Source organism: Mugil cephalus, chromosome 7, assembly GCF_022458985.1.
Source record: "Mugil cephalus isolate CIBA_MC_2020 chromosome 7, CIBA_Mcephalus_1.1, whole genome shotgun sequence".
In the NCBI taxonomy this organism is placed as follows: domain Eukaryota; kingdom Metazoa; phylum Chordata; class Actinopteri; order Mugiliformes; family Mugilidae; genus Mugil; species Mugil cephalus.
The window spans coordinates 18,278,293-18,383,342 of NC_061776.1; the positions used below are offsets into that span (position 1 = coordinate 18,278,293).

The window sequence follows — 105,050 nt, forward strand, 5'->3', positions numbered from 1 at the left end:
CCTTTAGCCTGAAGCCTTGTATTTTATTTTAATCTAATCTTATTTTATTTTATCTTTCTTGTGTGTGTGTGTTTTTTTTAAAGAGTGTTTACTTTTATGTTCAATGAAGCTGCTGTGACAAAGTACTTTTCCTCGTGGATAATTAAAGTCTAAGTCTCTCATGTAGTGAAGTGAGGGTTTGAACTCACTACAAGTGACTATAGTCGTGTTTTGCTGTTTTACATGTTCGTGTCCTTGTAGATTTAATGGAGCTTTATTGAAAACGATCAGCGGACCCTTTAATGTCAAAGTGATCAAAATAAAGCCCAAATGTGAAACAGAGGCAGTTACGCTCGCATGGCACATTTGAATCACTGCCTGTGCTACTGGTTGGTGTTAGATGTCATAGAACTGATTCAGCTGGCATTGCCTGTGCACAGAAAACAGGTTTCAGTTGTGGTATAAATACACCTGGTGAGTCACCGTGCAGGAAACATACAAATCACAATGACAAACACTGTGAAAAGCACAAAAGACAATGAATGGGAAAAAAATCCAACTATCTGCCTTGACTTGGATGATGCAGAATCACCTGTTCCAGTCACTGTAGGTCTGCTTAAATCATTTTGTAGCTTTAGTCTTTTTGTGCTGAGGACAATGCTCAACATTGATAAAATATCTCAAAATTGTTAATACCTTCCTGAAAGCAGGATACACGTCTCCCCTACATTGAGGTGAAAGTGCAACAAAGTAATAAATAAAGATATATTTCTAAGACATTTGTGCCGATAAAGTAAATTCTTAGCAATATTAACGAGCAGGTGGTGCATGAGTCACTCCAGCGACCTGTGAGGTTTTCGTATTTAAATAATCGAGAATAACTAATTAAATTTACATTACCCGAAGCTCTCCGCGCACATAGATGAGGTGTTGCCACCCACAGCAAATATAAAAAACTGTTAGATTAATTTACACAACCTTGACAGAACTGTGGTGGAGAAACATTGTGTTATTTGTTGTTAAACCGTGGAGGAGATTACAACAGTCCTTGTTTTCCTCTCATTTTTTTTTCAGGACATTTGTTTATCTTTTGCTCCACACCAGCAAGGTCATCACTTAATCTTCACTATACAGGTTAATGCACATTACTTTGATTAATGTATGTATCTTAACAGGATGTCGTTTCTGCTCCATGTCTAGTGAAATGTTTCTGGGCCATTCACACTTTGTGCCTGCTTCTCTGCAGATTATTATCCTCTTGTCTTCTGTGATCCTCTCATTCAGTGGTTGAAAACTGTTTTTGAGTGTCACACTTTGTGTCACCCTATGTATGAAGATTAAACTGGAACGCTGTGCAGTTTTCACTAATGGACTGACGAGGAGAGGAGAGGAGAGGAGAGGAGGAGGAGGAGGAGGAGGAGAGGAGAAGGAAATGACGATCATGACTTCCCAGCAGTGATGACAAAGGGTAAGACATTTTTGGAAATGCTATGTAGGAGACAAGCTGCAGTCAAAGCAAATGTGTTGATTGGTGGTATTAATGACAGATGTGAACTACTGGTGTCCTGTATTGCATCGCTTTTGCTATGCCATGCTACCAAATTAGGCTCCAAAAACAGGCTAGCCGCTTTGTCTCTCCTCCGGTGATATAACACTCAATTATCATGGCCTAAATGTGTAGAGCCTTAGCACAAATGTGTGATCAGGTATGCCAGCGTAATGCAGGGCACTATGTGCAACCAGCTCTTATTATGCAGGTGAAATCACAACACGGTTGGCGCTTGCAATACATAAATACCTCTGCTGTACTTGTTGACCCCTGTCAAAGCATCTGCAGTAGCTGCAGTGTGCTTCTGAATGTTAAATAATTGTGGCCAAAACAGGGCAGGGATAACTAATTGACTACTCATTATTTCTTACTCTTACAACACTGCCAACAAGGGCCACAAATACACAGCACCAAAGCAGGCATAAAATATATGATTCATGGATTTACTGCCCAATAAATATACTGTGCTCACATCTGCAGTGTTGTACGTCTTATTCCAGTGACAAATCAAGGCTTTGGTGCCTTGGGAGGTTTGTTTTCTTTTTCATAACTGGGCCTATATATATCTCTTTCTGACCATGTGCCACTGGCAACACTTGAAATACTGAACGTTTTGCACCATTTGTGTTCAATCTGTATGGCCACCAGAGCGCACTAAACACCAACTGCGGGTATCATTGATAAAGGGAGACTGTCATTGTCAGAACACCTTCCAAAGCACATGACTTCATTTGAGTTGTCATTAACACGTGGTTAACATACTTTGGATGTTATTAACTACGTGTTGATTATTTTTGATAGTATGGTAGTCTAATTGGCTTAAGGTCAAACCTCAGAGGTGTCAGGTGAAACCAGCTTCTGATGAATTAGGAGCATAAGTCAAAAGTTTACTGATATTTAATGCAGACAAAGGCTTCTATTAGGATGACGCTTAAGCATCTCTGACACAATGACTAGTGAAAATATAAGTGCAGTAGTTTGCAAGTAAGTCACGTCCTCCCCTCCCTCTCTCCCTCTCTCCTTCCTCCCTCTCTCTTCTCCTCTCCATCTCCCCTCTGTCTCTGATTGGCTTCCTCCAAAGATAATTGGAGGTAAAATTTGATATGCTCAATGTCATGGACACGAATGAGGTTTCTCCGGCGTCTGCTGCCACCATGAAAAAGAAAGCGGCGGGCAGCAGCGGATGCGGCCACATCAGCGCACCTAAGGCTGTCACATCCAAATGTACACGAAGCAACAGCGGTCAGAACTGCCTGGACTCCGGTTCTCCCGGCGCACATAGCGGCAAGCAGCCCGGTGTGGCCAGCAACGTCGTGATGGACGAGACGGAGGACGGTGAAGAGGAGTCCAAGTTTCAGCATCCGCGGTTGCGCCGAGCCGGGGGGAGCGGCAGTGGCGGAGGCGGAGGAGGAGGAGGCGGCAGTATCAGGATGAAGAACTTTACGCCAGGAGGGGGAGCCGCGTCCTCGGCTTCCAGGAGAAACTCAAACAAGGAGCCCTGCCTTACGCACACAGAGGACGCTCCTGCTGCCCCACGGCCCACTGCTGCCTCCAGAGCTACCGAGACACCCTGTCCGGGCGATGCTGCCCAACGCGGCGAGACCAGTAGAGCATCTAGGGCGGAGGCGTCGGAATCCGCGGTCGCGGTAGAGGTTTTGAACGCGACAACGAGTGATGGTTGCAACGGCGTCGCTCCAGTTTCCAGCATGAAATGCAACAAAAACGGAGAATGCAGGAGGGACTCGGGTACCGGGAGCCTGCGCTCAATCATCTCCAAGCAGGAGAAGCAGACCGGGGGCCCGGGGAGAGCCGAGGACGCGGGGAGCGCCAAGCGAGGAGCCCGTAACTCGACCACCGCCAGCATGGACGGCTCGATCACCCCAGGCGGTTCTCTGACCGGGGGACACGGAGGAGACAGCGCAAACCCCGGCGCTACACCCGTGTCCAGCGGTGTGCCGGAGAAAAAGGACTCCAAGGTGTCCTTCTCCAACGCACCAAGCCGGAAAGCCTCGTCCTCACTGCACGGCCCGACTCAGACTCAGACTCAGCAGCCAAGGAACTCTGTCACTTTCCAGAAGCCGGAGGATGGACCGCCAATTGTGCCCGCCGAGGATGCGGAACCTCGGGGCAGCCAAGCCAGCTTCATGCAGCGGCAGTTTAGTAGTATGCTGCAGCCTGGAGTTAACAAATTCTCCTTACGCATGTATGGTAGTCAAAAGGCAGTGGAAAGAGAACAAGAGAGGGTAAAATCAGCTGGAAATTGGATTATTCACCCTTACAGCGATTTCAGGTAAGAGCTGGGGCTGTCATTGGTTGCACATTGGAAGTCATGAGGGGCCACAAGGGTCCTCACTGTCACCTACAACTTACTTAGTGTGTAGCCTAACCACCAGTACTCCTTGGAAACACATAGCCCATATGGTTATTATCCAGGGCTACCGGCTGCTGATGTTCCAGCCTGTCTCGTATGATTGAATCTGTTTTAAATCGATGCATTGCTACGGGCTTCCGTTAATCCCACAAACAACCTGTTGTCGGACAAATTGACTCTAGCAAAGAGTGTCCTTTCAAGGTTGTAAACAAATCCTTTTCCAGCCTGTACAGTAGCATGTCTGGGATGCTCAACAAGCCAGGCCTGCTAATACCTCTCGACTTTTCGTTACAGTGGGCTCACATTTAACAAAGAGGACAACGCTCCGACTCTGCTGATTCGTGTTCATGTAAAATGCAATTGTAATACGAGGATCTGGTTAATAATTGTTGTAGTATATGCTCTGTGAGAACAGCCGCGCGGACAGGATGTAGGCTATGTGTGTGCATGTGTGTATGCGATGCACTCAGTAATGGAATGTCACCTTGAGCCAAGTGTGCGAAAACAAGCATGCTCAATGGAGACATATCCGCCTGTACGACTCCCCGGATCCTGTATATTTTAATGGATGTACTCTGCTTATCACGGCTCATAAACAGATTAACAAGCTGGACATCCAGCAGCTATTTTCTCATTTAAATATTTAGGGAAATCCACCAGCCAAAGGGCTCCTCGTGATCATGGCTTGCCTGTAACCTTTTTTATTCGACACATATCACTCGCTGAATTGTATGTGGGTCAGAAAATCAGAGGGTTTTTACTCGCGACTGGACCGTCTGGTTTCAGCACCACAGGGAGTGGACAGCTCCCATCTCATTTGGAGTCGGCTCGCGCTTTTGAGCGCTACCTTTAAAGCCCCCGATCACAGCGCCATTCATGTTTGGCCCATTTGTATCACATAACGCCGAGTCAGTACAACACTGGAAGGCTAAACTTGAGACATATCTTCAACAGCGGAGATGTAATTTGACGACAGGTCACTGTGGAGACCTTTCTTTACCACGCAAACTCCCACACGGGGAGAGTCAATAGCTGACCTCCACTGATCCGTATGCTAATGAAGACACCGTCAAAGCGGCAAAGTTGCTCCAAACATGATCATCGGGGCGGTTATTGTTGTTTCCCTGGTGGAGGAGTCAGAGCTTGTTGCATAAGTCGCAGTGTAATGACTCAGCGCTGCACCTGTCCTGCAGAGCTTCCTCTGACGGGCTCAGATCTCAGTACTTTTTACTCCCTGTCCCATCTACTAACCTGACACATCAGTGCCGCTGCCAGTGAGTCCAGACGGTCATAACTGATATCTGTGTAAACTGTCATTGAGATTTCCTCAACATGAAGCTCTTTGGTCTGTCACAGGGCTTTAGAGACCTCAGCCCAACAAATCAGCTAAGAAACACACTTAACATGTCTTTACAATACAAGTCCACTGCTATAGCTCGAATTGGTTTTAGCAGTCCTTCCCCTCTCAGATCCCACATCAGTCAATTGATCAATTTAACCACTTCTTTTAAAATAGACAAATTGGGCTCAGAAATAAGTAACATCACAAATTTAGATAAACATATTTATTTATGCGTGAGATTTTGGAAAACAAAATGAAATAAAGTCCAGAAGGTACATAAAACTTTTTCTTATTCAGTCAAATAACATTGTGAGAATAAAATAAATGAAAAGCTTTTGCGTTAATAATATTTATTTTTGCAAATCAGTAAGGAGTTGTGGACCTGAAACAACATGCCATTATAGCCAATGTAAAAGAAACACAACGAGTATACAGAATTTAGCGTAAATATGCGGACAAATGATTAGTTTTAGTCTAGAAGTAATAAAGGAAATGCAACAATGCTTATTTGATCCATGAGAGTAATATGATTAATTTTGCTGTGCTGTGAAAAGATAAAATGTGCAGAGAAATTGCTTATATCATTTAAACCTTGGAATAAGTAAATTCAGCAGAATATCATTTTCTCATTATTCTCTGCATGTTCATGCAGACACAATCACAGCTTCTGCTCTTTGTTTACACTTTTTCATCATGAGTTAGGAACTCTCTTGTGCCTATCGGCTTTCCACAGCAACTATCTTTTCTTATCTGACTCTATTTTTGTCTGTTCTCCCTTCCCCCTCTTTCCCCCTCCTGTACCACACACACACACACCCATTGAAACCTCGCCGTCATGCACACAACGCACACACTCAATAGGTTCTACTGGGATTTTACAATGCTGCTGTTCATGGTGGGCAACCTGATCATCATCCCTGTGGGCATCACCTTCTTCAAGGACGAGACCACAACGCCCTGGATCATCTTCAACGTGGTCTCTGACACCTTCTTCCTCATGGACCTGGTGCTCAACTTTCGCACTGGAATCATCATTGAGGATAACTCGGACATCATTTTGGACCCTCAAACCATTAAGAAGAAGTACCTAAAAACTTGGTTCATTGTAGACTTTATCTCCTCCATCCCAGTGGATTACATATTTCTCATAGTGGAGAAAGGGATTGACTCAGAGGTGTACAAGACTGCTCGGGCCCTGAGGATCGTCCGCTTTACCAAGATCCTGAGTCTTCTGAGGCTGTTGAGGCTCTCCAGATTAATACGTTACATTCACCAGTGGGAAGAGGTAAGAACACACATATCATGGCATTCTCTGGGAAAATACAGTGTTAATTTAACTCTAAACACGCGGCTCACATCCACAAAGGAAGATCAATCTAGCTGGTGATAAAAGGTCACTGATTTGCCTCCAATATGTCGCTCTTGGCTCATGACCAAACCAACAATCTGCCTCTCTGTCTGCTCCAAGTGGCCTGCTCTCCTTCCCCTGCCGGCTCAGTATCAATGTTCTTACCTGCCACCTGGTGAGAAATGTAAACTGTCAGCAGGATGTCTGAGTGTTAACAAACTTTGCATTCTAATTACTGTTATTGTCACTGAACGCTGCTGCCTCTCTGTCTGACCCAGGAGTCCCACAGGTGGCATCAAGCTGTCTAATAAGCTGCATATTAGCAGGGCAAACATAGTTAATCAATTAAGGGACCACAGGAAGAGCAGGTGAGGTAGAAGACGGTGATAATTTGGAGGAGCACTAGAGGAAGTATTCACTGCAATGTTGCTAATTGTTCATTTAAATGGATTGGAGAGGCTACTAAAGATAACATTTCTGCAGAGACCTGACTGGTAGACGATTAGGTGCTGTTGCTAGGTAGAGTCTGCTCCTTGATGACTGAACTCAAAGACCCAATCCTCCCGCTCCTGGCCACTCAGCTTTTATCTACTCTGTGAGGGATGCACTTTGGTGGGGCCTTGCTCCAGCCCCTCCTCAGACTCTGTCCTCAGTTAAAGGAGATCGGGAGGTCCGGCGATGTCATGAGATCACTCGACTTTTCGTTTGTGCCAGTATTGGCAGCCCGGTGTTGGCATTTTGCAGCAGTGTGCAGCGCAGTGGGGCTCGCCTGCTCACTTGACCTTTGGATAATTGGATTTCAGAAGATATGATGTGATATGCACACACACACACAGTGGTGCATGATGGGAAGTGATACTTGGCATGCATGGAGAAATAGTGGAGATGCGATGGGTAGTCAGATACTGGCATGTCCACTTCAAATGCCAGTTTCTGTGAGGCGCGCTTTCATATTTTATTTTGAAAACCCATCCATTTTTAAGGTCCTCTTAGAGCTGTCCATGGTGCTGAACCCCTCATCAGTCAGCGTGACAGTTACTCGTCTGTTCTCACTGGAATCAAATGACGACCTCTTGCTTTATTTTGCTTTACTGTTTTTGATGAAAATTGACTGTGAAAAGCTCATAAAGCTTAAAGCTGTATTTAGAAAGATCCGCACATGTGATTCATGTCCTCATCATTCCCGCCACAGACTATCTCTTCTCCCTCGAATGAACTGGGCAAGATACAACCCATTTCTTACATGTTCATCGTAGACTTTATCAGATTTTTATACACGTGTCATTGCAAAAAGTGCTCATTTATACACATTTAGACCCTGTACAGATTATCATCATATTTAAAATTAAAGCCATTAAATTAAGCAGCATCACAGCGTGGTTCCTTGACATCAGTCTGGGGATAGATGATTGGCCTAAGTCACTGCCCGGTGACAGCGAATGATTGATGTGTGAGACGACATAGACTATCAGTTGTTAAAGATCATGATGGTCCCTGTCCATCACTGTGTGCTTGAATGTGTACGTGGTGACTTGTCTGTCTGGGTTGTCAGTGTATTTTTGCGCCTGCAGGCTTGCGTGAGGGTTTTTGTGTGTGAATGACTGGACTCTGTTTGCGTGTTTGAGCCTCTGACTGATGTCATGTATCTCAGAGTAACAAATGCCTTGCCTTCTCCTGCTGTGTTTGGTTTGGGACTGACGGGAAGCTGGCTCCTGTAGTCATTAATCAAACTTGGTATAATCCAAAGGAGACCGTGGAGCTGAGTGGGAAACCAGTCTTGCCTCTAAGACATGCATGTCTTTGGTATTCGTCAGCATTATGAATTCCACATTCACTGTATCCTGCATGCTCCTGCCTCAGTTTTAACTCCTCCCCCTTTCTCGTTGTGTTGATCCAGATCTTCCACATGACCTACGACCTCGCCAGTGCTGTGATGAGGATCTTTAACCTGATTGGTATGATGCTGCTGCTGTGTCACTGGGACGGCTGCCTACAGTTCCTGGTTCCCATGCTGCAGGACTTCCCCTCAGACTGCTGGGTGTCCCTCAACAAGATGGAGGTGTGTATGGGGGAAGCATGTCTGTGCATGCCAAGTGGCACATCTCAGAACTGGATTTGCATCTTTTATTCCGTGCTGATTGAGGAATAGTTAACCGTGGTCACAGAGTATCGATGGAAGTATCTGACTGTCATTAGAAAACATTGGTTAGATGTCAGTCAATAATCTGTGACCATGATAAACTCTTTCTTGTCTTTTTACAGCACTAAAAAACCCACTAGCCACCACCTAACAACTAGTAATGCTGCTGGACTTTGAAACTTTAAATAGGAAATCATTATAACACATCAATGTCTGTCCGGAGGTGTACTGCTAAAAGTGAAAAAGAATGGGGTGTAATGTCCTTTGCTGATTTAAAGGAAGCTGTGGAAAGTCTGATAAATGTGAAATGATACTATTTGAACTCACCATATATCTGATATGCCACCCACTCCTCTGTATTTCTTGACACTAGTGGCTCCAAGCTACATTAGCCACTAACCCATGAAAATAAGGGTGGGTTGAACTGTTGTTTACTTTATAGATAATACAGGCAGCAGAAATAATTAATGGAAGAAAAAACATCTTTGTTTCTGCTGCATAATATTTGATAGGGTTTAAAATTCTCTGTTGTGAATCCGTTGGTTCTATTGTAGTAAAATGTCAAAATGGTCAGATATTTATAGCAGGCATTTGTCCCCGTCAACCCATCTTATTGACACACAGATTTAATATGACATAAAAATTAATGATTAACCTCAAAGGATGAGTTGTTGTCAATGTGTGTCGTGGTCATTGAGCGCACACCGTGGCCATACAGTACATAGAGTACTAAAGCACTGTACTCACAATTGCTGTTACTGATTCAGGAGGAATAATAAGTATTTCTCCCAAACACATCAAGACATTTTCTCATATCACCACCTCCTGCAGCAGCGTTCAGCCGGCGTGCCAGACGTAGAAATCAACCAGTGACGACGCCGTGAAAAAGAAACCAGTGAGAGTTAAGCTCACCTCTAGATCCCTCTGTGCCTCCTCTTCAGCGTGTTGGGGCGATGACAGGAAAGATAAAAGAGGAAAACCGAGGGATGGGGGGGAATACGGCTAGGCAGCTGCGCTCTTTGTTGCCGTGTCTCTCTCAGAGAGATAAAAGCTGGTTGTTTATAGGTCTGTCTGTCAATCCAGCCATTTACTAAGCGAGGAGAGACCACACCAACCAAGAAATAAGGCGTAGGTCCAAATGGGGTTTTAAACAGATTGGTCCTTGCTACCAGACAGTGTCTGGGTCGGCCGAGACTCCTTGTAAATTTCAAATTTACAAGTACTTCCTGATGAGAGCAGTGACTTCTGTATTTAATGTTATACAAAAGTAGGTCTGAAATTGAATGTGTTGATGAAAGTAAATATCCTCTAATTGCTGACAAAATGATATTTGTTTACTCAGCATTGACAGATTAGAGATGTTTCATGTACTATTTAATCAATACTAACTGAAAGCATGATCTCATAACCATGCTAAACATGCACTATGGTGGTGAAACTGGCAGAAGCATCTGTATCTCTCACCTAAATGAGTCATGTAAGGCCAGAAAGGAAGTTCTTAATTGTGTGGTTTAACCTCTAAAACAATAAAAGACATTTAAGGGAATATAATTAGTGGAGATTTGTTCCTGTTGATGATGTTTTAGTCTATTATGTTGTAAACTGTTTGTCTGACTGCAGCTAATTTGAATATGGATCTTTGTTTTGTTTGTTTTGCCTTTTTCTTTTAAGAATGAATCAGCAAATGCGTAAATTAATCAGTAGATCAATCAGTAATCCCAATAGTTCCTGTCTGCAGACTTACATAAAATTATCCTGATACACATCTATTATATATCCAGTCTCTCGATTTTTGTCTTTTTTATTTCACATCTTTACGACTGTAAACATTTCATAAACCGTTTCATAAACTTCCCTTTAAAGTATTACTATGTGTTTGCAACCGAATATCTCTTCGCTTAAAAAGCGAAACGATGCAGAGCAGACGACCATGTGTGCCATGTGTGCTTTAGAGTTTGAAGTCGCGGATGATGAAGTTTGGGGCTGACAGGCCGCTGACTCCTTCAGTGCTCTCTCCGACTGTATAATCAAAGACAGTCAGTCTCCAGAGAGCCGTCAGTCTCAAACTAAAGGGCCGCTCTGGCATGGTACAGGCTGCATATAGCCACCTGAGACCGGCCCCCTATTGAGTGGCTGACAACTTGTAACATTAGCCATTGTGGTGCAGCCTGGCCATCCATCAAGCACTGCACCCTACGTTGGCTCTGGTGGTGTGGGGCCCACGGGCACCGCTCATGGAGGGCGTTGAGGAAAGTCTGTAACTCTGAATGACATCCACTGGCCAGTAATTGGATTCTGTCAAACTTGTGCTTCCTCAGGGAACACAGGTTGTTTTAGGAGTACACATCTCCTTCCGTCCCTAAAATTAATTTAGTTTATATTTAGCGTTCACTTTACACAACCTTATCAGAGTTAATTTCCTTTCTGGTAAAGCCTAGCTGCACTAGTAGAGCACAGAGGCGACTGGGTAATAATAGTGACGGCAGCACTAACTGACAGACACAGGGTGTATAGTTTACACTCTGTAATTACAACTGCGTGTGCACCCGTCCCTTACTGTATCCACATCACAGACATGTCTCACTCCCATTATCCCCCACTGCCAACAGCAGGAGGGGCTTTGCAGTGCAGTGGTCTTCTCGCTTGTGGAGGATAAGCCAATAATCACTATGTATGGTGTTAAATCACTTTATTTACTCACCACAATTAGTTTGGCCCAACAGCATTACAGGTCTGCTGCGGGACATTGCAGATTCGATTTAAAGTACCAGCCAGGCCTGTAGCGGCATACAAACATGAAAAGTGAAAGCTGCTGTCTGACTTCTGCAAATGGACTAGGAATTAGGTGGTGTTTATTTCCAGAGTGAGGAGAGAAAAAAAAATGTGATTATCTCAGTCCCACAGGAACTCAGGTGTTTTATTCTGAAGGATCTCGCTGCGTTTAGAACGAGTGGTGTTATAACGTCCCACTGAAGCAAGAAGTACTGTCAGTGAACGAAAGCAGCGGTAACAATAGTTGTGCTGAAATAAAGCAGGAGAGGTTTAAAGACGCAAATGGTAATTGTCAGTGTGGTCGCAGTCACACAATGAAACGTTGTGTTATAAGAAAAGAAACAGTTCAAAGTAACTTCAACGGGACGTTATCCAGACGACATGTACAGTATGTTAACTGTAACTAACATTAAAAAGATAATTAAAATCTCTTTTTCATGTTAACACAGAGCACGTTGTTGTCCTCACAAGGAAGAGTACACATTTCATTACACGATTAAAAAATAAAATTTTTATGCAGCTCTGAAGGACCTTTGTCAAGTATAAAAACTTTACTCTGACGTTGATGAAAACCTCTGAGCATTTTGCACTTTAAAGAAATGCAATATTTCTGGTTTGTAGGATGTACTAGGAACACAAGGTCAATGTGTTTGACTTTGCTGCATCTGCCTTTTCAGCATGTTCGACATTTCATCAGATAGTACAAGAAGTACAAGAAATTACTTGTAAAGACTATTGGAAGAAATGTGAGCACTGCTAACTGAACGTCTGGCTGCATTAACATTTAGGGAAATTAGACCATGTTTCAAATAAGAGACTGGGGTGATGTGCAAACAGCTGGCTTCACTCTGTCTAAAGGTAAAGTTCCTGCTCCACAAAAACAAACATCTTTTGTTTGTTTACACATTGCACAAACAGAATATAAAAAAAAAAGATAAGTTTTTGTGTTACAGGGATATGAGCTGTAACTTGCTACAGTCCTTCTGTCTCCATCTTTGTATCAGAGGTGTCAATCTGCTTGCTACAATAAAGTTAAAGTATGTTTCACACAATTTAAGAGCATAGAGCAACAGGAACAGGTTCAGTGGTCTGTTGTAGATTTGGGCTTAGGCTAACTCCAACTCTGTAGCCTGTGCTCAACCCGGCAAACATCACATGGTGTACATGTAGGACAGAATACCAAATTTGCCTCTGACCTTACAATGAACTGTCTCAGGAGGCTGCTTTCCCCTCCCCATTTCTTAGTCCACGATGCAGGTTATAAAGACAGCGCACACACTGAGGCAGACAAGTTGAAAGGGAGACCGAGACAGAGAGGAAGCGGTGCTGGCTGTACAATAAACTCAGATAAGCCATTGTGATCTAAACTGGTGGGTGTGTGACGGGGGCCAGGCCTGAGGCTCTCCTACACGTGTGTCGATTATCTTTTGATATTCGTCCAGCCTATCAGCCGCCAGACACACATTGGTCGTTCAGTGGGATACAGCTCCATTTTCCACTATCTGCTGCGTGTTCTGTCTCTGCCGTGTCTTCCTTCCTGCACCAGTCGCTCTGACAAAGCCTCTGCGCTTCACTACTTGGTGGAGAGAAGTGTGAACCAGTGAGACTGGTGACGAGGCAAAAAGTTCATCCCAAGACCCTACGGAGCGGCTGTTGGGTCTGTTGTTCTATCCACCACTTTGCTGTAGACCATCCCATACCCTTTTTTTTCTGCTGCCATAACCTTAAACAAATAAATTGTAGCACATTCAGACACATGACAAAATGAGTCTGGTCATTTACTGTGTGCTGCCAGAGTTTTGTAAAAGCAATGAGCACTATAGCATCACAGGGATTCTAGCATACCTCTCAGTTCCTCAGCCAAGTTCTTCACTGTGTCACTTTTCATGAGGATTTAACTGTCTTGCATGTGCTCACTCTGTTTAGCGTATAACTTTAACATTTTCACATGGTCTGTATGTGAGGCCTCCTGAACATGTAAGTCGCAGCAGTCTGCACATTTTAGGATGCTGCCGGCTAAATTTAAAGCGCCTGCTTCAGCAGCCAGCGTGCTTCAGACAGAGTATCTGTAGCTAATGGAGACGTGATCACCAACAAGGCAACCGATAGTTCCCAAACTGAAATCTCTGAGGGGCCCTGTTGAGACTTATGAGGATATGGAGTCTCTGCCTCTCTCTTGACTGTGCTATTTCAGAATCAAAGTGCTCATCGTTCATCTATTATTCAATCTGTTTCGGTCCACTGTTACTCTGTGTGTTTTCACATACACCATTTAGCCTCAGCCCACTTGGTGGAGCTATATTTATTTTTGGCGTCTTGGTTTTCCTCTGCTTGTGCGGAGAGGTCCTTGTACCACTTGGTGGCCCTTCAACGATGTGAACGATAACATCGAAAAACACGCACAGCTCAGTTGTTCTTCGGATTCTGTGCGGAAACACTGAATGATTGTTTGAATTATTGATGATCATAATAGTATAAGGTGGATTGATATAAAGTATTTTAAATTTCTCAGATGAAGTGAAGGAACAAGTCTTCCTTCTTGGGTTATCCTTAATTTAAATAAACATTGAAGTATCAGATAAAAGTATTTTTGCAAAGTTGTTGTTCTTCTTTTTTTGTTTGTTTGTTTGCTTTTTACTGCAGTTAATATATCGTAGTTATTTAAAACACGCAGGAAAAGTGTTGCATCTTTTATTCAATATGACGATGCACTGCGGTCATTGCTAATGCATGTGTTTACTGTAGCTTATGGCGAAGATGCATCGCTGTCTATCTAAACACAGGCTCTGATCTCTGTGCAACCTGGTACGGATTTATGTTTGTCTCTCTATGTGCATCAGGAGCCATGATAGAAAATAGATTTTTCGTGCTCTTGAAACCGGACCCTGTGGAGGCTTTGAGGATGCTGCTGTTAACCTCATTAATCCATTCATACGAGCTGTGCCATTATAATAGAGTTTGCTTACACATACAGACAGTTCGTATGGGAGAATAAAACCCTATTTTTGGCTTTGCCTGAAATTAGTGACGTCGGCAGCGTGTTCAGGTTGAGGTCGCCGAAGTTGCCGCTAACCGCTAGTGAAAGTAAAACGGAAACAAAAGAAGCTCGGTGGACAAAAGCATCGGTTCCATTGAGTCTGCTGCTCAGTCGCGTCACTGTGTGTTTCTGCACAGAGCTACATTTAGGAAAACATAGTGAGTGTTCATCCTCTCAACATGATTAATGCTTCTCCATCTCAGATCAAAATCTGAGTTTTTTTCGCTTCATGAATTTCAGCACCAGCAGCCCGCTGACCGCTGCCCGGCTGTCACTGCCTGTAGTAGATTCCTATTCACGCAGCTCTGAAAGGGCATATTTAATGACCTCTCATTATCATTCCTCTCCGAGGAAATAATTTCCAAACCGTCTCTACTTTACTGATTAGGCCTCAAAGGATTCCCCTCGTGTTGTTTCCACTTCCTCCCTCTTCCCTTCTAATGCAACCCTGTCCCCCGAGCTCTCATTTGTATAAGTGCTATTCCATGACCCCATTGTCCCCAAAGCCAAAGTTACTGTCTGCCTGCCACCACTCTCCCTTCAAACACGTCTTTTTATGTAACACAGACGTCTCTAACTTTGTCTCCCTTCTTCTCTTTCCACAGAACGACACCTGGTCAGAGCTGTACTCCTTTGCCGTTTTCAAGGCAATGAGCCACATGCTGTGCATCGGTTATGGCCGACAGGCCCCAGAGAGTCTATCAGATATCTGGCTCACCATGCTGAGTATGATTGTAGGAGCTACTTGCTATGCCGTTTTTATTGGCCATGCAACAGCTCTGATCCAGTCGCTGGACTCGTCTAGGCGGCAGTATCAGGAAAAGGTGAGGAAACGACTCTGTCCCATGTTCTCAACAGTGGTTCTGGTTGCTTTTCAACCTTCAAGGAGAGATTTGACATTGGGAATATGCACGGGAAGGAAAAGAGACAGCTAGCCCTAAGTAAAAGTAAAAGATGAAATTCATGGAAGGAGAAAATAAAACATTTTAAAATGAAAGTTTAGAAAATATTGTGCTGCAATGTTGAAAACAGAGTTTCTTTTTTTAGCTGTTGGTGTGATGTATGGTTTTTAAAGCCCATATAGTTTTAGAGTCAGACCCTTTGAATAGTTAAATCAATAATTTAATAAAATGCATTGAAGGAGGGAGGCTCAGAAAATTCAGACTGATATTAAACCTTGTTAATGAAAGATGAATAAAAAGGTGTTCACCTGTGAATGTGCTCATATCCCCATTCATGTATAGCCTCGCATTACATGTTGAGGAATGGTTTTATTTTCAGATTTTAAATGTGGGAACAGAAAGTCATTGGCATCCCGTTGGTACTATCAGTAGGTTCAGGTACAAAACTCGATGGCAGGTTAGAAAAAGATGGATTGGTTTCACCATGTGACACGGAACAGCACGAGTTTTGCCAACTGACCCACGGGTCAGAGTGGTTAAAGAGCTCCTGCAGTGATAATTGTTAAAATGATCTCAAACAGCTCATCAACACATGTTTCTCTTCCTCTTGCTTAGTTCCCTGCTGGCTACAGCTTATTTTGGATTTAAGTACTTGCACTCCTCAGACTTTTAGACATGTCTGCACGCAAATTAAAAAAATGTACAGTCTTGACAGTAGATAAAGAAAAGCCAGTCTAACAAATGATACAGAAATATTATACTTTGGCAGGAAAATGACCCAGTATTACATAAGGCCGAAATAAAGTCCATCGGTTCAGAATTGTTTCTAGTGAGACTCAGGTGTTGTTCAGTGCCTGTTTTTGACTTTCTGACAGACAGATTGTGAACGAATGGAGGAGTTTTAAGATGAATGTATAGCGGAGGAATAAAGACACATAGTAGTCAGAGAGGTCATGAAGGAACCCAGGGTAACTTCTAAGCATCTAAAGGACTCTCTCACATTGCCACATTGGTTAATGTTCTCCAAAAAGAACATTTCTGCCACTCTGCACTTTTCTAAATATCATGTGGACAAACCAGAAGACTATTGGTCAAATGTTTTGTGGATGGATGAAACCAAAGTAGAATTATTTGGTTTAAATAAGAGGTGCAAGGTAACGTCCTTGTTCGGGTCTGTTTGGCAGCAACTGGGCCAGGACGGCTCATCATCACTGATGGACCGACACAGTCAGAATCATACCGGCGAAATCTAAAAGAAAATATCACGACATCTGTCTGTGAGCTGAATCTTAAGAGAATCTGGGTCATGCAGAAAGACATCGACGCCCAGAACACAAGTCGTTCTACAAAAGAATGGATAAAGAAGAAATGCATAATACACAAAATGCATGTTTGGAACGACCAAGTCAAAGTCCTGACCTTAATCTAATGGAAATGTTGCGCAACGACCTGAACCAAACAGTTCATGGGAGGAAACCCACCAACCTCATGGGGAATGAGCTCAAATTCCCCTCAGTCGCTGATAATAAGGTAGTGGAGAAGCTTAGTTGCTGTTACAGCTGGTGTGAGGTCACACCAGATACTGAAAACAAGGGTTTACTTACTTGCACATTTGTACAAATTTGTATTTCAGCTGTCTGATTGGGTTTTCTTTGTCTAACGTCAGGAAAGAATGAATGAAAAGGATGTTTCGAATCATTTTTATGCAGAAATGTTGAAAATGTTGCAAACGCTCTTGCTGACAATATATCGTACGTCATCTTTTCATTCACCAAGGCTAGATTTTCATATAATGAATACAAATTTTATAAACGTTTGTCAACAGGCACAAAATTGTGACGCAACGGCACCGTTTGCTTCAGTCAAAACCAAAGCACAGAGGCTACGACCTAAAGCACACACTGCCAGGTACTGCTAAAAGCACCTGTCTGCATTGTGACGAGGTCGTGTTCCTCTTTGAAAATTTGACATTGTTTGAAACAAAGATGGGGATCAGAGCAGCGCTGAACGGAGCTGCAGCAGTGGCCTGTGGTGGTAGCATCACAGCCGCTCTGTTTCCAAGCAGAGTCTCGCTGGCTGGGGAGCAGGGGGAGGGCTGCTGGCTTCCAGCAGCCAATCCGAGGCCACGGGTGTGTTCGGCCAGGTAGAGCCACGTTGCCGGGGGGTGGGCGTACGCGTGTGTGCGTTTGTGTGTGTGCGCGTGCGTGACATGATGTCCCCTCGGGCAGCGGTGGAATTGATGAGGCAGCAGACCTGTGTGTCCTGCCAATGTCATCCTGAAGGTGACGTAAGCAACCATGGCTGCCTCTCTATATGTCTCTCTTGCTTCCTGATCACTCACTCACTCAACCTGCACTCTGTATGTATTATATCTTATGCATCTTTAACTTCACATGACATCCCCGCACCCCCCTCCCTCCCAACAACCACCCCATTCACCTAAATATCCACCTCATATTCTGCTTTACCTCCATCTTGATCTCTCCTCACCTCCTGATCTACATTTCTGTCTGTTTCCTTCTCCTCCTCCTCTCTCTCTCTCTCTCTCTCTCTCTCTCTCTCTCTATCCTTTCTGGTGGTGATGTCCTTGAAAGGTGCAATGCTACTGCTAACCGGCTGCTACGGGGAGCAAAGCGAGGGGGAGGGGAAACCTGTGGGAGAAGGAGTCCTGGCGCACTGCGAGATATTTGAACTGCTGTGCAGTTCACATCGTTTACGGTGTTTTTGTCAGATTTCTGTCTAGTTAGCAACGTATGGAACTCCCTGTTGGATGAGCTTTTTTTAAAAATGTATTTTTTATTTTGCTATGTGGCAGAAGGCCTGAGTATAAATCATGTCCAATAAATGGTTTAGAAGACAACGATTCAGCAAGCTGGGCGCTGGCCGGTGCTCTTGTCTTTACCGTCCATGTTAGGAGTTAAAAGGCTGGGGAGAAGCCCTTCGCCTTTTATTTGTGCTTCTTTTTTTTTCTTTATTTGAGTGTTTTTTTCTAGGAGACACGTACTCAGCCCACTTTTCCCGCTGCTGACGGTGGAAAGTTTTAAGTATCATCTTTAATTCAAGCACCCTGAACACTGACAATAAACCAAAGTCTTACATATTTATGGGCTGCTGTGAGTTGTACAAGTTTGTGTAATCCTCAAACCGCCTGCATTTTTATTCAGCTGAAGGATAAACTGAGAAGTCAGAAACACACATGCTCTGGCATCACAAATTAGACCATAATGCTGTGTGTGCTTTTTGCGTGTTCACTTGTTCTAGACATTTTCTCATCCTGTCCCAGAATATAGTTTTTCTGCTGAGGGCAGGAAAGTGCATTTCCTCAGTGAACCCCTTTTTTTTTTTTTTTTTTTCTGGCCAGTTGTCAGATTTTTCTTCTTTTTCCTTTTCTTGTGCTGCTCTGTGAGGATTAGTATTTGAGCTGAAGACATGTTTAAAAAAATAAAATAAAATAAATAAATAAATAAAAAAATAACAGAGAGCAGAATAGTGCCAGCCATGCCAGTGAGGCTGATGCTGATGCTGCCGGGTGAATTTGCCATGCCTCCAGATAGGGACTGTGAGTGACATTTTTATCATTTGGAGAGTGTTAGCAAAACAAGTCTGCTGGCAGTCTGTTACGGCCTCAGTGTAGATGGAACTAGTGTTGTGTGGTGGTTTCTATTTCAGCCCAGAAGTCATGTCAGGCTCACAATCCACGCACGGTGAATTTGGGGAGAATTTGGCTTGGTGGCTTTGATGCAGAGACGTTTGAGTTATTTATACATGGTAGCAGTGCACAGTGACACATAGCAGAGGAGGCACATAGACCCGATAGAGACAGACAACACCTGACTTATGACACATTTTTCAGATTTGAATCAAATACATGAATTAATTTATTCCAAGATTAAATTTGACGCCATCATACACTGCTCAACTTCAACATTACGACCACCTTCCTAATACTGTGCAGGTCTCCCTTGTGCCTCAGTCACAGTTGTGACTCAGCAGAAATGGACATGAGTCTTCTGAGGATGTCTACCAGTGGGAAGTCGGGGGCCTGTGGGTTGAGGGGAGGAGCCTCTGTGGATCAGATCCTTGATCAGTTTGGGATCTAGTGAATTTGAGTTGTTCCTAAACCGTTTTTGTGTCTGTGTCGGGCTGTCAGGCTGCATCCTGCTGGGGATGGCTGCTCAAGGAGTGTCATCATTACTACTACAGGGTGGGGGGTGTCTGGTCTTGGTCTAGGTGGGTGGTACATGTCTGAGTAACATCCACATGAGTGCCAGGCCCAAAAGTTTCCCATCAGAAGACTGAATCATCAAAAGATGATCGATGTTTGTTTACTTTTCCTGTCTGTGGTTTTAATGTAGTGGCTGATCGGTGTATGTGGTTTGTTTGGGCGAAGAGACATATCACATGTCATATCATATTGCTTTCTCTCTAGATTAAAATGTCAAGTACAAGCGAGTGTTTGGTCAGCTGAACATCTTTTTTTTTTTTTTTTGGTGCATATCCTATTTTATGTCCAACTGTGCAGCTCCTGCCTGGGCCTGGTCCAGCAAGTCTTTTCATTCATTAGTCCTGACCTCGTTTAAGGTTAGCAAAATGTGGTGAAAAAACACTAAACTCTCATAATTCTAAGTTTTTCCCAGATGTTTAACCCAGTGCTGGCCTTGTAGTGACACCATTTAAACAGCCATACAAGCTACTAATGTTTGTAAGAAGTGATATCGGGTCCAAATAAACTGTGTTAAGATCCTTTTAAATGAGGTAAATCTACTGAATTAGTGGTATTATTAGATTCAACACCACACATACACAGCAGTGTGTTTAAACTCCTGTAGTTCTTTTAGGGGAGCTATTGTCTCTGACACACGAATCACTGGAACATAGAAACAAGTTCATGATTTTCTCTCATTCACTACCTGAAAATTGATTCCTTTACCATATACCACAACTGTTCATTTGCAGTGCACTATACAATACATGTACTACATTAGTCCACCACGATGAGGTTGTGAAGTCATATCCAGCTCTGTTACCAGAATAGGCAAAGTCAAGATGCCAGGATCTGTTCTATGAGCTTCAGTCTTTCATTCTTTCATGAGACACTGTGGAAAACGTGGAAGGATGTTCCTCAGGATTTATTTGAGTAGTTTAATGGTAATACTTAGTCATGAAAACAAGACATGAAAACGTTTGTGATTAAGTAACTTTTTAAAAGAAAAGATGTGTACTTTGCTTTTGTTTGACTGTATCATTAACTCACCAACACTCTTTTCTGAAATAATTTTTCATCTTTGTTAAGTCCACTGTAGCTGGTCTTCTCTGTATCATCTCATGGTAATCCTTCGCTCATAGGGTGTGGTCAGTCACTACAGCTGCTTCAGAATATTCAGCTTCCTGTTTGGTGTGCAGTGTGAGTAACAGTACAAGAGTTTTAAACTTTAAACTCAGACGTTTTAACTTTAACTATCATAGTTTTCTTGTACAGCAGGATCCTGGAAACTAAGCAGCTTAGTCTAATTCAGCCATCATTCATTTATAAATTTTCATGATGAAACCTGCCCTTTGTGCATGTAATTAGAATTTATGTGATTAATTATTATGTTATTTTTACTGATTTAAGATGGGTTTCTATATGTACAGACTTTCCAATGATTTTGAGTTTACAGTTTTGTATTTTACTTTTTTTCCCCTTTAATTTACTATTAATTATGTGTTGTAAGGGAGATTAGCCATATAACTCTATGCAGGCATTTTGCATCCATAATCATCACCTCATGACCTCTCTTATTGGATCAGCTCTCTCCCCTGTTGTACTTCCAGAGGCTGATCTTAGTCAGCGAGACAGAGAACAGACAGTCGTCTGAGCTCTCTGTAACGATGTGGCGCAGGACGGCGTACAAGATTGTTTTCTACCTTCTCCTCCTCCCACTTGTCCTCCCCCTCTTTGCGCCGCTGCCACCAGCAGCAACAGTGATCTGTCTTCCTCCAGTCAGACTGCTTGTCACTGATTGTTCCAGTTATCCAGAAGGAGGCTGACTTTACAGAGATAGTGGCCAAAGAGATTCTTACGCCAACGTCCGCAACAAAGACCACGTCTCTGTAGCTGTGCGAAGTGATACTCACTGCTCCGGTCAGCAAAGAAAATGTCGACTGAACAAGCCCTTATTATCTTTTGGATTTCCTGTATTTCCTCAGAAGTTTCCTTTTGTTTAATGAGACTCTGTACAGTGCGACTCCACAGTGTGTTGTTTCTCCCTCTGCCCAGCTCTGAACTGAAGACAGTCAAGAAGACAAACTCTGAATTACCACTGTCTGACGTTCTTCTTGTGGGTGAATGTGCTCCGTAACGTAACGAGTCAATTTATCAAGGAATGGAGTGAATGAATTATACATCCACGTGGTGGATGTTCAGGATGAAGCTGAAGTAGAATTTCCAATGGAGATAAGTTGTGTGATGGGAAATGAGAGAACTGGTGGATGAGGATTAAAGTCTCTGAATGACAAATCACAGAAGGCAAAGGCAAACTGTTCAGATGACAAAATGTGGCTGGAGCATTTTCTTTGACGTCAAATTGACAGGAAGGGGATGTCATTTCAATCTCATTTGGGTGTTTGTCAGTCCCCTCTGGGTGCTGTGACGCACTAACCAAACGTTTGTTGCCTCTCCTCTGTGACACTGGAGGGACTTCATGGTTTGATGATCGATGTGGCGTGCAGCTACATGGCACTTAAAGTCGAGTCATTAAGTGCCACCATCTAAGTTCAATCAGACTGGCTTTAACCGCCCAGTGCATTCAGATTTAGCCGAGTCACAGGCTTCTGAAAGCACTTTCTGGTCTTATCACAGCCGCTTGCATCTGTGAGGTTTTCCCTCACTGGAGATTATCCCCAGACCAACACTTTTTTACACACTCAGCGCTTCTGTTCTATGAGAGGCCGCCAACTGCAGTGTTGGCACCGACACGTCGGGTAAAGAGTTGTGACACGGGGTCATCTCTTCAGGCTGTTCTCCATCTGTAGACGTCAGGAAGCGGAGTCACTCATGCAGGTTATACCTTGTGTTGTGTAACTCCATCAGAAGAGCTGTGCAGCTGCCTCAGCCCAGGAGACTTTTGTTTAACGCGGATGTTCAACAGTGTTTGTTATATTCCTGGATGAAGTTCTGTGGGTGATGATGCAAGACAGAGAGGTGCGTTTGCTTTTTGTGTGTGACAGTCCTTTTCCCTGACTCTACCGCAGAGATAAGATGAGATAAAGATCACATAAAATAGTGGAGGAGGGTTGTTTCATCATGTCCCTGTTGAGAACAGTCACAGCAGAGGGCACAAATGATTTTTTTTTGTTGCCATTCTTGGTGAGTGGGACCTTGGGTCTTCTGCCAGATGTCACAGCTGAAATGATGGGTGAAGGGATGGATGAAGTCATTATAGAGCTCAATTGCCTCCGTCTTCAAGATGACCCTAGCGGTCAACCGGGCCAGCAAGATGTGAGACAAACAACAGTATCGTTTAAGTTTAAAGTCAGACCACTATAAGTGCAGAAACTGTGAGAGTTCATTGTTGTAGCTCTCAAGTTTAAGTCAGTAGATTTGCTTTTTATGGGCAGACATGAACCAGGAAGTGTGAGACTGAGCTTTAACCACTCACTGTTCTTGGTATTGTGTCAGAATGGTTTGATCTTTGATCTTTATGCCAACGTTTTAGAATCAGTTTATCACACAAGTAGAACTAAAGCTGTAGTTTTTCAAGTTTTGGTGCACAAACAGGGATGTGAGTCAGGAGATCCCCAAAATGATCAAAGAATAATCCTAAAGAGGACATGAACAGTACTCATCTAAAAACTGTTTAAAAGAAAACTCCAAAAAAAAAAAAACGTATGGTATTTCCCACCCCCGTAATCTCAAAAGCCGTTTACACGCAATTTTGTAAGTAGAACTGCAGCCCTGCAGTGTTAGGACAATGTTAAAAGTCCTGCACGTGCAGTCAGGTGGACAAAAATTGAAAAATGCTCTTTACATAGTCAGTCACATGACCTCAATCCCACATCATTTCCTAAAAAAATAAAAACAGCTTGAAGATATTGGACAAACCTGGCAGAGCACCGGCAGAAAGACACCAAACATCTGCAGAGATCTGTTGGACACAGATTAAAACCGAGCACTGGCCACAAAAGACCATGATTTATGTTAACTTATTTTGACGTAATTCCTAAAATTATTTATGTTGTAACAATTGAAAGAAACCTCAAATCAGCCCTTCACTGAGTTCTGTTTCGATTCATACGTGCTGGAGCAGTGATCCAAGAACCCAATGAAAAGTTAAAGTACTCTCTTATCAACATTCTTCTTTGATGTTGTGTAATTCAATGTTTCCTGCTAATGTGACCCTAGTTGGGTGTAGCAGCAGCTTTTCTATTCAGTATTATAAATCACAACACTGCTGCCATAAATTTGGGGATTAGTAAAAGATTGAATTGCCCTGTGCATCAAATATTTGATGCAGTGATTCTCCCTGCGTGCTCATGCATTCAGTTGTGTACAGAAAAATTCTTTGTTTGACAAATGCGCCGCCCTTTTGGAACCAGGCGCTCTGTTTCTGATAGTAAACAATGTTCAGTTTAGGAATTTATGTGCTGCTCTTGAGGATTCAAAGCTCATAAGGTTGTTTGAGCAGATGGACTTCATTGTTTTGCTCAAGGCTGTTTTTCTGTAGCAGAAGTGAACTGGGGACCTTGCACTTGTGGGAGTTCCTGCTACTATTGAAGCCATTGTCAGAGGATGTGACTTGATGCTAGCAGATATTTTTTTTTACCATGTCCATCAGCCACAACGTACAGTTTTGGGTCTGTGTAGGACGGAGGCAGTACGGATGATGACTTCCTCAGTCTGCGAAAGTTGTGAGTACACGGTGTCTGCCAGCCCGCTGACCTCTCTAAATTGTGTTTTGGACAGCTTTATACGTCTTGGATTGAGCTGCGGTCTTGTTGAAGTGCACAGAGTTTGACAGCAAAGTACAAGGAGAAATCTTTTTCTCTCAACCGTGTCCGTTCTGTTTACCTTCACATCTATCATCTCTGCGGCTCAGACCGGTCATTTTTGGTTTCTCAGTGGTCACTCTGCCTGTGATTAGCATATCTCAACAACAGAAGCTGATTGTTTGTGCTGCTGTCGTGTTGAACCCTTCACTTTGTATTGATCTGGCATTGATTAACTTCTAGGCAGCACCGATCAAAGGGGGAGTGCGTGGTTGTTTATATTGTGTTTGTTCATGCGCTGAAAGAAATGCAAGTTAAGTACTGAAATGTTTTCAAGGCATCATGTTTGTAAGTTCACTGTTTATTTTAATGAACACTGCGACTATACAATTATCACAGCATACACATGCATGCGTGAACCTTGGTGCCAGCAGAAATTGCACAAATGATCTAGTGCCTTGTTTTAAATTTATGCAACCTCTTAAATTTGAATGTGATATTGTTTATTTATATATATATATATTTTTACAACGTGCTATTTATATATTCTTTTGTTTTACCTTGGTTTATTCATAGGCCTGACTTAACGAAACATTGGAGAAGGGAGGTGAAAACCCCAGTGATGTGCTGCATACTGCCTACTGCTGTTGACTAGGCTAGTTAGCCAACAGACTTAGACTTTAATGATCCATGTGGGAAATTACTTTGTCACTGTAGCTACGTTGCACATAAAAGTAAACATTCATAAAAACCACAAGAAAGTTGTTGGTTGTTAGTTGGTAGCTGATGGCTAGCCTGCTGCCTAGGGCTGGGCGTTATACTGGCTCATATCGTATATTGATATTTTTTTTTAAATTACACAGGATACGGACCATTTTCAGTGTAGCGCTTCTAAACACGCATGGTGCAACTGCTGTGTGGTGAAGATGGACAGTTTGCGGCAGAACGAGAAAACCATGAAAACGTGGAAGAACTTGTTTCATAAAAAGTGTCGTGTCAGTTCTGTGGGTTTTTTAGGGTGACCAGACGTCCCAGATGTCTGGGGACAGCACCCGTGCATTAGTCCTTCAATAAAACCAGAGTCTTCCTCCTCAACATGTGTGTAAAATGGGCCACAGATATATTTATACAGATATAATTGTGAATAATAATGTCCAGAAGCAAATATGAACTGCAGTTTTTAACTCACACTAAGCTACACTATTCATATTCAATGTACTGATGCAGCTCCTTGGTGTGTTTTAGTGTTTGGTTTATAGTCTGTGACCCAGAAGAGCAAACTATATCAGCCTTAATAATAATGAATAATCCCGTTAACTGGATCAACTAATTGGGGTCTAATTCTGACAATAAAAAAATGAAGAACATCACCAGAATTACCCTCTAATGGGAAAATTACAGTTAAACAATGTCACACTGAGAAATGAATCCAGGCATATCATGCACACTCAGCATATTACTAAAATGCAACTGCTGACTGCAGCTCAATAACGTTTTCTTTTTTACTGTCTATATGCGCTGCATTAACAGAACATCATCCCTGTCCATCGCACTCTCTCTTAGTACAAACAAGTGGAGCAGTACATGTCCTTCCACAAGCTGCCTGCTGATTTCCGACAGAAAATCCATGACTATTATGAGCACAGATACCAGGGCAAGATGTTTGATGAGGAGAGCATCCTGGGAGAACTCAGCGAGCCGCTCAGAGAGGTAAGGCAAAAATGCAATTTGCATAAATGAGTATCACCTCGTAGACTTTTGGTGTTTTAGTTGTACTGTCGGGTTATTCCACCATTCTTCATTCATTCATGCCTTTTCTCAGGAAATTGTCAACTTCAACTGTCGCAAGCTGGTGGCGTCAATGCCGCTGTTTGCCAACGCAGAGCCAAACTTTGTGACGGCCATGTTGACAAAGTTGCGTTTTGAAGTATTCCAGCCGCACGATTACATTATAAGGGAAGGCACCATCGGCAAGAAAATGTACTTCATCCAGCACGGGGTCTGCAGCGTCATCACCAAGGGGACCCTCGCAATGAAACTCTCAGATGGCTCTTATTTTGGAGGTGGGATGAGTTGTTTACACTTGCACGTGACTTTTTTGGTGATGCAATTTTCAGGTTTTGTTTTTTTCGAGGCCGTTGGATGTTCTCTTTCGTCATTTCAGAGATCTGTTTATTGACGAGAGGTCGGCGAACGGCCAGCGTGCGAGCGGAGACGTACTGTCGACTGTACTCGCTGTCCGTTGACCATTTCAATGAGGTGCTGGAAGAATATCCCATGATGAGACGGGCCTTCGAGACAGTTGCCATTGACCGTCTGGATCGCATAGGTAAAAAAAAGAAAACAAGAAACACAAAAAACCTAATCCACGCAAATGTTCAAATTCACTGCTGATTGAAATGCCACTGCAATGCTTGTAGCCTATATATATTAGTGCCATGGATGAGCTTTTTAATCAAAAAAATAAATAAAGTCCTTTGAAAGGAACTCTGTGTACAAACAACAAAATAATATCATGCTCAGGTAATGTTTCCAGAATATTAATGTTGAAATAGGCAGTAAAATGAGCTGCTCTGTTCCCCCAGAATGATACAGGACACTGTAACAGTAGATGAGAGTACAGAGTGACACGTCCAATTTCCTCCGGGCTTGTTCTGTTAGACGATGAACCTGGTGTGAAGGACATCACATGCTATATCTAACTTACACTGCTCTCTCCGTCTAAAGATTTTCATTCAGTTGTATTTGTGCTTTGTTAAGCTTTTTCCTTTTTCCTGTCTGGTCTCTTGTCTGCTTTAGCGGCTCAGCTTTGTTTTTAATAATCAGTCCATGTTTTTAATTCCTTTCTGCAGGTAAAAAGAACTCCATCCTGATGCACAAGGTTCAACACGATCTCAACTCTGGCGTTTTCAACAACCAGGAGAACGAGATGATCCAGGAGATTGTTAAGTATGATCGTGAGATGGTGAAACTGGTGGATCTGCAGCGACCGCGGGCCATGTCTATGACGCCCTCCATCGGCGGCATCTTTGCTCCTCCGGGTCAGCAGCAGTCGGGCTCTGCCATCGCCACCCTCCAGCAAGCTGTGGCCATGAGCTTCTGCCCTCAGATGGCAAGTCCTTTGGTGGGTCCAGGGACTCTGCAGTCTCCTCGTATGGTGCGAAGATTTCATGTGATGCAGAACCTGGCCAGTCCAGTCTCCATGTCTCCTCTTCAGTCTCAACCCCCCCAGACGCTGGGAGGAGCATTCGGGTCTGCAATTTCAAGCCCACCAGTCCAAAGTCCGCTCGCAGCTTCAGGACGGACTTTCCAGTACATGGCGAGCGTAGGACCCTCTGGGTCCCAGTTGTCCCTAGTACAGCATCATGCACCCAGTCCCACACAGACCCAGCAGAGGCCTGTCTCACACAAGAGCACCCACTCACTTCATACGGGCAGCTTGAGCCAGGACACCCGAGCTTTGTCTGCCTCCCAGCCTTCACTCCCCCAGGAGGGTACACCGCAAGCTGCATCTGCATCTGCAGCTCCCAGTCCTCCGCCCTCCACCCGCACCTCCAACACCTCCATCGGCCCCCAGCAGCCCTCTCACCCCAGCTTGCCAGGGCCGTCAGGGGTAGGGAGACCGGCGGGAGCCCAACAAAGGGTGGCCTTTGCCTCCACACCTCCTCCTGCTGGACCTACTGGAATGGGGGCAGTAGCAGCAGCTGCTGGATCAGGACCTCCAGACTCTGGAGTTCCCAAGAAAGATTCAATTGTCAGCCTTCCAGAGCTAGACTCTGCCAGATCTCGGCTGTCTTCCAACTTGTGACCCTGGTAGAGTTCAGGAAAGAGGCCTTTTTTGTAGAAGAATCTGTTCGGTTTAGGTCAGCCCAGCTGATCTGTCAGCCCGCTAAATGACCAATCAGCCACCGCCAGCTCAACCAGTCATTCTACCTGAATGCACTGTGTGCTGGTGTCAGCAGAAGGAAAAGAGCTACTCACAGTCTTGAGACATGTTGGCTACGAGGAGTCTATACAATTAAACTAGTATAACTTAAGGTGGAACTGGTCTAGTCTACTGTGCCAGCACCTTTAGTCTTAGTATCACCCCCTTCACTCTGCTTCCAAACACCTACTGTATATCGCTGTCTTTACTGTAAAGATATAAAGAAAAGTATGATTAATGTAACTATGGCATACTGTGTAGAATCCATGCAATGCAATCTAGCAGGAGCTGGACTTAAAAATGAAAATCAGGGACTTGAGGTCAAATGACAATGACATTTTAAGCGTTCAAAAGTGTTTTAAGTGTAATTTTTTCTGTATAAGCTGTCGTAGCAAAAGAACACATTGCTCTTCATATTGTTTAAAATAGTAGTGGAAATAGTGTTTTAGACCGCTGGTCGATCTTACATCGATGTGTAAATAGTTGATGAAAAAAGTGTGGAAGGATAATATATTCATTGTATCTACCCAAACCAAAGTTGAGCTTGAACACCAAGTCTGGTTGTGTCTGTATCAACTGAAAAAAAAAAAAGAAACATAGAAGAAAATGCCATTTATTTAACTGCCTTGATTCAACGTTAGAAGCCATATATTTGGTTTGTGTGTATGTATATATGTGGGCGTAAGTTTGTTTGTGTGCGTGAGTTTGTTGATACGTTTTGGTTCCATTTCCAGAGAATGGACTCACTCTCTCTACACTGCTTTGTCAAGCGCGGCTGGTTTGACATGCTGACGTGGCACTGACCCGGTTTCATGAAACATCTGGGAGGTGGTCAGGCATTCGTTCAGCGTAGTGATTGTAAACCTGAAGGCAATGGTGGTTAAATAATCTGAGCTTTACTGAAAGAAAACATTTGTGAACAACCCATACTGTATACTTGCTTGTTTCTGTCTAGGTTTATTGATTAACACATGCAATATAATTCTGCAATACTCTACCCCGCCTATATATAAATATATATGAATATAAATATCTATACATATGCTGTACAGGAAAGTGAAATTCTTTCTTTTCCTTCTTCTTCTTCTTTTCTTTTTTTTTTTTAAATGTGAATTCTTAAAGAATCCAGCAGCTATTGTGGCTTCACTTGAGGTATTGTAATCCAGTGACCATGTTGTTACCTTAACCAAAAATGTTGGAGGGAATGAAAGAACGTGCAGTGTCAATTTTGTTAAAACAAAAACTGCTTAAAACTGGTTTAGAGTCACATGAGGAATTCATGTCTGAGTTCAGCAAGTCAGATCCTCGAAAACGTCACTTTAAAGCCTATTTCAAGATATCAAATTGTAAGAAGAATGGGAGGTTTGGGGTGGGCAATGTGGGACACAAATGCCTCACTTGTAATTAAAAAAAAAAAAAAAAGCATTCGCTCCATATCAAAGTCTCTGTGTGCTGCATATCACCCAAAACTCCCATGAATGTCTCAACGTTTAGATCCACAATGATCCTACAGTTCAAATTACGGGATTAGGTTGAAACTTTGGTTATAGTCACTCTAAAGATTCTGATCCTGTTGAACCTAAAATCCTTCTCTTGCTGAATGTATGCCATATGAGAAGGAAGACAGCTAATCAGATATAAACTGCCATGTAAATAAAGGGACAGCGATTAAAAGAGGCTTTTACGATGCAAGTGGGTTGTGGGGATTGCTGTATGTGTTGCTGAGTGTCTGTGTGATCTTTTTAGGTTGTTGATGCTTCTCTGGGTTGAACGTTGTTGTATTTAACCTGTACGCTACAACCCAATCCCCAGATCTAACACGAGAGGATCAGTTTTTGTTTTTTTTTCTCCATTCTATGTTTCTTGAAGTGGGCGTGAACGAGAGTGAGTTGTAACCACTTTGAACTCAGCAGTCCAAAGCGAGGACATCCAGTTAAGCACCTTGTGTTGCACTACGACCTTGTAATCAAAATAAAAATCGATGCTCTATTCTCTTAAAGCGGTTGCAGTACTTCTCCCGGACCCATTATCTGGTTAAACTGTAAGGACGAAAAGTGAATCCAACTGGGACTGAAAATAGGCAGCTGATTCATCGTGTTAAACAAACAACGCATTCAAGTTTTTCAGCTCCGAGCATCCACCCAGAGTCAAACTGTAAAATCAATGCGATGGACATTTCACTCAGGTTTGCTACCTTTCCAGAGAGATGTATTGATTGCTGCAGCGTGGCTTTCCATTGATTTATGTAGACTTGTCTCTCCTCCCATAATCAACTTGTTGATTTAGCCACGCTTAGAGGTTCCCCTTGAATTTTGATTGGCCTAGAAAAACACGGAGGATCCAGTGGAGTCAAACCTCTTAGATTGTTATTAGAATAACTCTCTGCTCTGGTTTGGTTTTCATTACTGATCCTGGGAGACGCTTAAATGTTGAAACAAGGTGTAGGTGATTGTTTTTAATCCAAGGGCTACATTATATGGCTTGTAACCCTTGGCTCATTGTAACTGTAGCGCAACCACAGTTTTCCTTTCTGTCTGATCAATAACATGCACTGATTCTTGTTCTTTGTCATACCTGGGTTACTATGGCGTGACCCGCTTCATCAGCAACACAGGAACTTTGTATTGCTTTTTTTTTTTCCTATGGGAAAGGTACATGCCAAAATGCCAATACGATTATGAATGAGGTTCATTTGAGTTAATGGCTGTTGTGTGCTTCAATACTGTTCTAGTGCAATCAATTGGTCCTCTTCCCTATTCCTTTGTGCTAATACCAGAGTTTGCCCTATTAAGCTGCTATCAGGACTGTGCTGAATGAGTCCACAGTCAGTGAGAGCAAGATGGAAGGAGAGTTAAAGAGCTAATGTTTCAGGCAATATCAGGCACCGTCTCTGTTTCATTGCATCCATCCAGTAAGATACTGTAGTGTGTGATTCACTCCCACTCAAAGGATGGCATACCAGACACTTTGATCAGTACCACTCTGTTTGAACCCTCAGACATGAGGCTGATACAGCCCTGGCCAAGCACATACTTGTGTCAGTTATCTGTTTTGTGTCTGTGTCACCAGTGTGTTCAGTCTGGTGGCGTCAAGCCGCCGCCGACATGTCGAGGGCGTGATATTGCGCTGTATTTGCCTGATGACGGGGGGTTCAAAGTGTGATTGTTTGATGGTTATTCTTTTGGACCTTGCTGTGAAGTGGGATTGAAATCCCTCATACACGTTTGACACTGACTGACAATTATTAAGAATATCTAAGTTTCAAACCTCTCATTCTTGCTGTACCAGATATTAAGGGTACCGAATGCCTTGGTGTTGATATGTTAGCAAATCAGGGTATTATTTTTGTTTGTAAAACTGTCTATGATTTATCCGTGTATTCTGTTTGGTTGTTGTTTTAGAATTTGTTTTTACAATGTGCCCCATGCACATGGACTGTATATACCTTGTGCCTAGTACACCTAGTTTCCACATAGTCTATTTTTGTGGTATGTATGTGCCTGTAAAAATGCAAATATGTGTTTTTTATTTTCAACTTGCAATATATGTAAAAAAAAAAAACATCAAAAAAAACAAAAAACGTTAGATGAAGATTAGTATTGCTGAATTACAATGACAATGTCAGTATATATAATTTTCCCTGATAAGGGAAACACAAAATTGCACATTTTTGTTGGTTTGAGCCTTCCAACACCATGCGCGCTGTATTCTGTACTTTCATGTCGTGTACATATGGTATACACAGAGATGTGGGGCACATTGTTGTGTTTTTACCACAACCTGCTGTATAAGAAACATTTTCTACAGTGAGAGGGTGAGCTCTGACAGGCTTCTGGTGGATATCGGCAGTCTAGACGTTAGCTTAGATGACCTGCTTGCTGCAAAGAGCCCAAAATGACAGGAAGTAATTACTAAAACTGTGGAGATGCTTGCACAATATCAATTCAGTAACAAACCTAGGATGTATACATGCTGGAAAGCGCAGTTCTTTAAACTCTTTACACATGCTGGTTGCACACTGATCTGGTGTTTGCCATAAAAAAGAAGAAAAAAAAAGAAGTTCTCTCCAAGGCTGAATTTGACTCATAAGCGGTCACAAGCTTGACTCCAGGATGAGTTACTTTGACAGATATTAGCAGAGTGCATGCTTGTATTTTATTTTATTTAAGCAGAGTTCTGTGTGTGATTCTTAGTGGGACCTTCAAATCTAGACCTTGTCGTGTACCAACTACTGTACAATGATTTTATTTAGTCTACCAGTTAAACTTTTGTGTCGTAGCTACTGTAGCCTGCTTAGCTTACCTAAGCCTTCTCTCTGCTTCAGGACTCTGTGTGCTTGAGTTTGTGTGCGTGTGTGTGTTTTCCTGTGCCTTTCCTTCTATAATGTTGGTCCCACTTGAGAATATGATGCCACTTAGGGGTTTGAAACCCACACGAAGCTGAGAGAGATGCCAGCGCAAGCTGGAAACTGTTACATGGTCACGACAACATTTGTTCTTCAGAAAACACATCGTAATGCTCCTGGATATGACTCTAGCACATCTCTAGACTTAGTAGCATTCCACAGCCTGCACGAACTGCTCGGTGTGGGCATCCAGACACACTTTACCAGCACCATGTAGACAAACAGCACAGATATCTGACACAGCATGTGTTTTCTCTCTCTCTTTCTCTCTCTCTGGAGGCCGGTCTGCAACCATCTCGGGCTGCTTGGCTTCTGCTCTTAACAAAAAGGTTCAAGTACTTCAGAACTCCAACTCTGTCTAAGTTGATGTCTACAATCCAGGGACAATTCAGCTCCCAGCCCGAGCCGCAGCACTACCAAATCAATCTCAAAGGTTCAGGTTGGGGGGGAGGGTATGTGTGGGACGCTGGTGATATCTGACGCTGTCCAGTCGTTGCTGACTGAGATGCACAGCCGGTGGCGAGGGCAACGGGGCTGATTTGAACCTGTGTCCAAAAGACTGTCTTGTCCACCACCTCTGCTGGCCGAGTACACAGAGCCACACCCTGGTCTCTCTCAATAAGCTGGTCTGTCAGTCAGTGGCAATGTTGTTTAAGCGTTCGTAAACAGACGATACATTGTTGTGCAATAAAAAGATGAGCGCATTGGCATACTTATCTCTGTGTGTGAACTTTTATTTGTCTGCGTCTTTCGTTGGAGTATATGCTGTGTTGGCTCTACTGTGTGTGTGTGTGTGTGTGTGTGTGTGTGTGAACCTTTAACATACCTCCTGGAGTTAGACTAATAACTACAAACACGTGTGCACACAAACACACACACTTCAACCTTGTTAATCAGCCAGCAACCCCCTCCACCCTCGTTCTACCCCACATGAGATGAGATCCCTCTCTCTCTCTCTCTCTCTCTCTCTCTCTCTGCAGACAGGGGCTCTGCTGCATCCCTGATGAGATGTCTGAGCTCAGTCTAAGAGCTTTCCGCTTGTGTGTGTGTCTGCACAGCAGTAAAGGGAAATTTTTTCCGGTACCTAAGAGCATTTGCGTGCACATGCCACATGCAAGCCCCAGGTTTGTATTTGTCTGAGACAGAGAGAGAGAGTAAATGAACCAATGGCGGGAGTGTGTGTGAAAAAGGGTTTGTGTGTGTGTGTGTGTGTGTGTGTGTGCATCAGAGAAGAGGGCAGTCCAAGGACACACTCCTCTGGCAGTCTGGTAGCAGCATCCAACCATTCCCTCTCCATCTATTTCCTTTCCATACACACACACACACACACACACACACACACACACACACACACTCACACACACAGCTGTCTGGATCCTCAGTGATTATGCATGGCACACTGAGATAGAAAGATTAAAATTACATGCAAGGTGAGATTTTGACACAGAGCTTTGCACCGTTAATGTTGCCGCCTCAGAACTACATGCAGCTGGAACAAATGTGGGTGAGGCCAGCCGCAGTGCGTGTCCGTACTTTTACCTTGACGTGACATAATGTCCTCTCTCTTCTGCTCTATCAACACACTCTCTCTCTCTCTCTTTCTGTTCCATTGTAATTCAATGAGGAAGCAATGTACTAATAGTGGCTGCAGGCTGATACTACACCACGTTGTGTAGCTATATGGTTCTGGGTATATAGTTTCATCCTGTACATGGCTGAGGATTGTCCTCTACCTCGTTTCCTCTGCAGTGCCGGTCCTCTACTTTGTCCCTGGCTGTCCTACTTCAATTAATCATATCAGAATCACCCGCACTACCCTCCTGGTTGTTTACCTCCAGAGGGCAATTTGCTTATTTAGCTCCTTAGTGTTATCCTCGTCTCTTCCCATCCATCTCCTTCCAGTTCGCCCGTACTGCACTTAGTTCGCTTTTGTGCACCCCCCGGATCTTCCAGGTATGCACAATCTGCATTTTCAGCTATTCACAAAAACAGGAGGTTTGTTATTGTTGTATCATCTGCAGGTGTTCTTGTAAATGTGCACAGCAAAATGCTTGTGTATGAGGGGAATAAAAAATGCACAAAGGCACACAGGTTCACTCTACTGGCCTTACATTTGCTCTCGGCTGGAGCGGCTTCAGTCATGTCTCTGCACTCTGGGGAGCAACATGAGAAAATAACTAAAATCTCAATACCGGGATAAGCATTTGGTCTGAGCTCTGAGTCCATGAATGAGTCAGTGAGCAAGACACACACACACACACACAGGGAAAGATACAGTAAATCATTTTACAGCCGCAGGCAGCCTCAGTGACGTCACAGTTTGCTGGACAGTGGGCTGGGGGTGAGGTGAGAAGTGCGTCAAGCGGAAATGATCAAGAGGAAAATACAGATCGAGACAGGGTCCTGTGATCTTCTACAAGCTGTGCCTTTCTATTGAAAATAAGTACATATTAATCGCTGTTACTGTTATTTATTTATTGTTTATTTTAAAGCTTGTTTAGACAATTGATACAAAAAAAAGACAGTTAAAATAAACTTGATAAATAATACACATAATTTAATAGGATATTAATAAAGAGATTCATGGGGTTGTTTGTTCCGTTTTCCTGGAGAACAGAGCAGGTGTGTCACCTCAACCCATTGGTGCCGGATTTGTGTCCGTTGTAGACTAGTATTTTTGGACATTCGTCACAACTAACAAAGTGCAGTTTGTTTCCATCTTTGTCACAGACAATTGAGAAGTTTCTCCAAATGTCAGACTTGCCTTGCTTTGTCTTAGTGCTGTAAATACCTTCTTTGAGCTTCCTTTCGACATCATTTGTTGACATTCTGTCACTAGGCTACGTCCGGACCCGCAGTTTTTTTTTTTAGCTGCCCGCTCCCGCCGGTTGCAAAGTTTATACCGCCCACTCCCGCATGATTTGAGTTGGGGGGACCCAATCCCAATGCAGCCCTCTAGCCTGGTCTGTCTTTATCAAGTGAAGCCTCTTTAACAAAGATATTACAAGAAGTAAGTGGAACCACTGTGGAGGGTAACTGTACTGCAATTTTCTGACACCTGAAACACGCAAGTAAGTTCGTAGCTGTGTTAGCATAGCATTACGATAACAAATCCTTAATAGATAACTCATAATTTCAGTCACCATTTAGTCTAACCCATAATGTTTTCCAGGCTGAAACGGATGATGCATTACATATTAATCTGACCTGATATGAAGTGTGTGCGTTGTTGATTGTCTCACTCCAATTCTTTATCAAGTTAGTGTTTTTGATTTTTCGGTTTTGGCCCCAAAAAATACAGCAAGACGACATTTCCATGGTTGAAAGTCAGAGTGTTCGCCTCAAGCTTCCCTCAGTTTTTCTTCCAGCTAACATCGTGACGTCACAGTTACGTAAGACATGAAGGGGTCTATAAACATGAGATAATAAGACTTAAAATCTTGACTCTTAAATTTAAGTGCATTACAGCATTATGTCAGCAGAGAGATGTAAATTTGAACTTAAACTATTAAGAGATTTTGCCTCATGCAGTATTTCACACTATTGCTCATAAGGACTGTATATTTGCTTACAACAGCAGAATATGTACAGTAATGGGCAGTATGCCTCCTGGGGCGAGAAGAGAGGAGGAGCAGGGCAACAGCAATAACAAGGGCGCAGTCTATGCATACATACTGCGTTTTATAAAATATTTTATATAATGCTTTATATAAATTATGAGCCTCTTTACAAGTCCCTGGTGTAGTAAATATATTCAACAGGTAATGTTTTGGTATCTTCAGAACGAGACATATACTTCAACCCATTTTCTGAAAGTACCGAAAGCTCTTGCTGTAAAAATAAAACGAGAGCAGAGGCAGTGGAACGAGGAGTGGAAAGGGAGACTTCTGGGCTCTCTGAGAACAGCTGGCCTGAGCAGCACGCCATACATCTGCTCGGCTAAACACTTCCCATTACAGATGACTTAGAAACATCCATGACCGTGGGGGGTCACGGATGTTTCTGGCCAAATGAACATGACAGAAAATCACAGGATGTATAGAGGAGAGAACATCTGTAACATTCTATGGAGACAAGGAACAGGAAATATGACTCAGAGAGAAATGAAACAAAAAGAAATCTCCAAGCAGATATTATAATTCTTTTCTTCTGCAAAACATTTAATCTCTTTGAGTCTTTAGTCTCTCTCAGCTGGGATTGTTTTGCGACAGGAAACCAAGGCCCCCGCTCAATAATTTTACTCCATCATCCACTTCCACCCATAATATTTGCTCTGGGCCGCCAACCGAAGTGATGAGAGCCAGGACAATGCTTTGCTTCTGAATCATCTCATCTGTTCTGCTCTGTCAAGGTCTGTACGCAGTGACACTGTGGTTATTCATCAGAGCAGACACACACACGTTCACACGGCGTCGCACACACATATGCACGCGCACGCGGAAAGACAAAAATACCCACCATCTGATTGCAAAGCTTATATTAACTCATCAGATTCACATAAAGTCTTCATCCAATCTCTGTGGTTAGCATGTCGTTACAGACAATTTGTAAAATAAAAGGTACCCTGTGGAGCTTTTGATCATTTTTAGAGTCGTGTTTTTAACCAAGCAGCAACCTCCGCAGCTGAAAAATCAAAAGACAGCGCCGAAGTGCCAAAAACTGCGGCAGCTTGGATGGTTGTTTGAGGCTCCAAAGGCGAATCAATCCTCTTAGACCTCCATGTGAAATTGCCCAACGTTGCAGCAGAAATAACCTGTGTTATTTAATGTTTACAACCTGGTATAAGAAATGTTTTTTGTCTCTAAAAGCCAATTTTTTTCATTAATGAAAACTACACAGGAGTTGAAATTTTATATAACTCACAACTTATATCAAGATATTTTTTTTTTTATTCCATTTAAGGAAATAGTTAATCAGTCGACAAGTGTGTGCCGTTCCAAGTCACTAGTCTTATGCATAGTTTTGAGGAGGTGTCACCCAACGGTGATGCTGCCTTCAAATGGAGCTTGTGAATCCATTGTTACAACATGTGAAGTCATGTGCACAAAATGCTTGACATTCAGGTGCCAACATCAGCCCCACCCCTGTGACTCATGACAACACTGCTGCGTGTAGCGGTTTAGTCGACAGAAGACGGGTAAATGAATGTAGGAAAAGCAAAGCCACGATGACAAGATGAAGCTATCAGGACTATCAACATTTGCTGCACACACACGTCTTGTGATTCTGAAAACACCACTTCTGAATCTGTAACTTGTCAAAAAATCCATTTACAAGGCTGTGAATATGCATCTGTTTCCCTTCACGTGTCAACAAATGCAATCGGGGAAGAATGGTGCTAATAAGCAACGGAGATACAAACAATGCAAAGAAATTGTAGGAAATGCATTTGGGCGATGATAGCTGTCTGTGCTAAGTTGCTAACCAAGCTAGGCAGAAAGCAAGTAAGAACACTTGATAAGTATTAGAGGGGTCCTGTGTCCACTGTGTGATATTGTATTGTGTGTCTTAACCTGTTTGACAAGTCATTGTCAAACATAGCATATGTTTTATGCCTTAAGCCTTGAAGGGAAGTGCAGCTACGAGTTTTAAGGTGATTCTTTTACAGCTCCACCAACGGCAGTGTTTTTTTTTTTTTTCCTTTTTTCACTTTACGTGGAAGCACATTAAATGTAAAATAACTTTAGAGGTTATCACACTCGTACTCATGACCCAGCATAAAGACAAATCTCTTTCACTGACAGAGGAGAAAGAAACCGCAATTGCTTTTTTAATGTAATGTATTCCGTTTCTACACTGCTGCAGACCCACTATGAGTCCAGAGGATAGAAAGAGTGGGAACAGAGAGAAAGTGACAGAAAAGAACAAAAACTATAAACAAGATAAACTATTTGTTGCTGTGACCCTTTAACAGAGCTGTTTAATTCTGGCCGTGTGGGGCTTTTGGTTGTTGTGGAGCATTAGCCCAGGGGCCGGTTTGTTCTGCTATGTCACTGTGTTTGGCTATGTGACCACAATCTATAATACACTGCTGCTTGCTTTTTCTAGTGGAATCCAGCACTGTGAGGAAACATAATCTCTGGTAGTGATTTTAAGTGGCCTAAGAAAAGATTGATGACTGCGTGCTGAGGCATCTCAAGCAGGCCCTTGTTTCTGGGTGAGGGGGAGAACAGCAGTGATGGTCTAATTGTCAGGAAGATGGAGAAGCCCTACAGCATCCATCATCTTCAAACACACTCCCCCCGGGTCTGAACAGCACCCTCGCCTCATTCTCACCTGGGAAGAAACAGACCTTGGGTGACTCCTGCTAAGACAGACAATAAAAGATGTACTCAGGCCTCCGTGTTCAGCATGGTGGCTAATGAGGCTGCACTGTGTGTCACGTCGTCTGGTTGCTTTGCTTTTCATCATGATATGACGTGTCTGTCTTCATCAAACAGGCAATATTACTTTCTCCTAATTGGACCGTACACTTCGCCTCGTCCTCTTCCCATTGTGGAAGTTCAGAAAGCAAATTTCAAGCCTACTAAGTAACAGCTACATTTCTCATATTTATCGGTGAATGTTTAAGCACAAATTCGATCTGAAATATGACACACACAAAGGTGTACAGATACAAACATTACACAAAGACACCTTAACACGGTGGATATTAAGCTCATTTCCTGCTAAATGGGGTTAACTGCCCACATCATCACTCAACTGTTTTGCGAGGATGCATCCTTACACGTACCAAGCCTGTAGCTTGACTTTGTGCGTTGGCTTTGTCTGGACCAGATGAAGAAATGAGAAAAATCCATGTGCACAACAGTCGGAAGCTGTAAATTTGTGTGATGAGGAATGTCATGTAAAGAAAGATGTTGTCGTTCACGTGGTAACATCGGGTGTAAATCGGCACTAAGCAACGGCTGGCATCTAGAAGCCACCGTTTAACAAAATAAAAGTCAAGCTTCTGATCAATATATATATTACAATAACATATAAATTATAATAAATCATGTAGTGTGTTGTCCTGACATGTTTCGATTATTTTAACAGCACCATTTTAGTTAGTGTTCTAGGTTAAACAAATGACACACATTAATGATTAATTCAATACAGTTTAACTGCACCACAGACTGCATCCTCCAAGATGATCAATTCGTACACTACATTCAACATAAACTGAATATCATCATGGAGAACGGATACATTGGAATTAATTAGTTTTCACTAGTGTACCTAATGAACTGCCAAGTGAATGTAAATCATTACGTCGATGGAGAGAAACACTGCAGAAGATCTTTGTTTGTTTCCCACTTTTAAAGAGCTCTTCTGGGATAGTAGAAACATTTCCCAGTCAGTGCAACAGCGTAGCTAATTGCTGATTGAAGATATGTCCACAGCCATGTAAATCTGGCCAATCGGCACGCTCCACTCTGCAAGACGATCATTTGATCGCCCAAGCAGAATCACTCAGCAGTAGTGTGGTGAAGGAGCGGAAAATTTAAACATATACTGTATGCGAGGCTGTGGGTGGTGCAGCGTGAATTCTAGCTGGATGCACTCATGCAAATGAAAATATTTCGTTTCCTGTGCTTTTTACAGCAGGGACAGATGTAACAGGTGAAATAAAAGTGAAATATTTATCTGAGAAAATTAAGAGTGTCAATCGGAGCAGACTCCAGCCGCAGCAGATCACCAAGTACAATCTTACAATGTGACATAAATGATATGTGCACAGACCATTGTGCAAATGTATCTCATTTACTTTCAACACAACAATTAAATTGAGTGTTTAAAATTTTCATGTCACACCAGTGTGTTCAGTATGTGTACGACCGCCTTAAATTTGATCAGACATAATTTAACCAGTCATCTTTGCAACTGAGGTGTGAAAAGTGATAAAAAAAATTTTAAAAAATACAGCGGCATTGATACATTTGACAGATGCCGCAAATGGGTTTTTCTCTCTGTGAACAAGATGTCAAAGAATATAGTTTGAAATTTAGGTTTGTCCACTTGAGTAGATTTAAGGGTAATGTATTTGCTCCACCAGACAAGTAAAATATTGGTTAGTCTTCACATTTTGTGCCACGCTTTGCTCTGTTTAGTTAAATAAATACCTGTTACATTCAGATAAGTGTTCACCTCGCAGGTGTTAGCATTAGCAGTTATTTCATTCTCTGTATTCTTCACTATAAACGTCAGATACTATAACGTTGTAACGTCGTTGACAGGACTCCACTTTTAGTCAACTTTCAAAAACTCAAGTGATAACTCTCAAACTTGCTTGCTAAGCACATATTTTCAATAATGGCAGCCATGAAAAAGGCCAAGATGAGTGGGCTAAATGAGTGCACAGAATGTCTGCTTCATTAATCTCGTCTTATAACCCATGTCATCGGGGCACAGCCAGGGATCTTCTGCATCGAATCTGGCCTTCATGTGATAAGTCAAAGCGGTATAAATAGGAGGTGAGTAATGGGAATGAGTGGGAGTGATCTCTGGGCACAGTGAGCTTTGAGGAAAAGTCAAACCAGTCACGATGACCCTTCCAGTGTGATGTGGATGATGAGGTTCCCACTGACTCTGGACTAACATGGCGAGAGATGCAATTTCCAAACTGAGAACATCGAGTGGGCGCGTGAGCCTGGCTTACTGTGGTCAACATGACAGGTCACAGCTGAGGTCATAAAAAGATCCCACCTGGTACCAAACTAAATATCCTGATTTTTTTGTTTGTTTGTTTGTTTGTTTGTTTCTGTGATTGAAACATGTACATATATACTTCTGTACTTCAAATTTGGGACATCATCTTCCTGAGCAAGAGTCAGAACAATTAAAATGAAAAATTACCACAAAAATGACCATGACTGCTTGTTAGCATCCTGGAGTCTTAGCTCTATAGGTGGCAGTGTATCAACTAATCCACTAGTTTGGAGGAGAATTAAAATTCACATTTGTAGTTTTCTATAAAATATCAAAATACCCTTCTGGAATAGGTCTGCTATGAAACTTTCTGCTAAAAGTGTTACTATGTACAATACAACATATATTTGTGACCAAAAATAGTTAATATGCTAACACACCAAACTAAGATAATAAACACGTAGTACTGTCACCACCAAACATGGACATGTCTGTCCAGAGTCATACAGTATATTATACTTTTATTTTTTGCACTGTGACCACACCGTTGTTACTATTTGAACATGTTTTTTTTGTGTGTGTGTGATTTAGTGATTTATTCCGAAATTCCGAACATGCAAATGATACGTATATATCAGCAAATAAGCGGAAATGATAATACAAAAAAACTGACAAAAAAGATAGAAAGATACAAAGAAAAGATAGATCTTAAAAACGAAATGAAATAAAAAAAAAAGCTTACACTTACATGTCTGAGAAGGGGTGGGAAGAAGTACAGCTTATAACAACTGATGGTTTTTCTGCATGTGGACCCTGTAGAGAAGGACATCGGTAAGAGAGATAACTCATACAGGCTATGAAGTCAAGAGAGCAGAAGGTTCTTCTCATTTTTAAATATTCAGCTCATCTGATCTTTCCAATACACAAATATTTTCACGATAAAATGATCATCTAGATAAAAGTAACAAAATCTACTTCATCTGAGCTTTGGGGCAAAGACGATTCATGAGAGGCCAGTTCTGTGCAACAGGGTGAAGCTCTTTTTAGTTAATAGTCGCTCTTCCATTGTTCTCTTTTGAACAACAAATACAGACTACTGCCACCTGGTGGCCAGAAGAGTGATTTCCTTTCAAGCAGGCAGAGCACATTCAGGAATTCTTGCAGGTTTTTGGCTGTAGTCTTTGCGTCATGTAGAGGTGCAACTTTTTAGTTCAGGTGACGTGAGGCCACGTTACAGTCGCCTTCACTGCTTTCAGTTCTTTAACGTTGGTGCGTCCATATCCTTAAAACCTTAACGAATATATTTCCTTGAATAATATGAAAAACATGTTAATTGCTCCTCTAACTTTTGATGCATCTGTCACACTTGCCCATGACGTCAGTCACAGCTCTCCCAGACGAAGAACAGACTAAATGACTGAGTGGAGCACAACAGCAAATCAAGCTGGACATCAAACAAGTCCTCAAACCAAAATGTGCTGGTAATTGATACATCGCTGGCAGATGAGGAAATGGCCACTGCTGGCTTAACATTTTACACCCTTGGCACATGTGCTGTGACAGTGGAGATGTTCTCCAGAGTGGACTCTCTCCTTAATCTAATAAGATTGACATGGAAGCTCATTTCCTTTCTCTTCACCCTGTCTTCTGTCAGCCCACTGCTGCTGCTGTGACCAAACACACACACGAGTTCAGTGCACGGCCCATTGTGCGCTCACACTCTCCATTGTCTCTGCTGGCGTTAAATCTCCACCCCACCAGGCTGGAGAGTCGTGTTATCTGGGATGGCAGAATACCCAGGGCCTCTCCCTTCTCCTCTTCTCCTCAGATATCCCAGTAAGGTCTATTTCTGTCCCTGCATCTCTCTGCTTACAGCAAAGTGCCTCTGACGTCTCTGCTCTAAACAGATGAGGGCTGTCAGTGATGGGAATTCAGCAGAAGATCACACTGCAAACCAAAAGAATTTAAATAACGCCGCGCCCCTGTTTTTAATTTCACCAGATTATGTTTCCCACCTCAATCACTCTTCTGGAAGAGGAGCGATAATAGAACGGCGGATGTGTGATGATGAGTTTTCAAATGTGCTGTCCCTCTTTTCTCTAATTGAGAGTCATTATAGTGATGAGATGTTATTTTTATGTACAAAAGCAATTAAGTAATGAGACAGAGATGATTGTTGGAGGCGTGCAGGCAGCAGAGGGTGATGGAGTGTGAAAAGGGCAAAGGGGATGAGGGGTGAAGGAAGCAGAAATGAGAGGAGGGGATTATTTACAAAAATTCATCTCTGAAATTGCTGAGTCACTGGAGGGGTAAAGCTGCAGACCAGCTCTCTTTCTCCTTGTGTCTCTTCAAGCCCCACACTAAGACACACAGCTTGTCCCCACCCCACTGCAAAACGCACACTTGCGCACACACAACCCGGGAGGAAGGAGGATGAGGCACAGCTACCCTGTGGCATCGCCTCCGCTGTCGCCGAGCAGATTTATTTCAACAAACCAGATCACGTTCATTTGTTTCCGACTGAAGCAACAGATTGGAGGCCTTGCGGTCCGATGACGTGAGTCTGACATCAGATCCTGGTGCGTACCTCCATCATCATGGGTTTTGCTCTGCTGCAACTTTCAGTATGCACCAAACAAAACAAAGCAGTTTGGGGGTTTAATGCCATTTAAACAGCGGTGGCTTCTGGCTTCAGACTGCGTTTTGTGGATGATTTTAAGACGTTTCATTTGCAAGTATCCTCATTTTGTTTCTGCATTCTGAGAAAGATGCTGTAACATTTGCCCCAGTTGACTTTCCATGGGTTGTTCTACGTAGCTATAAAGCCTCTGGCTCTGTACGAATTCATTTGCACGCTCCACTTACAGGAATGCCATAGCTGGAACAGAAATTAGCGCGTGAGAATCAGTGATTGGCAAAGCTTGATAATCCTATCTATTACACTGCTCAGTGGGCAGAATGCATTTATTACAATGCAACTGATCACAACAGGCACTCTTGATGTGGACGTATCTATCTATGGATTTCTCCAAGGAGAGAGGAGAGATGCATGGAAATCAGAAGATGGCAAGTATGGATTGATATTTTTACCATTTTTAACAATAAAATAACTTATATTATAAACTGTATATAATTTAGAGATCTGCTATGATAATTTAAGGATCATAGGAGAGTTTTCTCAAGAAAAAAAAAAAAATACACCTAATCCAAAAACAGTTCTTAGACCAATGTGTTTTGTCTGACTTGGCTTTACTTTGGTGCTGAAAGGAAGCGGGCAGCGGGTGAAGCTTAAAAGTTTTAAATATTTTTTTACTGTCATTGAATGTAGCTATAGACAGTTTTACAATATTTATCTTAGTGGCGCTATAGCTACTTTGCAGAATCACTAATTAGACCCCTGCCTGCGGCTTTTCAGTCAATTTACCACGTTGAAACGCAGACAGAACGCAATGGTGAGAGAGATTACTCCAATTCACTGTTCAGCTTTGTGGACCAGTGCTCGAGAAGAGAAACTGAAGTGACAAACAAGAAGAAACACACTGACTGCTCTTCTTGTTTCCCGTGTTCATCTCATCTGAACATTTAGTTACATGAACATTTTCATAATGATCCACTTAACTGAATAAAATGTAAAACCAACAAATCAGAATTATTCAGAAAAGGCCAGTTCTGTACGATGGTTTGTAGTTCTTCCTAGCTACCTGGTTCTAGCTTTTCCGATTTACTTTATCTCATACTACCGCTTAATCCTCACTAGGGTCATGGGGGTTGCTGGAGCCTATCCCAGGTGTCATCAGGCGAGAGGCGGGGTACGCCCTGGACAGGTCACCAGTGTATCGCAGAGCTAACATATAGACGAACAACCATTCACACTCACACCTAGGGTTAATTTAGAGTCACCAATCGGCCTAACGAGCACATCTTTGGAGATGGGAGGAAACCTGAGTACCCGGAGAAAACCCACGCGAACACAGGGAGAAGCCACCCTTTCCGATTTCCTCTTCATTCATAATCAGTCATAATCTGTCAATATGACTCAATATGAATTACAGCCTCAGAATTTGCAGAAGCATTTTTTTCCTTAGCTGTTTGGGTGTTTTCTGGTGTCATGATCAATTCGTTGCCTCATTAGTTTGAAAACAAGAAGCGTACACTGACAGCCACAACATTAAAACCACTGACAGGAGAATTCTGACACAGACAAAACATGAAAAACACCACATGGTGTTGACCTGGCCTCCAAATTCACTAGAAGTATCTGTGGGATGATCCACATAGGCCCCTCCCCTCAACCCAACCCAAGACTGAAAGGCCCCCACTAACAGCATCCTGTTACCAGACACCACAGGACACCCTCAGAAAACCCATATCCATCCTCTGATGAGTCACAACTGTTCTGGAGGCAGAAGGGAGACTTACACAATATTAGGAAGGTGCTCGTAATAGTTTGGCAACACCAGGCAGCAGCAAAAAGGAATTCATAGACAGAGCAGCACCCCCTGCTAGCTGTGACAAGAAGAACACACACGAGGAGAGGAGAGGAGAGGAGAGGAGAGGAGAGGAGAGGAGAGGAGAGGAGAGGAGAGGAGAGGAGTCAGATGTGATACAGTATGACTCAGGGTTATGAAGTCAGAGTGTGTTTACGCAGAGATTAAAGGATTGAAGACCAAGGTGGATGAGGCGTGGGCAGACGGACAGAGAGTCCATAAAAGTTCAGAAGCCTGCAGCAGACACTACATCCAAATAATCTGTCGTCAGCTTCAGATGCAGTGGTGCCACTGAATGGTACTGTGATCAATATGTTCAATACAGTTTATTATCTCACTGGGAACATTTAAAGCTCAAATCATTGCTTAGCATGTGAGACTGTCCCGTAAGCAGACAGTGTCCGGTTGCGCCTCCACCGCTGCTGCTCTGTTCATCGATAACACAGTCCTGACCAAGTGTCCTTGAGCAAGACACCAAACGTTTTGCATTTATGGCAAGAAAATGGACATTCGAATCAATTTTAAAAAGCAAACCTTTTATCTGACAATGCAACATGATCTGCAGATGAATTTAAAACATTCACACTAAGTAATGGATTATATTCTGGAGGAAAATCGAGTAGGATTACATAATTGGTGTGATGTTGACATTAAAGCAGCAATAATCTGAAACGTTATATTAACAATGGATCGCATAAGTACTTGGATATGAAAGGGATGAACCCAGTGAAAATGATCCCCCTACTCTGCAGTTCCTGTATAAAGCGTCACAGTGTCTTTTGTGGCATTGCTTTGTTTTTCTGACACCTAACTTTACTGCTCCGGATCTCTGGCACTCGTTTCGCCAATGCACCAAACAGCAGAAACACCAAGTCAGCATCTACGCTGAGAGTTAGTGACTAAACACTACAGTGAGAGGAGAGGGGCTGTTCAGGTGTTTAGGGACCAAAAAGCTCTTGGGACCCCCTGAGGGAAAACTTCCACCACTAGAACTACATACCTTGAAGGGCTTTTTTTTTGCATAACCAATAACAACACTGAAGTGACGTGATAACTGCATTAAAAATCTTTTAAGGCTAACATTAAGAGCTATAGTTTGTGTAGCTAATGTTTTACGTTTACATATATTACTTACTTCTGTATGTGATTGGAGAACCATGAAGTAGGAGATACAATTGAATGAACTACATTACTCTCAGCTCCTTCAGAGCAGACACATAGAGGACAACTTTCTTTAACCGTTTCTCCAACGGTTACAGGAACTGTGAAAAAGTTCCTATGGCACCTATAGATTTTGCCAGTTGTCCAGAAACGTAGCTCCAAATAAAATAATGCTGCTCTGTAAATGCCTTATTGCGACTGTGCGTCATCGGATCGTTGTGTTGTGTTCACCGGCTGTACCCAGAATGTCAGCTGTTGCGGGTTCAGGGCTGCCTGCACAATATGCACATGACAGAGAGATGAGTTTCCACTGGCCTGAATCAGCGCTAACACTTTTAAACCACAAGATGTAACTAAGACTTGAAAAAAAAAAAAAAGAAAGCTAGTGAGCAGAAATACCTTTAATCTTCTAGTGGCAGAAGCTGGCCACAAATTAGCAAAGCGACAACGAATGCAAACCTACTGAGAATAAGTCTGACTGAATCACTGCGTCTTGAACAAGAATGTCCTTTATGTGTTTATATGCTTTATTCTTAAATTATTCTACACAGGGGCCACACAGGGATGTGAGTACACACTTGTGCATCCCTTTGTGGTTCTGATGGTGGTCCAAATTAGAGTTGCGCATAAATGAAGGCAGATGTACTCCACCTCATTCCTGAGGTCAATTAGCTGTGACAGCAAGAGCTACACAATCCTAAGAGCCAATTAATGAGAGGATTTACTTATTATCACACAGGCTGGATATAATTATGCTGAAACATTTAGTCTCATTGTTAAGCACTAGATGGCAGATGCTACGTCTAGCTCTTGAAAAAAAGACTGTTGTTATTTCAGTTTCACTTTATTCATATTTTGTGGCATAATTAATATGTTTTTTTTTATCAAAGGGAAACGGACAGAGTGTAAAAACAAATCTTCACCCTCTCTGGAGTTTGTACAGTGCTTCATAAATGTTGTAGACTCGGGTCCACATATCAAGCGTGGATGAGTTGAGGAATAGATGAGCGAAACACCTCAGGGAGACCCAGGGTGTCATCCTGACGATGCAGCACTTCATCATCACGTGTACAAAGAGATTAAATTATACACACGGAATTCAAAGGTGATTCATTCTTTCACTGGAAATGGTGAACTGGGACTTCTGGGACTTGAATTTATTAGACTGACTATAGGAAATTAAGCTATGAGCCGAAGGCAGGTGCGGCCTGCTGCGGACCTCATTCCTCACTACATGTGAACCTCTCGAGAAGAAAATATGTTTTTTCACGCTTCTTCATGGATGATATTTCTTCTGGGACATATGCGACCGAAGATACTGTTTGAAAACTGTATCAGACATGAGAGACAGTCTTGGCTCTGAAGGGAAATTAGCTTTCATCTGAACATGAAAGAAAACACAGGGGCGGTCAGCTGCCAGCTGAAAACACATGTTCTCGGGCAGTTCTCCATCCAGTGACCTTGTTGCCTCCAGAAACACTTTATATTCCAAATCGCAATATTTAAGATACTGTATTAGCATGTCCGGTCTTGATTTAGCTCCCAGGGTGTTGCTAAACTCGTTTCTATTTGCCTTTTCATCCTCAGAGAGAAAAGGGAACTACGATCCAGTTAGAAACAGAACTCAGCTCATTAAAAGCTGGAAGCAGTCATCTGCAGCCCACGTTTCATTTAGCCCCAACGCCCTTTATCACACACACACACATACACACACACACACACACACACACACACACACACACACACACACACACACACACACACACACACATTCAGCTCCAGACACGCATGAAACAGCCATGATACTCCATCCCTTTAAAGCTGCCTTAGTTCAGGTTGCATTGGGATGGTGCTAATAATAGAGATGTCTAATCAATTGAGACACACATGCTAACCTTGACGTGACTTTACAACTATGCAATCTGCCTGCAAGGCTCCACAGTAAGGTACACAACAAATTGTATGCATGGACGTGTGCCACCTGTCTAGCAAACACATAGATATGGTACCTGGAAAAATAGAGGAGTTGGAGGGAGCGGAGGATACCTCTATTTTTAGAGTCTGTATTCTCGTGGTGTCCCAGGGGAAAGGGGCTGCTCTGGGCTCCCCTTCTCTGATGGCAGCACCGGAGAAACCTGCAAGCACCAGGAGCTGTCAGTCAAGCAGACGACTCAACTTAAGAATTTATACTTCAAGGCCCTGCGACTCTACAACCTACCATATAAATCAACAAAATTTAGTGTCCGCCACTGATTAACTGAACAACTTGTCAGCCTCTTTGGAATTAAAATAAAGGGGTCCCATTTCTTCAGCATCCAGGCCTTTTCTGTTGCTGTGACAACAGCAAGGACAAGAGGAGGCAACCTTGGATGCCGGACAGCTTTGTGTCAATACAACACTGGCTTTCTCACAAACGCTGTCAGCTTTACGACGCACCGCTCTCACCTCGCAGCAGTTTTGTCTGTGGTTTGTTGATCTGAAATGCGAGATGGGATCTAAGTCTTTTAATCCAGCAAAATCATTTCATTATTAGAATAAATAAGCACAGGCTGTAACCACCCAGACCACCACTGCTGTTAATGATATAGTTTTCTTTTTTTTTGTCTCTCCTTTCAAAATTTTGTCTCTCTACAAAATTGTGGAAAAATGCAAAGGACATGACCTCAGTGTGGACAGTGGGAGTAGAAGTGATGTGATCAAGAGCATAATGATCATGAATACATGAGATAATTGCATCAACACAAACTCACACACTCATTTTTTTCTGTATGTTATTCTATATGTAATTTTTAAAAACAAATATTTCTTCTTACCATTCTGATTGACTACAAGTGTTATTATATACTATTATATTATTATATTAATATTATATCGGTAAATGGTCATTTGTATCTCTAAGTACGTGTGATTTTGTTGATAGAATGTGTAATGGGCTAAACATAAATATGTGAATACATAATTAATGTGGATTACGGATTGGCTGGTGAATACAACTGGAAGGAAGTGACGAATGACGCACTGTTTTTATCCACACATCATAGATGAGTCATGCACATACAGGTGGTTTGGCTAAAGATAAAAACAAAAAGGTTTCGACCTGAAAAAGCTTTCAGACAGGCACACAGGGGTGCTGCATCATTCCCTCTGCACACCGGTCAGTCCATCAACCGAAGAAGCGGCGCCATAGTTCTTGTGTTTAGTATGACATCTTGTGGCTGAATGAAGCATTTCAGCTCTAACAGTTGAAACTGTGTGCGCGTACACACACACACACACACACACACACACACACACACACTTGCACACGCCATCAGAATATACAACTCTAACTGATTGCACTGTCTGTTGCACACCAGCACACAAGCCAAGACACTTTATATAACTGCACACTGAGACACTTTGGATCCACACTGAGACACTTTAAATGTCTATATATCTCATGTTATTCTTATTCTATTTTTAAGATTATTTCATCTTATTTTATTTGACAAAACAATTTCCTTGTGGGGACCAGTAAAGTGATCTTTAACCTTGAATCTTGTATTCATCCCGCAATGGGGAAATTGTCATTGTTAACCGCAGCAGAGACATTCAGCATCACAGACAGTGCATATATGGGTGGACTAAAGAATAAAAATAAGAATATAGAAGATATAAAAAAACTGTATATTACAAACAAACAAGGCAATGTTCAAGTAAAAAAATATGGGAAACGAGTATGCTTATGTATATAAATATATGTATATATTCACACATCTCCATTGGCAAGGATGCAGATAGTGCAAAGCAGCAAAAAAATGTCGTTGGGAGGAATATATATATATATATATATATGGAGAGAGAGAGAGAGAGAGAGAGAGAGAATATAGACAAATAATTTACTTTAAGGATAATTACAATCATACATAATAATTTAATGCAATATCTTACATCTGTTTAGTTTTAAAATAGTGTTGTGCTTTACTTACTCTGTGGCTTTACTTACTACTTATCTGGCATTTCGTGAAGAGATGGACAGACTGGTTGAAAAGGTGGCCCGGAGAGGACAAATGATGGGTAATGTAGTTTTAGAAAAATGTTTCCATATTTTAAAAGCAAATACGTGAACAAAGTGTCAACAATATACTCTGTCAGCTACTGAAGCCATATAACTTTGTAAACGTTTCTATATCTAGCAAAAAACAAGAGAAATAATCAGCGGTAGCGTCGAGTTCTACATATTATGACTACATATCCCACAGTGCTCTGCGCAGTCAGTTCTTCCTGGTAGTTGTAGTTCGTAGGTGAGATTCGTTTCCGTGTATCTAGCCTACGTTAGGTGGAGGAATCTGCTCTGCAAAGACAAACACATGTGAAATTATTGATCAGGTAGGGCAAACAGCTTATTCCGCTGGCTCCCGCCTATTGAACTTGTCGACCATATAATAAATATGAATTAATTTATCATGGACAGCCCTTATTTTTACGTTAATCTAATAGCTGCAGTCAGGGTGTAAAATATGCGCTTACATGGCGATGCATTTCCTTTTGTTCGGCTAGCTTATGTGTTGAAATGCAGGAGCCAAATTCTCACAAATGTCACTAATTTAAAACAAACAGTGACTGAAATGGTTTCTTAGCCACACGGCTCGTCCAATTTAAGACATATTTGTCGCTTCCCATTCCCGACTACACTCGACACGTCGACGTTTGTTGAGCTAGCCTCTGTGAAGTTACACATTTACTGGATAAAAATGTAACCTGTAGTCGTAGTAGCATTGAGCTAGGTTAGTTAGCTTCAGCCACGGCTTGTCGCAGTTCATGTTGTTTACATCCGGTAATGTTGGCTTGTTTGCATGGCTGTGGCTGATAAAGCTTCGGGTCGCACATCTACTAGGAAACATGAGTTGGCTTAATGTGCCTGCTAAGAATATCGGTTTTGTTATTTATATTAACTGACCTGTCTTGTGTCTCACAGGATTGAGTGAATTTATGGAAACATGTCAAAGAAACGGGGCAGGTAGGTTCAGACTACACTTTTATGACACTCCACCTGGAGTGACACATCAGTGACAGACACTCAGCATGAGAGTTCATCATGTACACCACTGACAATTAGTGCATTTAACGACAACAGCCCTGCAATAAATCTTAGCTTCATGTAGGTTATGGTATTCAGCATTTGTTTAAAACGTCTGTTGTGGGAGCTGTTCAGTGTGTTTTCATTTTGGAGACCATGGTTTGTAGTAATGTTGTGTTGTGTTGTGTTGTACAGACATATCATTTTCACATCAGCATTTTAGTTAGTGGGTTAGGCTTAACAACAGAAACGTTGTAATGTTTAATTCAGTACAGTTTTACAGACTAAATCCTTCAAAATCCCAGAATTAACAAAAAAAAAAAAAATCATATACATATATATATATATATATATATATATAACACGATGAATGATGAGAATACGAAAGTTACTGTTTACTACCTGTTGGACTTTGAAGTGGAGGCACATTTTCCATGACAGCGCATCATTATAGCACTTAACTCTTCAATAGTCCTACCCTGTCTTCTCCAAGCATGAGTGGTAAAAAGGGAGTCCCTTTTTATTTTGTATCTGAAAGATCTCCTCCATTGAAACAAATACCCTCAAAAATATACACAATAAATAGCTTAAATTGTAGCTTACATTGCTCATCATTTGTACCAGCGTATCAGCACTAATATGGAGGTGAATCCATTTGCAGGAAGCGTAGCAGTGGGGAGCTGAGTGAGAGCTCAGCGTCGACCCTGAGCCCGGACCCTGACAACCTTCTGGGCCGCAGGATTCAGCACACCTGGAGGGAGAAGGGCAACGTGACCAAGTGGAAAGGCACCGTCCTGGAGCGCCTGACCGTCAACAGCTCCCTCTACATGGTCAAATACGACGGCTTCGATTGTGTCTATGGCATCGAGCTCTTCAAAGACAGCCGGGTATCCAACCTGCAGGTCCTGTCAGAGAAAGTTGGTGAGTGTCACAGCATCTACGTCTAATCGTGATCTTTTTGTTGTAAACAGTAAAGTGTGGAAGCGTTTATTAAAGAAGCAACTATGGACGGGCTTAATACTTTTTTGTAAAATATTCCTTAAATCTTTTCTTCTGAATTGGTTGTGACTGTTGTTATAAAAACAAATCCTTATTTCCATGGCCTTATGTAAAGCTGACATTTTAATGCCTGTATATACTGTGATTCTGCTCCTTCCCGCAGTGAACAATAAAATTAAGGTGCCTCCTGGGGCGGAGGAGCTGGTGGGTCGAGCGGTCGAACATCTGTTTGAGAAGGAGGACGGGGAGAAAAACGAGTGGCGGGGCATGGTGCTGTCACGAGCCCCCATCATGACCCACTGGTATTACATCACCTATGAGAAGGACCCCGTGCTGTATATGTACCAGCTGTGGGACGACTACAAGGACGGAGACCTGCGTGTCCTACCAGAGTCAGGTACATTAACGAGACTTAATTGTCAGAAAAACCGTCAATGTCTTTTGTTATCAGATAGTTTTGGGAATGTGGAAGGGATAAATTATAGCAATTATGTTCTTGGTTCAGTATTAGTAGAGTGTGTTCTGTTAGACAGTCTTATCTTGTCTTTATGTTATTTATTTATTTATCTTCACAGAGCTAGAGGGAACTAGATATAGCGCATCAAAGATCTGGGGCTAGTCTGAGCAAGTTTGTTGCAAACGTATAACGTTCTTTTCTTTTCTTATCTTCTCTGTTCCTGTTGCACTGGCCTTGTGTCGGTCCTCCAGAGAATAAACATCTGCTGCCAGCAGACAGGAAGCCCGGGGAGGAGCCAGAGAGCCTCGTGGGTAAACAGGTGGAGTACGTCACAGATAACGGTCTGAAGAGGACGGGCTTGGTCATCTACCAGGTCCCAGCGAAGCCCACTGTATACTACATAAAATATGATGATGACGTTCACATCCACGTTTACGATCTGGTGAAGACCACCTAGTACTGACTGTCTGCGTTCATCTTCAACTAACGGCTCATGTTTGTTCCAACCAGGCGTTACATAAAGTGTTAAAGAGTCTAACTTTTCTCCTTCGGGAGGCGATGGGCCGGAAGTCAAAAGCCCTAGGCTGTTTTTTGTTTTTTTTGTTTTTTTGTCTCTCTTTTTATTTTTATTTTTTGGCCTCCTGGGCCTCCCTTCCATTCTCGCATTACAAGAAATCCCAGCTTACGATTCAAAGTCTTAAGTTGAACTTATTGTATAACTAATAAGTCCTCTCTAGTGTAAATAAGTCAAGCCGCTTGTATAGCCCAGCAGATGAAATGGAGCTTTACATTTGTTTTGATTCACTCACACTTGTATAGTGCAACTATCAAACTCCCAGTTCCTAATTTTTGTAAGCAAGACTTCAAACTAAGAGAACTCAGCTTTCTTACCTATACCTCTGTGCGTTACTCTCATTTCACTTTTATATGCCTGTGTTATTTATTTCATCTGGAATATGTGGCTCTGCTGCTGGTATCAACTCAAAAACTCTACTGTGCTTTCTGTGTGTCCCTGAGGAGGGCTCAGTTCGTTCAATATTCATTTGATCTGATTTTGTCATCACAGTGCATAGTGAATAGGCATCAGTGAGACTTGACCGCGTCTCACATCATGGGTAGTAACATGCATTTCTGTTTCATTTCATCGCGTGAAGTTTTCTACGTTCTAATAATATATCAGAAATACTGATGTTGATGTCGAGTTGTTTCAGACGGTGTTTGTGTAACACACTATTTATGTAGTTGAAAATTGGCTACCAACATTGGTTAGTGTTTTGGACCGAGGTCCTGAATTTTTGCCAAAAAATGAATGGAATATTGTTCATTGTGACCCTGAATATGTTTTGTTCTGTAAATATAATAAGACATTTTTATGAACGTAAAACAAAGCTGCTTGAGAATTATTGTCTCGTCCAGTTATTGTTGGATGCTTTTTGTCTTCTCATTCCTGTGAATGAGTTCCATAGTGGTGGTAAAAAAAAGTACGACACATTAATTTAACACGTATTGAGACGAGGCGCATCTCTGTAAATCATAATAAATTAAGCGTTTTCTACTGAAAATCATTCCAGTGTTTCTGAAGTATCAGACCCTCAGTCTTCAGTTTTACATTTTCAGCCGTATTTTACCGCTATAGTTTCACAGCTGAGTACGTCGGAATGTTAATATTTTCAGAAATAATACAAACCCAATGTATATATCCACTTTCTAACTGAATGCAAAATATTCCTCTTTTGTCAACACGAGTCGAGAGACGCCTCTCCTTGACCTGTCAGAATTAACTGAGCACTTCAGAACAATGAATGAACTCAGATACTCCACACGCTATCAAAAATCAAAAAGAATGTGCCTTCGGTTCAAAGATACCTATTGAAAAAAAACACATCTCCATTTTTCAATTACAGTGGTTAATGACATTCAGCGCTGCTCTACGTTTGGAATAATCTGCAGACTGAAGTAAACTTATGAGCGTTGTATAGCATGAATCTAACTTTTTTTTTGTCCACTTACTGTGTGTCAAGAGACGCAGGCAAGGACGTCGCTCTACGGCTGGAACAGAATTAAAACACCTGTAGTTGCGGAGGAGCAGCTCAAAAGCAGCATCCTCGCACAAATAAATGTAAAGAACGTGAAGAGGGTAGTAGGCCTTCACACATGCAAAGGATCCAGCCGATGCAACCGAAACGAGAAGAGGCAACATGAGAGAATATGTGGACATTTAGAGGTTTGTCCCGTGTCAGAGGTGTTCATCTCTTTGGCCCGTCTTTCTTATTTAGCTTCAGCTTTTAACTACTTAGTTCCCCGTCTTCCATGTCCACAGGGAGATGTGAGCAGTTAAAAAGCTGAGACCAAGATGCTGGTATTCTACGTCTGACATGTTCTTTTTAATTTAGCATCTCAGCATCAGCAGTAAAATATAACTGAGGGAACTGTGAGTATTTTTATTTTGTCCTTCATCCGACAATTGGACACAGTGAAACTTTGACCTAGTCACTAACGACCAACTAACTGCTACAGATAACTTATACAGTATTATACAGGTGTAGGTAACCCTCCAGCGTGTTTCCCACCCCAAGCAGCAACGCTTCATCTGGGTTTACCCAGCAGTCCCAGCCTGCCGTCAACATGGTGAATGTGATGGCATGGTTTTGTGGATGGTGTTTCCTCAAGTTTTGTGTTTGCAACATTTGCCAGTTGCTCTCATTGATTGGCCCCTGAATCGCATCCTCTCAGAATTGAGATTAGTTCAACTCGGTGCCCGTCTTTCTCATGTGACCAAAGGTTGTTTCAGCAATCTGAATTTCAGTAAACTTCCCTGGTGTCTGGACACCACTTCGTTGTTAGTCTGATTAAATTTAGAGGATAACAGTGATGGTCCAAGTACCATATAGATATTACATTCTGGGCACCATTGTGTAGCAATCTAATAGATACAATGATACTCACAGAGATCCTGTACACCTACTCAATAGTTGTTGAGTTATTGTTTCTTATCTACAAAGATGCTAAAATCAAGGCTTCAAGAGGCTGTAAGAAGATAATAGAAAAAAATAAATAAATGTACAGGTGTGTGAAGTGAGTAAGACACTCCTCTCTTCTAAATTTAAAGAGCAATGAAATAAAGAAAATGAAACTATTAAGAGAATTCATTGAAATGTTTATGTACCTCAAAGCAGTAGGCATCATAAAACTGAATATTATCATAATCATTACTGGTATCTTAATAGTTATTACTATCCCATAAAGTGGGCTTTCAGAGGGCCCAGCTTCCTCCTATCTCTGACAATAAACCGATAACGGCAGCTGTTATTCATCCCCTGCTGTTTGTCTCCTGTGCATCTTACTGAAGGAAACAAAATTAATACAACGTGATTAGGAGATCGCATCATTAGTCATGACTGCACGTCCATTGTTATCGTGTTTATAATAATTCATCACCATCAACATGATATCTGAGATGACCCTGCTCAGAAATGTCTAATTACTTAATGCTGAGCTCTCGTCCGTTAATCGAGTCGTTCTGCTTCGATGATGAAAAGTCGCGTTCTCTCCCGATTCCTGATCTTTCTGACCACACATGCCGACTGCTGAGTGACTCCTCTCCCTCCCCCGGAGTCTCTCTCTCTCTCTCTCTCTCTCCGAGAAGCCAGTGCCGTGGAGATGGGTGCCAGTACAGACATCGGGGAACAGTTGGCATACCATCACGCCAGGCTGGGTGCCCAGATAGTAATGACAACGAGAGGGTGTACATGCATTACACAAGGTCTGTGCTCTTGAGAGTGCGTCTGATGCAATTCCTCACCTGTTGTGCACTTCCTTTTACACATCCATCACTATTTTCTTTCTTAGTCAAACCATCTGCCTGGGTCCTTGGCAACAGCTTTTGTTGTGCGGATAAGATGAATACACACTACTGTATCTTTGACCGTGACTTTGTGTTTTCTCCCACAGTATTTCAGAGCTTTGAGTTTTTAATTCATTCGAAACAGGACAAGTAAAAGAGCACGCTGCGCCTAGACTGCACAGCAGCTGCCTCCAAAAGGCACAGGACATGAAAAAGTCTCCAACCATTTATACTGACCTAACAATAGACTCAAACACAACTGCCTGTATGATAAATAAATGTTGTAATAAGTCATCAGTATCAAATAAATACTATTTTGCTTCTTACTTCATCTACTGTCAGTCTTGCAGGTGCTGTTCATCACCCTGATGTCATCACGTTTGTATTATGTAGATGCTTCATCCAGATGGACGTATGCATTTATGTCCTTGCTCCTTCTTCTCAACTGGCCTCAAGCAGATGGATCCTCTCCCCCCCACAATATGAATTGTGATTAGATTACGTCCTGTTAAAAGAGTTCTTTCTTTGCCACCTTAGTGCTTGCTCTGAAGGTTTCAGGCGCTCATTTCTGCAAAGTGTCTTGAGACCATTTCGACCGTTATTGGTGCTATACGAATAAAAGACATAAATGAATTCAGACCGAAAGGTATTTTATGAGCTGCAATATGGTTGCAGGAGGGAGACTTTTCTTTATGCATAACACTATTTATACATGCTGAAATATATGAAAGGTTGTTGTTCTCTGCTCTATTTTTCTCTGTGATCATTATTACAGGACCTTCCTCAAAAACCTTGAAACTTTGTCTGCATTCTTATTGGTCAATAAAGAAATGCACTAGACTCTTTTGTGTTGCTTAGCAACGGAAGCCAGTCCCTGGTTTTTAAATATGAAAAACCAGGATGCCGCCAATCTGGAGACTCACAGGGTGCAGTGTGAAGGAGACCAGACACGATGCATTTTTAATTAAAACACTTAAGGCTTTTATGAGTGAAAAGGGCAGAAAGAACTGTGTCTGGTCATGATTATTAAGACATGGCGACATGATTGATTTTTAGCCCGTTAGTGGCAGGAGAAATGAAGGAGACTCGTGGTTCAAACGTAACCAGCGTATCAGTCTCTCATCTTTGGATTTAAATCAAGCAGTTTATTTGCAGTGATTGGATTTGGTGTAAACAAAGGGAATTTCCCTCGTGCGAGCAGGGCTTGACTTTTCTGTTCCAAGCACCGTGTTTGCCACGACTAACAAAGATGGGGACTATGTTAGGTCAACCATGCAGGTATCCAGGTAACAAGAACAACAATAAGTAAATGTGGTGTGTATTCAAATTGTTATTGTCTGGAGCCTTTTTAATTATCCTCTAATAATTCCTTAAGGATATATTCGTGCTTTTCCTCTTCTACTTTTATTCAGCAATCGTAGCTGTATGGTAGATTATTACATATTATATTTTGTAATGTGGAGTGATTTGAATTCTATCTCGAGTCTTTGTTGCATGTCTGAATCAGTTAAATTTCCCTTACTATAGTGCGGTGGATGAGAGCGCAGGACCTGTATTTTCTCTGCTGTTTGAACTCTCCTCTCAGTCGTCTTTGTGACAGTAGATATCTTTTATTTGCTCAGGTCTGTTTACTGATATTGATCAAAGCCCAGACAAGGCATGGCACTGTATCCAGCCCGTATGCAGAACAAATACTCGCAGTGAAGCGTGTTACACGGGGAAAAAACACCTGCGAAAATGTGCATGAGACTATGGGACGAGCCCTGCCTGAGACTAATGGCCCCTTTAGGTCAACCTCCGAGCATCTTTTCCAGGGCTTGATGTATGAGCCCCTGCTTACTTGGATTTGGGACTCTTTCACCACCTGCATTAGACTTCAGCTGCAGGAATTCATGCATGCATTGTCACACCATTATTATGGCCTCTCCTGGTGGTCTAGGAAACCACCCCCCCTTCTTATTCACCTGCTCACTCACCACTCTGGCATATGCTGAAGAAACTACAAAAATACACTACAGTGACTGAGGCTGCCTGTTGAACACACAGGGTTTTTTTTAGGTCTCCCTTATTGATCAGTGACTTGTATTTAGTCCTCTAAGGGTTGTGTGTTCTTCGTTAAGTAGGTTTACTGACTGAGGGCCATAATCATAGATATTCGTCTGGATAGAGCATGGCTTTTTTTTTTTTTTTTTGGTGTGGGGACGGGGGATTTCTGATCCCATGTGTGATGTACAGTATTGATAATAAAAATGAGGAAATACACATTCAGGGTTTTCATTCAAGCTTTATTTCACAATATGAAATGCCAGGACTACAGTCTGTTAATTAACAAAATACATTTAGATACAAAATCACGGAAAGATGTGACGTTTAGAACACGTCTGATAATGTGTTGCTTCCCTACAGAATTTGTCGAGCAGCTTGAAACTGTGTGTGATTCAGGCCCATGAATACCTCACCTTAAAAGATTTTTTATTTGCTGTTATTAACATCCACAGTTACACTCAGAGACTGAATCCGAGCATTTTACGTGTCTTATAAAGGGCAGGTTGAATAAACGGGAAATATCATCAATAAAGCCAAAATTCAAATGTGAACATATTCCGAAGTGAAGAGCAGGTTCGAGCTGGCGTTAACTGAAGGGCGCTGCTCGTGCTGAGAGGTAGACTGGGACTTGTTGTTCTTCGATCAGCGCCACAACAAAATCACTAGTCTTCCACTCAGCACCACCAACACTTTCCCCTTGTTTGTGTCGCCTCCACAGCCTCTGCTCCCATCTGTCATAAAAGAAAAAGGAAACAGGCTCGTAACGCTGCGGGGCCTTCGGATCCTCAAGTCTGAATCACTTTGCTGGCGTTAAACAGGATATATTGATTTTGCAGCGTCACCGACACAGGCTTCTGAGTTGAAGAGGATCTCAGGATGTGCATGTGTCACAGGTGTCGCTGAGCACCGGCTAGTGGCGTGTTGATAGGTTGTGAACTTTTGATGTCGGAGATGGAAACGCTACATGCAATTCCCATCTCTGTGTTTCCTTCAAACCCATTTCTCTCTGAAGCCTGTTGACATTCCATCCTTCCTTTGTTGTTGTAATGCCAACCTTTCAGCTTCTCTCAAAAGAGGGAGACAGGAGGAGGAGGAGGAGGGGTGAGGAACACAGAAAGACAGAGAGAGAGAGGAGGAGGGGGGGGGGGGGGGGGGGGATCACAGCACAGCACTTGGAATAAGCGCTGTTCACCATATGCACTGAACAGAAACCCTAACTGAGAACCTTGAGAAAATGGAAATGTGAATGCAGACTATCAGCTCAGTGTTTTTTCCCCCTATTAGGTCCCATTTGGACTGAAGAGAAAGGAAAAAAGGAGACACATAGACTGTCCTGAATCTCCAGTATGTTTTTGAGCTGGTAGCTATGCAACAAGACTGGGAGTCAGTGGGAGAGGGGGATGGGAAGATGGGGACAGTTTAGTGAGAGGAAGGAAGCGAGGAAGGAGGGAAGAGAGGGGGGTTTGCTCCTTAAGTGCAAACTAAAGAGAAGAGGAGGCAACACTCTTTATACCGAGAGGAGACACTGGAAAGGGTTGTCAGAAATGTCCCCTGAACTCGTTTTAGTACAGTATCGATTTCAAACTAGTCGTTTGCTGTTGCTCTTGGAGACTGGCATTCAAAGCATCTGCCACTCAAAAAAAAAAAAAAAAAAAAAAACCTCCATTTAGTTTCCCAACAGCAGCTGGACAGAGCCATACAGTCGCGTTAATATGCAGCGTCAATCTGATTTAAAAAGCAAAAGAGCGAGAAGAAGCCACGAATCAACCTGTTATTTCCTCAAGATCGCAGCTTGTTTAGCCCTCGACGTGGGAGCTGTCCAGTGTCTCGGTGCTGAATGACGCCCTACTTTTTTTCCACGTCCATCTCCTCCTCAACATCTCGCCTCGATTCCGGCCCGGGAAAAAAAACATGCCACCTGTTGCTGCACCGAAGTTTTCTCTCACGAGGTTACAAAAGCCAAAAGACCTCTGATTTTTTGACTCCTATAATCTGCAGCGATCCCGCTCCTGAAGCAACAGGGTCAGTTGTCGTTATTATAATTTTTTTTTTTCTCTCAAATCACGGCCACATGACGACACGATAAACATTTTCCCTCAGGCGAGGCAGGAAGAGGAGGAAGGGGATGTCATTTCATTTCCCACAGACACACATTTTTCCCCCCTCTCTCTTCTGTGACTTAAAACCTTGTTACTTGATCTGTTTTTCAGTCCTAACGTGCAGAGAAAGAAGAGGGAAGACAGCATTTGAAGAGCAGCATTTGAAAAAAAAAAATCTTGCAAATAAGCGACACAACGCGGCATCGTTTAAGAAAGGAACCAGGATAAATGCTGTTAGTGATGCACTCACCGTTTCTCGACGGGAACAACAAGTGATGCCGACATAATGTTATGCAGCGTGTGGTGGATGAGTAGCCGCGGCTGCGCCTCTTTCCCTGTTGCTTTTTTTTTCTCGCTCTCTACAGAAATCAGCCACAATCGGAGCCCGTGCGCCCTCCCCCCAATCCTAGCTCCACGTAATGGTTATCGTGATGTTACTGGGTAAGCTGGAGGAAGATGGATCTGTGTGTTTATATACGTCTGCTGCCTGGAGAAGACAAGGAGGAGGTGGGACGATGTGGAGTGACGACTGCGAGAGGAGACCAATTGACGTGGATTTTTTTTCCAGACCTTGTTAAGGGTGCGGCCCAAACCAGCAGCTAAATTACATTATATGAAGGTTAAAGAAGCATATGAATAAAACATATGGAGGACAAGGGGTGTAATTCTGTACCGTGGAAAATACCCTTATTGCTATTTCTATTTATGGAAAAGGGCTTCTGCACAGGGTTGATAATTGTAAGTCAGTGCAATTTAATGGCCGCGTGTTAGCAGGTAATTTTAATGGATTAAAAAAAATATATATATATATATATATAATAATAAATGAAATCATGCCCTCCCCAAGAGTGCAAAGGGAACTTCACCCGAGAGCCTGCTTAGGAGAAGAGTGTAGATGTAATTGAATTAAATCTGAACTGCGAGGTCAAGATAAGACACCTAATTGATTTTCAATGGAAAGAAGAGTAAAATGTTGCATACCTAGCAGCTGCAGGGGCAACGAGAACAACAGGGGCTAATTACAGCTTCAATTGTAAGCAGCCCTGATAGGATTTTGCTGTGGGTTCACGCGAAACGGGATGCATCAAACATGCAGGGGTAAAACTAAGAAAACACTAAAAGCTTTGAGAGTAAGTGGTAAATTTGGAGGAGAAGATGTGAACAGTCTCCGCTAAATGCTGTTACAACCTGTGTGTCTCAATACTTTTCAGTCCTTTAAGAGAAGAAGCTGAGGTTAGCAAGGTGAGGGGAATCTTTTCTGTAGTTAAATGGTGTACCTCTCAGCAGAGGTCAGCTGTTGGAAACAAGCTGTAAGTTGTGATCCAAAGCAAGGTCTCAAAAAGAGTATTAGCTGCATGTATCTATAGATCCCGACACACACACCACAAACTCACCCAGAGAAAATGTGTGCTTCTGACAAAGCACAGAACTGGATCTTCTAAAGGATCTAAAAAGACATGATACTGTGACTCACTACATCTGCTTTTGGACACCGAGTTGTTGCAGCCTCATTGGGGAGCAAGATGTGATTGAAATTTGCAGTCATTTTGTATGAAACCGCGCAGTGTGGATTTAAGACTGGTATTTGTTGGAGCGTCGATGTAAAACTGAGCATTGTCACAGTCAGCTGAGGATTTGCCGGCTCCTCACTCATCCTATCTGGAAGACGAGAATGAAACACTTAAGAGGCCTTACAAAATAATTAAAGAATTTGAATTGTGGCCCATAAAGGTTTGATTTTACCCCCTGTGATTATAAGTCACAACTACAGTAATTGCCGGAGAGCCTAAGAGAAGGCCATTAATAAGCTTTAATTAGACACTTAGGTGACATCTGCCATGTGAAAGTAGTCCACGAGGAACATTTACTATATAGATTGTTAAAAGAAAATAAAAGGCTGCTGTTCATTCAGGCAGGATAATTTCAAAACAGTTCCTTCTCATAATTTAATGCTAGCCTTATACCTTGATGTTGACAAGTATACATTATTATACATTTAAAAGCGCTGTCTAACTACTTGCCACGGTGATGTGTTGAAATTATGTTGTCAGCTTGTTGACAAAAAAAAAGAGAGACAGATTTATAGTGATGCAGAAAACAAGGAGCAGTTGTGAATCCGTGAGAAGCATTTTAACTTGTTACAAGATGTTAAAGACTGGAACACGTTCATTTTATATCAAGTATCAAATGAGCATTTAGGCACCCAAGGAAAATGTTATGACGCCATTACAAGAATTTTTTGTGACTGAAAAGATTTCATGTTGCCCTGTTAAACTTTTTATTTTCTCCCAATTGGCTGTTTTAAATCATAGCATCTCATCCGACACCGTTCTATTTGTCACAGTTTTCAAGCTTTGGGAAAAACTCCCATCCCCCACTTCACGGACACAAAGGTGCTGCTGGGGTGAGTGACCACTGTCTCCTTGTAAATAAGTCACACGAGTGACCCTCCGTGTTCCCCGAGACGAAATGACCAAGAAGAAAACCTGGGTGGCTGCTTGCTATTAGTTATCACAAAAGCCTTGTTCCTTTGATATCCGTGCAGCCCGGTTATCAATGAAACTCAAGAGTCGAGCTTAGGCAGGAACCTGGGGGAAGATCCTGTTCACTGAGGCTTTAGTTGTATAACGAACAACGCACTCTGTGCCTCTTGATAGAAACATCGGGAGGTAGGATTATGCATATTAGCCTCCCCCCCCTCCTCCTCCTCCTCCCGCCTCCCTGTTCTCCCCTCTGCTTTCAGGGCTTAATGTTAACATCTGCCCACCGAGAGCCACAGATGAGACGGTGCTGAAAGTCTTCCATTCAGATGATTTATCTGATCACTATAATGGACTATGCATGTTATTTCGATGACACTATAATGGAGTCGGAAGGGGAGAAAGGCTCGGGCTCTTTGGCGCTGATAGAAGCTGAGTCACTTAGGCCTACAGTACCTGATTTTCATCATGCAGAAAAAGCACCACTTCACAACCTTTAATTTTTGAAGTCACTCAATTACCACTGATATATCTCTTGTTTGGGCTCAGCTCATTAATTGTCGGATACCAACAATGTTAACCGTGGATTATTCCTGAAATTAAAACAGAAGAGCATAATTATTCACCATCATCTGTCACTCTTTGTGCATTTGGACCATTGGGCTGTTGTTTGCACACACACACACACACACACACACACACACACAAAAAAAAAAAAAACATTTGCTGTTTAAGTGTGTAAGAGGGAGTTTGGATAAGCTACAGGTCACAAGCAGAGGTGTGAGAGCTTTGGGAGGCTGTGAATATTCATTATTTTTCATGCTCTGGGTCAGAGCTATGCTTGTGCTGGTAATATCACGGAAATTTGCAGACTTCCAGAAAACAAGATGAGGCCACGGCACTATACTGTGGCTGTCAAAAAGCTCCTGTTCCAACATACGTCGTCCTAAACCGAGAATGAAATGAAAGCAGCTACCTTGTGGTGATGCCTCTTTATCATCCGTCACGCCCCGTTACAGAGACAATCAACATTATGGGCAGGCTGTTCCTCCGGTGGGTGTTGGATGTGATCCTCACCTTTAAGGTAACGTGGTTAAGGCTGATTGTTTGGGTGTGGTAGCAGCACCGTGGCCCTGAATCGCTGGAACTGCTCAGAGGATGGCTCCCTCTGGTGTTCACTTTAAAACTGGAAATCACAGGGAAACACATCAGCTGGAAGGTGTTCAAATGGGCGACATATAAGAGGAAATCCCTAAACGACTGATAGTACATATCAACATATACGATATGTTACAAAATTAATTCACATGTTCCAGGCTTTTGAAAATCAAAAAGCAAACAGTATTCAGAATAATGTTTGCATTAAATATAAGAAAATGTGTATTAATCCACAGTTGAAAATAAATCCAGTTAGTTTACACATTACTGACTAAAGGCTACAGTGTCCTGACATTTCTGGAAATAATTTAGGCTTCAAGAATAATAATCTAACTGTATGCAGTTGTAAGCCATCTGATTCAATTCAATAGGACTGGAACTATCTGAGACTAAGAATTTAATTTTGGGCTTTTTATGAGCTTCAGTGACATGAAAAATCTAAAATACCACCTGTAGGTAAGTCTTTATATGGAGAGTCAGCAACGACACAAGATACAAGATATGGTCATTTATTTGTTGGTTATCTCTCAGTACAGAAATATTCTCCATTTTTTTCTTGTTTTTCACATTCATTCTGTAATTAAAGTTGGCAGCATTGTCTTGAAGTGGCATTAAAAGAAAGTCCAGCAGTGAAACTGCCCATCAACGTCCCTCGGATAACGTTACACACACATGCCATCTCTGCACAAGGAGCTTTCACAAGACAAATAAATAGCATTCGTTTAAACGTAGCACACTAACCCGGACATTCAAACAAGAAGAAAATGCAGCAGATGATATAAAATGGAAGCAAAAGACAAGTGCCCCGAGGCTGTAAGGTCTTAGCAGACACAGCACAAAGCAGATGTTCTGCATTTTACCGTCTGGCTAAATCACAGATGTTTTGAATTTGTACTTAAGTTAAAAAAAAAAGAAAAAATGAAAAGCTGATTCCTTTCAAAAATTTCTTGCCTGATTTCCCAAATAAGAAAGAAAAAAATATGAGTGAAAGACTTCCACACAAGTCCTGTGAAAATATTATATTGTCTTGGTTTCAAATAATTTCACAGTGCACTCATTTTCCTCTGAGATGTGCAGTATGCCAATCCTGCTTAATATCAACACACTAAAATGTACGTAATGTCAGAATAAAAAAAAAAAAAAAAAAAGGAGAAGAAATGTCCTTTTCATCTAATGCTTGTTAACCATAACCAGCTCTCAGCACTGGGTCGTGCGATCTGTTATCAGCGTACATGAAACATTATTGCCCCTCGGGAAAATACAAAAAGCACGGATTATTTTCTGCAAACATGAACAAACGTATTCCACAGGTCAGACCAGAAGCTGCTGTTACACACATAAATTTACCGGCCTTTTGAAAACAAACAAACTAGTAAGAATATATGTTTAAAAAAAAAAAAAAAAAAAGATTAAAAAAAAAAACAAACACAAAATAAAATAAATAGACAGTCAAAAGGACGAACTCAATATTTGGCAGGTATGCACAACATCACTTTGTAAACAAAACCTGTTTCACGCTGCATCAAAATTCTCCCCGGTCACGGTTTAGTCGGAGGAGGCGGGGGCTCCACCGTTCAGGAGGAAGTGGAATACTGCATGTGTCTGTATGTGTCTGTATGTGTCTCCTCTGCCCTCTGCCACCTCTCCAGATCCAGCTACAGCCTGGCTAAATAAACTAAGGGCAATTCCAGCCACTATTGATGTGAATAATCAAAAGGGGCCCATTTACAACTTGATGCATGCAAAGACTAATTCCCTTCCCCTCTTTATTCCTTCCGAGTACAGACTACCGGATCCTGGTGAAGAGGTTCAGCACCGAGACTGATTCCTAAATGAAAGAGGGAGACAGGGAAGGGAGGCGACGTTACAGACCATTTACTAAAGCCGTGCACTGGAGGGAATGTGACAAAGGGGGGAAATGTGTTGGATAAATACCTTAGTGGACCTCATCTTACTGAAGACGTTCCAGAACCTAAGTGTTTCATCTCCAGCCCCCGTCACGATGGCCTCTCCGTCAGGTGACATGGCCTGCACACAACTCAGCATTACACACCGAAGACACAGCGTTTGGGATATTTTTGCTTTCAAGCATCGCTGGATGTTTTCCAAAGAACACAGGGTGCTCGTGGATTCTGAATAATTAAAAACATACAGAACTTCAAATAGCTGTCAAACAGTTTTCTACAAGTGCATAAATAAATAAAAACGCAGAATCAGACTTTTTTTTTTTTGAACGCAAGTATTTTGGGTTACTTTGTACATTTTGAACTAAATTGTGTTCTAATTCCCACTGGTGCCTTCAATAATTTGCTTTGGTTTTACTCTTGTAACTTGGAAGCTGTAGTGACGCTCTCTGATGATACTGACCAGGTAGAGGACTCTGTAGGAATGTCCTGTAAGCTTGGCCACTTGAGTTAGAGAGGGATACTTCCACACCAGGATCTGGTTCTGGGAATAACCGTGTGTGCTGACCTGCAGAGGAAAACGTGAGCATTGTTAGTCTTGGACACAAGTTTGGTTGAAATCAATATTAATTCCATGTGTGCTTATTTATATAGTTCAGACAGATATAACCAGGATCATAGATCAGAATAAAGAAAAACAAACTATGTGAAATAGTATGCTTCCCATTCAACACACTGAAATTGTGTTACTCATATGTTGCTGGGTGATAAGAGAGTCACCAAGACATCTAACACAGACCTCTGTCTTGGTCTCCATTTAAAAACAGAAACATATATTCTATTTCCTTTGCCCAATCAAAGACTCACCAGTTCGTTAGTGTGCTTGGACCAGGCCAGGTTGCAGACCTGAGACCCGGTGTCGGTGCACTGCAGGGGCTGGGCGGTCAGAGTGTTCCAGAAGCGGATGCAGCGGTCGGCGGTGCCGCCCCCAGAGGCCAGCAGGCCGTGCTGGTGAGGAGACCAGGCGATGGCCTTCACTGCAGCCAAGTGCTCTGTGTACTGCTGGACTGGGACGACGCTCGAGTGGTTCCACACGAGTAACTGGGGGCAGGTTGAAAGTGAGAAGAGGAACAGAAAGACTCAACACTTACACAGATGTGTAGCTGACGGAAGTGCGGGCGGTGCTCTGCCTCTGCATACCTTGTTGTCATTTCCACCTGAGGCCAGTAGCTGGTGGTCCGTGCTCCACTTGAGCCCGCAGACTTCCTGCCTGTGCCCTTGGAGACGGCGCTCTGACTGGAGAGGCGGGGCCCTGATGTCCCGTTGCAGGATCACCCGATCGCGGCTGCCAGACGACAGCTGGTCCGCATTCCATGCCAAAGCACCTGGCGGCGGAGAATGAGAGGCAGATCAAGGGGTTGCTTACTCATTGAGCGTGAATGAGAGATGTTGCCGAACAAGTGCATGGACATAAATGAAGGATGGAATATTTAACACTCGCTTGCCGCCTCCGCCTCCATCTCTTTAGACACTCGACTCACCCACTCTGGCTGTGTGTCCCTCCAGGACAGAGAGTTTTTTTCCTGCTGCTGCATCCCAAATCTGAACGTAGCCTTTATGAGTGCCTACTGCTACCAGGTTACCCTAAGAATAGACAGCACACTTTGAATATCACACAGCTTGTCTGGTGAATGGGGCTGACAATGGCCTCACTTAAAGTGCTTGCTGTTTTTCATTAGAGCAGCGGTTAAAAATGATACCAGACGACAGAAAAACTCACTCTTTCTGACCAGCCCACTGATGTCACAGAGTCTCCTTCTACAGAAAGGTCACAAAGACGTGTCACCTACAACACGACAGATTAACAGACAGATTAAGATCCAGGAGGCGGTTTGGTTATTTCCTGACAACCATTTAGTCAAAAATACACAATTCTTTGGCTGAGAAGTACAAATTTCCTGTGATTACACACACCTGGCTGGTACAGGCACTCCACAGGTATACACAAGTACCCAGTCCCACACTGAGAACATTAAGCGAGGACCAGTCTACTAAATTGAGGTAGAAGTCATCTTGAAGCTCTGGAGCATCCAGAACTTTAAAAGGTATTTTGGAAATCTTGCGTGTAGGTTTTCTTGGCGACCGTAGCAGTTTCTGGCTGTAATGCACAATAAAAATGCAATAAGGAATGTAACATTACTCCTCTTTCGTTACAGAAGAGGTCATTTGATAAATGGCATGAAAAAGGTATTACCTATTGCTACTGACAGGCGACAGAGAATATGGCGAGACGGTGTTTCCGTCCTCTTCTGACAGAGCCCTCTTAGCACTTACAGAATACTGCAAAATATAAACACGTGTTTATAAATGAAGGGAAACACCACAAAGTGACAATGCATTAAAATGTTACACGTATGTTATCTGATTTTACACTAAAAAGGCTCCTCTTGGCAGGAGTAGATGGTTGCAAACGACGGTCTTCGGACTGGGGATCCTGGACTTTCTCAATGCCCGCTCCCAGCAGCTCATTCTTCAGCAGAGCCGAATAAGCCAGACCATCCGCTGAAGACAGAGGGGAAATCAAACCAGACTGTCAGAATGATTAAGTTCAAACGTTGCGCTCCCCCTGCAATTTCTTGGCTCTCCCTCAGATCTCTAAAGATCAGGGAGAATTTTTCACTAAGCTTTGTTTGGTCCTTATCTCCAGTTTCCATGAGACTGCCCGGGCTTTGCAAACAAGAAAAGGTCAAATTATCTAGTTTGACTGGAGCTGACAAAGATACCTGTGGAAATGAACTGAGGAACGGACAAAACTCGCACTAAAAATGCGGCTATAGCACAGAGGAATGTTTGCCTTTGGGGCTGGGAATCACAGGGTAACTTACAACACATAGGGGTGTCACAGGGTGTCATAACAAAGATGAATCTGCAATACACAATATGCTGAGAAGCATTTGTATTTTTTTCCACTTCAATACATTACAGTATGAACAGAAATGAAGAGAAACACACATGGTGAAACAATCATACTGCATCTCTAAATTCAATCATTCAGTCTGAGTCAACTTTATCAAAGTAACAAGTAATAATATGTCATGCCAGTTAGTTGCTCTAAGCCGCGCCATTAACAGCTGCGACAGTCTATCAGTCTGTGTCGACAGCACTCTGCAAATATAATTTCCTCTATCTTTTCCACAATAAAAGCATTCAGCCCGTTTGCCAGTGGAAAGTTTAACGGCAACGTATTAGCAGCTGTTACTTAAACACTCTGACACAATAAACAGTAATAAACAGAACAGAGACATGGGAGTGAAGCAAAACTCCAAACCACAGACATTAGGGTATAAACTACAAAATTACAAAGAGCAGCAGAGCAGAGATGCTGAGGATGGTTCTGCAACTCCACACAGCAACAGTGCTGAAACTCTGGAGTGGAAAGTCACATCACGACAGTTTAGCGTGTCACGACATGGTTGGTAAGAAAACCCAGTTAGTACAAAAATAAACGATTACCTTTGTTGCTGTCGGTGGTACCATCTTTGGTTTTCCTGTTCTGATTGTGCGACTTTTCAATTTCCTGCACCAGAAAATTAAATCAATAAATGATCATTCTCCAGCAAATCAGGAGACTCTGTGTGTAAAACAAATGTGCGGGCAAGAAACTGAAGGCAAAACAGCAACAGATATTGCTTCCTTGCATGTCACACTCTCTGATCTTGAGAGCACTGTTCTTTTGGTCGGACAGAAAGTGGAGCCCTGGGTGCATTAGAGCAGACTCACATTAATGCGGTGGAAGTTAACACTCCAGTTGGCTCCAGCCCGGGAGGGGATGAAGCGGTCGCCGTGCTTGCTAGGGGAGGACAGGGGGGAGCTGGTGGGTGTCAGAGATCGCATCGCTTCTACAGCTTTCTACACAAGGGAAGAGAGGAGACAGCGTTTCTGACTGGAGGCCAAACACAGACAGGCCTTGGACAGTGATTTGAAAACCTAATAACAAAACAGGACGAGAATTCAGGCGGCAGATGGTGCATTTGTTTGAGGTGTTAACAACAGGAGGCAACATTCACAGAAGCCTGTCATTTGGCCGGTGAGGTCTTGTTTTCGCTCAACACTAGTGACACCGTCAAATGACTGGCCCGTTAAATTATTTCCTTCTTCTGACAAATTGAGAGTAACACCCTCTATACCCATCTCAAGTGCTTTATAACACCATCGCCACCCATGTTAACGCTGCTAGTTAACAATCCATCCTTATAACATCAAATCATAATCCTTGTCCTTTACAGTGTAGATTAGATAAAACAATCAAAGTTCATTTTTGATTTATTGTTTCAAAAAGAAATAAACCTCATTTATGTACAAGGGCATGAACATAGCAGACAAAAAGAATGAACAAATGTGTTGCTTATTTACTTACTATAGGGCTTGCGTTTTCATTTTGGATATTGATCTGTCTGAGCAGCCTGCACTCATAGTCCTGATCCATGATGCCTGAAAACAGGGTCGGGGGACAACACAATAATAAAATCAGAAACCAGTTACCTACTCAAGCAATACACTGATTATCAATACGGCATCAATAGGCAGTTTCAGTACTACAGCCGCGTATACGTGATCCTTAGTGATTCTGTTTCGGTAGCTGACTGATGTGTATCCTATATTTGACATTATATTGGATAAACCCATCATTCGGTTGAAATAGATGCATGTTAACAATCAACTACAGAAAAGAGACCTCGGAGGAGTCGTTTAATGATAACACAGTCTAAAACAAAGAAATTCATAAGAAGACTAATAAATATAATAAAGGAAAAACTCTGCAACCTTTGTTAAATTCTCAGTCCGACAAGCTGACTGTGGGTAAATCGGTTAGTAAATGACAGTATGACATTAGTTACAGTGCAGATGATCGCACCCGATCATCTGCACTGTAACTAATCTGTGGGTGGGCTCAGTCTAATATGCTAACAACAGCACTTAAATTGTCTTTGTGAAAACTAGCACATTGTAAATTTAGCGGCATCTTAACAGCAGGGATTTGGTAGCATGTTCCTGGACACAAAAACATACTTGCGCTTACTATCGTCGATCTGTTACCGTGGCAGTCAAATGCATCAAAAGCCAAGTAATCCAATCAACCAGCATAGAGAGCTATGCTACAGCTAACGCTAGCTCTCCGGCTAATGCATTCTAACATTGTTTGTTCACAATCTACACTTATATTGACACCTACCGGCCGCTCAGAGACGCCTCCTCTTTACGCGCTGTTTGATTTTTGCCTCGGCGTGGACAATTCCAAATGAAATGAGCAGTTTTATGTCCCTTTCAAGGTTAAAAACAAAACACACAAAACACAAATGTTTTCCTTTGCCGAGCGTTCAATTTGGGTTCGCTAAGCATCACGGGAAAAAATGTGACGTCACCGCTTTTGAATCACACATTTTTCGGTTGCTAAGGAAACGTGTCTCACACAGCTGTTATCGTCATGTGGGCAGACGGGTGAGCTATGTCAAATGCCTTTACCAAAAAATAAAGCATTTAATTAACAGATAATTAACAGGTCATGCAAACCGGAAATCAGTGGCAGTCGTCTTGGTCCTTATCATAGCTAAAAAATAATTATACAATTAACAGGTTAAAAGCCAGTGATTTTATTACTTTAGATATTTGCTCATTCATGTTTAGACATCAACATTGATACATCTTTCATTTTTTCCACTGCTTCACATCTGCACTTCATTTTATTCAGTGTTTTTATAAAATACACATCTGCTACTGCGCATTAACCTGTCCTCTGTGTGGTTTGAATGCATCATTGGATTGACTGAATACAAAAAAAAATATTTTGATGAACAGAAGACACACAGGATGAATTTACAGTATATTTCGAATGGCTTTATTAGTATAAAAAGAGATGCCAGTGAAACATGTGGAACATAACCAAGTAAAAACAGACTACACACATGTGCAAAAGCTTTAAAATGAAGACACATTCAGTGACATATGAAACTTGTGGATAGACTCTGGACCATTGAATAAATATTCCACCAACTTGCAGGACACAACAAAGCCTTATAGTGAAATCAAGAGCATATTAAAATGTGCCGTGAAACTGCCTGGTTTTCCAACGTGGTCCTACAGGTTACCTAAAGGAATCTGATCCAAAGTGCCACAGAAAAGGTACAGTAGGTTCAAGTACACCTGATTTTAAAAACCCTCAACACTCAGTAATATGTGCAAAGATTTTGTTTTTAAAACTAAACAGACTAAATAGGCTATAAGACAAATACATGTCAGGACAGCAAAAATAAGTTTGTTACGTTTGTTTTCCAAAAATTGAGCTTAACATGCGGCTCAACTCAGCAGATCAAATAGCTAATGACGTTTAAGGCAGTAACACTGCCAAAGGTTTTTAAATGTTGTGTTAATCATAAACTGGATTACTGGATTAACACTGTTTGAGAGCAAATGTTGGTACGTCTTGGATTAACTCTTGTTAAACGCAGACATGCTCATATTACTAATAGTCCAGAATGAAAGTCACAGCCTCCAGCCTAAGTACAATCAGTGGTTCTTAAAGATCACATTGACTGAAGATACAGCATGGTCAGTAGAAAATATACTATAAAACATATCTATACAGACATTTGATTGACTTAAACAGAAATCTAAACATTAAACAAAAAAAAAATACAAAATCCCCTAAACCAAACAGAAAATATCGTTAGCTGAAGATGACACAGAAGGAATAATGTGAGCAGTAACTTCACATGGCCTTAGATACTAAATGAACAGCGTGTAAATGAAATGCCATGGTTTTCAAATCAATTGAGTAACTGTTGGAATGACAGAGTCAACTAAAACAACAAAATTGCATATCAGGACACCATCTACAGGGAGGCGGTATCTCGAGGCATAAGCTGCAGACCGTTGCTGACCTGGAAGCGGGTTTCATCTGATATGCCGTATTGCTCTAAAGGGTCCTGTGGAGAAAGAAGGCAACGATTAAAGACTAGCTAGAGAAACAGAATCAAACTTTACATGAAATAAAATTAATCAGTATGTTCCTGCGTAACCCCAGTGGTGTCTACTCATGCTGAAAGTCTGGGTTTTACTTGTGAAGGATGTGCGGTTTTCAGAATTCTGGCTCCTCTCCAGGTCCAGAGAAGGAACCGTCCCCTGGGACTAGGAACATTTGGAAGCACTTTGTAGAGCTTTTCACTGCAGGGCCTAGGTTCTAAAATAAGTTCCTGGGACAGTATTTCACGCTAATAAAAGCCTCTATTGATGCAAAAATTACATTTACAACCCTTTCCAAATGTCTGCAGACTACTTTACACAGATTTGATAGTGGACTCAAAGACACGAACTGAATCTTTTGCATGGAAGTTGCTTTTGTCAAAAATGTCCGTTTATGTCAAAACATCTGGGTCATCCTGAGTAACCAGGACATTGTCTCTAGAAAAACACCATGGTAACTGAACCTTTTTTTATGCTTGCTATATTTAGCAAATATAGCAAGCATGTCAAAAATAGAGTAAAAAATAAATGTCAACTGAGTAAATTAATCTCAGCACCGGAAATTTCAACAAAACCCAAACTATCATCTGACTGATACTAAGTCGACATCAGCAGGTGAGGCATGGCGCACACAATGTCAGTGTAATTCATTCTCATGGCATGACACTGCTGATAGTAACACTATTGGTGTGGCATTTGGTGCACTGACATGCTGCTGTGAGGGGTCTTACCTTCCCAGTGAGCCTGTGGATTTCAGTTCGATAAAATATCAAGTTCTTCCTCATGAACTCATAACTGCAAGAGATGAGGCAATACATAAATTTGAGGCTTATAACACTAAAAGTACACACGATTAACAATTTTTTGGTTCGGTACATTTACTGCAGTTTTATTACTCTAATATTGCTGTAATACAGAAAAATATTATCATTTCTGAAATACTTAAGTACCAGTTCCACACCAGACAACCAGAAAGCTATGGCTGTGTGTTGATTGTCAGCTAAACCAAAATAACCCAGCTCATATACAGTGGTGTGAAAAAGTGTTTGCCCCCTTCATACTTTAATGTTTCAGATCATCAAACAAATTTAAATATTAGTTCAAGTAAACACAAAATGCAGTTTTTAATTCTTTGAATCTCAGCATGGTGTCTAGCTATTGAGAATCTTTTGGTCTACTTCACTTTGTCAGGCAGCTCCTATAGAAGTGATTTCTTGATTGAGAACAGGTGTGGACGTAGTAAGACCTGGGTGTGGCTGGACAAACGGAACTCAGGTGTGATAAACAAAAGTTATGTTTTAACAGTTGGGTGCAATCACTTTTCCACACAGGGCCAATGTAGGTTTGGATTTAGTTTTTTCCTTAATAATAAAAACCTTCATTTGCATTTTGCATTTGCTTATGTTATCTTTGTCCTATATTTTAATTAGGTTGACCATCTGAAATATGTATGGGAGATAAACATGCAAAAAATAAGAAATCAGGAAGTGTCAACTCTTTTTCATGATACTGTAACTCATATTTGCCGTCTATTACAAAGTCATTCATGCTTTTATTTCTCCCACACTTGACTATAGCAACACTCTTTATCTGCAGGAGAAACATCCAAAGACTGAAGTTAATATAACAGGCTTTTAAACTGCTCAATTACCTAAACCTTTGTGCATTTAACTAGCAACCTTTGAGTTTTAGAATTGATTTGAAGATTTTACTGCTTCTTTTAAAAGCCCCGAAGGGACAGAGTCCTGTCTATGTCTGTTATTCACCAACTCCTCAGATTATTGCCTTAAAACACGTTCTTCCTGAGACTTGTTGTATAGCTTATATGATTATTATATCTTAAGCCATTTTCTAGTTACATTATTATGTAGCTACTATCATCATTATGTGCTGTAGATATAACCTTTAAGATCCAACCATTTTGACTCATGTTTGGGAGCATTATTCTCTCCCAGTAAGACAAGTAGGGGTGGTGATGGACCGTCAGAAAGCCGCTCAACACAACAAACAACACTGCTGACATTGTGTCTCTGGAAACTGCAAAATCATCTGTGACAGTTTCACCCATGTGAGTCTGTTACTTGTGGCTAAAACACAACATGAGATTATCACCAACAGAGTTCAAGCAGCATTGCAAACCAGATTCAGACAAAAGCCACAAACGATCCTAAAAAGCGATGTTCAAAGTTGTAGAGAACAGCTGACAGTTGTCAATATGAGTGTCGCTTTCTAATTAAGCAGGAAAAACAGAAAAATAATAACTATTTATTTGACCATTTGTAGCACTCATAACACCTGACTCAATCTTTGTAATTTTTTTAAATGAAATACATACTGAAGCATGTAAAATGTAAGACAAATATAAATGTCTATCCAAACTATACCTACTATAATGTCTTCCAAATGCAACATACACTTGTTTTCTAGTTTACTAGGTACACTAGTGATTATATTCTAACAATTTCTAATACAACAGTCCTGGGCTAAATCTTAGCCTCATGAAGACTGAGGTATTCGGAATTTGTTTAAAATAACTAAGAGAGCTGTTGACAAAAGCGTGTAGTCATTTTGGAGGCTGTAGTGTGTAGTACTATTGAATTACATTGTGTTGTACAGAGACATGTTTCTATTATTTTAACAACCCTATTTTAGTCAGTGGGCTAGGCTAAATAACATAAACACTTCTCGATTTAATTCAGCAACAGCGCCACAAAACCACATCCTCCAGTTGAATTAGCATGTTTCTTACACTGTTTCAACATAAACCAAACATTATTAACAGTCATGAAGGGGGGTTTAGTGCAGAACTGTTAAATAAGAATGTTTTAAATAGAGTCTATGATTAAACTTTGGCTTTTGATGGGTTAACTTTCTCAGTTTTTATTTTTTTATTATAAATTGGTAACTGGTAATGAGTAAGAAAAAATGTTGTTCCTACCTCGCTTTGATGATGGAGTCTACCCACTTTCCACACAGCTCCTCAGTGTCACACTCAAACAAGTACTTCCTTTCCGCTTCATCCAGAAAGGCTACGCACAGAAATTCAAGTCAAGTTATTAGTGACACATTTTCAGCGACGTATTAACAGATTGAAGAGCATCAGCACAGGCTACAAACTCACTCCCTGACATGGAGAACTTGAAAGCAGCCAGAGGGCAGAAAGTGTGTGTTACTGTCAGTGAAAGGGGAAGTGTGAGGATGCTGTGGCTCACCAATAGAGAAGGTCTGACTGTCCTCTCTCTCCACGCGACACTGCTCCAGCAGCAAAGCTCCAATCGGCTGACAAAGAAACACTCAGTTAATTCTGATTCAGCAGACTTTTACAACACATTGCTTTATCAGGACACATGCAAAAAAAATGGATTCTGAAAACATACAATAGGACAATCAATACATGGACAGGTGTTAAAACATTGATTCAACTGACCTCCTCCTCATCAGTCCGGAAATAAAAGAGGAAATTGACGACGAGTTTCACCAGCCTCTTCTTTATAACTGTGTGTTTTAAAAAAAAACAATATAGTAAACTCATCGGTATAATGAAGACTCGGTGTGCAGTAAGTGAGGACTGCCGCGAACAGCATCCATGTCTTCACGTTAGCTGCTGTTTACAAGAAATGAAACGGAAGTGATAACAGCTGTGTTACCGTCTCCTTTTTTGGGACCTCGCATCCCGAGTTCAGCTGCCATCTCTGAAGGCTGGCGGCTCAGGGCGACCAGCTCCTTCTCGTTAAAACGCATCACGGCCACGCAGGTACACACGTTTTGGAGAGAGACGGAAAGACGCAGGGACAAGGTGGCTAATGCCGACACATTTCTGCGGCCAAAAACATAATAATCAAAGTGGATAAGCGCAGTACAGTCTTGTAATTGTTCTGTTTAAATCCCCGAGTTCACGTCGATTCCTTATCTGATGTCCTCGAAATGTGTCGGACTGCGTTTGGTCATTTCTGCGGTCAAGTAAATACCTTGGTGCTACGCACCGAAACCGAACACGCACACGGACGCACACACCCCTGACTACTGGATGGCTAGTGACCCTCCTCTGACACGGTAGCCGGTGAGGGTCAAACTAAGCGAGCAGCCCTGTTAATGTGGTCGAAAGTCTCCAGTCACCATCTGCAACGCGCTGTAACAGGTTATAATTGAAAAAGAATTATGTATATATAATAAAAAATCAATAAAACACACATTTTTTAGAGAAAGACAATCTAAAATAGAGAAAAAAAACTAAATAAAATTATTCGCCGCTCCAGTCCAGGAGGTGGCGGTAGCGTACATGTAGCTGTTAGTCCATGGACGCAAAGCGCATGCGCACTAAAGATTTCCGTTGGCGTGATCCTGTCGTTTTGAGTTGGTGAGTGTTTCGCACAAAGTAAAGCGATTGTAATATTTCTGTTTTAATTGTTGTGTTGACGTGTAACCAAACAACCGATCAATACACCCTGCGAACTAGCTCCTTTTTACCATTTGTTCGCTTGTTCAGATTTGATAAAAGCTAATAACTACTAGCTAGTGAGTAGCTTAGCATTAGCATTGCTACAATTCATTCTATCGTTAGCGTATCTGTGTGCTAGCATACTGTTAGCTAACTCGACGTTGTTGGGATCATGTTTTCATTTGCGATGTAAAGGAATATATTTTCATTAGATATCACGGCTACATAAACGTGTTTTTACGTTTTCGTTTTACTTCTCAGCATTTACACAGATTCCTTGCAAGGGTCAAAAATGAATGTAATGCAACCTAGTGATTTTTATGTAGGCAAGATTCAGGAAATTGTTTTGTCTAAGGGTCTCCAGATAACAGAGATCATAATTGTGACCAGACATGGACATAAGAGTACGCGTCAAGGAGAAAAAATAGAATAAGATAAAAATAAAAAAGTAGTGTAAGAGTGAGGTAATAAGTTACAAGAAATATTCTGAAAATGTAGGCAGCCTTTGCATGCAACGTTGCACAACATACAAGGCACTGATTTAATATGTCATTTAACCAATAAAGTTACTCTGTGAAGTTTGTAGTGTTGATTACATAGAAGGCCTATTATAACTCTGTAAATGCTACAATGTTGCACCACAGTTTGAGGGTACATGGTACAATATTAACACTGATTGTTATTATTATACAGTTCTTGTTATCATTCTGTCCCTGACCTCAATATTTGTTTCATTGTGTCACAGATCATCAGGGGGGATCTGTGTGGAGTAATCATCCAGTTTTCACTGGATACTCGGGTGAAGGCGTGAGAGTGTCCATCAGCTTGCAACAATGGATTTCCAGCATCGAGCTGGAGGTAAGACGGGGAGCGGTGGGGTGGCGTCTGCCTCTGAGAGTAACCGCGACAGACGAGAGCGGTTACGTCAGCTGGCCCTGGAGACCATTGACATCAACAAAGACCCCTACTTTATGAAGAATCACTTGGGATCATATGAGTGTAAACTTTGTCTGACTCTTCATAACAATGAGGTGAGGAGGCACAGAAGTGGGTGTTATTTTTTCTTGTTTGGGTGTCTTGTTTGAAAAGAAACATTACAGACTGCATCTCTTCTGCATTACAGGGAAGCTACTTGGCTCACACACAAGGAAAGAAACATCAGACGAACCTGTAAGTCCAAACCGTGTTTCTACTCCAACATGTCACGTGTGGCAGTGCAGGGTTGTTGCTTTGCCCGTTAAGTTCTGGTTCAGTTCACATGGTGTTTTACCATAACATTTACAGCAGTCTGTTTTATGTCATGTAATATCACTTGTCAAAACACTTTTTGTGAAATTTTGAATGAAAAGTGAAACATGTAAGATGCATCTAGAACAAAAGTTTTTGTATTTAAGTTAGATAGTCTCAACTGCTCCCACTGCACATGTTTGTGAATTCTGGCTAACTTTGTTTGCTCTGCTTCAGGATGCAGCCATCAACACGAGTTTATTAACTCTGTTAAAATATTTCTATTTTTTTTTGTCTTTTCAGAGCAAGGAGAGCAGCTAAAGAAGCAAAAGAAGCTCCTGCTCAACCAGCACCAGCGAAGGTTAAAGTTGAGGTCAAGAAGTTTGTAAAAATTGGTCGACCAGGATACAAAGGTGGGTCAGATGTGTGTTTATTTAGTTTATATTGATAGTAGTTTCACTGCGGATGTTTAATTTTAATTGATGTTCTTCTCTTTTTAGTAACCAAACAGAGGGATCCAGAGACCGGGCAGCAGTCTTTACTTTTCCAGGTGAGTGTGTTCAGTGACAAACCTGTAGAGAAATCAGTTAAACTTTGTAATGAAAGAATGGAGACTCATTATTAAAAGTTGTTCTGCTAAGCTAGTACCACCAGTTGTAATCTTGTAGGGACTCGATCTGCTGCCTAATACACCTCTGCACATAAAATCCCATACTGTATGTTTGATTATGGACTTTTTTTCTATTTTCTTTTTTTTTCATGGAGGAGCTTTGTTGTGATTTACATGCTACAGAATCTCAAACCAAAACTACACACCACATTTATTTTTGGTCACTGTCATGTGACTTTATTTGCAGCAGAGTTAGTGTTGTTTGTCAAATGAAGAAAGCATCTGTGTACGGACACTGGGTCACAAGATACAACAGATTCACCTCTGCTCCAATCTATTCTTTTACTGCCGCCACAGTGATTAAAAGTAATATCTAGTGACTTCCATCTGACTTTAAAGAAAGCAGTCATCGTAAACTACCTGCTCTCATCTTTCTGTCCATCAGATTGACTATCCAGAGGTCGCTGAAGGAATCGGACCCAGGCATCGTTTCATGTCTGCTTACGAGCAGCGCATCGAGCCTCCAGATCGTCGCTGGCAGTATCTGTTGTTGGCTGCTGAACCATACGAGACTATTGCTTTCAAGGTAAGCTAGACCTGCACCTGTTGTGTTCTTAAAATGGTTTTGTCTTGGTGTAATGTAACACTGATATGTTTGCCTTTCTAGGTCCCCAGTAGAGAAATTGATAAAGCAGAAAACCGCTTCTGGACCCACTGGAACAGAGAAACTAAACAGGTAGAGACATTTTTGTTTAACACAAAGACAACGGCCCGTGATACACCTTTACGTTTTAATCGTTTTTTAATCTTTCTTTTATGGTTTTCCTCCCAGTTCTTCCTGCAGTTCCACTTCAAAATGGAGAAAGCTGTTTCCCAGTCCACTGGTCCACCACCTCCTGCCAATGTGAAACGCCCCCCTCCGCTTATGAGTGGAGTTGGACCTCGTCCACCAAATGACTCTCTGCCCCCTCCTCCACCAGGAGGCATGCCTGTTCCTCCCCTCCCACCTGGTGCCCCAGGTACTCACCAAATGCCCCACCAGATGCCGATGCCCCCTATGCCAATGAGGCCGCCCCCTCCAGATGTTCTTGCAATGTCTAATAATTGATCCCCTACCAGTGATTTATGATGGCTTTCTTTCACTGTGTACAGTCACGCTGTCCTGCCTATCTTGAGTTTTTATCTTTAGATAACGCAGCTTTATTATTTCAACAAAAGTTTGAAATCCACATTAATTTGATTTTTACATAGTTGTTTTCTTTATGTAAATGTGTAGGACCGTCTGTGTGCAGCAGTATAAAGATGATCACTTTTTTTTATACTAGCTCAACTTTTAAGGTGTGGTTTTGTAATAAAAAGATGTGGAGACATAAAATATTTGAGTCTGTGCTTCTATAGAGACATCACACACTAAGATAGATCGACAGTTCCTAAACTATTTAAGGTGGAGGTTCTTGATCAGGATAAAAAGTTGACTTGACTGAGAGACTGAACATTTAATTGAGCTAGACGACCCGAAATGGACAAATTATTGACAAATAGGTCTTGATTATAAATTGGTTTTTAGGTCAATGTCTCCCAGTTTCATGCTGCTGACATTTAAACTTGGTTGGGCACAGTTTATTAGACGTCTCCCTTTCAAGACCAGGACACTCATGGACCGGATCACATGGGCATTTCAAATAAAGCAGTTGTCCTCACAGGTAATCACACAAAAGCATCACATCTGTCCAACACAAGTGTGTAACACAAGGCTGCTGATTGTGTTCTCTTTAAGCGCAGGCACATTTTCTTTTTCTGAAACACAAATTACCACTCTGGCAAAGCTAGATTAGAAAATATTCTGCCACAGAAGGAATATTCCACTCATCCTTTTTGAGTGTTTTTCTTTTCTTTCTTTTGCTTTGATTTCTTATTTTTCTTGGGGACCGTCTCTTCTTCACCTTCATCATCATCCTCTTCATCTTCTATTTCAGGTTCCTTCTTTTTAACTCTCCCTTTCTTCTCTTTGATTTCTTCATCCCAGGCTTTCTTGGCTCTTCTCCCCTTTAATTTACTGTCTCGTTGCTTGAGGAGTTTTTTGTCTGGCAGTGGCTTGTTTCTGAGACCTCTTGTCGCTCGTGCTTTTACTCCCCTCCTTGATTTTCCTCTCCCGACCTGTTCGTCATCGTCGTCCTCTTCTTCATCTTCGTCGTCAAGATCTGGCAGCCACCAGAACATAACCTCCCACAGAGACGTCTCCGGCTACGGTTGGACGATTGAAATGAGTTGATTGGAATATAAATAATATTTGTTCGGATCAAACCAAAACATATTTACCTCTGGTGGTTGACCTCTGTGTCGTAGTGTCCCTGACCGTCTCACCATCAGTCCAGCTTCTTCCTCATCTTCCTCTGCTGCCCTCTGACCCCGTAAGGTTTCTGGTTTTAATTCAATAGGTACCATTCAGTCACGGCAGGTGTTTACATTTTTGTACCTGGGATCTAACGTTTGTTTGCTAGTTTACTTGCCGTGGAGCCTCTGGAAGCCTGAGGTGAGCACCAGGATGGTAATGGCCACAAAGAGACAGCGGTTCAAGGTGACGTTCTCCCATGGTTGGATTTCAGCCAGGTTCTGGATGGACAAGGATTTGTGCAAGGATGCTGAGGAAAAGACGAGAAATCAAGGAGATGTTTGACAATACCCGGTAACATACTGAAATATTGTGTGTGTGAAATGACTCACTTAATTTGGGGGTGCTGCTTTGTCTGGGTACCGTCTTGGGTTCTGCTCTTGGTGGCTGTGGAGCTGGAGCCATATCCTGCTGAGGAACAACTTGTTTCTTAACGGAAAAAGATTCATGAGTGCAGCAGAATTTTATTTATCTTTTTGTTTTCCTACTAACCTCTCTGATTTTCCTAGTGGCATACATTTCTGGAACAGACAGATCTGGATTTAGTGAAGGATGATCTCATAACCATAAACAAAGAGCAACACCTTGAACAAACATGTCCTTGAATTCATTACTCTGTTCTACATAAATTCTTGTTGGGTGAGCGTAGGTTTTATTTTATTATTGAAATACAAATACTGTAGAGTGTAATAACATACCGTGCATATATATGTATGTATATATATATTTACAAGACAACAGTTTTACCAGCGACTGCACCTTTGTGCAGCTTTGAGCTCCAAATTAAAAAGTCAACCTTAGGATGGCGCTTGATGAAAGGTCAGTGGACAATGAGAGTTACTGCAGTTCATCCTGAGGGCAATGTGAGCCTGGGCACTCAATTTGAAATCAGTTTACCATCTAACAGTATTAAGAGAGACATTAAACTGGAAGTCATAAATGCCAGCTTTATGATGGTATTAGATGAAATCTGAGATCACCAGAGTCTTTAAGGTTTATCCTCTGAGAACAAAGACAAATCTATATTTTCAGTCTAAACTGGGAGCAAATGTAAATTATATTTCACAGTGATCCTTTTCTGTCTAAGGGTTTTTTTTTTGGTGTTAATGAGGTTACGCTCTACTCTGTTGTGAAACGATTCCTTCAGCATAGTGAAGGTCCATTATCACTGTTGCCTATAACCAGGGGTCATGTTTCAGTGGCTCCCTGAGCTGCCGTGTCAGAGTATTTATATGTTAGGCACAATACACTGGACGAAGGCACCTACGTGTAGGCAGATTTCGTGTGTGTGTGTGTTTTTTTATGCCACCTGGTCTGTGGATCGGTCGAACAGGCTTCTGTGGAGGAGGATCTGCTCTTGATGGCCCCAACTCCTCCTCAAATGTCTCATAGCTTTCTTCCATTTGTTCCCTGAGAGAGAGAGAAGGATGGAAACTTTGTTTGTTTTTAAATGAATCTCCAGATTTAGATCCGTGTGTCCCACCTAAGTCTGTGGATTGTTTCTATTCTTTAAAGCATGTTTGTTTTACTTGCCAGCTGTTGGAATGGAAAAGAAAATGGTGATTCACTGGATTTTAATTTCACTACAGTTGTTCTTATCAGCATTCTTCCCTCTGTGTCATAGTTAAAAAGTTTTTCCAATGTCTCATCAGAATTCGGTTTTGCCAGACAAAACGATTCAAGTAAAAGGTCAGCTTCTCCATTTTCTGAATGAAACTGAAGCAGTTTCCTGACCTTCACATTTACAGAGGAATGCTGCCAGGCCCTTATGTCTTACATGACATTTCTAAACGGACATTGAGCTAATGTCTTTGCAGCCCTAAAAATAGATAAAGCAATGCCACCGGAGAGACAGATGGATACACACCGCCTCTGTCTACACGAAAAGAAAAGGCCTGATGTTTCTGTTATGTCTTTGACTAACCCTCTCCTTTGATGAAGCCAAACCTCGGGCCCTGATTGAAATTAGGACCTACCTGCCTCGACATTGGCGGTCCCTTGGGCGGATTCTCGGGACCTTTGTCACAGAGCCGTTGTTCCTCCGCAGAGAAAGCAGCAGAGTCACGCTCTGAACTGTCTGACAGCCAAGCACAGGTGGTACAGAATGAAAAAACAAAAAGCCATTGAGTGTCAGCGAGAGGCGTTGACCGAGGCAGGGTTGACATTAACCACGTGTGATACAGCTGTCAGATCGCACAGCGAGGGGAAAGGGGAAAAGACAGTTATGGTAAACTGAGAGCCACATTGGAAAAATGCTAATTAAGGTATCAAAGGAGTTAATAAGCTTTTACTTAGATATTCAACAAATATTGCAATACCTCTAAAACAATTATTTTATTCTCACATTTTTTTTTAAACCAAACTAACAGATGAGAAGAGAACATTTAGTTTTAATTTTTTTTCTAGGTGTCATGTGGATAATTTACCAGCAGAGAGCGCTACTACATTTGGGAGACGGAGCCCTTCTCCACAGATGAAGTCTCTAGTCTGTCAGACAGACTGTCACATATAACAGAGGGGCTGACACGTTTGTTTTCATGAGCTGCCCAACAGCTGCTACATCAAGCACTTTAAATGCATGTGATCATTTCGGCGATAATGTTTCTGTGGACGATTCCCTGCATCTTTCCCATTTTTCTATTGTTCGCTGAGTGGCACTGTAGTGGCTATTATCGGGCATGGGTACTGTGCAACCCCGAGGCACACTCACCTCCTCATATGACATGGAGGCCACTAACAAGAAGCTACGAAAACAGATGTAAAAATGACTGGGTTATATCAGGGTTAGGTGGTTGCAGGCCACCTTTATGTGGGAGGAGAGAGGAAGTGTTGATAAACAGACTTGTGGCGATGTTGGTGACTCATTTCTCTGCTGGTACTCTGCCCAGTTCCAGCTGAATCACACATCACTCATCAGAATTGGACATTCGCTTTTTAACCTTTGGATTTTTTTCCTGGCAGACTGGCCGGGAGAGGGCGAGGGCGAGGACGAGGGCGAGGACGTAGCCCCAGACCTGTACCTTGGCATAGTGGACAAAAACGGACACAACCGATCTACGTCTGCGGTGGTGAGTTTGACTTTGCATCCCGTGCAAGGTCAAAACCTTTGATACGATTTAGTAAACATTAGCTTGCTAACACACTGAACTAAAATGGGAAACCTGGTAAACAATACACCTGCTAAAGATCAGAGTGTGTCCCCCTGTGGGCACGTCACAATGTGTTTATTAGCAGTATCCTCACAACACAGCAGCGCCAAAGAACCAGAGGCACAGTTGTCAACAGGCAACAGCGACAGTGACTTGGGGCCCCAGGTCAGGGGGAGGCCCCCGAGGGCTGACAAACTTTAAAGTACAACAGAGGCAATGGGCGGTGAGGAAAAAAAAAAAAGCAAGGCAGCGGTAAGTAAATTTCTAATAACACTGTCTTACTGAATGACATTAGTAATGATGGATGAGAGACATGTGAATAAAATAACTTCCACTAGCTCCGCAGTATTTACTTTGCTCTTCAGTGGTTAGTTAACTCAGCGAGCAGAGCAGTCTGTCCGGCTCCGTTGTCTGTGACCAAGTCGAGTGTGGAAATGTTCGCCTCGGGCCTCAATAGACTCCAGAATGACCTCTGCAAAGAACAGCCTCATTCTCAGTCTTAAAACAGTCTTCATTTATAAAATAAAAATTGTCATCCAGTACAAATTACACGTTGCAACCGTCTCTGTTTTCAACACAAAAGAGGACACGTCATACACTTCCATCACATTAGCTCAAGTACAAATCAAGTACACGTTATTCTAAAAAACAAATGCCTGGTTTTGGAGGCAAACATAATCCACTGCAGACGTTAAGCCGCTTATTGTCTTCTCTTATGATGCAGCCTTGATGCAGTGTGTGATGCATACGTACTGTAGGAGCTAATACTAAACAGCACAGTGGTACTGTGTGTCCTTTTGTGTTATTCTTGAGTTCAGCTGCAGACTTAATTGACCAAATGCACACTCTCACCCCACTGATTTGTCACTGCTGATTAGTCCCAAGGATACAGATTTGCCGCTAGTTACAGAGCATCATCTGTGTGAACAGTTCTTTCAATTACCTCTGATTGAAAAGCACTCTTGGTTTGGGTAAATTAATTTTCCTGCAGATTGACAGACTTCCTCTTGATCCAAGCACCTCCGTGTACTTTATTCTCAGCACACGGTGAAAAGGTAAAAAGTCAAACAAGTTTGGGCCAAAGTCTTAAAAGAATGTTTCAAGGGCGGCACAAATCCCCTGATCACACATTGTGCCCAATAAAGTGAGCAAACATGGCTCGCGGACATCTACGTTCCACATTCAGACGCTAGAGAGATCCAAGCTGGGCGAAGCGTTCTGTCCCCCTTTGTCCTTACATAATGGGGACTGTGCTCAGAGGACAGACTAAATGTCCAGCTCCTACTGGGAGCTGCTCTGTGCCCCTCCACACTGAATAGTACAGGAAGCGTGAAGCACCACTACCTGCAGTCTGTCTAGATCCCACATTACAGGGACGTGATATAATACTGGAGTTAATTGTCTTGATTTCACTGATCACTGAGATTCATTGTGTACAGAGGATGTGGACATTTTTAAAACTAAAGACCTACCTTTTTAGTCTTGCTTTTAAATTCATTTTATTTACCTCTTAGTCTGATTATTTATTTAATTTTATTTATTTGACCAATTTATATTTTTTAGTATCACTTTTAACAGAATTTTACTTTTTTTTTTTAAGTATTTTTGTCTTTTTAGTCTGGCTTTTAACTAATTTTAACTTATTTTACAATTTTTCACTTTTTTTAGTATGGCTTTTAATTGAAATGTATTTATTTTTATCCTTTAGGTAATTACTAATTATAATTATAATTTATACAGTCATTTTTTTTTTTTATCTTTCTTGTGCTTCATAGTAGTGAGGGTGGGCTAGCGTTTCCTCAGTGTTTTTAAATCTGCATGTGCGTGTAGGTGTGTTTGTTTACATACGCGAGGTCTCTTGTGTCTGTTGGTTTTTTGTTCGAGCTGCATCTGTATTAAAAGTGCTCTATAAATAAACTTTGACTGATTGACTAATTGAGATGTTTAGTTCTGTGCAAAGGTTTGGGCCAGCTGTGAGGATGTTTGATCAAGCTGAGCACATGGGCTCTGAATTTATGTTGTGTAGTAAATTGGTAAATTATCATATGAGTGAGGTGCGAGAGTACAAGACATCAGACTAATTATTTTTTATTTTTTTATTTTAAACTCAGAAGTGTATCGAGGTAGTGGCCTCATTTACCAACAGACAAACCAAACAGAGGATACAATCACACAAAATATGTCAAAATGGTGTTTCAAACACTAAAAAAAGAAATAAGTAAAATAATAATGCTCTCCTCTTCTGTCCACCTCATCATAAATGCCTCGTATTCTGTGTTGCGGTTTAACCTCAGGTGTTTCATCATAGTTTAGTTACTTTTTCCTGTGTTCCTAGATCACTCTGAATGACTGAAGTATCGATATTTTGATTTGAGAAACGATTTTAGATCATAAAGACCTGGTATTGTAAGTATCGATATTTCAGTATCGATCTGCCCATCACTAGTGTGGTGGTTAGCGCTCACGCCTCACAGCGAGGAGGTTCTCCCTGTGCCTGCGTTGGTTCTCTCCTGGTACACCGACCTCCTCCCACCATCCAAAGACATGCTGGGTGGGTGGAATGATGATTCTAAATTAGCCGTAGGTCTGCATGTGTGTGAATGGTTGTCTGTCTGTGTGTGACTGTGTGTTAGTCCTGCGATAGACTGGAGACTTGTCCAGGATGTACCAGTGACAGGGGGCTCCAGCCCTATGTCAGTCTCAGTAGTCATTCTCATCTTACTCATATCTCTTTGACTCTTTAGAAAGTCAGTTAATTCTCAGCTTTAGTTCAATAAAACATTTATGACTCAAAGCTCCACAGCCCTGAATGTTGTGGAAAAACTGACTTAACCGTAAATTGTTGTTTTTTTGTTTCCAAGAGCTGAGATTGCTTTAAAAGAAAACTGTAATAGCAAACACTGAAACCTGAAAGACTATTATTTTGACCAAGAATCTCAAAAAGACGCTTGCTTAGTCCTGGGATGGATGTCAGATTTGAAAACCTGAGGTCTTGGAGAAGAACAAAGTGAAAAAAGCAAGAAGCGTGATCTTACCCGGTGGCCTTGTGCAGATCAGGGACAGAACTATGTGTGGTTAGTGGATTAATGGGTGGTGGTATAGCTGGAGTTTAGGCTGCCAGGAAGACTAACAGAAGCTGAGAGGGATTTATCCTCAGTGGATCTTCCCACATTTTCTAGAAATCCAGCTATGCTTCTTAGAGCTGACCCTCTAAGGAACGCTGCCAGCACTTCTAATTTAAATTCCTCACGTGCAGAGGTTGCATGTTGAATGATGAAAACACATACAGTATGCATGCATAAAACATACTGGTTAATAAAAATGTGCGTAGCATAGATGATGATGCTGAGTTTTACGAGGTCAAATCGCTTTCTGTTTACACGCACTGATGAGTTTATGTGCTCGTTGTGTTGCTGATGCAGCAACGCAGCTCCCCATTATAATGTAGAACAACGTGTTTGTTCTGACAGTCTTTGCTGTGTTTCCATATTCATGTTCATTCCTTTTGAAGACGATTAATACCTGCAGCTGTCACCCTGAGAGGAACTCAGCAGGGATGAACCAGCAGCGCTCATTTAACAGACAGGCTCATAGGACAACCTGTCCAGATATCTGCTTGTGTGTTAACCGCCCTCCTTCTCTCAGGTGCTGACAGTGTAAAACTTGCACTTCGAAAGGAGTGACTCTGGACCCACAAGGATTCAGTCATATGTCTCAGTGCACCTCGCCTCTCGCTTCGAATCTCAGACCGAGGCCTTCATGTTCTCCCGGAGCCACCGTGGGCCCCGTGTGTTTCTCAGCCGCTCTGTGTCTCTTCGGGGCAGCTCGTTCAGCTTTTGATCTTTCAGAGACCGTAACATGTAACTGCCTGGATCATGAGTCCTGCTGGGTTGGGGAGGTGGGGGGGGTGGGGAGGGAGTACTCTCTTCTGTAGTCCAGACTATGCCTTGAGGCAGGTAAGTGTTCAAGTGTCCAAACAATGTGACAGCCTGCCCATCATTTCCCCATCTAGGAACAGGGAGGTGTAGCACCTATAGAGCTACATATAACGACAGGAGCTGGGATGACCCAGAGGAAAGCTGGGATGCACTATGCGGATGAGTCATCTGCCACAGAGAACAGGGTGATTTGAGAAAGTGACAAGCTGAAAGATTTTTATCATGTGCAGGGTATGTGTTTCCTCCCATTGATTTTTTTTTTCCCTCACGCAAATACCTTGAAGGCTTGTTTTATCATTATGGGACGAGCACTTGGGAGATTGAGAGAGAGGATAAGAGAACATTAGAGGAGGGAGAGGCAGAGAAGAGAGAAAAGATACTAGTCAGAGATAATGGGTTTCTTAAAAGACTAAGGAAATCCACTTTTTTTGATCATGAATATTAGGGCCGGCTTCATCGTCTATTTTGATGTCACTTTGAAGCGGGGGTCTGACTCCCTTTGCCTGTTTTTCTTATTTTCTTTCTCTTTCAAAACATTTCCTCCCAATTTTCACCTTTTAGAAGTGGTTTAACACTCACACTGACACTTATCACAGTTTTTCTCGGGGGACGGACGGCCGAGTGATGGACCGCTTTTTCAGTCGAACACCTCAAAGTTCCTCGGCCTTATTATGTGCAGCGCCCCCTCTTCCCTCTGCTTCTCGCTGTGTCTGTAAGGTCGTTTTATTGATGGAGTAATTTGCCTTGAGATTGTACTGCAGCCTCCCGGGTGCTGTGTGTATTAATTACCATCTATTCATCTGAAGTCGTTCAGCCTCTCAGCGAGCTCCAGAGCAGCAGTTCCAGACCGGTGCTTCACAGCTTCTGTCACAGCCCTAATGCTCCGGCAGAAGCCCGTGTGCCTGTGGGAGACAAGTAATGTAAAACCTTGTGCATGGTGCAAGCACGTGATTTAATGCTACTGCCCACCGATGACCCGGCCGTGATGTTGATATTTGGGAGATATTCAACGGAAACGTGAGCTTGGACGTGCAAAGAGTTGGATCTTTCACAGCGTAATAAGTAAAAATTACACAGAAACTGTGTCCTCATACCACCACATCCCGTGTGTTTGTTGTGCACGTGCCGGCCTGTAATCAATAACTCATCCCACATTCTAAACTAATCAGGAATTTGTGAAATTGCTAATCAGTTTCAGAGAAAGCTTTCATTTTGCACAGAGTGAGAAACGGATTGCGTATTTTTGCAAAGACGGGCAAAACAATTAAAACCACATACACATGAAGAGAGGGGGTGAGGGGGGTTCTAATGCTGTTGTCAGTTAGACTATTTCACAATAAAAACTAATTTTCACCCTGTTTCCCACAAGCACCACCACCCTGCCTTCCACATGCACATGACATTAGAGCTTTGAAATGTGTGTTGAGTGTTTGAAAGACAAGCTTGGGGTTCCTCATGGATCCGCTGCCATCTTAATCTTATGTTACAGCTGAAACGAGCGCTTCCTGACAACATCCTAAAGCCTCTTCTTACTCATCCATCAGCCTTCTTCTCGGTCTAATCAAGGAGCCAGCGCAGCACTGCATTAGCTTCCTTCTGCCCGTCTCAGCCATTAGTAGCAACGTTCAGCCAAAGCTACGTGGAATATAATATTCTGAGGCTTTTTAGATAAGTCGCAGGGGTGGCAGGTGTCACAGAACATCTTGCAAAAGTAGTTGCTATTCGATGTAAATTATTCAAAATATATTAATTATCACAGGACCTAATTCTTGACCAAATCCAACACAGTGCTGAAGTGTCTTCTCTTTAATATGCACACGGAAAAGTCTATTTATCTTGGAAATAGTAGCTGAGAAAATTATCTTAGCGCCAAGGTGCATTAGAAGACGATCCAGAGCTCTCACTGAAATCACATATTTCTCTGAACAGTATCAACAATTCAGTGAAAATGGGACAAAGTGCACCTGCAGATGAACACCATGCAGTGTGACTGAAAGCTCAGAAATGCTATTTATGCTTTATTCCATTTATTTCTTCTCCAAACCTGTCAGGTTGGCACTTGACCTTTTTCCTGAAAGCCTTCAAGACAGAGCCAACACCAGACTGACACATTAATGTTAGAGTCACAATATTTCAACACACTAATACAATGTACATTTAGAAAGGAACATAGACAGACTTTATATTCATAGCAATATGGATTCGCAAAATATCAAATGTCAAACCATTTCTGTATACGAGCTACGTTCTCTTCATTGTAACTCACATTTTTAAAAACAGTATGAATATATCCATCACAGATATATATATAAAAACAAGTCCATGTAATCCTGTTTTATCTGCTTTTTTATATATATGTTTTATTTGTGTGTCCGTTATATATTTTCCTTGTGTTACTGACACCTGACCCAAAAATGTCGTATATAAATGACATTTACTTAGTTCTCCAAAAGCCAACGCACAGAACGACACAAATGATGTTTCCTGCTGAAGAATTAAAACAGTAGTAGCTGTTTTGGAGAGAAACATGAGGTTATGCAGGAGACAGGAGGCTTAGTCTGATTTGCATTCACATCTGCCGCAGCTTCGTTTGGGATCTCAATTAAAACATGTCTTCCCATGACCTCGCTCCCTGATTTTTGAAGCTTACACGGCTACCATTTCCCTTTTCTCTCCCTGAGATATTTTACCCTCCGTTCCCCTTGATGCCTCTCTCCCTCCACCATGTTTGTGTGTGAGCAGCCTTTCAGCCGGCCCCTGGTTGTCAACTGATTGCAGATAATTACAGCTATTTGACTGCAGCTTTCACAGCCAGTCCTTTCTGGAGGCACTTAAAGAGGGAGAACATGCCAAGCAGAGGCCCTTGACTACCTCTGGGGATAACTACACACACAATGGCAGAGTGAATATGAATCATATATCTCCAACTGATGCTGGTGCTATGAGGCATTCGCATATAAAGCTGCTCTATGGTGAAAACCTTGATATTTAAACAGCAAAGGTTTATGCTGAAATATTAAGTACGTTTCCCTTTTCCATGATCCAAGCATTTTTGAACTGGCAATGACACAAGCAGCCTTTTTTAGAGTCTGAAATAAACGAGATATGAAAAATCTTCACCCTTAGGTGAGAATCTTGATTTAATATTGGGCAGTAAAGTAACTTGAAACTAGACATAATTTGCTGGGAGTCTCAGTAGAAATTGAGTTCTCTCTCAGTCTAGTTTTGTACAAGTTGGCCCGTTCTCCCTCATAATATGAACCTAATCCTGCTTTGAAGGAATGTAATTGTTCTCGAGCTGTCGTACATTAGCTACATGCCTCTCAGCTCAGTGCTATATCCAGCACATTGGGAATGAGTCAGACTCTTTATGATGACAGCTCTCCTCGTCTTTCTCTTTCTCCCCCTCTTTCTCTCGCTGCCTGCCTGACACTTTTTTCCTCCCGTCCCGTTCTTTTTGGTCTGTGCTCGTTGTCTTCTGCATCCTCCCTCCCTCCCTCCCTTCATCTCCTACTTACATAAGCCGCATTGTGTTGGGTGACAGCGGAGACTTGAGAGCTCATCACTGTCCTCACTCAACGGGAACAGCCCTTCTGTCTGCCTCCTTGTTTCGCGGGGGGAGCTGTGACAGCTGCACACTTGACCGGAGGCGAAAGCAGATAATAGCAGGAGAGATCAAAGCAGAAAAGGATATCACAGTAACATGCACTTTCTACCTTCTTTCCGTAACTCCCTGTCACATACATTCATTCTCTCTTGACTCTTACTCGACATGCAGCACATGAGGTACAGAGCTTGATCCCTGCACTGAGGTACAGTGCAGGGATCAAAAGTTGAACTCATTGTACGAGTTATAAGACAGTCAGATGCTATTTCCATGATGGAAGGTATGCTAGTGTTTCACAGCAAAATTTATTACTTCTGTAATAACATAAGTCTGAAAAAATGAAGAAGAAGAAGAAAACCTGGTCACAATTGCTGGATTACACTAGTGTCGTGACTGCAAAAAAAGATTTCATCCCTAGTTTGACAGAACTTTCATTTGAGCTACAATAACACAACAGTCACAACTTGCCAGTGAGTCCTCATTACATTCATATAGTAGATGCTTTTCTTTGAAGCAACCTGCAAAAGTTGCATTGAAACCATTCAAACCTGGGAGTTAACACAAATGTCTGCCTGAAGTCTGGAAGTTCTGTCTTCAGTTGTTGTTAGTTTGTGTGTCTTAAGTATAGTCTTCAGAAAGTCACTGTTCCACCTCTTTACCTTCACCCACTCCCGGTTTGCCATAATTCCCAAGTCCAGTCAACCTTTCTTAATTTGTCTGGATCTGAGCAGACAGTTCACCAATCAGGCATAACATTATGACCACCTTCCTTAGATTGTGTAGGTTTCCTTTGTGTCTCCATATCAGTTGTGACTCATCAGAGAATGGACAGGGTGTCTGAGAATGGACTGTGATGTCTGATAACAGGATGTTGTTACTGGGGGTCTTTGGGTGCTATAGGTTGAGGTGAGGGGTCTCTATGGTTCATCCCCACAGATACTTGATCAGTTTGAGATCTAGCGGATTTGGAAGCCAGGTCAACACCTTGTGCAGTTCTTCATGATTTTTTGAGTTATTGCTAAACCTTGTGTGTGTGTCTGTGTCAGGCTGCATCCTGCTGGTGATGGCTGCTGCCATCAAGGAGTGTCATCGCCATGATGTGTCAGTGACTGGTCTGGTCTAGGTGGGTGGTTAGAACATTGAATTGTCATATTATGATTAATATTATTTACACATTTATTTATTTATATTTATTTAGCTTTCATGTCTCTTGTCACATCACCCATAAACACTACTAACCCAGTGCCTTTAGAAGCATGCATCACACGGACATCAACACATATTACAGATGGTGCTTCAAATCATGAGCCATTCCACCATGACGCCTCCAAACTCCTTTTCTTGTCCGTCATTCAGATGCAGATTAATTTAAGTTTCATCTGTCCAAAGAATGCTATACCCAAACTGTTACGGTCAGATCTGGTACAAAGTCTGTCCTTTCTATTCTGGAGGTCTGTGAATGGTTTGTGCCTTGTAGTGAACCATCTGTATTTGCTCTTGCTCTTGACAGTATGTCTACATTGGCCCTTCCTGATGTTCCTGCTGTCTCTCTGATAGATTTGTTTTGTTTCAGCAGCCTAAGAAGGACCAACAGGTGTTTAAACTGCTCCTTGAAACACACGTTGAGGGTTCACAGCAACAAAACATGTCATATGTGCGTAGTGTTTATAACCAAGTGCAGTATACACTGATTTTTAGACACAGATATCTGTAAATGATTTTTCTTTTGGTTTTATTTGTTTTTTTGCATCTGTGCATAAAACACTTGCTCACATTTTAATGTGCACTGCTGGTGTATAACTTGAAAGGCAGTAAAATGTTTATTAGTTTCTAAATACAAATGCACCAATCGGATTCATTAAATGAAGAAATATCACACACTGAAGATGAAACAGCTTTTGAACCCCTGGTAAAATAATATTTCCTCCAATTTGGACTTCAATAACCGCAGATTAAAGCCAAGAATCTGTATTCATTATTTAATTCTAACTTCAACATGTGTTGATAGTTTAAACAAATGTGTCTGTTTCTACCCACATATGCACCAAATGCAAAGCATGCATGTGCTCTCCTGTTATTAGTTACATTACTGCACGCTTTTGGTTGACACTTTAGTGCAACTTCCTGCACCACATTTAAATTCAAAAGGCTGAAGCACACGTTTTTCAGCCTGTGGCTTCACACTGACTTCAGAAGGGAGTTAATTCCCCGACCGTCTGGACAGAATAGAGCACAAGAGGCCAAAACAAGCAACAGGAATATTTTTTATTGTGATGTGGCAGGCAGTTTCCCAGAAAAATGAAAGTGTGTATTTGCTATGAAAAGATTTTCTGGCAATTTAGTTCAGTGGAAACCAACTGTCTATCGTATCATCCCTTTTTAAGCTAGATACTGTGAATTTAATTAAACTTCCAGCGGTTATGGAGCAACATTTTCTTCTTTCTTGTTTTTCTGTCCATATTGACTCCGTTTTAGTTCAGTCTTTGGTCTCCAGCAGCTCCTGAGGGAAACGTTTGGCTCTTAAACAGCGACATTATTCACCCCTATTTTTATGTCTGCTGGTGCCACTCATCCTGTCAGAACCGGCTGCGAAGAGACCATTTCATAACATGAGTGCAGTGTAGGTGAAACGAAACAAAAAATGTAACATTTCCCAGCCTGTATGAAGACCACAAATAATTAGAGCAGGAGTTTATATTTTTACATGACCGCTTTTAGACAGGCAACATATTAACACACACAGGTATGACAGGGTTTCTCTTTCACACATACAAATCAATAAAATATATGCACCATCAGCCTTAAGCGAGAGTGTTCACTATGACAGGCTAGCAAGTATGTAGCATAGAGACTTCTGTTGCGCCCTGATTGGATGTTTTCGTTCCTCTTCGCTCCTCCATCTGACTCCTCGGTTTGTATTTTGTGTTAAAAGCAGATAATAGAAGAACTCCAATTGGGGGGGTGGGGGGGGGGTTAAAAATCCAAGTGAATGATTACTGAACCGAAGTGTGCGACCGGTCTCGTTCCGGCTTGTATTGTCCTAGAAGCTACAGACTGAGATGTGTGCATACACGCGGACACGCTGACAAATGGGCAAGCCTTGCTTTTTTGTTTATCTCCACACTGCAGGCACTCAGACAAACCCCTCTGATTTCACATGCAGGCTCACATATGTGATTGTTAGGCCAACTGAGTGTTCGCTGGCACCTGACGACGGATTTCTTATTGGCTGTTTGTTGGGTGTATGCACACACTGTACATGCCTGCGCATATATATATATATATATATATACATATATATATATATATATGTACAGGACCCAGCGGGGATTTTTGAACACAGCAGAAGATGTGCGTATTCATTTGCATGTGTGAACGGTTCAGCAGATGCGAAGGATTTGCTGCCGGCTCCTTTGATTCACCCCACCTGCAATGTCTCCACCGTTGTGACCCAGTGTTTCCACCGTAGAGCATTTTGGTGATTCTTTGTGCAGTTTCTTTTTTGGTGCTCAAGAGTTGTGCATGTGTATCTGGCGCTTACAGTAATCTAGAGAAGGAGACACAGCAGTGAAAAATACCAGTCAATAAGAGATCGATACGTGGTGGACAGGCTGCTCTTGTACTGTATGTATAATGGGATGTCTGGTTGATTGTGTGTTTCTGTTTCCGCGAACCTGCAGCTGGTGATAAGAGGGTGATCAGTGTATGCCTTGGAATAATAGTGACTGCTTTCAGCTGTGGGTAGGCGTCGCACACCGGGTGCCAAAAGAAAATAAGATTACCATTTATTTTCTCACTGCAGTTAGAGTGAAGTAATTAATGCAAACCTGAGCCTCATTTATCAATGTATTCCTTTCTGCGTGCAGGAAATGCCGCGACTCTTTGACCAAGCACTTGTTAATTTGTAAATATATAATGCATAATTGGCACCCAGTGCTAAAACTGAGCCCTGCATTGCCACAACCTGTGCCAGAGCCATCCATCTCTCTGCAGATGTGATGCATTGTGAAACAAAAAACAAACTGTGCTTTTTCTGCCATTACTTTGGCAAGAGCCGTGCGGAGGCAATAACTCACCGTGTATGTGCTCTCTGTAACAATGAGGCCCGTATCAGCTGTGTCTGGCCGCTGCCGCCTTGGCCCTGGTCTCAGCTGTGGCCGTGCCAGACAAAAAGCAGCTCAGTCTGCATCAACACACATCATCTATCCCTCTCAGCCTCGTTCTCCGCTGAGAGATAGAGCTCTCATCACTCACCCTCTCCATCAGCCCCAGTGATTGGCTTATTATAAGATGTCCTGCACAGAGGAAAAATGAGCCATGCATCGTTGCACATATTGCCGCTTACACACACTTGTGAAGCCACGTACGCACACAGACAAACACACACATGCAGACTGCACAAACAGCTCATCGGGGAGTCTGAAAGGATAACGCCTTTTCTGTGTCTCTTTCAGTTATAATAGCCTGGTGGTGCATATTTGAATGCGAATGCAAGCTAACACACTCATGCTACAGACGACATGAGAATCTCCCAGACACTGAGCAATGAAACAACTCAGGCTGTAGTTATATTAGCTGACAGTAAGTTATCTGAAAGGGACACTGCACCAATATCACAGACACTTTATAGGTCATATTAGTAATTCTCGTCCTGTTTATAATCAAGTGATGTCTCATGTGACTAATAAGGATGTTGAGTCCACACATTTGTAATAATAATAATAAAAAAGTCTCCATTACGAAATGGGGGCATGGATTTTGGAGTTCAACCAGTGATATGGTTATATACAAGATTATAGCATCCCCTCGTGAGTTTTACTTTTTATGCATCTGTCTCCACAGACGCTAAACTGCTGAAACACCTCATCCGGAGTCTGTGTGGTAATAGTGACTATGAATCTCTCCACGCGCGCTCTTATGGAAGCCACACATGTCATAACTGTATCCTGTACGGCCGACCGCTGCGATCTATTTAAAGAGCAGAGAAACTATAATGCCACATTATATCACATCAGTGAGTTCATAGTGCAGTCAAATGCGCAAAGTGCCAGCTGCTACTACCTGTCTGTTTATGGAAAGGTGTGTTGCCCATAGGCTTACCAACTCCTCACTTGGCTGAGGGCCACAACCATCATGGATTAGTCTTCCACCTCAACATCTTTATATGAAATCATTGCTAAACAACGAGCTCTGCACAGGATGCAGCAGAGCGTGGCTCTGGTGTAATAAACTTCAGTGTGCTGGAATAATCTCTACGTTTCAGGCCTGATTTCACTTCAGCTGCAGAGGGAGGCCAGAGATAGTCAAGGACAGAGAGACAGTGTGGTGGCGCAGGCTCCATGCTGGACTCAAGGCGTCCATGGGTCAGCATCCACACTTGTGTCTGTTTGTCACAGAGACAAAGAGGTAGGATGTTTGTAGGTGTGCTGGTTTGCCTATAGCCGGGGATATAGTCCTCAGTCTGAGGTCAACGGAGGTAGCCACCTAAACCTTTAACCGTCCCCCACCTTCCTTCTTCCTTATCCTCTTTGCACAATCCTTTCATTTTCTGGACTCTCCTCCATCGCGTCTCCAAATGCACTCTAATTCTGCAGCCAATTTCATACTGCATTTCTGCCACAGCCTCCATTTTCCCTTCACTTCTACCCACTCACTTGTCAATCCTCCTCTACTTCACGCTTTATATATTCTCATTTAGACCTCCCCTTTTCAGTCTGGCTAATCTCTCTCTCTGCTGCTCCAATCCTAACTTTTCACTTTCATCCTTTCCGGGGTATTTTCTTCATTCTTCCCTTCATCCCTCCTTGCCCTTCTCCCCAAGCCATTGCAACCTGCCTCTAAGCTTTCCTCCTCTAGTTGCCCACAGCGCTTAAACGGCACGGAGCTGAGCTGATTTTCAGAGTGCTCAAGGGTGTGTACGGTTTTCATGTGCGGCTGTTTCACAAACTGTCGGAGGTATTAGTGAGTAATATCGGTCATGATTAATGTGTTGTTGTTTCTCTCCTCGGTGAACATTGGACACGGGCAAGGAAGGGTAACATAAGGACAGGGAGGGGGGCAGCAGCAGAGAGGAAGTAAGTTCATGAAAAAACAGATTGTACTTATTTAGAGGTGCTGATACAGTACTATGCAGACATTTTAGGCACTTAAAAGATTATTACCCATCCCACAATGCAACAAAAGAGGACTCTAATTGCTCCCAAAAATTTTTGAGACTGTTCTCCCCAACCTTTCAAATAGTCGTTGTTTCTTCATTCGCTTAACAACTTAAGGCCTAATATTTTGATAGTCTGACTCTCTTTTGCCACTCTGATCCAATGATGCTCTGCAAGTATTGTTGGAGTCTTGACTTTTTTTTCCACTTACCCCTCGTAGAGCACAGGAACTTTCCCCGGGGCAATGGAACTCTGTGCATGACCACTGCTAGGATCAAATTCTACATTAAGCACCAGGGAAATTATTTTACTCCTCCAACTGGCCCCGCTCAGGGGTATTATATCGCCAAAGTGTAGGAGTCCCAGCTACGGGGCTAACGGCATTGAACAAATCTGATTGGTCGAGCATGCGCAGAATTTATTCTGCAACAGCTTGGAGAATGCATTTGTTTTCTTGAAGTCTATCACATACCGTAGGTCTGCTTTGCTACAAGCGCTCTTGTCTCTTTTCAGGTGTTAAATGACCCCATTTGCAAAGCAGTTAATCACAATCAGCAGCTGGACGGCGTGACTTTTTTTCATTTTGTGGGATGAAACTTAACTTCCAAGAAAACAATTTTATCCCTTGAAATCTCTCTGCTTTCTCAGGGGTATGGAGCACAGGAAGTCTGGGGTGGGACTTGCAGCGTTATGCATTTTTGATTGGTCGGGTCCTCGCAGCTTTTAACTCTTGATTTCTGCAATCGCTTAGCAAATCCATTTGTTTAGGTTTTGTGTGGCATTTTGGGCGTTTTGAATCTGCTTTGCTGCCACCGCTCATCACCCCATTTGTAAAGCAGTAAATTACCAAAGCATTTTGTTTCATTTCTGTCTTTATCTGTTTGTTAAGTTTAACCAACTGAATGCAGCATCGCATGGCTTATGAAAAGAGATGAGAGTCAGAGCAGTCCTGAATAGCATGAACGAAGCAGCAACCAAGGCATTGTTCCCAAAGCCATAGCCTTAAAGACACCCTTGACATAAAAACAAGTGATTATATATACCTGATATCTAGTTATCTGTGGTCTGGCAGAGGCAATTGTCATTATCAGACCATTCTGTACGAGCAGCAGACATTCTTTATACCCTTTCTACAGCTTGACCTACTGATAATGATAAATTATAAGTGATCAGGGGTTCAATAAAAAACACTTGTCTTTACGTCACTGCATCCATGATTTCACCTACTGTATGCGCCAAATAATTTTGGTAAACGAATATTTGTAGTTGACTGAATGGGAAAAGACATGTATGGACTTAATACTCAACAGTGAGCTACCAGAGTCGTGTAGTAGGCAGTGGAGGATTTTGTCACAGTTGTTATTGCTGAGGTGTGAACATGTTTGCTTGTGCAAGTCAAAAAGAGAATGTGTGCTCAGTCCTCCATTTCAGGATGAAGCCTTTAAAAAATAGAACCTGGGTGGATGGATGTGGTTATGAAGTGTGATAAGAGAGCTGAAGAAATAATTGCAATTCTCCCGTCATGGAGGCTTGGGCTTGACTCCAGGTTACATTCTGCCTGTGAGGACCACAGAGCAGGTGGATGGGGGGAGATATAGACATGGAAATTAATTAAAATTCTCCCTCTCCTTTCTCTTTGTACGCACACAGAACAACTCGCTGGTCATGACCACAGGGGTGGAAAGCTACATAACTGGGAGGAGGGCAGAAAATGAAAGGTTAGAATGGAAAGAGAGGGAAGCACTCAGACAGAAAGAGGACTGGAAAGGTAGAAGAGTGATGAAGGTGAAAGCTTAGTAACTGCCCTGTCCTTAGCCAACAGGCACAACGTAGTTACAGCCAAAAGGGTGTGTGTGTGTGTGTGTGTGTGTGTGTGTGCTACAGCTACTATAGCATACAGTAAGGTGTGTTTGCACACGTAGTCCAAGACTTTCCCCAGACAAAAATTCTGGGTTGTACCAGCTGGACATAATTAAGTTTGGGCTGAGCTACATCCAGCCTTGTGATAGATATTTAAATGTATTGGAACCATCTACACAACAACTTGGAGGGGCCACACCCATCACAGGAGATGCACATCAATTCTCAGGCGTAGGGCATTTTATGCTCAACATGTGTCCAGCTGGTGCAGCCAGCCCCTAGCACACGAAAAGGATTCCTTTCGCTGAACATCAGCTGAATATAAAGACGGATGAGTGTGGATGTCGCCTACCGGCTTCCTGGACCGAGCTCAAAGCTCAGTGACTGCAGCCATTGCCTTTGCAGTTCCTTGCTCTTTACACTGCTAAAGAGGACTTTCACTCCTCTGTCGACTGCTGGCAATCTGGGATGGCAGCCACCTCTCACCCAAAACTCTCTTTCCCTTAATTATGCACAGCGTTAAGCTGGATATCCTTTAAATACGTGAGTTGAGGAATTTTACTAATTATAAATAGTAAAATTAGCATTTTTTTGCACGAGCCTGTAAAGGTGTTTTTAACACAGAGACCTATGGAAAATTAATTTTGGAGCCAGATACAGATGTATCTTTGTCTGGGCACCACATATATAATCTGTCTTTTTGCGTTAAGAAAGCTCCAAAATGAATTTGTGATAATGCTGGTGTTTTTTAAAGCAGACATGGTTAGTGTGTGTATGTGTGTGTGTGTGTGTGTGTGTGTGTGTGTGTGTGTGTGTGTGTGTGTGTGTGTGAGTGTGAGGGAGTGCTTTCATTGGGTTTTTAATCAGGGCGTCACGCTCTCGGTTCCGATTAGGTACAGCAGGCAGGGCTCTCCAGCCGGCTGCTTCTGAACAACAACACCCTCTAAAAAGCAGATAATGCTTCGACACTCGCAGGCTCAAAGAAAATGAACAGCTCCCCCCTCTCTCTCTTTCGGTCTCTCGGTCTCTTGCCCTCTCTCGTTCTCCTTCACATCTGCAGCCCGGATCAGATCGATGCTGAGAGAAAATGAAAAGGCAAAATAACAGGAAGGTGAGAGCAGCCTCAGGTATGAGATGTGTCTTGTCACGTGAAAAAAATAAATAAATAAAAAATAAAGCAAACAAGAGAATCTAATATGAGGAGCAGGCAATATGATTCAGTGTTATGTCCTCTGGCCTTCCACATGTCACAAACCATTTTCAAAGATCACCCGATGCCAGGCACAAACACGCACGCAGCGATGCACACGAGCAGCACACGAGCCGCAGAGTATGTAACAAGCGGCGAGAGACGCGCGGCCGTCATAATTGTGTTTTTCTGTTTGCACATCTGCACTGACAATATGTGATCCTCACACTTCATTCCACATGTCAAAAGACATTACTCTTGTTGCTTCCCATTAATTGACTCATCTTTCTTTCATTTCATCTCCAGCCAGCGTGTGCGGGGACTCATCTCCAGGCTCTGCTCCCATATTTTAAGGGACATTATGAGGAACAGAAAAAGTAATAAAGATGAACATGCACATAAATTACTGCGCCTTGTGAGCATCTTTTTTATGAATAGAAAAGTGTTTAGTTTTGAGGGTCTGAAGATTATCTCAGACTGCCAGTTGCCTTTTTATCCAGTGAATCGGTTATCATGATATATGAGAACAGCTCTTACAACAGATGAGGCAGGGCAACTGTCCAACAATTGCTCCATTGTCTTTCCTCCATGATGAGATTCATAAATACAGTTCAGCACCAGACACAATAGATGCGATGTGCACCTGGGCACCCACACAGTATCACACAGCACAATTAGACCTATTGTGAAATGAGTAGAAAACACAAGTGAGTAATGATACACAAAAGGCTGGTTTAAATGCACTATTTTCTTTCACTTCCACGCGCATTTTTACCAGCTCATTATGATGTTGTTTTAAGTTATCTATGTATCTGTTTATCATTAACGCCCTTTCTTGTAACTACTTTAACAACATTCAGGATTACACAATTATCATTAACAAGTCTTCATCCATCACTGCTTCTCTTTCCTTCTCTGTTTCTTGTACATTTGTTCATATACTAATTATGTAACTTTTTTGCTTCTACAGTTTTTTCAGATTTTACTGGATTTTTACTTATATTTTTATTTTGAACTTATTTTATTTCATGTTATTTTTATTTTAATTTTTTAAGAGTGTTACTTATGAGCAAATATGCTGCTATGGCCAAGCAATTTCCTTTGTGGATGATTAAAGTCTAAGTGTTGTTCCACAAGTTGCGTCATATTGACGTTTTCAGAACGTTAATGTACAGTAATTTAGTTGTATAACGGTCTTAATTTTATAATACATCCATGGAAAATACTGATATTCCCTTTAGCCCCAACCTTTTATCAAGCCTTTGCGTTTCCTACATTAAGTGACGCTGTCGTTAGCTTGCTAAACTGCTAACCTTTGAACTCTTGAACTTTGAAAATGAAAAAAGAAATATATGCTTTTTAAAGTCAGTGATTAAAGCTAGAAACATAAATATATCATATACTGAAAAAGTGTCTTGTTTGTATTCTTTGTTAAAGGCAATAAGACACGGTTTCTTACCCTGGAGTTTATACTAATGGACTTAGAAAGTACAATAAGAAGAGTATTTTCTGTGCGTATTGTCCAGGAGAAGAAGCAGCACCGTTTTTCAAATGTCTAAATCAAAGTGCTTTTAAGTTAGATTTTCATCAAGGACCCAAACTTAGAACTCAGAAGTGGACTGATGATTCATAGCCAGTTTTACTGAATATATTCGAAGGCTGAGATGAGTGGTTGTGTCTGAAGGTGAAGGATGTAGCGTGGGTTAAAATGAACAGATTTTGAGGAACCTGGAATCCTGGACAGAGCGACAACAAGGAATCTCTGAGCAAACTGTTGCACAGGAGGCGACTGAATAATCTGATGAAGAATGTCATGAAAACAAATCTCTTTTACCAGTGCTCAGGATCCGACCATGACTGTCTATCTGCTGTGACAATAACCAATCTTACTGAGGACGTACCCCTGCCGAGGCTCCAGCCCTCCGTGACTCTAAACATGGTTAACAAGTACAGGTAATGTATGTGTACATTCTTGGCAATCTCATCATATTGACAAGCTGCTCCTCAGTAGAAAATACATTTAACATAAAGTGCTAGAGAGGCACATTCCTAGCACAATTACACATGTTGCAATCCAAACACAACACATTGTAATAAAATGCTTGGTTAGACACACAAACTTTGCCTGTGTCTGACCCATATGGTCTGGAGCAGCTATGCAATGGAATATTGCATTAGCAACTGTGACAGATGCCCTGTTTTTTGGCTCCAAATTTTTGATTCACATGGAGGCTGCCGTCTGTCTTCTGTTTACCCTGCCATATTTTTTATAATATTATATCAGCAGGAGATGGGAGGCAATCAGCGACTGCCACTGACCCACCGACGCTCACTCGGTTGCAAGCGCACCAGCGTCTTTGGAGACACCGAGGTATTACATACAGTATTTTAGGCACACTCGTT

The 105,050-nt window shown here is 42.1% G+C and overlaps 6 protein-coding genes across 8 annotated transcripts; 3 read left to right on the plus strand and 3 right to left on the minus strand.

Annotated features, from left to right (window-relative positions):
• Positions 1-2,597: 2,597 nt before the first annotated feature.
• On the plus strand, positions 2,598-33,453 carry LOC125010068 (potassium/sodium hyperpolarization-activated cyclic nucleotide-gated channel 2-like). The gene is made up of 8 exons (XM_047588401.1): positions 2,598-3,818; positions 6,103-6,526; positions 8,487-8,648; positions 15,144-15,362; positions 25,971-26,117; positions 26,230-26,470; positions 26,572-26,736; positions 27,260-33,453. Exons 1-8 carry the CDS (start codon positions 2,632-2,634, stop codon positions 28,213-28,215), a joined length of 3,501 nt encoding a protein of 1,166 aa, XP_047444357.1. The 5' UTR covers positions 2,598-2,631; the 3' UTR covers positions 28,216-33,453.
• Positions 33,454-51,272: 17,819 nt separating this feature from the next.
• On the plus strand, positions 51,273-54,919 carry LOC125010075 (spindlin-Z-like). Its single transcript, XM_047588417.1, has 5 exons — positions 51,273-51,384; positions 51,974-52,015; positions 52,737-52,996; positions 53,238-53,471; positions 53,783-54,919. Exons 2-5 carry the CDS (start codon positions 51,996-51,998, stop codon positions 53,986-53,988), a joined length of 720 nt encoding a protein of 239 aa, XP_047444373.1. The 5' UTR covers positions 51,273-51,384; positions 51,974-51,995; the 3' UTR covers positions 53,989-54,919.
• A 10,732-nt stretch (positions 54,920-65,651) lies between these two features.
• On the minus strand, positions 65,652-72,459 carry LOC125010071 (fizzy-related protein homolog). 2 transcript variants are annotated; one of them, XM_047588407.1, is made up of 14 exons: positions 72,296-72,459; positions 71,480-71,553; positions 70,843-70,971; positions 70,576-70,639; positions 69,494-69,624; positions 69,317-69,402; positions 69,037-69,220; positions 68,843-68,908; positions 68,604-68,706; positions 68,263-68,447; positions 67,930-68,163; positions 67,526-67,630; positions 67,094-67,186; positions 65,652-66,986 (listed from the first exon to the last, which is right to left on the minus strand). In XM_047588407.1, the coding sequence occupies exons 2-14, from the start codon at positions 71,546-71,548 to the stop codon at positions 66,945-66,947; spliced, it is 1,491 nt and encodes a 496-aa protein (XP_047444363.1). In that variant the 5' UTR covers positions 71,549-71,553; positions 72,296-72,459; the 3' UTR covers positions 65,652-66,944. The 2 variants fall into 2 exon arrangements, with proteins under 2 accessions (XP_047444363.1, XP_047444364.1); XM_047588408.1 differs by lacking the exon at positions 65,652-66,986 and having other exon boundaries at positions 67,149-67,290.
• A 476-nt stretch (positions 72,460-72,935) lies between these two features.
• Positions 72,936-78,135, minus strand: plekhj1 (pleckstrin homology domain containing, family J member 1). The gene is made up of 6 exons (XM_047588418.1): positions 77,730-78,135; positions 77,510-77,577; positions 77,295-77,361; positions 77,021-77,111; positions 74,814-74,877; positions 72,936-74,045 (listed from the first exon to the last, which is right to left on the minus strand). The coding sequence occupies exons 1-6, from the start codon at positions 77,821-77,823 to the stop codon at positions 73,953-73,955; spliced, it is 477 nt and encodes a 158-aa protein (XP_047444374.1). The 5' UTR covers positions 77,824-78,135; the 3' UTR covers positions 72,936-73,952.
• A 150-nt stretch (positions 78,136-78,285) lies between these two features.
• On the plus strand, positions 78,286-81,732 carry sf3a2 (splicing factor 3a, subunit 2). Its single transcript, XM_047588415.1, has 8 exons — positions 78,286-78,439; positions 79,266-79,551; positions 79,644-79,690; positions 80,051-80,160; positions 80,248-80,297; positions 80,803-80,943; positions 81,025-81,093; positions 81,190-81,732. The coding sequence occupies exons 2-8, from the start codon at positions 79,354-79,356 to the stop codon at positions 81,463-81,465; spliced, it is 891 nt and encodes a 296-aa protein (XP_047444371.1). The 5' UTR covers positions 78,286-78,439; positions 79,266-79,353; the 3' UTR covers positions 81,466-81,732.
• A 230-nt stretch (positions 81,733-81,962) lies between these two features.
• On the minus strand, positions 81,963-84,884 carry LOC125010073 (junctional sarcoplasmic reticulum protein 1). 2 transcript variants are annotated; one of them, XM_047588413.1, is made up of 7 exons: positions 84,730-84,884; positions 84,059-84,159; positions 83,242-83,270; positions 83,082-83,160; positions 82,868-82,999; positions 82,677-82,777; positions 81,963-82,601 (listed from the first exon to the last, which is right to left on the minus strand). In XM_047588413.1, the coding sequence occupies exons 1-7, from the start codon at positions 84,735-84,737 to the stop codon at positions 82,224-82,226; spliced, it is 828 nt and encodes a 275-aa protein (XP_047444369.1). In that variant the 5' UTR covers positions 84,738-84,884; the 3' UTR covers positions 81,963-82,223. The 2 variants fall into 2 exon arrangements, with proteins under 2 accessions (XP_047444369.1, XP_047444370.1); XM_047588414.1 differs by having other exon boundaries at positions 83,082-83,157; positions 84,730-84,883.
• Between the last annotated feature and the right edge of the window lie 20,166 nt (positions 84,885-105,050).

What these genes read in the sequence shown, in the direction of transcription:
- LOC125010068 (XM_047588401.1), top strand. Translation starts at nt 2,632, where the DNA reads ATGCTCAATGTCATGGACACGAATGAGGTTTCTCCGGCGTCTGCTGCC. An exon ending in TGTCCCTCAACAAGATGGAG is followed by an intron (nt 8,649 to 15,143) that starts GTGTGTATGGGG and finishes CTCTTTCCACAG; the next exon opens with AACGACACCTGGTCAGAGCT. An exon ending in GGCGGCAGTATCAGGAAAAG is followed by an intron (nt 15,363 to 25,970) that starts GTGAGGAAACGA and finishes ACTCTCTCTTAG; the next exon opens with TACAAACAAGTGGAGCAGTA.
- sf3a2 (XM_047588415.1), top strand. Translation starts at nt 79,354, where the DNA reads ATGGATTTCCAGCATCGAGCTGGAGGTAAGACGGGGAGCGGTGGGGTG. An exon ending in AAGAAACATCAGACGAACCT is followed by an intron (nt 79,691 to 80,050) that starts GTAAGTCCAAAC and finishes TTGTCTTTTCAG; the next exon opens with AGCAAGGAGAGCAGCTAAAG. An exon ending in GGAACAGAGAAACTAAACAG is followed by an intron (nt 81,094 to 81,189) that starts GTAGAGACATTT and finishes TTTTCCTCCCAG; the next exon opens with TTCTTCCTGCAGTTCCACTT.
- LOC125010071 (XM_047588407.1), bottom strand. Translation starts at nt 71,548, where the DNA reads ATGGATCAGGACTATGAGTGCAGGCTGCTCAGACAGATCAATATCCAA. An exon ending in CAGGTGGAAATGACAACAAG is followed by an intron (nt 68,164 to 68,262) that starts GTATGCAGAGGC and finishes ACCTGCCCCCAG; the next exon opens with TTACTCGTGTGGAACCACTC. An exon ending in GTAAGATGAGGTCCACTAAG is followed by an intron (nt 66,987 to 67,093) that starts GTATTTATCCAA and finishes TCTTTCATTTAG; the next exon opens with GAATCAGTCTCGGTGCTGAA.
- LOC125010073 (XM_047588413.1), bottom strand. An exon ending in TCGACCGATCCACAGACCAG is followed by an intron (nt 83,271 to 84,058) that starts GTGGCATAAAAA and finishes TGTCTGTTCCAG; the next exon opens with AAATGTATGCCACTAGGAAA. An exon ending in AGGCTTCCAGAGGCTCCACG is followed by an intron (nt 82,778 to 82,867) that starts GCAAGTAAACTA and finishes AATTAAAACCAG; the next exon opens with AAACCTTACGGGGTCAGAGG.
- LOC125010075 (XM_047588417.1), top strand. Translation starts at nt 51,996, where the DNA reads ATGTCAAAGAAACGGGGCAG. An exon ending in ATGTCAAAGAAACGGGGCAG is followed by an intron (nt 52,016 to 52,736) that starts GTAGGTTCAGAC and finishes ATCCATTTGCAG; the next exon opens with GAAGCGTAGCAGTGGGGAGC. An exon ending in GGTCCTGTCAGAGAAAGTTG is followed by an intron (nt 52,997 to 53,237) that starts GTGAGTGTCACA and finishes TCCTTCCCGCAG; the next exon opens with TGAACAATAAAATTAAGGTG.
- plekhj1 (XM_047588418.1), bottom strand. Translation starts at nt 77,823, where the DNA reads ATGCGTTTTAACGAGAAGGAGCTGGTCGCCCTGAGCCGCCAGCCTTCA. An exon ending in AGGTCCCAAAAAAGGAGACG is followed by an intron (nt 77,578 to 77,729) that starts GTAACACAGCTG and finishes TAAAACACACAG; the next exon opens with TTATAAAGAAGAGGCTGGTG. An exon ending in CAGTCAGACCTTCTCTATTG is followed by an intron (nt 77,112 to 77,294) that starts GTGAGCCACAGC and finishes TTCTGTGCGTAG; the next exon opens with CCTTTCTGGATGAAGCGGAA.